The 144,179-nt window shown below is 41.1% G+C and overlaps 1 protein-coding gene across 1 annotated transcript; it reads right to left on the reverse strand.

The window, feature by feature from the left end:
- Positions 1 to 2,335: 2,335 nt before the first annotated feature.
- Positions 2,336 to 93,937, reverse strand: LOC125453020 (rho GTPase-activating protein 20-like). The gene is made up of 15 exons (XM_048532029.2): positions 93,504 to 93,937; positions 86,010 to 86,095; positions 60,247 to 60,417; positions 53,541 to 53,690; positions 52,776 to 52,817; positions 51,548 to 51,632; positions 49,182 to 49,259; positions 48,080 to 48,146; positions 35,077 to 35,265; positions 27,135 to 27,313; positions 20,847 to 21,008; positions 17,005 to 17,114; positions 11,756 to 11,945; positions 8,036 to 8,153; positions 2,336 to 5,803 (listed from the first exon to the last, which is right to left on the reverse strand). Exons 1-15 carry the CDS (start codon positions 93,594 to 93,596, stop codon positions 3,993 to 3,995), a joined length of 3,531 nt encoding a protein of 1,176 aa, XP_048387986.1. The 5' UTR covers positions 93,597 to 93,937; the 3' UTR covers positions 2,336 to 3,992.
- Positions 93,938 to 144,179: the final 50,242 nt, after the last annotated feature.

Consider the following 144,179-nt stretch of genomic DNA (forward strand, 5'->3'; position numbering starts at 1 on the left):
TTGAATGTTACTTCCAACTTGTCCAGATCTTGTTGCATTTGTATATGGACTGCTTTGGTATATGAGGAGTTGCAAATGGTGTTGAGTATTGTACAGTCACCGGTAAACATCCCGACTCCTAATTTTATGATGGAAAGAAGGGCATTGATGAAGCAGATGAAGATGGTTGGGTTAGGACACTACCCTGAAAAGAACTCCTGCAGAGATGTCCTGGAACTGGGATGACCACCTAAAACAACCACAACCCTCTTCTTACATGCCAGGTATAACTCCAGCCAGCAGCGGAGATTTTCTCTCCTAATCCCCGTTGATACCAGTTTTGATAGAGTTCCTTGATGTCATACTTGGTCGAGTGCTGTCTTGATGTCAAGGGCTGTTGCTCTCACCTTACCTCTGGAATTCAGCTCTTTCTGTCCACGTTTGAAGCAAGGCTGTAATGAGATCAACAGCTGAGTGGCCCTGATGGCATCAGTGAGCAGGTCATTTCTAAGCAGATGCTGCTTGATGACACTGTTGATGGCACCTCCCATCACTTCACTGATGATCGAGAGTAGGTTAGAGGAATATTAGCCAGATTGGATTTGTGCTGCTTTTGGTGTACAGGGCAAACCTGGGCAATCTTCCACATTGCCAGGTAGATGCCAGTGTTGTAACAGTACTGGAAGAGCTTGGCTAGGGGAATGGCAACTTCTGGCATACTAGTCTTCAGCACTATTGTCGGAATGTTGACAGGACCTTAGTCTTCACAATATCCAGTGCCTCCAACCATTTCTTGACATCAAGCAGAGTAAATAATATTGGATCAATACTGGCATCTGTGATTTTGGGAACAACTGAAGCAGGCCAAGACAGATCATCCACATAGCACTGATGATGAAGATTGCTGCGAATGCAAGCACTTTCTAAAACGATCATTATTCATCGGGAAGTGTTGGCAGCGATTTTTTTTTTAAACAGGCTATTTGACCTTAGGAAATGTTATAGCCAGTTTTGTCCTTGCATGTATTTTATAAAAATAAAGGAACAGATTGATTTATCCCTTTTGTAGCCCAGAGATACAACAGCCAATAGTAGGCCTCATACTGACACTGCAGATGAGATCACATAGAATGGGAGTAATGGGCTTCATTTTCAGGACATTTTTAATTTGGAGCTGCCTTCAATGAGAGCACATACTGGAGAATTAGTAAGGTCAAGTCACTTGACTGAAAAAAAAATCACAACTACCACAAATTCTGAGCACCTACACCTGTCAAGTGAGCTCAAAATCAGGAAAAGGCTTTTCAAACTAAATTTTATCTTCATTAATACTGTAAAAATGAGTATTCAACTAAAGAGGGAGTTTTAAAAAAGTAATTTCAATTGTTGTAATGCTCAAGTCAATCTTACACAGATAAAATAATGTAACAACTCAATATTAATGAAAATTAGTCTCATATCATTAGTAAGTCTTTTAGAAACGTGAGAAATTAGACATGTTGTTTCTGCAGAAATAGGGGACAAGGGTCTTGCAAAAGAAAATTATTATAGTCATGCAAAGCAGCCGTTAGCACGGTTAGAAAATTCTGCTTCCGCAGATAGGGATGTGGTAAAGAAAAGGAAGTAGTAGCAGGAGCATATTCCTGCAGACCTGACGATTTGCACGCATAGCATGGACTAGCGCTCTGTAGGAGAACTAAATAAGGATTGCAATAAACAAGGGTGACGGCGTCTTAGGCCAGCAGAAAAGGGAACAATAAACAAAAGCGGCGCGATAGGATAGAAAATAATAGGATGAGATTAGACCAATGAGACTAGGGAGGTGTGATTCCGCAACTTGTAAACTGTATAAGAATGTTTAACATGCTTTGTAGGGTGTGCCTGTCTAGCAGACACCCTTTCTTGCAAGATCGTACAGAATAAAATCGTCTTGTTTCCAAGGCTTTGTCTCAGGCTGAATTTGTGAGCAGGTACTGTTTCTCACAGAAAGGAAATAAATATTACAATTTATGGACCACAAATTGTGCACTTTACAGTGACAATGTTCAACTTTTAATAAATTTTTATAAAAATTATTTTATCATGTGCTCTACTTAAATTTGATCTAAATTATGTTGTAGCAAGTCAGTGACAAAGGACCACTTCCTGTAAAGTAGTCCCAGCGCACAGCTCACTGGTGCAGGGATTCTGATTGAGAGGGATAGATGACAAGAAAGGTTGAACAAGTCTGCGCCAACAGAATCATGGAATTTTCTGCAAAAAGAAACAGTGCTATCAAATATTGGTTTCTTATTACAAAAAGTGCTTAATACAAGAAGAAAAATAGAAAGTGCTCAAAGTCTGTAATAAATAGCCGGGTATAATGCAAAATTTCAGTCAGGGGGTTCAGGTAAAAAAAATGTAAATCTGTCATTCAATTAACCTCATTGTACAATATATCTAAACCTTGAGCAGTAAAGGTTAGGCTAAGAAATGAACTCATTATGATAGTATCATGAAGTCAAACCATGAAAGTAATGAGAACTAACCCAGCAAGCATAAAGAATACAATTCAAACAAACCAATAATTGTTTACATTGATTATTTTTCAGATCACGCATTTTCCCCACATCTACATGCCAATCAATATGATTGCCAGATTTTAAGAAGATTACATATGTTTGGTTAAATGAAATATATTATTTTATTTCTTTATTTTCAGCTTCAGTTCTCTCCTTATCAAGCATTGCTCCTTGGTTAATGAGTCAGACAAAAGGCAGCCAGCTCCCAGACTCTGAAAATTGTGCCCAATGCCAGAATTCAAGGATAATACTATCTGATTGCTACTCTTACTTGTCAGGGTAACTACCTTACCTACAGTCTCACAGCAACTTCTCCACTGCTATAAACACAGACTACAAGTTTAACAACTGTGGAAATCTAAGGCAGAAACCCATTCCCAAATGGTGCATTGAATACCAACATATTTACTGCACTACCAAAAGTCAATCAAGTCTGAGTCTTCAGCGCACTCTACAAGTGGTGAGTGCTGGATAGTCTATGCTATGTAGGAAGAAATATTGAAGTTTTGGGTCTTCGCTGTCTCAGACACACACTTGGCATCACTTAGCAAAACGAGGTCACCAGCCCTATATGTTCTAATTCATTGCTAAAGTGACTACATCTGCACCATCTTGGTCATGTTCATTGGGCCTATGATCTCATGGGCTTTTGTATCTCTGTTACCACGGACACCTGCAAATAAGAGATGACAGATATTGATATCAACACCTGAAAGATATTTGCTGATTGGTGTGGCCTTGGAAGGGGAAGGGAACTGAATCTTTTTGCAAATCATTGGAAGAAACACAAAATTACAAAAACCTCAGCTTGCCAGTTGAGAACTCAGACGCCAGAGGTCAGTGAATCTTGCATCTTCTTGGTCATGCTCTTTCTCTGCAGCAAATGTGGTAGGCGTTATCAGGCCAGGGCAGAGGTGCTGCGTCTCACCAGGTGGTGCCTAACAGAGTTGACCACAATGGCACAAGCCGTTAACTCAGGAGGTAAAAAGCTGCCATACAACGTTGCTACCTTTCAATTTACACATTTTTCTATAGCCCAAATGATGACTGTTGTTTCAGAGTGTGGAACTGGGAAACAATTTGATCGTTCATTTATTCCAACTTTAATGTTGATTTCACGGCAGGCAAAGAGTGTCAGAGAGTTCTTTGCATATCCCATTTAGCAGCTGTTGATTTCATAACATAGTCATTTTTAAACAACTTTTTAAAAAAATTGTAAATATATACATTTCTGTCTTGCAGAGGACAAGATTTCATTGTACAGACCTGTAAATATCAAAGCATACACAAAAGATCAAATATGGCATTGTCAAAAATGTACTTGCAGCTAGTTAGACTACACGGTGAGCGCAACGTTGTAATAATGTTGCATGGCAGTTTGAATTGAACCAGACTTAACATATTTTCAAATAGTTTTGTGAAGAAGTAATAACGCTATATCCAAACAAGTCTTTACACGTAAGACTCCTCAGAGAAAAATACTTGTTCGAAGTCTCCAAATTTCGGATCACTGCAGCACTTGTTTTGCCACTTCTTCTTGCACTGTAGTACAGCATCAGTAACTTCTTGTGTTTTTAGGAAATATTTCTTAGCATCGATCTGCAAAAAATAATCCTCAACTGCTTTAGCTGCACTATGGGAAAGAGCAGTGGAGCATGTACTGGGAAACTCCTGCTCATTTGCACATAGTCCACTTGTCAATGGAAATGGTTTCTTCTCCTGAAGCACCCCATCCGTTTTCACAGGAACATCTGGATTAGCTGCACTCTCACTGATTTCCCCAGGACTCTGAGTACCCACGTAAGCACAAGTTACCAATTCAGATAAGTGTGGATTAACTACTCTTTGGGAAAATTTCTCTCTCAGTGAGAATGAACGTGATTGTTGATGTGGTGTCGACTGAAGACATAACTTTGAATGTTGCCCATAAAAGATAGTCCAAGGTATTTTATCAAGTTCTGGAGGAGTTTGATTTGCTGTACTCAACAGATGTGATCTGCAAGTAACAGAGCTATCGATGAGTTCTTGTGAGTCACAATGTCCATGTTGGACTAAACGCTTTGGAGACTGGACCTTCACTCCTTTCCTTCTGACACCTGCACTTTGTGGAGGTGATCTGATTGGTTTCTGAAAGGACAGTGGATTGACCAATTGGCTTCTGTTCAACTTTTGAGCCACATCTTCTGCAGCCACTGGAGAAACAGTTAACTTGCCATCGGCGAGTTCTTTATCTACGAAGAATGGTCCATGCTTGCTTTTAAGCTTATATCCCCTCTCCTTCCTTTTAAGTGTCCAGCATCCACTTTTCTTCAGCCAGCTGCTAGAATGCAGAGTGACCGGGTCTTTCTCAATAATGCACTTAGAGATTTCTTCTGTCAAGTTGCAACTTTCCTTGGGTTTTTCTGTTGCGGTGGAGGTTGAAGTGATAGCTGTGCTATGACCCTGTATAGGAGACTGGAGACCAGAACAGCACTTTAACATACTGGGGCTAGCTACCAATGCTGGGGGGCCCTTACGAGCTTGCACGGCAGAACTAGATGCTGAGAAGTTTTCATCTAACACAGAACATTCTGCATTATGTGTGAGAGCACTATCAGTTGAACTCATCGAGGAGCCTGACGGTGAAGTGCCAGGTGAGGACAAACTAGAGCTGATAGTCTTTGACGTGACATTAAGCTTGAATGGTGGAGGTGGCTGAAGTCGGCTACTGCTGTGCCACACCTTCTGAGCAACTTTGTGGCTTCCATTGTTAGATGTTTCCTGGTCAATACCCTTGTGCAAACTGCAGTTTATGAGTCTCTGGTCCTCAATCTGTAGCATCTGCAATTGCGCAAGGTAGTTGTCATCTGAATGAGTCATGGTAGCATCATAGCTAGCTTTACGGATCACAGTGTCATGATTCTGACAACATTCAGTAAATTGTGAAGCAGGAGGAGATATATTGGGCTCTGAACACCGTCTGCATCTTCTAGAACCTGCAAGCCCTCTGTCAGTAGCATAGTCATAAATGTAAGAGTCCAGGAGGTCATTGTCAGAAAATGGACAGCTCACAATTCTACTTTGGGAGGCTAGAACTTGTACATGGCTTTCTTCATCCTCCGGTTGTTCAAGATCACAGTCGCTCCAGGTCAGAACAGAGTCCCTACTTTGATTGTCTTGGTTTCTCTTTGACATCAGGTGAGATAGTGTGGAATCAGTATCATTATTGAGCTCATTTTCCAGACTATCATAACAGGAGTCATGCATTTGAAATGAAGTGAGATCTGTAAGAGGAAGCAAAAATAATATTTTATCTGATGCAACATGGTCAGACATCAGGATAAAATTATTTGGCTCTAAAAGACCAAACCTTTTTAAATGACTAACTCAAAAATTCAATTACACGCATCTCCCCTTCCACCCTAACTTTAATTCCTTCTTGAAGTAATTTGCTAAATCCAGTCAATGGGGTTTGCAGTTAGTTTATTTTAACAAGCCTATTGTTGTTTGGATAAACAGATTGCTTCCAACTTCTCTTCCAAATACTCATTTCTAAATATGGCCCTGAGTATTTGATAAGTCAGATTTTTCCCCCACCTACCCATGTAGAGTTTCCGAGAAAAAAACACATGCCTGGAGAGAAGGAGGCTAAGAGGGGATTTAATAAAGACATATAAGATGATCAGAGTATTAGATAGGGTGGACAGTGAGAGTCTTTTTCCAAGGATGATGACTTCAGCTTGTACAAGGGGGCACAGCTACAAATTGAGGGGTGATAGATTTAAGACAGATGTCAGAGGCAGGTTCTTTACTCAGAGTGGTAAGGGCGTGGAACGCCCTGCCTGCCAATGTAGTTAACTCAGCCACATTAGGGGCATTTAAACAGTCCTTGGATAAGCATATGAATAATGATGGGATGGTGTAGGGGAGGGGCTTAGATTAGTTCACAGGTCAGCGCAACACCGAAGGGCCTGTTCTGCACTGTATTGTTCTATGTTCTAATCCTCCACAAAAGTAAACAAATCTGTTTAGATCAATTTTGTCAGCATTCCTTTTGATTTTAAACTCTCAAATAACATTGATCTTTTTTTCCAGCAAGTAAAGAACGTGCTATTATAAATCACTTTTCACATTCTCAGGTGTCCCAAAATGCATCAGTGCGAATGAAGGTTTTTCTCAAATGCAGTCACTGCTACAATACAGGGAAATACAGTAGCTAACATGTACATTGCAAGTTGGTGAAATAACTGAGAAACCAGTTTTATTTATTTTCACTGAGGATTCACATAATGTCATGGAATCTTGTGCATCCATCTTACTGGACAATTATTGTCTCAGTTTAACATACCTGACAGACAGATCCTTTGTAAGGGTAGCACCCACTTACTGCATTGCAGCATCAGTTTAGATCATGTGCCTGATTCACTGAAATGCAAGTTAAACCCATGGTCTTCTCATTCAAGAGGTAAAAGTGTTATCAAAGTTATATAAACAAGATTTCATATTTTCTGATCAAGGCAGTATAAGTTCACATATTATCAACATTTATGATAGGTTTATCTACAGCTTACACCTAGTTCTAATTTATGGAACATGACATTTGTTACAAGAGACTTTCTATACATAGGCTTGTGTTTTACCTATTGAAGTAAATAATTCTAGCTCGCTAGATTCCCAAGGTAAAGAAGGAACAAACATGGTGGCACAGCAGCTCAATGGTTAGCACTGCTGCCTCACAGCTCCAGGGACCTGGGTTCAATTCCACCCTCGGGTAACTGTCTGTGTGGAGTTTGCATATTCTCCCCATGTCTGCATGGGGCTCCTCTGGGTGCACTGATTTCCTACCACATTTCAAAGATGTGCAGGCAGCTGGATTGGCCATGTTAAAATTGCCTATAGCGCCCAGGGATGTTTCGGTTAGGTGGGTTAGACATGGGAAAAATGTAGGGGAATTGGTCTGGGTGGGATGCTCTTTGGAGGGGTGGTGTGGACTTGTTGGGCTGAATGGCCTATCTCCACACTGTAGGTATGATTTCGAACAAATCTCAAGAACAGCAGGACTGCAACTACAGAATAAGCAGTCAAATTTTGCTAGCTTCCTCTTTCTTAGGAGTAAAATTGAGCTTTAGCAATGAACACCGCCATTTAAGTATTTTCTGGTCATCTAGTCAATTTTACATCAATTACTTTGGGGAGACATTTGTTGTTGGTACACTGAGTAATCCTATTAAAAACAGACACATTCAGATATGTGATTTATAAGCAAACCCGTATTTTCTACGACATATATAAAAATAACTTTAAGTTGACTTGTAATAAAATGCAGTTGCGTGTTTGCTTTCTTTCAATGTATGGCATAAGGTAGTTCAGTAAAAATATTCTTCAACATTGTATAGGCTCATGTGGAGGGAACAAAAAAAAATCAGTGAATATTTGCAGTTTGATTGTGATCCCTGGTCAAAGTGGACATTCATTTTATAGTTTAAATATTGTTGACAAGATAACAATGTCTTCACCTGAACCATCATCTCTTCCTTCACATTTCCTTGATGATAACACTCCAAAAGGGGTCATGAAACCATCTCCAAAGATCTTGCAGCAGTTTTCAATTAGAAACTGCACAAACAGTGCAACCTACAGAAAGAGATAGGCCAGAAGTGTGAGTTCATTGTTGTAAAATTCTCTTCCAAGAACTCATGCTGGCATCACATGCTTTGCTTTGTCAGCAATCAGATGACGGCAGGACACAGAGCATTTGCAAGTCAAGTGGAGTCAAATGTACAATTGTTCCATCTTTTCCTAAAGTAGGAAGGTGGTGTAGGAGATGTGGCACGTCCCTTCAAGCCACAATATGAAACTTGGAGCAAACACAAACCAAATGCTGTTAACCCACACATTCGTCCCTGGTAGAACTGTACAAAAACAAGTAGAGAATTCCTGGAAAAAATATTTTAGTTGGCTTGCTTCAAAATATAGATACTTGAAATCCCAAAGCAATTTAGGGCTAACCATGAAAACATTAAACTTCCTTCTCACAGTTTTGTTTTTATAATGTTGAAGAGCTGAAATAGGGAATCTTTTATGATATGCAGCTTGGTGAACAATATCCTATAATCAATGTATTCTTTTCAAATTTGTGTAATGTAGGTAAAATCCAACTTTGGCAAGGACTTAGGTAATAACAGACTGGCTATGCATTTTACAGCCATTCCACTACTTCAAAAAGGTGCAGGCAGGGCCTCTCTCTGGATTGTAGGGCTGCGTTCTGCACTAATGTAGGATTTCTCTGTAGTGCACAGTCACTCTGTCGCTTTAATAGTCTATCAACTGCAATGAAAAGGAAAACTATGTCAGATGCACAAGCAGTGGTGACCAACAAGCTTGTTTTCTTTCAGTTCCATAGTTGAAGTAAACTCCTGTTTATTTCCCCCAAATACAATTTTAAATTATGGCGCTTGATTTAATTAACCTTGTAGTAGTGAAATAATAAGAATATTGACCATCACCTCCTTTATTTTCCTGGAGATGCTAACCTGTATGAGTTTACAATTGTAGAACTATAGAGTTTCAAATATTGGAAACACATGTACACCACTGGGTCAGTCATTTGTGACTTAAGTGATCCTACAGTAGCAGTAGACTTACACACTTGCAGGGGCCCTAGGTTATTTAAGCTTTCTAATGCTATTGGAGCAGAACAGTGTTCCTGTACTGTTACAGCAGGCAGTGCACCTGTACCAACAGAGCATTGTAATTCTTTTTAATGGAAAGTGGGCTCACTGGCTGGGCCAGCATATTGTACATTCATAGCTGCCTGTGAGAATTTGATGGTGACCTGTCTTCATGAGTCACTGCAGTAAACTTGATATAGATAACCATAATATGCTGTTAGGGACGGAGTTCCTGCAGGAACAGTAATACGTTTCCAAGTCCAGTGGTGAGCGGCTTGGAGGGAACTTGCAGGTGTTGGTATTCCCACGTATTTGCTGCCCTTGTCCTTCGAGATGGAAGTGGTCATGGGCTTGGAAAGTGCTGTCTAAGGAGACTTGGTGAATTTCTGCAGGACATCTTGCAGAGAGTACTGAGCACTGGTAGTGGAGGAATTGAATGTTTATGTACATGGTGCCAATCGAGCAGGCTGCATTGACCTGAAGAGCATCATTCATGCAGGTAACTAGGGAATTTTCCATTACCACCCTGATATATGTCTTTTAGACGGGGAGTACACTACAGAGAGTCAGGAGGTGAGTAACTTGCTGCAGCAGTCCTAGCCTCTGACCTGCTGATGTACTTATATGGCTAGTCCAGTTCAGTTGCTGGTTAATGCCCACCTCTAAGGGTTGACAGATGGGTCACTAAATGCCAAAAGTGTGGTGGTTATACTTTCTATTCTTGGGGATGGTATTTGCTTGGCACTTGTGTGGCACACATGTTACTTGCCAATTATTGGCCCAAACCTTGATATTGAGGTAAATAAAGGTAGTTAGGGTAAAATGTTGCAGTATTCATGATTTTTGATGTACTGTTTATCCCCCCATGTGGAAACATATCCAAAGCCAGTCCTTTGCCATGTTATGTTAAAAGAAATAATGTATTAAAACATATTGAAGAGAGGCTTCACCAATAAAATGAATGAACTGAAACAAGTATATTTTATGTTTATATATTATGCTGATGCTTTAACTGGCAAGTAAATGGGAACATGAGCAGATTAGTTGTGGCTTAAATTTTTCCTTTACTTGTGCCTTACAGTTGAGAATTTCCTGGTTGGAATCATCTTCTTTCACTACTTGCTGCTTGCTCCATGGGAAGAGATCATACAGTGTGGAGCTGGAGGAACACAGCAGGCCAGGCAGCATCAGAAGAGCAGGAAAGTTAATGTTTCCTTCTTTAGAAATGGTTTTGGAGAAGAGAGCTCAGAAAGAGAGAGAGGAGGGGTGGGGCTGGGGAAGGTAAGTGGGATGGTGAGAGGTGAGTGCAGGTAGCGAGTGGTGGGGATTGGTCAGTGAGGTGGGAGGAGTGGACAGGTGGGAAAGAAGATGGGCAGGTTGTGTCAGATCAAGGAGGCGAGGATGAGAAGGGAGGTTAGTCATGGGATAAGGCTGGGGGTAGGGAAATTTTGAAACAGGTAAAATCCAAATTTAGGCCATTGGCCCGTAGGCTCATGAGGAGGAATATGAGGTGTTGATCCTCCAGTTTCCGGGTGGTGTCATTGTGACACTGGAGGAGGCCCAGGATGGACATGTCACCCAGAAAGTGGGAGTGGGAGGTGGAGTTAAAATAGTTTGCGACCAGAAGGTGTTGTCATTTGTCATGAACAGAGCACAGGTGCTCTACAAAGTGATCTCCAAGCCTCCACTTGGTCTCACTGATGTAGAAGAGGTCACATCAGCCGCAGGATTGCAGTAGACCACATTGACCAATGTGCATGCTTCTTCACAGGGCAATATTATCTGGGCAGTAGGCATCAATAATTACATCCCCTTTAAGTAATTTCACTGCTCCTGAACAGTCAATAGAGGGTGCTGATATCCAAACATCTGGAAAGTGCTATAAAAGCAGAATTAAATATCAACTCCTTCAGCTACCAGCCAAAGAAGCTGCAGTGCTTTAGCATCATTAATGTGTTGAAATTAAGTGAACACACTGAATTAAGGGACAAGACTTAAAACTACATGGAATAATTCAATATGACAGGTCACTTTTATCCCCCCATGTGGAAACATATCTAAAGCCAGTCCTTTGCCACGTTATATTAAAAGAAATAATGTATTGAAACATATTGAAGAGAGGCTTGACCAATAAAATGAATGAACTGAAACAAGTATATTTTATGTTTATATATTATGCAAAATTAAATCAGGGCCAGAATTAAGTGTACTTATTCTATTCAAAATAACAGTGAGGGCCTTTTATTTTAAAAGATGTAATCAGTTTTCCCTCTATATTCCTAATAGTAATATTGAGTCAACCTTTTACAAGCAATGCGACTCAAGTTACATACAAAAAAGTGCCAACCGACCTCAGTATTAAATAAAACAGGGCTCCAATATATATACACATTAGAAGATCAACTTAAATAAATGCAGACATTGAGGATTTGGTAAAATGGTTAAACAATATTGTACACTCCAAGCACAGCATAGTTTGGAACATTTTACACAAAGTTTTCACATGAAGTTTGTGCATCACACCATCTTGTAATCAACTGACTGTTGGCAGTAACTAGATCTCACCTTTTTTGTTGACTCGCTCTCTTTTTCAGGACTGCAGGGTGAGGGAGGCCACAAGATGCTGGGTGCTATGCAGACTGCCAAGTTAAATGCATTCATCTGGTTTTCCTCAGCCTGCTGCTCAATGCTGTGAAGCACTCCAAACACATGACGTAGGAGGAGGGCATTGAGTTTTGGAAGTTGCTCCAACAATCTAGAGAACATGACAAGGTAAACAGAACGTTGAAAGACTCTGATGACACTGCCACTTCAGGGAAACAAGAAGTGCTAACTTTCTTTTGATCAATGATTTCTCCCCCCACCCACCCCCAACCTTCTAGTAGAGATGTAGAGTTCCTTCACCAGAAGAATGAATGATTCTGGAAACTGTTCTTATATTTGATGAGAGATAATGGGAACTGCAGATGCTGGAGAATCCAAGATAACAAAGTGTGAAGCTGGATGAACACAGCAGGCCCAGCAGCACCTCAGGAGCACAATGACTTTATTTGGCTTGGGAATACTGATTTCCAATCTTACAGAGAAGTAACTTTGCAATCAAAAGTTCAACAATGGGGCCAGCAAAACTAAATGACCAAAATCAGGCAAAATTATTGCTCACAATTCTTTCCTCAGGCATGTTATGGATTCTTGCCAGTGTGAAATCTTGGAATCACACAGATACCAGTTTGTCTCTTTTCAATTGCAGTCAGAATGGTGTCTCATTGTTACAAAAATAATTGTCAATTTGCTGTAAAGACAGAAATTAAAATATTCAAGAACCTCCCCTCTTAGTGCCATTGAGTTTATTGTTGTTGGGTTAATATTTTTATATATTGAATCACTATGGCTACATTTAAAAGTTGAGATAACCCAAAATCTATTAGGTATTAAAACTGCTCAGAGGATCTTCTCAAAACTCTTAAAATCAATGGGAAAAAAAAAATCAGACTGAAAGCACTATGATCTAATTGCAGTACTTATTGCAGCTGCAGATGGAAACAGGATAAAGTTTCTTTTTAAAATTGTTAAATTTCCATCTAACCTTTAATGCTAAAATGGCTGCAACATTGTATATTGAGAATTAATAGCAGAGAGAAAAAAAACTAGCTGAATCTCCTTTCAGTTCCAGGGCCTCAGATGGCATTGGGAAGCAACTTGTTACAGTAGCCTGTAGCCATGCTGTTATGAATAAAACGTATCTAAGATCTCAGAGCTCCTTTAACAAAAGGCTCTTGCACATCCCCAGGTTTCATCACTTCATCATTGGCCACTGTATCTTTCAGTTCATTCCGAATCTCGACATTTCTCTCCATCTCTTCCCAAAGATGTTCCTTTTAGTCACACTTCCTAATATCACACACGGTATGCAGCTGGTGTCAGACTTTGTTTGATAGCACTATGTGAATCACCGTGAGGTGTTTTTAACAAGTTAAAGGCAATTTGTTGTTATTAAAGTGTAAAAGTGATAGCTGAACAATTTACAAATATTTTGTTCTTTTCTGGACTGACTCCCATTTCTCTGCAACAGCTATCTACTATTTGCAATCATAGGGATTCAAATCATTCTCTTTCATTGTTCGATTTAAGTAGCTGACGACCCAATAATTTGCTCCAACTGACCCTTGATTTGTGTTCTGCCTGCTCATCTAAACAACCCAATTCTTTTTCCCATGCATACACAGTTCAATTGGGAGGCTGTTTTTCAGCAACTGTTTGCCAAATTTCCCAGAACTCAGAAAACCCAAAAGTTAAAATGGAGATGGAAAGCAACTGGAGAAATGAGGCACTTCCATAGTACCTTCAAGCAATCTTCTGACTTTCCTTTTGCCAATTGCAGTTCCTACTCATTGCAGATCCTACTCAATGCAGAAATAAGCCAGCATATTCTTCCACCAACCTCAAATCCACCCTTTCCCAGAAAGCCAGGATTGCTCCCACACCCCACTGTAATCTTCTGTCCGGCAACTGACCGTACTTTCCATCTGACCAACTGCCAAGCATGATACAAAAACAAAAGCATGATAATGGTGTCCTACGTTTAGCTCCAGAACAGGAGCTCTGTGTCCCTAAGATTTTTGAAACTCCCCCTGAATCTGCATTCCCCATTGTGGGGCCTTCAGTTACATACTGAAGTTAGCTATTCAGTTTACGACCAACTTTAATTAGATGTTCTCAATAGCATTAAGATATTTAGTATTTCAGACTTCAATCTTCTCTTTGATTACTTATGTGCTACTAGTTCAAATGCATGGATGAACAACCCAGAGAAATGACTTTTTAATCCTACCAACAGTTAGGCAATGTATGTTCATTTTCCCAAAATAACTCTACAATAAAAAGCTGACATCAGTCATGGCGAGAATGTAACTACTAGCTTGTTAGTAACATTTGGTTCACTGATGACTGTATGGAAGAAATCCTGCCTGCCCGACCTATATGAGATTCCAGATTCACAGCAAATCTGTGGACTGTTTAATACCCTTTGAAATGACTTGGTAAGCTATCCAGCATACGAAACAATCACAAAAACATGAAAAAAAACCCCAGAGCTGACCACCTGGCATCATCCAGGTTAAACACCACAAAGGCACACCCTGCCCAGTAACCCCTGCAAAGTCCATCATTGCAAGAATTCTTCAGGATAACGTACATGGCCCGAATAATCGGCTGCTCCAATGATCCTCTCTCCACTTAAGATCAAAACTCAGAATATTCGTTGCTGATTGCTCAGTTTGCTGTTCCATTCAGAAGCGCTCAGAAATGGAACAGTCCATGCCCACATGGAACAAAACTTGGATGCCATACAGGCATGGCTGATAGGTGGAACGTAATGTTCACTATCCATCTCTGTTAACAAAGAATCTAAAATCACCTAGACTGGACAGTAAATGGCATTCCCATATATGAGGTCACAACCATTAATATCCTTGAAAACACCAGAAGTTTAACTGAAAAAACTCATTAATACAGTGGCTAAAGGATTCAGTTATAGGTTTGGTCATAATGTGAAAAATTACTAGCATCCTGATTCACTAAAACCTGCCTACCATTTGCTACACACAAAACAAAAAGTGTGAAGGAATATTCCGATATAACAAAGTTTAGAACTGGATGAACACAGCAGGCACAAGCAGCATCAGGGGAGCAGGACAGCTGACGTTTCAGGCCTAGACCCTTCTTCAGAAATGGGGTGTTGCGGGGGGGGGGGGGGCGGTGTGTGTGAGGGGGATGGGAAGGGGGTTCTGAAATAAATAGGGAGACGGGGGAGGTAGATAGAAGATGAATAGAGGAGAAGATAGGTGGAGAGGAGATAGACAGGTCAAAGAGGTGGGGATGGAGCCAGGAAAGGTGAGAGGGTGGGTGGGGAGTGAGGGAGGGGGATAGGTCAGTCCAGGGAGGATGGACAGGTCAAGGGGGCGGGATGAAGTTAGTACGTAGGAGATGGGGTTGGGGCTTGAGGTGGGAGGAAGGGATAAGTGGGAGGAAGGACAGGTTAAGGAGGCGGGGACGAGTTGGGCTGGTTTTGGGATGCAGTGGGGGGGTGGGGGGGGGCTAGAATTTGAAGCTTGTGAAGTCCACATTGATACCATTGGGCTGCAGGGTTCCCAAGCAGAATATGAGTTGCTGTTCCTGCAACCTTCGGGTGGCATCGTTGTGGCACTGCAGAAGGCCCAGGATGGACATGTCGTCTGAGGAATGGAAGGGGGAGTTAAACTGGTTCACGACTGGGAGGTGCATCCGTTTGGTTTCCCCGATATAGAGGAAGTGGCAGGGAAAACTGCCGGGTGTGGTGGGGCTGGAGGGGAAAGCGGAGCAGACAAGGGAGTCCCGGTGAGGGTGGTCCTTTCGAAAAGCAGACAAGGGTGGGGAGGGAAAAATGTCTTTGATGGTGGGGTCGGATTGCAGATTGCGGAAGTGTCGGAGGATGATGCGTTATATCCGGAGGTTACCCGGCACTTTCCCCTGCAACTGCAGGAAGTGCTACACCTGCCCCCAAACCTCCTCCCTCACCCCCATCCCAGGCCCCAAGAAGACTTTTGACATCAAGCAGATGTTCACCTGCACATCTGCTAATGTGGTATACTGCATCCACTGTTCCCGTTGTGGCATCCTCTACAATGGGGAATCCAAGCAGAGGCTTGGGGACCGCTTTGTGGAACACCTACACTTGGTTTGCACTGGTATCAATGTGGATTTCACAAGCTTCAAAATCTCCCCTTCTCCTACCACATCCCAAAACCAGCCCAGCTTGTCCCCGCCTCCCTAACCTGTTCTTCCTCACACCTATCCCCTCCTCCCACCTCAAGTCCCACCCCCATTTCCTACCTACCAGCCTCATCCCGTTCCCTTGACCTGTCCGTCCTCCCTGGACCTACCTATTCCCTCCCTACCTCCCACCTACACTCACCTTTACTGGCTCCATCCCCACCTCTTTGACCTGTCTGTCTCCTCTCCACCTATCATCTCCTGTATCCATCTTCTATCCACCTCCCCCTCCCTCATTTCTGAAGAAGGGTCTAGGCCAGAAATATCAGCTTTCTTGCTCCTAAGATGCTGCTTGGCCTGTGTTCATCCAGCTCTACACCTTGTTATCTCGGATTCTCTCTGCAGTTCCTACTATCTCTGAAGGAATATCCCCCTGCATTAAGAGCAGTTCCAACAACATTCAAAAAAAAACTTGGCACATCATTTGACTGGCATCCCATCCACCAGCAGCACACCTTGGCTGCAGCATGAGCTGTCACAATGATACACTGCAGTACTTCCCAAATCTACAAATGCTACCACCTCGAAGGATAAGAGCAGCAGGACAAGGGTACACTATGTCTTTCTGCAAATCATTCACATTGTGTCTTGGAAATACGTAGATTACTTTCAACATCACTACATTAAAATGTTGGAACTCACTCCCTATTAGCAATGTGGGGGGACCTTATCACATGAGCTGCAAGACAACTGCTCACCATTACATTTTTGAGGGAGTTAAGGATGGGAAACAAATGCCAGATACTCCCATGATGGGTGAGTAAACAAAGTTATTGGGCTGTGGTTTAAGTGAATGATTGGCTGTTTTCTATGTGTTGTGGTTGTGAGAAGAAAGGGGTATTTTTGGCGGTAATGCAGCTTTTGTCTGTGTCCCATCCCCACAGCTTCTGACATCTTATAGTACTTTGGCTTCCTTGTGTCTGCTTCACTGCTTTTAAAGTATACCAGCTTTCTCTGAAGCTGTACATTACCAGTACAATGCTCCACTGAATACTATAACCAACCTTTGAATTTCCTTTATTTTCTCCTCATGGCTTCTCTTTTCTACTGCTGCCAGCCAATCATCATAGAGGTCTGAAGTAAAGATGCTTCCAGGAATATTCCGAAGGAAGTCCTGAATTTGCAATAGACAAACATGAAGCAAATGAATTGAAGGTTATATGTAACAGCCCTATAATGTTTCATGTGTTGGAGATTTTCAAAGCGACCAACAATGTTTAAAGCAAGTAATGCCGATAAATCTCAATAAAGCTCAATATATCAGTTCTCAGCAATAGGTGGGGGGCCTGCTGCTGATATGTCCAGTTCAAAATTGCTTGTCTCTGTACTTTGAATTATTTCTGTTCAGCTGTTTAGTGACATCTGAAGCAGCTTATTCCTTTCTGGGAGGTGGGCCAGCAGTCAGACATCAATTTCCTGATCTCAGTTAACATGCACTTCGTCTGGTAAATTTGGAGATGTTTTTGTATTTGTCATATAGACTTGGTCATGGAAACTTGTCCCTCCCAAATGGAAATGGCTGTACACTTTGTGTACTCTGGTAGAGTAATTAACAAAGGTTTTGCATTGAGTGAAGTATTGTTGGTCCAAGGAAGGGAGAAGTCAAATATGGTACCTGCTTCCCATCAGTACAAACAGAATCTTACTGAAGAGTGTGCATGAATATGAGGTGAAAATACAATTAGATACTGCTGTCAAACACCCACAGTCCAATAGTCTGTCAAGTCTCTCTTGAATGTCCGTTACTTGCTTAAGGTATTGGAGAATTGCTACCAATATAATTGAATTCTGGAAGCAATTATAAAATTCAAGACCGAGGGGAGAAAATTGAAAAATCTAGGGGTTTGACAGAAACTTACAACCTTCTACCAGACACTAATATAGGTTATAGAGATAACAAGGTGTAGAGCTAGATGAACACAGCAGCATCTTGGCCTGCTGTGTTCATCCAGCTCTACACCTTGTTTTCTCAGATTCTCCAGCATCTGCAGTTCCTACTATCTCTCACTTACACAGGTTATTTTTGGTTATGGGCAACATTTCAGAGCTCATCACCTGTTGTAAATAAACTGAGCAAATCTACTTCACAGATTATCATAAGAAGTTCACTGAAATGGATGATATGGACTCTCAATAATTTAGATGGTGAGGGAGTGATTGCTTTAGAGATGTTTTTAAGGTGTGAGGGTAAACTTGTTTTAAAAAGAACAAACGTAGTCTCAATGAAAATACCCTTGCTATTAAGTCATAAGGTGGCAGGTTCAAATCCACAATAAGTTTAAAGATGTAACTTGGCATTTCAGGAAGGAATGTGCATTACTGAATGTGTTAGTTTTCAGATGAGGTGTTAAACACAGTCTTTGGCATATGTAAAAAGTTCATGGTAGCATTCAACAAACAGGCTAACATGCCCTAGTTAACATTTACCCCTCAAACAAATCAAAATTGTTTGGCCTATTATCTCATTGTTGTTTATGGGATCTTGTGGGCACACCAATTAGCTGTTGTATTTGCCTATAAAGCATTAAAGAGCATACTTCAAAAGTAATTAACAGGCCTGAGAAATATTTTGGGACATTCAGAAAACAGGACACTCCTGCTAGAGAGAAATGGCTTTCCCTCTTCATAAAATTTCTTCTGTTTTTTTTAAGCTTTTTCTCTTTCAATATATGAGTCACAGTTTGCAGTTGCAGACTTACGGAAACCATTTGAAGGAAAAGCTAAAATTATCTCTCAATTACTTTGATCAACATTGGAACTTCTAAATTTTTTTTTAAACTTATATTGAATTTTTCCACAGTTAATGATTTGTTATAACCTACATGTAAGTCAGTCAGAAAATTGTAGGGGTTCTGTTTATTTTTTTTCTAATTATTTATATATTTAAAACTATTTTACCTCTGTATAAATGAATAACACTGATTATTCATTTTGTGCGAGACATTATTTTCTAAGCGGCTCATGCTAATGGAAGGTGCTTATAATGGTGCATTGCCAAGAAATCCAAACTAGTTTCAGTGAACAGTCTGCTTTCCTCCTAAATTAAAATATCCTTCCTGACATGCATACTGATTAACTGCATTTATAAGTTTAACAGGTGATTTCAGTCTTATTCCTTTCCCTTAACTAACTAACATTCTTCACTTAGTGGACTGAAAGGAAATTATTTTAAAAAATGCTTAATCATTATATTTGTTTAAATTGCTACCTTTTCCTCCCCATTTACTACCATGTCTCTATATGGGTAGTTCCTGTCATGGGCCCTTCCTGAATCTAGGGAGAAGGAGAAATAATCCAAATAAATGATTACACACAAGGCAGTTAAGGGAACATCCACTGGCGAGACAAGCAATGGAGTCAGGTTCCACTTACTAATAATTATTGTGCTATCCACCTTTCAACTCAGGCATTCATAGGGCAACTGGTAAAATTCAATACTTTCATAGCATTGTGACCCCTACTCCAAGCTTCACTTGGATTGTCAAAGATCAGTTAGTGACCATCAAATAAAATATTTTCAGGATGTACAGTGCCAATGTAGCTATTGTTTCAGGGTCCCCCACTGGGACTGGGGATCGAGGGGTAGTGTGGGAAGTTCCCCAACTATGGTTTGACAGTGCTATTTATACAACATCAAGTAAACCTAGCATTTTGGAAGATTGTTGATTCACCCAATGCTGCTGGAAGTCTTCTAGGACTGTGCAGACTCAGACCTTCACCCACCACATTACTAGCATCTAGGATCATTAAGAACTTAGGAAATTGAGCCACAGGAATTCCACTGGACTCTTGTGAGGTCCTGCCCTTTTCTAACATGGTACCTACCTCTGCCACCTGAGAAAAAATCCTTTAGTATCTCCTAACTCAGCATCCAATATTTACAGATATACCCTGATATACTGTTTCTCACAGGGCTGTTGTGTCCCCCTGACCTAGGAACTAGACAACAGACCATGAGGAAATTTGGAATATCATAGTTTAAAGTCAAACATGGCGATACACAAGCTGTTTCTGACAATTGTGAAATCATTCCCCCATATCAATTACCAATTACAGCAGAGGTGGAGAAAAAGTTGGAAAAAATACAGTTGCAAACTTAACTTTTGGTATTAATTTTTGATATTTTATCCATTTTCAAGTATTTCCTTTGTCTTTTTCTCTGGGTATGCTTGCCATCTGTTTCACTCACTCCTCCTCCCCCTCTGTCAATGGCATTAAAAAAACCCACCGTTTTCTAACCCTTTCAGTTCTGAAGAGGAGTCATACTGGATTTGAAACAGTAACTCTGTTCTTGAATTCACAGATTCCAACCAAACCTAAGTTCCTATAGTATTTTCTGTTTTTATTTCAGATTTCCAGTTTCTCAATTTTATGAAAAGACCATTTCATGTTCAGCAAGTTTACTAATATATCTTGAAGACAAGAGGGTCTGTACACATAATGACTGCTATCTTCATTTTACTCAGGTTAAGAACATGGACCATGTTTTTGTAGAGAAAATAACTTAATCCTCGTCTCTCCTGAGTTAAATGATCTTAATCTACGGAAAAATTGAAGGCAACAATTGGATTTAGTAACTCAGTCCCTGTTATTCTATTCCTCCTCCTGAAGAATTACTTGGTCTTAGTTTTCTGACTTCGATTGAGAACTCATTCAACTTTGGGAGGAAAATATTGGAAAGTCCTTAGTGCGACCCTGATGGTTTACCATAGCACTAGTGTACCAACATTCTAAACTACCAGGCATCTCATCCTTAATTTTATTGAAATGCAGCAACACAATGTAATCTTCCATCTGGGATGGAATAAAATGTAATTCAGATTCTGAATGTATGCTCTTAACATACTTTGAACACAGCAGCTGTCACAAACACGGATTCACAGACTAAGTGCACTTCAGCTCCAGTATTCAGCTTCTCTCTCAGCTCTTTGCAGGCTTTAGCATTAGCAGAACGTCTGAAAATGCCTCTGGTGAATGGACCTTCACGAAACAGAAAGGAAAGCATGTCCTATAGTATAAGAGATAAAAAAAGTAACCAGAGTGTGCTGTGAAACTGAATTGACTGAAGAATTTATATTCAACTTCTGCTTTAACCCTTGAGACAACATAACTAAGATCTGTTTGCCAGAGATAACAGAAAGAAGTTTTATGTCACTGACAATAGAGTCATTTGGACCTAAGCACAGAAGAAGGCTCATCACATCTGCTCCAGTTAAAAACAACTATATAACTATTCTAATTCTATTTTCCAACATTTGGTACAGAGCCTTGGATGGTATTGCAAGTGCAAATCTAAGTACTTCTTAAATGTTACGAGGGTTTCTGCTTCAATCAGCCAACAGATAGTGATTTCCAGTTCCCACCGCTCTCTGTGTGAAAACCTTTCTTCCTCACATCGCCTGTAAACCTTCTGTCCGTTACCTTAAATTTATGTCACCTGGTCAATCATCCCTCCAAAGAGGCGAAAAAACTGCTTCAAATCTAACCTGTGCCCTGCATAACTTTATACATCACAACAATGCCCCCACTCAATCTCCTCATCGCCAAGGAAAACATCTCTCTTCATAAGTGGAACTCTCCACCCCAGACAATATCCTGGTAAATCTCTTCTGCAACCTCGCCAGAACTATTATATCCCTTCTATAATATGGATTCCAGAATTGCACACAATACTCTGGATGTGGCCTAACCAACATTTCTTAAAGCTCCAAGGGTGGCATGGTGGCTCAGTGGTTAGCACTGCAGCCTCATAGCATCAGGGACCCGGGTTCGATTCCAGCCTTGGGCGACTGTCTGTGTGGAGTCTGCACATTCTCCCTGTGTCTGTGTGGGTTTCCTCCCACAGCCCAAAGATGTGCAGGCTAAGTGGATTGGCCTTGCTAAATTGCCCGTAGTGTTCAGAGGTGTGTAGGTTATAGGGGGATGGGTCTGGGTGGGATGCTTCAAGTAGCGGTGTGGACTGGTTGGGCCGAAAGGCCTGTTTCCACACTGTAGGGAATCTAATCTAATCTAATAACTTCCCTGCTCTTAAACTCTATGCTTTGGCTAATAAAGGGAAGCCTAATGTATGTCTTCATAACCACTTTATCCAGTGTGCTGTTACCTTAAGGAACCAGTGTACACCAAGGTCTCTCTGATCTTCTATTCTTCCCAGGGTCCTACTGTTCATCATGTATTTTCTTGCCATATTTGCCTTGCCTCACATTTATCCGACTGAATTCTATTCACATCGGATCAGCCCATCTGACCAATCCATCTATATTCTCCTATAATCTAAGGCTATCCTCCTCAACACTTGCTACCTCATGAATTTTTCTATTATCTGTAAACTAACTGGTCAACCCTCCTTGATTCAAGTGTAAATTATTTATATAATCCACAAACAGCATGGGACCCAACACTGACCCCATGGCACTCCAACGTGCAAAGACTTCCATTTGGAAAAAAAACATCCCTACACCATCACCTTCCCATGCCTGCCACCCAGTCAACTGTGAATTCAATTTGTCAAAATTCCTTGAATTCCATGGACTCTTAACATTTGCTATCAATCTCCCATTCAGGGCTTGCTGAAGTCCAAGTAGACAGCATCAAAAAACCCTCATCTACACACTTGCTCACCTCTTCAATCAGGACCAACCCTTAACAAAACCATTTGACTTGATTAATCCCTTTATAAAATCGATTAATCCCTGCCTCTCCAAATGTAGATAATTCTGTCTCTCAGCATTGTTTCTAATAATTTCACCACCACTGAGCTTCGGCTGACTGGACTTTTTCCTCATGAATAATGGTATTAAATTGGCTGCCCTGCAGTCCTCCAGCACTTCTGTGCCAGAAAGAAATTGAAAATTTTTGCAAGCATCCCTGCTTTTCCTCCTTTGTCTGACCCAACACGCTGGGATACATTTCATCCGGCCCTCTGTTTGTCTCTTCACCTGCTAAGTTTCTCTAGCATTTTGTTTTTAGTTGACTTCTCCCATAACTGGTCTCTTGCTCTTCATCATCCATAAATGCCTATTTGTCCAGACCCCCATCACAAATACCAATCACTTGGTCCTCACTAATCTCCATTGATATGTGATTTGTACGCATGAAATTTACATTCCTTCCCCTCATCCCTAATTCATGGCTTCACCTCACCAAGCACTGAAGCCACAGCCAGAAAATATCTATACAACCCAATGCTGATCGAACAGTGTGTCTCTTTGACACCAAGTTCTTGCATGTGACCCCTCCTTTTGGGTCATAATTGACAGGCATTTTCAGCGATCTTGGCTTGGATGATGGAAATCACTACCTAAACTCCTCAATCTCTCTTAAAAGTCCTCTGTAAAGTCTATACATTTGAGCAAGCTTTTGGTACACCTCCCCCCTTCCCAAACCTGCCCAGCCCACCACCACGGCCACTCTTAGTTCTCCCTCCCTGTCTCACCGTTTGTTTTTCATTTGTCTATGAATAGCCTTGGAGATATTCTTTAAATTAAAGCATTTTGACAAAGGCAACAAAAACCGAAGATTTAGAGCATCCACAGTTCTTTTGGTTTTTACTTTACAAATGAAAGTTCTTTTCTTTAGCAGTTTGTTCAGTTTCGGCCCGCTGTATCTAACAGCTCTGTGTAAAGCATATAATAGTTCGGTTAAACATATCTCAGACACTTTACCAACCATTCGCATTTATTTGTGAATAAAATTACAGGAGCTGGATTTTTGCCATTGAAAACGGGGAGCGTCCTTCAGAGAAAGGTCCCAAATGGCATGATTTTCACTCTGGGGTCGGTATGGATTAGAGTTGAACCTACCACCCTGGACATAAATCAGAAGCAGTCACAATGCAGCCAAGTAGCAAGGCAGGCTGTTTTAAATTCTCTTCTTCACCGCTTTCTTCTTTGGGACTGCCCTTGAGAAGGTGGTGGTGAGCTGCCTTCTTGAACCGTTATTTCAATTTGCTGTAGGGAGACACAAAATGCTTTTTGGCAGGGAAATCTAGGATTTTGATGCAGCGATTCTGAAGGAATAGCAACATATTTCCAAGTCAAGATGGTGAGTGGCTTGGAAGAGAGCTTACAGATGGCGGTGTTCTCATGTACCTGCTGCCATATTCCTTCTAGATGGAAGTGGTCAGGGATTTAGAAGGTGTTGTCTCAGGATCTTTGGTGAATTTCTGCCGTGCATCTTGTAAACAATACACAGCAGTGCTTTGATGGTAGAATGAGTGAATGCTGTGGAAGTGGTGCCAATCAAGCGGGCTGCTCTGTCCTGGGTGGGGTCAAGCTTCTTGAGTGTTGTTAGAGCTGCACCCATCCAAGCAAGTGGGGAGTATTCCTTCTCACTCCTGACTTGTACCTCGTAGATGGTGGGCAGGCTTTGGCGAGTAAGGAGGTGAGTTACTCGCCACAGTATTTGTTGCAGCCTTTGATCTGCTCTTGTAGCCACTGTGTTATGGCGAGTCCAGTTGAGTTTCTGGTCAATGGTAATTCTCCAAACAGCAGAGAGTTTGCCCCTTAATTTCTATTGATTCCAATAGAATCGGGTTCCTCAATGCCACAATTGATCGAATGTGCCTTGATACCAGGGGTTGTCACTCATAACATTGTTGACCATGTTTGAAATGAGATTAGGAGCTGAGTGGCCCTGACAGAACCTAAACTGGGCGTCACTGAGCAGGTTATTGCTGAGTAGGTGCTGCTTGGCAGTGCTGCTGCTGACCCATCATTTTGCTCATGATCGAGAGTAGACTGATGGAGTGCAAATTGGCTGGGATGGATTTGTCCTGCTTTTTGTGTAGAGGACATATCTGGGCAATTTTTCTCATTGTCAAGTAAATGCCAGTGTTATAACTGTATTGGAGCCACTAGGGAGTGGCAAGTTCTGGAGCACAAGTTTTCAGTATCATTTTCAGGACCCACAGCCTCTGCAATTTCCAAAGATAGAGTCATAGAGTCAGAGATGTACAGCATTGAAACAGACCTTTTGGACCATCTCATCCATGCCAACCAGATAACCTAAATTAACCTAGTCCTGTCCACCAGCATTTGGCTATAACCGTTTCTATGCTTTACTCATCCGCTTCCATGTGATAGCATGGGGAATGAACTAAATTAGCTGAAGACAGGCATGTGTATTGCTGAGGACCACTGGAGGAAGCAGCGATGGATTATCTACTAGGCACTTCTGGATGAAAATTGCTTCAAATGCTTCAACCTTAGGTTTCCAACTGATGAGGTGCTGGGCTCTTCCATCATTGAGAACAGGGATATTTGTGGTGTTACCACACAGAGCTGGGCGTGGCAAGACTGCAGAGCTTAGATCTGATCTGATGGTTGTAGTGGCTTAGCTTTGTCGGTCTCTTGCTGCCTACGCTGTTTAGAATGCAAGTAGTCCTGTTTGGTACCTTCACCAGGTCGACACTTCATTTCTGGCTATGCATGGTACCACTCCTGGCAATATGCCCTCCTGCACCCGCCATTGGACCGGAGTCGATCCCCTGACTTGATGGTAATGGTCGAGTGGGGGATATGCTGGGCCATGAGGTTACAGATTGTGCTGGAGTACAGTTCCGCTGCTGTTGATGGACCACTGAACCTCTTGTATGCCCAGTCTTGAGTTGCTAGATTTATTTGGAGTCTATCCCATTTAGCACAGTGATAGTGCTATACAGCATGATGGAGAGATTCTCTATGTGAAGGCAAGACTTTATCTCCACAAGGACAGTGGGGTGGTCACTTACTGATACAGTCATGGACTGATGCGTCTGCAGCCAATGGATTGGTAAGGATGAGGTTAAGTATGTTTTTCCCTTACCATCTGCTGCAGGCCCAATCTAACAGCAATGTCCTTTAGGACCTGACTAGCTTGATCAGTTTTGCTGTTACTGAGCTACTCTTGGTAGTGGGCATTGAAATCCCCCACCCAGTGTGTATTTTGTGCCTTGCCATCCTCAGTACTTTCTTCCAAGTGCTGCTCTACTTGGAATAGGACTGATTCATCAACTGAAGGAGGATGGTACATGGAAGTCAGCAGGAGGTTTCCTTGATCATGTTTAACCTGAAGGCATAAGACTTCATGGAATACAGAGTGAATATTGAGGACTCCCAGGGCAACTCCCTCCTGACTGTATATCGCTGTATTGTCACTTTTGCTGGGGTTGTCTTGCTGGTGGGACAGGACATATCCAGGGATAGTGTTGGTGGTGTCTGGGTTCCATGCTGTGGGTCTAGAGTCAAATGTATGCCAGACCAGATGAGGATGGCAGATTTTAGTGAGCAGGTCATTAGTGAGGGAGATGGGTTTTCTTGACAATTGTTTCACGGTCATCAGTAGATTCTTAATTCCAGAATATTTTTTATTTAATTCAAATACTACCATCTGCCGTGGCGAGATTTGAATCCAGGTCCCCAGAACATTAGCCGAGCTTCTGGATTAAGAGTGCATTGGTTACAATGCTGGTTCATAGTATGATATGGGAAACAATCTTGCCTTTAAATCATTCTCAACCCTACCCTAAGTGCTTTTAAACCCCGATTTTAGGACATCCTCTCTGTTGTGCTAATAACAGCATCTTTAATCTATCTCATACTTTATTTGATTCTAAACACTGTACTTACAACTGGAGCATGGTCAGAAATATTCAAGGTACCTGTGCTTGGTTATGAAATCTTTCGAAATTTGATTTCTATTATTTTTCAGTCAAGGATTATGGATGAAATGGCGTTACTGAAGGCTACTTGCTCCATTTCCATGTCAACCCCTTCCCATGGCAAACCTCTTTTTCTGTGCCACTACACTACAATGAATAAAGTGTGCATTCTACTAATACAAAATATGACAGAATTTTAAAAGCATCTTTCTCTTAGCACATGGACAGCCTTCATAACAGACTTCAAATACTCCTTGGTTACAGATAATTTTTCCTCTCTGTCCCTCTCTAGCCATTTTGTCACAAAGTCAGAAATCACACGACACCAGATTATAGTCCAACAGGTTTATTTGAGATCACAAGATTTTGCAGTGTTGCTCCTTCATCAGGTTCACACCAGTGTTCCAAAAGCTTCTGATTTCAAATAAACCTGTTGGACTATAACCTGGTGACCACCCCAGACCAGCACCTGCACCTCTGCATTTTGTCACATACCATGATTGGCTTTGGGAAGTTGTCATCCTCACAAATGGCTGACAATGGTAGGCCGAAGATCCTGCCTGGTGTTGTGGAGGTTGGGGATAGAGGCATGTTATCCAACTGAGTACTAGAGCCACGCCAAAAGGTCCAGTTCATGATTGACCTTTTCCTTTTGTGTTGCTTTTGATTTGTTTCTGGGAAATGAAGAAAAACAGCACAAAGAAATCAGACGTAAAAAATAATCTGTAAAACCATTTTTCTCGCATTTCCATTCAAAGTTACAGTGATTATCTATACATATAGTTCAGAAACATGAGATGGGCAGAGGAGCATAGATGAGGAGTTCATAGAATATTTTCAGGATAATTTCTGAGAAAAGCACATTCTGGCAACAAACATATAGTAGACTATTCTAGACTTAGTACTGAACAACAAGTTAGGATTAATTAATGACCTTATAGTGAAGGCGTTTCTAGTTGGCAGTGATCATAGAATTTTACATCCAGTTTGAGGGACAGAAAAGTGATTCTAAAATTAATACATTAAACTTAAAGAAGGGGAACTATGAGTGAATGAATGCAGATCTGGCAATTTGGGTTAAAGGATAGCTGAACAGAGACAACGTGGGAAACATGTAAAAGGATATTTGCAGAATGCCTAGAACGATATGTTCCATGTTAACTAAAAAAATGTTAAAGGCAATATCAGACTTAAAGAAAAATAATATAATTACATTAAGTGATTGGCAGGTGAGAATTTCAGAAGAATATAAAAAGGTAAAGAATGATGAAAATATTAATATGGAGGGAAAACTACTGCACAAGAAGAAGCTAGCTTAAAATATTAAGTCAGATAGTAAAAGTTTCTATAGCATTGAAAAAATGAAGTGAATATTATTCCTATAAAAACAGAGTGTGGGAATTAATGATAGAGAACCAGGAGATGCCAGATGCATTAAACCAGTATAGAGGATACAAGTAACATCTTCAAAATAGTTGTGAATCAGGAATTGGAAGACATGGAGGAACTCACGCAAATTATAATCAAAAGGTGAGAAATGGGGATGTGTGCTCAAACTGCACAATGTCCAACACTACTTGCAACTCCTCAGATACTTTGACTTCCACAGCTAAATGCAGCGGAGCTTAGACAATATTCAGACTTGGACTGACAAGTGGCAATTAACATTCATGTCACACAAGTACCAGGCAATGACCATCTCCTACAATACAGAATCTAATCATTGCCACTTGATATTCAATGGAATAATCAAACCTGCCGATGGCAACATCCCAGATGTTATCATTTTAACAGGAGTTATGGTGAGAGTGGGATGAAATAATCCCCACTTGCCTTAATGAGTAGTTCCAATAACACTCAAGCAGCTTGATATAATTCAGGACAAAGCAGTCCACTTGATTGGCGCCATATTCATAAACATTCACTCCCTCCATGACTTAGCACACACTGTTGCAATTATCTGCAAACGCACAGCAGACATTCACAAAGTCTCCTTAGGAAGCCCCTTCTAAACCCACAACCAATTCGATCTAGAAGAACAACAGCAGCAGATACACGAGAACATCACCACCTGCAAGTTCCCTTCCAAACCACTCATCATCCAGACAAATTCCTGAAGGATCCTCCGTAATGGCACAGTGGTCAATCTACAGCAAATTCCCTGCAGCAGTTGAAGAGGCAACTCACTAACACCTTCTCAAAAGCAGCCAAGGATGGGCCAATAATTGACAGCTGAGCCAGCAATGCCCGCATCCAGTGAATAAATTTTAGAGAAAGTGAAACAGTAGCTAGCAAATTGTTGGAACTATGGTTTGACAAGGTCCGAGGTCCTAATGACTTTCATCCTAAGGTCATTAAAGAAGTGTGTAGTGAGATGGTGACGTATTGGTTTTCATTTTTCAAATTTTATTGGATGCAGGGAAGGTTCCATTACATTAAAGTAGTTAATGCAACTTTGTTCAAAAAGAGACAGAGGCGGTAAGCAGGATATAATAGGCAAAAGATAATTTTTGAAGATAGTCTTATGACTTATAGCAATGAATAATTCCCACAAGGCGCACAAACTCAAAACGGTCAGTAAACCATGGCTAACAAAGTAAGGTCAGATTTGTGGAAGATTAAAATGTCCAAAAATAATAAATCTGAAAATTGAGAGGTTGTCTTTTATAAATACAGCAAAGGAAAACTGATAAGGAATGGGAGAAGAGAATATGAATTTAATCTAGCAAAAAACATTAAAATGGACTTTTACAGGCACATATAAAGTGAACAAAAGGCTAAAATAAATGTGAGTCCACTCCAGGTAGAGTCAAGAGAATTAACATTGGGGAACAGAGAAATGGCACAGAAGTTGAAGGACTTGTTCACACAGAGGAGAATACAAAAAAAAACTTGCAGAACTAGAAATCCAAACGTGTGAGAGAATGAAGTATTGAAGGAAATTAATCTTTGCAAGAAGATTGTACCAGCAAAATTAATTGGGCTAAAAACTGATAAATCCACAGGAATTGATTCTAGTCTGCATCCCAGAGTGTTGAAGGAGGTGTGTATAGAGATAGTTGATGCATGAGTGAATATGTTCCAAAATTCTAATCTACAGGAATCATTCCAGAATATGGAAAGAGTAACAAGTGTCACCCCATATTTAAAAAGGGAGTGAGAGAGATAACAAGAACTGCAGATCTGTTAATCTTAAATTGTAGTGAAATTGCTGGAATCTATTTAAAAGGATAAACAAATACTTGGATGATAATGATTTGATTGGTCATAGCAAAAGGTTTGCAAACAAGAAATGCTCCCAGGATGATGGGGGTTCTCGACTTTTGAAGAATGAGACGCTCTCTCATTGAAACTTACAAAATGCTGAAAAGGGATTGACAAAATAGATGCAGTTAAGATGTTTCCCCTGAGAAAAATGGAACGTCTATAACCAGTGAGCACGATTTAAAAAGATAAAGGGGACAGAGTAGGATGGGGTGTCTGAATGGGATGCTTTTCAGAGTCAGCATGGACTTGTTAGGCTGAGTGGCCTCCTTCCACACTGTAGCAATTCTATAATTCAGATGAGGCAGCTAAATGTAATTCGCAAAACGTGCTGATGACACAAAGTTGGGCTGCAAGGTGAGCTGTGAGGAGAATGCAGAAATGTTGCACTGGGATTTGACAGGCTGAGTGAATGGACAAATGCGTGGCAGATGCAGTATTGTGTGGATAAACGTGAGGTTGTTCATTTTGGGAGCAAAAGTAGGAAGGCAGATTGTTATTTGAATAAACATTCCCTTCTCTGAAATTTCAGTCAGAGGCCTGGGTGTCCTTGTGCACCAACCCTGTAAGTAAATGTGCAGATACAGGGGCAGTAACAATGGCAAAATGTATCTTGACTCTCATACTGAGAGGATTCAATTTCAGGAACAAGAATGTCTTGCTTCAATACAGGGAAATCAGTGAGGCCATACCTAGAACACTACATGCTTTTTTGGTCTCCTTATCGGAGGTAGGATGCTCTTGCTATAGAGGGAGTGCAGCAAAAGTTTACCAAATTGATTCATGGGGCATCAGGACTGACATATGAAGACACATTAACTCAGTTAGGATTGTATTCACTGGGGTTCAGAAGAACGGGGGTGCAGTAGGAGTGGTGACTACAGGAGAAGTCTCAGAAATCTATAAAATTCTAACAAGACTGGACAGGTTAGATGCAGAAAGAACGCTTTCGATGGTGGGGTGATCAGAACCAGAGATCACAGTTTAAGGATTGAGATGAGGAGACATTTCTGCACCCAGAGAGTGGTGAGCCTGTGGAATTCTCTACCGCAGAAAAAGTGATTGAGGCTGAAACATGTTTTCTCAAGGAGGAGGTAGCTGTAACTCTTGTGACTAAAAAGATCAAGGAATATGGGGTAGAGGAGGGTGGGATTTGTGTATTGAGCTTGATGATCAGCCTTGCTTGTATTGAATAGTGGAGTAGACTCAAGGGCTTAAATGGCCTACTCCTATCTTTTATGTTTCTATGAAACTGAAAATTCTGACATTATGTGGAAGAAATAAAGGGGGGGGGGGGATACATCGACAGATGAAGAAAAAGGAACAGTGTTTGGATATGCATGTAGAACTTGAGGAGATATGCAGATAAAACAAAGCAAAATCATGGATGTATTTAACGAGAAAGTCAAGGGTTTAGGTTAATGTTAGATTCAGTCTTTAATGAAATAAAGATATTACTGTAAGCCAGCAATGATAAAGATGATGTGCGAATGGAACTTACTGGGCACATGCAGAGTGTTTTGTACAAATTATTACTTATAGATGATGGTAAATTAGAGCATATTGTTAGTACAATGAATCAGGAGGAAAAGAAGGGTTCATACAGCCAAAAGTAAAAGGTTATGTTGCAGGTAGAATGTGGAGGGCAAAGTTCAGAGTTACCAATTTGCAGATATATCTGTCCATGACAGTAGCAGTAAGAATGGCCATTGCACTTTCCTTTTGGAAAGAAGTTCCATTATTCATTGAGAATACCTTACATTGTGCCACACAGCGCAATCACCGTGCTAAATGGAACAGATTTTGAATCTGGCAATTCAAGACTGGGCGCCCATGAGGCTCTGTGGGCTAGCTGAATTGTACTCCAGCATATCCCCCACTTAATCATTACCATCAAGCCAGAGGATCAACCTTGGTTCAATAGGTAGTGTAGAATGGCATGCCAGGAGCAGCACCACACATACCTAAAAATAAAAAGTGTGAACCTGGTGCAGATACCCAAACAGGACTATTCGTGTGCCAAACGGCATAAGCAACAAGAGACAGCCAGAGCTAAGTGATCCTGCAACCAAGAGAGCAGATTTAACTTCTGCAGTTCTGCCACATCCAGTTGTGAGTGAATGGTGGTGGATAATGTAACAATTCGCTGGAGGTGGCAGCTTGACAAATATCCTCATTATCCTCAAATGTTGGAAGACCCCAGCATCCCATTAGTGCCAAAAGATAAAATTGAAGCATTTGCAGCAATCTTCATCCAGAAGTTCTAAGTAGATGATCCATCTTGATCTCCTCCAGTGGTCCCTAGAATCACAGATGCTATTCTTCAGCCAAATCAATTCACTCCATGCAATATTCAGAAACCATTGAAGGCACTGGATACTACAGAAGTCTATGGATCCTGAAAACATTCCAGAAATTGCACTGAATTTTTGTGTTCCAGAACTTGCCACACACCTAGCCAAGCGGGTCCAGTACAGTTACAACACTGGCTTTTACCCAATAATGTTGAGAATAGCCCAGGGTGTCCTGTACATGAAAAGTTAGACAAATCTGACTCGCCCAATTATTGCTCCAATTATTGCTCCAATCTACTCTCAATCATCAATCATCAATAAAGCCATGTGGCAGCCCTTGCTCAGCGACACTCTGTTTGATCCAGCAGAATCCACTTTGCTCCTAACCTCCTTACAGCCTTGGTTCAAACATGGACAAAAGTGGTGAATTCCAGCTGTGAGGCGAGAGTGATGGCACTGGACATTAAGGCCACATTCGACCAAGTGTTGCATCAAGGAGTCCTAAGCTGGAATCAATGGAAATCAGGGGCCAACTCTCTGCTGGTTGGAGTCATACCTGGCAAATAGGATGATGATTATGGCTGCTGGAAGTCAGTAATCTCAGCTTCAGGACATCTTTGCAGGGGATCCTCAGGGTAGTGCCCGAGGCCCAACCGTCTTCACCTGTTCAACAATGATCTTCATGTTTGCTGATGATTGCACAATGTTCAGGATCATTTGTGACTCCTCAGATTCTGTAACAGTCCAAATTGAAATGCAACAAGATCTGGACACCATCCAGACTCGGGCTGACAAGTGGCAAGTGACATTCACGCAACACAAATGCCAGGCTAGGACCATTTCCCACAACTGAAAATATAACTACCACCCCTTGACATTCAATGATGTTACCATTACTGAATTCCCAACTATCAACGTCCTGGAGGTTACCATTGATCAGAGACTTAACTGGACTCATCATATAAATATAGTGGGCTCACCATATAAATATAGTGGCTACAGAAGAAGGTCAGAGGCTACAGTGAAACCTGCGGTGAATAACTTGCCTCCTGATTTGCAAAGTGTGTCCACCATGACATGGCACAAAGCAAAAGTGTGATGGAATACTCTGCCATTGCCTGGATGGTGCAGTTCCAACAACACTCAAGCAGCTTAACAAAGCCCTGGACAAAGCAGCCCACTTGATTGCCACCAAATCCAGAAGCATCCATTGTCTTCACCACTGAAGCTCAGTAGAAGCAGTATGTACTATCCACAAAATGCACTACAGAAATTCATCAAAGATCCTTAAACATAACCTTCCAAACCCAAGACCACTCCACCTAGAAGGACAAGCACAAGCAGATATATGGCAACACCACCACCTGTAAGTTTCCCTCTAAGCCACTCACCATCCTGATTGGGAAATATATATCACTGTTCTTTCAGTATCATTAGGTCAACGTCCTGGAAGTCTCTCCTTAACTGCATTGTGGTTCACAAACAACACACGGGCTGCCATGGTTCAGGAGTGCAGCTCACCACCATCTTCCGAAGAGCAACTATAGACATGCAATAAATTCTGGCCAGCTAGCGATGCCCACATCCCACTAGTGCATGAAAAAAAACACTTCCTTAGAGCTGGATGGGTGATGGCAAGATCAGCCATAACAAATGGTATGGGAATGTTAGGCAGAGCATAGACAGGAGGCTAATAGTGCTGTACAAAAATGGTTTTAAGAAAAAGGATCAAATGTTTAGGCAGCATTAATATATTAAATTAACTCATCGTGGAAGGTGGCGGAGAAGATGGCTGAATTGAAGAGGACAGAGTTTACTATTGGAACAAGTTCACAGAAAGAAGAAGAATGATATCTGGGAAATAAAAAGGAGCCATCAATAATGTAAGGAAGGGTAGAAGCGGGAGGGGTTAGGTAGGTAGGTATTTTAGGTTATAGTAAGTGACTAAATCCATCAGTAAATAATTTGATGAGTTCTAGTGTAATGATTTAACAACTGGTTATTTTTATGTACAATTTACAGACTACCTTCACAATGAATTCAGCTGAAAGCTCAAGGTAAGTATTTGATATGTTTAATAACAAGTATGTTTTAACTCTGTAGAGTCTGCCACAGTGATAGTGAACTGTGACAAGGAAAGACTTTCATTTAGTCTGAATGTTCACTTGGCTCCACTTCTGCAAGCCCATTTTGAAGTTAAGTGGCTTATTAAATTCAAGTGCTGACTTCCCGCACACTCACGAATCCCAATTTTGCCTTACATTTGGACTATTTTTAGTTCCGGACATACTGCAGTTGACATCATAGTACCACAGTGATTGCTTTTCACTAGGGAAGTAAAGTGAGACAGAGTTCACCACACATTTTAAATAATTGCAAAAAGGAGGATATGGCCATGTTGAAACTAATCCCGTTTTCTCCTTAAAACCTGGCTATTTATTATGAGTTGCTATTATAATTTAAAAATTCGTGGCACTTTCAGGAGATAAAATTTTATTTTCTGGATATAGAAAACTACCTTTCAGAGAAGGTCACTTCCTGCTTGGCAGAAAGCTACAAGTTTTACAGCTGAATTTTCCACAATCCAAAAATTGGCAGGAAATTTTTAAGGCAAGTTCTTATTTTACAGTTTCAGGACTGTAATTTTTTTTCCTGCAATCCCAGGGTGAAAAAAATTTCAATAGTTTCTTTTTTCCTTAATCCAGAGAAGAAAATTCCAAGCATTCGTAATTCTTTTAAAAACTGCGTCCATATAAAATCAACACATTCCGTCTAACATTTATATCACCTACCTGGAATTTGAAATTCAGTTTTACAAACCAATGTAGATAATTTAAAAATCTGTGTGTTTATTTTCACCATCTATGAGAAATACTTACCAGCCATCTGTTGGCATAGTGCCAAGCGACTTGGCTTTAAGATGAACTGACACTGCATCTCTACAGGCAACTGCTCAATGAAGAAGGGCCCCTGGAAATCCAGCGGGTAGAGTGAGTCTTTAGATGATTGTTCCTGCGCAGCTGCATTCTGAATGTGACTCATTTTAATGCTGAAAGGATATTCATGCCCTATTGAGAAAAATTCAAAGCCACTTTCAATGTTTAAATCCACATTAACGCTACAGTAAATTAAATTATCCCTATATCACTTCATAACCACTTTTATTACAGATTCCTGCCATGTTTCCATTATTGCCAAACATCAGTCTTGAAATTGTTTGAAGTATATGTATTACACCTTGCGTAATTCTTGAAACTGCATTTTTTTGTTCCCACTTTGGATTGCATTAGATTTTTCTTTCCATATTCAAATTAGTTTACAATTATTTTAAGTAGTTATGATAGGATCAAGAGTGCATTCCTTAAGTAAAATATCCTGTTAGCAGAAAAGAGAAATTTGTTCTCAGAGTCTAAAAGAGACCAAACTAAGGACCACAAGTTAATTATTATCACCTTTAGTTATTCAGATTCATAATATACAGTAAATTAAATCTAACAGGATAAACTTGACTTATCAGTCTGTTTTTCTCAAAACTCTGAATTTGTCTGTAGACAACTTTCTGTCACACTGACATCAAAGTCTGCTCCTTTGGAGCTTTAGATTGCCAAATATTTGTTAGCTATACATAGTATTTGCACCGACCATCTGGTTATCAGCAGCTTTGGGTGTGACGTCATAGGGAGGCTAGGCTGATGAGGAATTGGGTCTGTAGAGACTACGACAAGTAAAATGACGAACGACAAACTCTTTTACATAAGATCTCTCAGAAAATAATGAATACTTTTCCTGCCCAAACAATGCATAATACCATGACTGTCTCTGTACAATGTGTTACATGTAATGATGTGCAAAACTTAAATTAACTTCATTATCCATTGCCAATACTATTTACAAGCTACAACATTACATGCCCTGTATCCAATGGTGTGATTTTTTAAAAAAACCTATAACCTATATTAAAATGCTTCAAATGTTAATTCTTAGGCATAATGGAACAGGATTGCGGATTGGGAGACCCTCTGCAAAAAGTATTTTATACATTCATGGGTTTTTGTCAAAAATCAGAGTTACTATTGATTCTTGGAGAAGTCTGGTTATTTGATGAACTCCAATCAAACAGTGATTATGCAACCTTTTTTCGTATAAATGGTTGCTGGTCAGTTTTGTTCCTTGTACAGGGTGACGTTTTTTAAAAATTCTTTCATACAATGTGGGTTTTGCTGGTAAGGCCAGCGTTTGATGCCTGTCCCTAATTGCCTGATCAAAAGATCATAAGAAATAGGAATGGGATTAGGCCATTTGGCTCAAGGCTGTTCCACCTTTCAATAGGATCATGACTGATTTGACATTCCTTACGCCCACTTTCCTGCTTTTCCCCACAAGTCTTGATTCCCCTGCCAATTAAGAATCACAACCTTAAACATACACAAGGACTCTTATGTCACAGAGAGTTGTGGGGTAGAGTTCCAAAGACTCTCAACCCTCAGAAGAAATTCCTTTTCATCTCAGTCTCAAATTGATGCCCCCGGGCTTATTTCTGCAGAAGACAGTTTCTCTTCACATTAGTCTTGACCTCCTTCACTGGAAATAACCCTTTGCTAAATGTTAGTTGTCAGGAAATTACAAAGACTTTCTTTTTGCATCTTCCAATATTCAGCCTTTGCTGCAGGAAGCAGCAAAATATCCAGTCACAATTTAAGTAGTGACTGCTATCAGTTTATTTTGGCAAATTATGCAAGGATTGCAGGCAATATTGAACAGGTAACAAAAATTCAAATGCATTTTATACGGTCCAATAGAATTTAAGAATCCGTTTTGTATACCTTTGCCTACAGTCTTGCTTTTCAGAAAATTACTTTTCCCTCAAGAGGAAGTTATTTTTGGTAACCTCTACAATTTTCTTGTTTGTTAAACCAACTACAAAGAATAGTACAGTAGTTGTTACATCTATACTAGTCACTTTCTTAAATTACAGCATAGTTACTAAATTTAGTCCAAAAGACAATAAGCTTTACAAGAACATGCACACCCTTAACATTTCAGTCCCAGATAGCTATATTGAATAACACCTTATATAATCAAAACCGCCGGATATTCAAAGTTTCTACTGCAGTCTCACCTAATCCAGGTCATTGATGTTTATTAAGTAACTTGATGGATTATCCGACCTTACAAGTGTAGCTTGATACAATACTCTATCATTCAAGATCATCAGATCCAACTGTGAGGAACTTTCCTTCTCTGCGCTTTATTATGTTTTACTGCTCTGTACATGATACTTTCCATGTTATCTGTTTGATCTTCTGGAATATGAATTTAATCTTATTACTTTTCGTTTTGGCACTGCATATCAAGTTAACTTTTCCAACACTCAATCATTTCCTCCTGTATCTTGCATATCATCTCATTGTCATGTAATTTCAGTCTTGGATGGCACTTTACTGGTTTCCTTTGAGATGTAGTTTTTCATTAGGATCCAAAACCTCCCCCAAGATTCATGGTTCATTTCCAATACCTTGGAATAGAATAGTTCTCGAGCAGAATTATTCAGGCATTGGTTGTCAACCAAAGCAGCCTCGTACTAATTTCAGAAAGTCATGTTTCACTTTCTGGTGCCTAATTTTCTTGCTGAGATTTAGAACATTTCCAGATACACTCAGTTTATTATATTCACCTTCACAGCTAAAAAATAACAAGGAATTTACTTAGCAAACATTTATGATCAGAATCATAATATATCCAGAGAGCCCAACAGCACTTTTAATAGCCATTGAATATAATTTTTGGTGCTGAAGCAATTAACTACAAATAATTAGGCCTTTCTTTTATAGCAATCGTTCATGGCACTGTGAGAAATTTTCAGTTCTTATTCATAAAGATTTCAAGGTGAGGCAATTTGAGATAAAATCAGATTTTAAGCAACATAGTCCAAGTCAACTTAGATAAATTGATCCCATTGAAAAAGAGGTTACAAGAAAAACTCAAGAGCATTATTTCAAGCATCTGAAAACTAGCAGCAATGGAATATAAGATAACGAAATGTGAGGCTGGATGAACACAGCAGGCCCAGAAGCATCTCAGGAGCACAAAAGCTGACATTTCGGGCCTAGACCCTTCATCAGAGAACCCTCTCTGATGAAGGGTCTAGGGCCGAAACGTCAGCTTTTGTGCTCTTGAGATGCTGCTGGGCCTGCTGTGTTCATCTAGCCTCACATTTCATTATCTTGGATTCTCCAGCATCTGCAGTTCCCATTATCACTGAAGCAATGGAAAATGTATACTCAACCTGCTCACATAAAGGGTTTGTATTTAACTTAGATTGCTGATGCTAAAAAAGCAATTGTGGCCACAAACTATGGTAGGTAACCCTCCTGGTCCCAATAATAGCTTGTATCATTTAAAAAGGAGTTTACTGCTGCGAAATGCAGGGTTACAGAGAGACGGCGGGTGGCGGTGGGGGGGTGGGGAGGGTCGGTGCACGGTTTCGGTGAGAGGCTCTTCAGAGGGTCAATGTGAACTCGATGGATCAAATGGCTTGCTTCCACTCTGTGGGAATTTTATGAATATTTCCTATGACATAAAATAAAAAATATATCTATGATATCCTGGATATATTCACCTCTTGTCAGCTCAGTATCTAGCTGGGAAAACTGACTGACCAGACCTAAATTCACAACTTGGGCCAAGTCCAGCCATCTCTCTTCTTTATCAGTCCCAGCTGATCTGGATTTTAATTTTGATTCCAAGGAAATGAAATCTCACTAGTCAATTCTGATAACTGTTGTACAAGGTTTTGGAAGGGTTGAATGATGGACTTGAGGCTCCGCTCAAGTTTTGACTTGGATACAGCCTTGGATGGAGAATCAAGGAATCCGGCTCAAGATCTTGATGGGGGATCAGATGGGTCATCCCTGGCTCCTGATAGACATAATTAATGAGACTAAGTAGCTAATGTAACTTGCACCTGACACCATCAGGCATTAAATTATACCTTAGTATTAAGACAAAAATGTTTCTTATACTTATGACTCTACACAAAATAGGTCCTTAGATCCGGTACAGAAAGGAGGATCTTCTCTGAGCCTGAAGGCCTGCCTGGTTTTAAGTCCTACCTGCTCCAGACGTGTCATAACATCTTTGAACATGTTGATTAAAGAAATCTACAATTATCCTCTATTCCCTGTGTATATGTGGGGCCAGTTGGTTCAGTTGTCTGATTTATAGAACATGGGACATAGAACTTTACAGCACAGGATGAGCCCTTCAGCCCACAATGTTGTGCCGAACATGACACCAAATTAAACTAATCCCTTCTATGTGCCATTGTTCCATATCTTTCCATTCCTCTCATATTCATGTGCTTACCTAAAAGTCTCTTAAACACTCCTGTCCTAGCTGCCTCCACCACCACCCCAGCAACGAGTTCCACACTCCTACCACTCTCCGTGTCTAAAAACAAATCTTCCCCCTCACATCTCCTTTGAACTTGCCCCCCCTAACATTAAATGCATACGCCCAACTATTAGACATTTCAACCCTGGGTAAAAAAAAATTGACCATCAACTCTGTCTATGCATCTTATAACTTTATAGACTTCTTTCAAGTCTCCCCTCAGCTTGCGCTGCTCAAGAGAAAACAACCCGTTTTTCTAGCCTCTCCTTTATAGCTCATCCCCTCTAATCCATGCACCATCCTGGTAAACCTCTTCTGCACCCTCTCTGAAGCCTCCATATCCTTCCTGTAATATGGTGACCCGAACTGAATGCAATACACTAAATGTGGCCAAACCAAAGTCTTATAAAGCTACAACATGACATCCTGACTCTTGTACTCAATTCCTTGGTCAATAAAGGCAGACATGCCATATGCCTTCCTCACAACCCTATTTATTTGCAGGCCACTTTTAGGGAGTTATGGACTTGAACCCAAAGATCCTTCTTTACATGATGCGGAGTGACACCAACAGTGCAAATCCAATTCCTGTACCAGTTTAGATTACCCAAAAGGTCCCATGCCTTCTTATCCTTGTCTCTCTCCAGAGGCAAGACGACCCTCAGGTTAAAAACTTACCAAACATCATCTCTCTCAAACAACAGAGCAAACCTGAGGGGTCTTGTTGTGCAGTATTATCTCTACCTCTGAGCCAGGAGGCCTGGGTTCAAGTTCTAATTGCTCCAGAGGTGTGGAGTAACATCTCTGAACTTGGTGATTAGAAAATGCCTAGAAACAAGTATTTGCTGCACCAGGGGCTATCTTAGCTGTAAAAGTTTGCTTTAAGTAAAAAAGACTAGAAAGGAGGATTGGTAGGACTAATGTTATTTTGAATTGATAACTTTCTGGTCTATTTCTGCAAGCTTCCGTTAACTATTTGACTTTGTCTCTGTCAAAGGCCTACCAGGGGCTGTCCAGTCTGAAGTTTGATATTTTAAGTGTATTAAGAAGGATTTGCCTCACTGGAGGCTGTCAGCCTGTTACACATTAGAAAATAGCAAAAAAAAAGAGGCTTGGTGACAGCACTCTACTTTGACTGTTAGCTATTACTGGTTGGGTCCATAACACAGTTGTAATTGGTCCTGTTGAGCTCAAATGGATTGCACCATCTTAAAAAGAATACGTGTGAGCAGCCACCATATTGCTTAAATGAAATTGCTGTGTCTAAAGCACATCAGTTCAGACACCCTCTCTGAATTATAATTCATATGCCCAAGCCTGCTATCCCATGAACTTAACTCCCTGAGGACCACTATCAGTCAATAATAACTCACAATCTCTAACACAAACTCCCAACTTTTCTGACACTCCCTTACCCGGTAATATGATCAAAAATCCTGAAACATAACAAAGGGATAACAAAACAAGTGGTTTTTAATTTCTTGGGACCTTTGCAAAAACAGCCTTCTTCAGTGTAAGGACTTATCCATCTAGATCGATGGAATCGATTTGACAAGTTAGCTTTGGAATGAAAACAAACAATGTTAAATACAAGGATGGGGTATAACACAATTACTTCACTGTGGCGTTTACTGCTGGGAATCTGCTGTCTGTAAAAGCCAGCTGTATCATCATGCTGTGAGAAAATTAGACAACAACATTTATTTTCAAATCCACTTGATTGTGATCAAAATGTTAATGTTTCTTTCTTAATTTTTTTCAGGAAACGTAAATACTGCAGTGCAGGGAAAATCTGCAGAGCTTGCTGACACTTAGGAACTGATGAATCAGAATATGCTATGCAGCCCTGATGCCTGCTCCATCATTCAACAAGATCACAGCTCATCTAACTGTAACTTCAAATCCACATGCCCACCTACTGCAGTTAACCTTTCATCTCTATGTTTAACCTTTCATCTCTTTGCTTAACAAGAATCTATTTCTGCCTTAAAAATATTCAAGCGTTCAGCTTCCACAATCTTTTCGGGAAGAGTTTCAAAGACTCACGATCTTATCCCATGAGTTTTAAGCTGTGTCCCTGGTTCAGTTTCCTCCCTACACCTATCCTGTGAAAACCCATTAGGATTTTACATGTTTCTATCACATTGTCTTTTACTCTCCTAAACTCCAGTAGATACCAGCCTGGCCTGTCCACCTTTGCTCATAAGCCAAACTCTCATTCCGGATATTAGTCTGCTACAAAAGCAATAATTGCTAGAGAAATGCAGCAGGTCTAGCAGCATCTGTGGAGACAAAGCAGAGTTAATGTTGAGTCTAGTGACCCTTCTTCAGAGTGGAGTCTAATAAACCATTTCTGAACTGCCTCCAATGCATTTATATCCTTTCACAAGTAAATTTTGTTTGGGGCAGCACAGTGGCACAATGGTTAGCACTGCTGCCTCACAGTGCCAGGGACCCAGGTTCAATTCCACCCTCGGGTGACTGTCTGTGTGGAGTTTGCACATTCTCCGTGTGTCTGTGTGGATGTCCTCTGGGTGCTCTGGTTTCTTCCCACAGTCCAAAGATGTGCAAGCTAGGTGGATTAGCCATGCTAAATTGTCTATAGTGTTCAGGGGTGTGTAGATTAGGTGGGTTCTAGGGGAATGGGTTTGGGTGGGTGTTCTGAGGGTTGGTGTGGACTTATTGGGCTGAAGGGCCTGTTTCTACTCTGTGGGGATTCTATGATTCTAAACTGGCTAATACTGTGCAAGAGATAATGGGAACTGCAGATGCTGGAGATTCCAAGATAATAAAATGTGAGGCTGGATGAACACAGCAGGCCAAGCAGCATCTCAGGAGCACAAAAGCTGACGCTTCGGGCCTAGACCCTTCATCAGAGAGGGGGATGGGGGGAGGGAACTGGAATAAATAGGGAGAGAGGGGGAGGCGGACCGAAGATGGAGAGTAAAGAAGATAGGTGGAGAGAGTGTAGGTGGGGAGGTAGGGAGGGGATAGGTCAGTCCAGGGAAGACGGACAGGTCAAGGAGGTGGGATGAGGTTAGTAGGTAGCTGGGGGTGCGGCTTGGGGTGGGAGGAAGGGATGGGTGAGAGGAAGAACCGGTTAGGGAGGCAGAGACAGGTTGGACTGGTTTTGGGATGCAGTGGGTGGGGGGGAAGAGCTGGGCTGGTTGTGTGGTGCAGTGGGGGGAGGGGATGAACTGGGCTGGTTTAGGGATGCAGTAGGGGAAGGGGAGATTTTGAAACTGGTGAAGTCCACATTGATACCATATGGCTGCAGGGTTCCCAGGCGGAATATGAGTTGCAGTTCCTGCAACCTTCGGGTGGCATCATTGTGGCAGTGCAGGAGGCCCATGATGGACATGTCATCAAGAGAATGGGAGGGGGAGTGGAAATGGTTTGCGACTGGGAGGTGCAGTTGTTTGTTGCGAACTGAGCGGAGGTGTTCTGCAAAGCGGTCCCCAAGCCTCCGCTTGGTTTCCCCAATGTAGAGGAAGCCGCACCGGGTACAGTGGATGCGGTATACCACATTGGCAGATGTGCAGGTGAACCTCTGCTTGATGTGGAATGTCATCTTGGGGCCTGGGATGGGGGTGAGGGAGGAGGTGTGGGGACAAGTGTAGCATTTCCTGCGGTTGCAGGGGAAGGTGCCGGGTGTGGTGGGGTTGGAGGGCAGTGTGGAGCGAACAAGGGAGTCACGGAGAGAGTGGTCTCCCCGGAAAGCAGACAGGGGAGGGGATGGAAAAATGTCTTGGGTGGTGGGGTCGGATTGTAAATGGCGGAAGTGTCGGAGGATAATGCGTTGTATCCGGAGGTTGGTAGGGTGGTGTGTGAGAACGAGGGGGATCCTCTTGGGGCGGTTGTGGCGGGGGCGGGGTGTGAGGGATGTGTCGCGGGAAATGCGGGAGACGCGGTCAAGGGCGTTCTCGATCACCGTGGGGGGAAAGTTGCGGTCCTTAAAGAACTTGGACATCTGGGATGTGCGGGAGTGGAATGTCTTATCGTGGGAGCAGATGCGGCGGAGGCGGAGGAATTGGGAATAGGGGATGGAATTTTTGCAGGAGGGTGGGTGGGAGGAGGTGTATTCTAGGTAGCTGTAGGAGTCGGTGGGCTTGAAATGGACATCAGTTACAAGCTGGTTGCCTGAGATGGAGACTGAGAGGTCCAGGAAGGTGAGGGATGTGCTGGAGATGGCCCAGGTGAACTGAAGGTTGGGGTGGAAGGTGTTGGTGAAGTGGATGAACTGTTCGAGCTCCTCTGGGGAGCAAGAGGCGGCGCCGATACAGTCATCAATGTACCGGAGGAAGAGGTGGGGTTTGGGGCCTGTGTAGGTGCGGAAGAGGGACTGTTCCACGTAACCTACAAAGAGGCAGGCATAGCTGGGGCCCATGCGGGTGCCCATGGCCACCCCCTTAGTCTGTAGGAAGTGGGAGGAGTCAAAAGTGAAGTTGTTGAGTGTGAGGACGAGTTCAGCTAGGCGGATGAGAGTGTCGGTGGAGGGGGCCTGGTCGGGCCTGCGGGACAGGAAGAAGCGGAGGGCCTTGAGGCCATCACTATGCGGAATGCAGGTGTACAGGGACTGGACGTCCATGGTGAATATGAGGTGTTGGGGGCCAGGGAATTGGAAGTCCTGGAGGAGGTGGAGGGCGTGGGTGGTGTCACGGACGTAGGTGGGGAGTTCCTGGACCAAAGGGGAGAAAATGGAGTCCAGATAGGTGGAGATGAGTTCGGTGGGGCAGGAGCAGGCTGAGACGATGGGTCGACCAGGGCAGGCAGGTTTGTGGATTTTGGGAAGGAGATAGAAACGGGCCGTGCGGGGTTGGGGAACAATGAGGTTGGAGGCTCCGGTACATTGATGACTGTATCGGCGCCGCCTCTTGCTCCCCAGAGGAGCTCGAACAGTTCATCCACTTCACCAACACCTTCCACCCCAACCTTCAGTTCACCTGGGCCATCTCCAGCACATCCCTCACCTTCCTGGACCTCTCAGTCTCCATCTCAGGCAACCAGCTTGTAACTGATGTCCATTTCAAGCCCACCGACTCCCACAGCTACCTAGAATACACCTCCTCCCACCCACCCTCCTGCAAAAATTCCATCCCCTATTCCCAATTCCTCCGCCTCCGCCGCATCTGCTCCCACGATAAGACATTCCACTCCCGCACATCCCAGATGTCCAAGTTCTTTAAGGACCGCAACTTTCCCCCCACGGTGATCGAGAACGCCCTTGACCGCGTCTCCCGCATTTCCCGCGACACATCCCTCACACCCCGCCCCCGCCACAACCGCCCCAAGAGGATCCCCCTCGTTCTCACACACCACCCTACCAACCTCCGGATACAACGCATTATCCTCCGACACTTCCGCCATTTACAATCCGACCCCACCACCCAAGACATTTTTCCATCCCCTCCCCTGTCTGCTTTTCGGAGAGACCACTCTCTCCGTGACTCCCTTGTTCGCTCCACACTGCCCTCCAACCCCACCACACCCGGCACCTTCCCCTGCAACCGCAGGAAATGCTACACTTGTCCCCACACCTCCTCCCTCACCCCCATCCCAGGCCCCAAGATGACATTCCACATCAAGCAGAGGTTCACCTGCACATCTGCCAATGTGGTATACTGCATCCACTGTACCCGGTGCGGCTTCCTCTACATTGGGGAAACCAAGCGGAGGCTTGGGGACCGCTTTGCAGAACACCTCCGCTCAGTCCGCAACAAACAACTGCACCTCCCAGTCGCAAACCATTTCCACTCCCCCTCCCATTCTCTTGATGACATGTCCATCATGGGCCTCCTGCACTGCCGCAATGATGCCACCCGAAGGTTGCAGGAACAGCAACTCATATTCCGCCTGGGAACCCTGCAGCCATATGGTATCAATGTGGACTTCACCAGTTTCAAAATCTCCCCTTCCCCTACTGCATCCCTAAACCAGCCCAGTTCATCCCCTCCCCCCACTGCACCACACAACCAGCCCAGCTCTTCCCCCCCACCCACTGCATCCCAAAACCAGTCCAACCTGTCTCTGTCTCCCTAACCGGTTCTTCCTCTCACCCATCCCTTCCTCCCACCCCAAGCCGCACCCCCAGCTACCTACTAACCTCATCCCACCTCCTTGACCTGTCCGTCTTCCCTGGACTGACCTATCCCCTCCCCACCTCCCCACCTACACTCTCTCCACCTATCTTCTTTACTCTCCATCTTCGGTCCGCCTCCCCCTCTCTCCCTATTTATTCCAGTTCCCTCCCCCCATCCCCCTCTCTGATGAAGGGTCTAGGCCCGAAACGTCAGCTTTTGTGCTCCTGAGATGCTGCTTGGCCTGCTGTGTTCATCCAGCCTCACATTTTATTATAATACTGTGCAATCTCTGATTCAATCTCCAAAGTCCCATATAATTGGAGCATAACGTCCCTACTTTTAAATTCAATTCCCTTCATGATAAATAGTAACATTCTATTGGCTTTCCTAATGGCTTGTACCTGCATACTTTTTGTATGATTCATGAGAACATCCAGATAGTTTGTACCTCAAAGCTCTGTAATCTCACATTGTAGATAATATGCTTATTTTGTATTCTTATTGCCAAAGTAGATAAATTTACATTTTCCAATATTTTAGTCCAGTTGCCACAACTTTGTCCACTCATTTAACCTATTAATATCTTTTAGCAACCTCCCGGTGTTCTCTCTTCACAGGCAGGAAACTAAACTATCTATCTGTCTCATTAGCAAATTTGGCAACTTTATCTCCACCCACAGGGCTCTTGGGCCACAGTGGCAATTTCTCCATTTCTGGATAAAGGGGCTTAGCTTTAAATTTCACCTAATCCATAGGTGTCATATCATCTTTGATCAGATTGATTAAAATATCTCCCTTCCATCCCTTCATCCAAGTCATTTCTATAAATTGTGAACGATTGTGGTCCCAGCACCAACATGCATCACACCATATGTTGCATCTTGCCAACTTGAAGACAAATTTACAACTACTAACTCCTTCCTGTTAACCTGCTGTTCTTCTTTCTATGGCAACATGCTAGTCCCTGCACCGTCAGCTTTTATTTTCCTCAATAACCTTTGATGTGGCACATCAAATGCCTTCTACAAATCTGAGTACAATACATCTACCAATTCTCCTTTATCCATAGCATGTGCTACTTCCTCAAAAAGAACTCCAACAGATTGGTCAAACATGGATTTTCCTTTCACAAAACCATGTTGACCCTGCCTGGTTACCATGGAACTTACCTGAGTGCCCTGCTTTAACATCTTTAATAATAGCTACTAATATTTTCTGTTTGATAGATAACAAAGCTATAGGGTTCTACTTTGTCTCCCTCTCTTTTTGAATAAAATAGCAAATTTAACTATCTCCCAATCTTACATGGTACTCAAGACTACTACTGTTGTAATCAGTGGATTTGTCCTTAATCTTTGCAAAACAGGACTTTATCATTATAAACAACATACTGAGCCACTTGGAAAAAATACTTCAATGTTTTCCTGGGTCATAAATCTTGCTGACACAAAATGAATGAGCGTATACAAAACTACAAAATGAATTAAATCCAAAAATGTAATTCACAGGCAAAATAAAAATTCTTCTTCTTGCCCACTAACTCCCAAAGGGAGGTACCCTGCTCAATGAGAAACAAAATCATACACTGCAGAGTCACTTTTCTGCTATAGGAAGAAGTGTAGGTACAGCTAGGAGATAGCAAGAACAGCAGATGTGGAGTCAGGGTCAATACAGGTGTGGAGCTGGAGGAACACAGCAGGACAGGCAGCAGAGGAGCAGGAGAGTCTATGTTTTAGGTTGGAACTCTTCACAGCTATTTGGTGGAGTAAGCACAAAGATTGTTCCCATAGCTTTTCTCCCTGGGTCATCATATAAACAAGGGAGGACCGCAGGCCGATACAAACTGGCTTCTGATTTCCAAGTACAAATTAAGACAAAGAGAGATGCAACATCACCTCGATCTCATATGTATCAATTGTCTGGATGCCATTTCGGTCCTTAACATGGTAATACTGATTGGAATTGTGTGTACCTTTTATGAACTTAAACAGAGGCAAGTTAAAGTTCAATTAAAATTAACAATTGACTAATATATTGAGACTTATTTGGTAATGAACAGGTTTCTTAGAAATATACATTCTTATGGAAATTGTTTCACAATTCCCAGGCTAATTTTACTTTTAAGTCATCATAATATTTATTTCTTCCCTCAAATATTATTGTACCAGTTATTCTTATCCAGTTTGTTTAGATAAAGACAGCTAGATAGCAGCAGAGACTTCACAAAGAGCACTCTCTCCAGTGTATTCACATCCTTTCTAAAGTGGGGCACTCAGGATTGTACACAATACACCAGGTAAGAACTAAATGTGCCTTATACAAGTTCAGCATAATATCCTTCTTCCTATACTGTGCGCTGTTGGACAGCAATAAATCAATTAAACAATCAATTAAGCTTTCTGAAACTTACCAATAAGAGGATAGGGGGCATCTTCTTTGCCAGAGATGACCCAAAGTTGATAATCTTTAGGATTACCCTATAAAAACAAAGTGAAAGCCATCATGAGACTACTCTGAGACAGATGGCAGTGATGAAGACCAGTGAAAGATGAAACTGTTGCAACACCAATATTCCCATTCATCACAATGGAATTTTGTAAAAACGATTAACAAGAACAAAGTTGAATGAGAATATGTGGTGTAATTTTGAATTTGGGCAAGAGTAAATTGGAGAATATTGAATTAAAACTCAGATTGCATCCCTTCTGATTTTTGTTTTGATTGAGATCATTGGGAATGAAAACAGGGAGAGATATTTAAACAGAAGGTCATCCAGTATTAGCAATGTTTGCATTATCACCCCAAGTTCAAATTAGGCTCATGCTGTATTGGCAAAACTTCAGGAAATCAATGGAAAAATGGATGTCCCCACCAATAGTTCCAGGAGTTAGTTAACTGGCTCTTAAAATTGAAAATATTAGAGTTAGTAAATTTAGTCTAAGCATAGATGTGAGTTATACCATGGGATGTGAGGCGGCACGTTGCAATTTATGTCATTCTTAGTGCTCAACTGTTGTAATATAAAAGATGTTGAAGTAGTATTGATGTTGTGGTCTTATGAAGCTAAAATTAACCCCAAAGCACCATGTGTATTCAATAAAATGATGCTACTCTGCTCTTAAAAGTTCTTAAAGCTTCAATAATACTACAATCCAATTCTGAGTCAACAGTGACACTATCCATCATGTCATAAATTTATAACAGGAGAATTTTTCTGCATGAAAAACTATTTGACTGTCTGAAATCTCAAAATAAAATTAGGATACATTTTGATTTACAATTCTTTCTTAATGAAGTTTTTAAATTTTTTGGGCATCAGTTGTACAACTGTCATATAGTTAATCTAAAATAATTGAATCCTGATGTGATTTTGGAGAACTTCTAACATACAAAGGTTCTAAAGAACAAGGTAACTATAAAATAGCTTGAATAATTAGTTAGGCTATAAAGTTGAAAAATATTAAATGTAGCAAACTTAGTCTAAAAATAGGTACAATTTGTTATTGACTTACTGTAATGCCAAACTGTTGAAGTGTCATGACAACAACATCATATGCTGTATCTGTATTGTTCACAGTCAAAACCTTTGACTGAAAGATAGGCAAAATAAAATTAAAAATGCAATTTGAATTAACATTGATTCCTCCATAAAAGGACAGCAAACTCTTTACTCTTGTCAAGCAATTTCTCAGACCATATCTCAGATCATGTTTATGGCGCCAGTCAAACTTGAGGGCATTTATTTCTGAATATGAACTTGGCAAAGTTCAGACAGAATGGCCTCTCAGTTAACTGTTATTGACTGTGTCTCGTATCACGAAATCAACTTTTTCAGATGCACAGGGATGACTTTTACTCCCAGGTAGAATGAAACAGGTGACTCTAAGAAAAGAGTTACACCGACTTTTAGACATCATGTCAATATATTTGATAAGATGGAGGCTGAGATATTAATGAAGAAATGCTATGGAATCAATTGCTCCTGTCTCATTCCTCTCTATTGTTTACATAGGTTTCTAAACTACGTTGGCATACTGAAGTGCTGATTTCCAATTCAGATGGTTCACATCAATCAGTTCCAAAAGCTAATGCATGCATGGATGCACAGCAGCTTAGTGCTACTTCTTTTTAGGTGTTTAGCAAGAACAAACATTCACAAACCTACTCAATGAAAATAACTAAACAATTTCTAGTCAACCTTTGCCGAAAAGTTACAACACACTCTTTTTTAACCTATTTCCTAATCAGTTGTATCAGAGCTGTTATGACACACTTCCAGAGCGGGTAGGGCACTACCACTGCACCACATAAATCTGTAGTGAAAATGATTCGATCTTTTCTAACCAACCTGTTCAGAGATGTTATTACACACATGGAATAAGATGGGACTTGAACGTGGACATCCTGGTTCAGAGATAGGGACATTACTTCCATGCTACAAGTGGCCTAGTGTAAAGGATTACGTGCTGTATATTAACTATATACAACTGTCAACTCTGATGATGGATAAGCAAACTCATTGGGTAACAAATAAACGATAACATTTTCATCTGGCTCATCAGGGCAAGGCTCAGGGGCAAGGCACATTTTTTTTCCCCTATTCATTCAGGTGCTGTGGGCATCACTAGCTGAGCCAGTATTTGTTGTCCATTTGTTGAGAAGGTGGGCGAGCCGCCTTCTTGAACCACTGACATCCAAGTGCCATAGATAGACTCACTATGCCCTTCAGGAGGGAATTGCATGATTTTGTCCTGATGACACTGACAGAGCAGCGATATATTTCCAGATCAGGAGGCTTGGAGGAAACCTTGAAGATGGAGGTGTTCCCATGTATCCGCTGCCCTAATCCTTCTAGATGGTAGTGGCCACAGGTTTGAAAGGTGATATCTAAGGATCCTTGATGAATTTCCAAAGTATATCCTGCAGATGGTGCACACTGCCGCTACTCAATGTCAGCAGTGGAGGGAGTGAATGTTTATGGATGTGGTGTCAAACAACTTTGGCATCAAACTACTCAAATTTTGTTGGAGCTGCACTCATCCTGGCAAGTGAAGAGTACTCCATTGTACTCCTGAACAGTGCCTTAGGGCACTCAGGATTGGAGTTATTTGCTGCAGATTTCCTAGCCTTTGACCTGCTCTTTGAGCCACTGTATTTATATGGCTAGTCCAGTTCAGTTCCCGGTCAACAGCAACACCCAGGATGTTGACGATCAGGGATTCAGCAATGGTACTGCTATTAAATGTCAACGGCAATGGTTAGATTTTCTCTTACAGGTGATAGTCATTGCCTGGTATTTGTGTGGCGCAAATGTTACTTGCCACTTTTCAGCCCGAACCTAAATATTATCTAGGTCTTGCTGCATTTGGACATGGACTGCTTCAGTGCTTGGGTAAGAGTTTGTCACTTTGCCTCCCAGAGTTTGGCTTGTAATCAGAGCATAGAACAGTACAGCACAGGAACAGACCCTTTGGCCCAGCATGCTGTGCTGAACAATTAAAAAATGAATCACATGAAAAGGAGTAATGAAAAGATGCTTCTCCTAATTGTTTTAAAACAACTTTTACAAGGTTTTTCCAATCGTTTTTTCAATAATCCCAGGTTTCGGCAGAGTTTATAAAAGCTTGAAAACAGCACATAAAAAATGACCAGACGCTGGTCAGGTGCAGATACACAGGGTGAATGGCTCCTTTCTGCGTTGTAACATTTCCACAAAATCATACAATGAATGAAAGGAAATTCCATGCTGGGCACAATTCCATTAGCTTTATTTTGTGAGCACATGATTCGATCAGTTGTTTAATTAAACAAACATGGAAGGTAACATGACAAGTTGATGAAACATGGACGAATTCAAATGTGGGAACGTGTTACTTACATATACACAACTCCCAACATTTCTGGTAACTATCTTCAAAGGAATATTTTTAGGAAGCTCTTTTTCTTTCTCTTCTTTAATGCAACTGAAAATAACAAGGTGAGGGAGGGAGTGACACAAGTAATATTCAAGAATTCTGCATTTGAGATACAGTATGCCCTATTTAACATTACCCTGAGTCTCACTGCTCAATGAAAATACAGGCTCCATTAACTCATTAAATTTTTAAGAAAAACTTCAGTTTCATGTTAAAAGGTCACTTCCTGCTGGTCTGATATAAAGCTGCATGATCTGAACACTGTAATTTTGGAGTATGTCTCCTACTCCCGAACCCACCCTGTTCCTGCTGACCCCACAACTTGCTCTGGCTGCTGCAACCTGACCTAGCTGTCAACATTCTATTTGCAGTCTCTGTCACCTCCTTGACTCACCTTTTCACTATTCTTTTCTCTCACCAAATCTTCCATTGCCCTTCACCAGTTCCCCCTACTGAACCTGTATCCTCATTCAAGGTCATGATGCAATTTGAAGCCAAGCTTCCGGCAGAAGGGCTAAGCTGGGGCTTGCTATAAAAACCGCCTGAGTGCCCTGTTAGCCTGCCCTCCTTCCCAATTTTCCAAATGGTCTCTTCCTACCCAATCCTTATTCTGAGCTTTCTGACCACTTGCTGCTGGAGACTAGACTCACAATGCCCTGCTGTGGGCATGTGCCACTTATTTATGTTCACGTTTCCCAGCCGGGCTGTCCATTTGGCCTGCTTCAGGGGGAAGCCTGTATCAGATTATTTAATTAAGGTCTTGTTGTCAAAATTAGCAGAATCTCTATGTCCCTGACATCCTCCACCCTTCCCCAGCAATGTCAGAGCAAATTAACTAGACTAAACAGATAAGTAAATTGGGAACAGACAGACAGTGGTTCTTCATAACTTCTCCTCCCTCCATGCATTATCTTTTCTGTGAGGCCTCTTGAACTTGGAACCAGTTGGAATGTGGATCGGTTATTCTGATTTGATATGGCTCCCTCAGGTTCCTATAGCACCTTCCGAAGGTGGTCACATCCATGCAACATGGGGAATCATGGCAGTTTAAAAATCAATTCACTAGCTTGCTCGTAATCAAATCAAAAAACCATTCTTTCCCCCCACAATTTTACTATGTTGGCCTTCAAGTTTTACAATTATGTCAGAGTGCTAAAATCACATAAGTAATAAAAAAAACCGTGGTTCTACCTGTAGAGGCAAGATAGCCATTTCTCTTTCTGTTCTGGTGAGCTGTAACAAAAAAAATCCATTTAAAGAGAAGAGCAAGTCTTGCTAGTGAAGAAAATTTTTCACAAAGACTCTCCTCAATTAGACTGCATGATTTAGGTATTCGATTAATTGAGGCTGGAATTTGGGATATTTCTTTGAAAAGGTTTCTTGTAATCGTATATTTGGCTGAATCAAATGTGGACAGAAGGGATTTTATATTTACTCCCTTTAGAATATTTTAAGTCCTACAATCCTCTCGCATTCTATTATATCTCCGATTATCTAATTAAACTAAAGCAATCTTTTAAGTAATTATTTACATCGATTTCTTTGCTCTGTCCCATGTAAATAAGCATGGTGTAAATTTTAAGTCATGCAGCATATCATTGAGCACATATCTATGTGGGTTACTTTTTGCCTTTGAAATACGGCATGCTTAACTGGCCTGTACATTTCCCCTTTCAAATTTACTCAGCTGATTATTGATTTGACGTTGGTTGATTGATTGATTTCACATTTAGATGACACTTAATAACTCCGATTAAAACACTGGTGGCCTAGTTTACATTTATGGGATAGTACCATGGCCACGAGTGGGGTAGACAAATTCTTGGCACCTGTGGAATTATTAACCAAATTTTAAAAAAGTGATCTAGACAAAATAAAAGTGCTAATTATGACCTGCACTGAAATTATTACCAATGTTTTGATTAGCCAGTTTTGATCCTGGAACGATATAACTACCTGAATGTAGCCACGCAATTAGTTGTGGGCCAACCCATCACAAAGGAAAGTTCAGAATTTGTGGTCCCTTCACACACTTCGTCCAGGCAGGATGCCATCCACACCTCACAAACTTTGACACGTTTTTTCAGCTTGAAATGGGATGCAGACCTGGAAATGAAAACAATGGGAGGAATTATATCAAGCAGAAACAGAAATTACAGGGAAAGCTCAGCAGGTCTGGCATATCTGCGGAGAGAAAAGAGAGTTAATGTTTCAGCCCCATTCTGAAAAAGGGTCACTGGACTCGAAACACTAACTCTACTTTCTCTGCACAGATGCTGCTAGACCCGCTGAGTTTTCCCAACATTTTGTGATTTCGATTCATTCTTATAATCTCGCCGTGCGTATAGCAGACAACAGTAAATACACCCATCCCTTAATTTAAATCTGAGCTATGACTGTCCTTTTTGCAGTTTGCCAAGTTTTATTTTCTCAGATCATACTCACTTTTCCATATTCTTAAAGGAAAATGGAAGCTTCGGGTGAGTATATGCCACCTATTGTCATATTGCTCTCAAGATCCTAACCAGACTGTTTTGTTCGTAACATTTCTGAATTGATTCTGTGTCTCTTTTTATCTTATCTCTATGTTGGCCTTTCCCTTGTTTATAGTTTAATGCAGGTGACAGTTATTCGTCTACATGAGGATTACTGGAGTGATAGTTATTTGTGTGTGTGTTTGTGTGCCTGTGGGTTACTGGGGTGACTGTTATTTGTGCATGTTATTGGCGTACTAGTTATTTTTGTGTTACTGAAGTGGCTATTTCCGTGGGGTGCTGTTACAGAGTCGGGCTTTTGGCAGGCCTGTTGGGGGTAGGAGTCATTAAAGTCTGGCGATTGGGGGAGGGGAAGGTGCGGCGATGGGGGCAGATTCTGGAAGAAGAGCTACCCTAAGGTGTTTAACTGAATTCCGCTTTCCAGAGTGACCCTGCTTTCAAGTGGCTGTTAATCAGTTCCAGATCTCCCAGTGGTAGACTCAGAACCTTCCCTGCTCCCTCCATCTGTCAAAATGGTGGTGCAACGTAAGATAGGGACAGCCTCCTCGACCCTCACCTGCCCCCCATCCCCGCCTTGGTCTTCCATTGACTGTCTTCCCTCCATCCCATTGATCCCCAGGAGATGAAAATTCTGGTCTATTCTTTCAGTTGCCTGTGTATAATTTAAAAAAAGAAAGACAGCCTAATCTGTTGAAGGAAATTTCTCTGCAGAGTCACAGCCCTCAGACGAGGTATCTGAAATTTGGTCAGCAGTTAGGGATAGGAGTGTGTAACGATGAGTCGAGCAGGTAGAGGGATCCAGGAGGTAGTGCTGAAGACACCTCAGTCCTTAATCTTGTCTAATAGGTTGGAGATTCTTGCTCCCTGGGTGGATGACAGTGAGGGCTGTGGGGAGGATGAGCCAATTAACCATGGCACCATGGTATAGAGAGACATTGAAGAGTTAGGGGAGAAGAGAGAAATGTTGTAATCAGGGATAGTATAGTCAAGGGAATAGAGACTGTTCTCTGTGACCAGGATTGAGAGTACTGGAGGCTGTGTTGCCTACTTGGTGGCTTGATTCAGGATATCCCATCTGGGTTGTAGAGGAATTTAGAGAGAGAGGGGAAAGATCCACGTAGGTACCAACGATAAACTTAGAAAGTAAAAAAAGGCTCTGTTGAGGACATATGAGCATGTCACGGCTAAATTAAAATGCAGAACCAAAAAAGGTAATAACCTTTGATAAACTACGTGAGCCATGAGTAAAGTGGCACAGGGCTAACAAGATTAATGAAGTAAACATGTGGTTCGAGGACCGGTGTGGGAGAAATGGGTATGAATTCTTGGTACGTTGGCATGGTACTGTGGAAGAAGGGAGTTGCCTGATGGGATGGGCTCCACTTGAATCATGCTGTGACCAGAATCCTGGCAAAATGCACAATTAGGGCAGTGGATAGGACTTTAAACTAAACAGTCGGGGGTTGAGGGGGGGGGTTTCAGTTGCATTAAAAAATTAAGGAACAAGTTAAGGGAGTTGGAGGGGGTGGGTGCTCAGCAGAGACTATTAAAGTTTCTAGAACAAGTATAAAGGACAGAGAGAATGGAAAAGGGTCAGGAATCTAACTTCAGCCAAAGCACATAATGTATAATTATGAGTAAGGGGCAGTCAATGCAGGACTGAGGGTGTTGTACTTAAGTGCACACAGTGGACAAAATCAGATAAATGAGTTGGGAGCACAGATTTGAAATTAGCAGGCACAATGTTGTGGCTATCACAGAGAAGTGGCTGGAAGGGAACAGGGCTGGGAACTAAATTTCTAAGAATTCACATCCTAACAAAAAGACGGCAGGTGGGGCAGATTGCCTTGTTAATAAGCAATGAAATGGATAGCAAGAGGTGAAATACAATCAGAAAGCGTAGAATCTGCACGGGTGGGGTTGAGGAACCGCAAAGGGAAAAAAAGACACTGATGGGAGTTATGTTCAGGCCTGCGAGCAGTAATCAGGATGTGGGGGAAGAAAATAAATCAGGAGATAGAAAAGGCATGTTAAGAAAGGCACCATTACAATAATCATGGTGTCGCCAATTTGCAAGCGGACTCAGAAAATCAGGTGGTGGATCTCAAGAAAAAGGCATAACACAAATTCCATAAGATGGTTTTTTTGGAGCAGTTGTGGTGGAGCCCACTGTGGAACAGGCAGTTCTAGATTTGGCACTGTGCAGTGAGGGGTAGACTTGATTCAGGAGCCCGAGGTGAAGGAACCCCTAGGGGGCAGTGACCATAACATGATATAATTCAGCCTGCAGTTTGAGGGAGAGAAGCTAGAATCAGATGGAGTTTAGAAGGATGAAAGAGGACCTGATTGAAACTTACTGAACACCGAGATGCCTAGACAGTGTGGAAATGCAAAAGATGCTTCCACTAGTAGGAGAGACTAGGACCTGAGGGCACAGTCTCAGAGTGAAGGGATGATCCTTTAGAACTGAGATAAGTAGGAGTTTCTTTAGCCACAGAATAGTTAATTTGTGGGACTCTTTGCTGCAGAAGGCTGTGGATGTCAAATCATTGAGCCTATTTTAGACAATGATATACATATTTTTGATTAGTGAGGAGAAGAGGAGTTACAGGGAGAAGGCAGGAGAATGGGGTTGACAAACATATCAGCTGTGATCAAGTTAGGGAGCAGACTTAATGGGCCAAATGATCTAATTCTGCTCCTACGTCTTATGATCTTACCTAAAATGCTTAAAATAGCACTTGGATCTGATGAAGGATCACTGAACTCAAAATGTTTGCTGTTTTTCTCTCAAAACATTTTGCTGGACCTACAAATGTTTCTCCAACTATTTGTTTTTTTTCAGATTTCCAGTTCTTGATGTTTATTATTAACTCAAGAAATATCACTGCTGAAAGAAAGATACATTTTAATACATTTCAGGTATATGTGCCAATTATGTCCTTTCCATAGTAGTTTCCTTTTATGTTCCCAATTGCTTTTGTGAAATCACTGGAAACACTTTGTTTAACACAGAGGATTACAAACCATCAGATTCCGGGTTTGATCTCGATTTTGTGTTAAGCTGCCTGCTATTTGTCAGGGCAATGTTGGAATCAGCACCAAAGGCTAAGGCATCGGGATTGATTCAACAATCCCACTGGAAGGGAATGTCAGGACTATGTTCTGTTGTCCCAGTTGTTGAAAGGTGAGTTAGCATCCAGTGTTTGGCTATATAAGGGCTGTCACTCAAGTATGATAACAAACTGAGTTGCCACCACAAACAGGATCGTAGCCCAACAAGGTTAAATCAGTCAAAAATCAACACTTTCTAGATTTCTAAGTCAAAAGTTATTGACACAAAATGTTAACTCTATGCCTCTCTCTACAACTGCTGTCAGATTTGCTGAGTGATTCTGGCATTTTCTGTTTCTATTTCAGACTCCCAGCAACCGTAAAAATATAATAAAATAAATCAGAGGCTGGAAATCTGGTGTGAAAATAGAAAATGCTGGAAAAACTCACCAGGTCTGGCAGCACTTATGAAGAGACTCAGCTAGCATTTCAAGTCCAAAGTCTCATCATCAGAATAGTTGTGCCTTTTTTTTAAAGAAATGATTGCCCAGTTTCATGAGTCGAGGAAAGGAATTGGGGAGCAAATGAAGCAATACGGTTGTGTTTGTGCCACTACATTTGAATTTCTTATGTAAGCCAACATCATAAGTTTTCTTTAGTTCTCTGTCATGACTTTCTTGAATAAACTTTTGCAAATTTGGAGTGACGTATAGTGAATTCAATAATTTACTAAATCAACCTTAAAAACATTGTGATCAGTTTAATTACATTTGGTAGCATATCTGGTATGATTTGATGCAACACTGCCTACATGTATTTAGTAGCAGTCTGTACTTAGGCCTCCTCCGTTTCTCTCGACTTGTTTTCCAGCTCCTTGTTTCCATTCCAAACTGGTTTTATCCTCCATTGCTTCAGCATATCACATGCTTCGTGTCCTTCAGAAGTTTTACCCTCGTTTTTTTCATACTACCTCAAATTAATTCATGCCATTACTTTAGCTGTCCTTTTAGTACTTTACATTGAGTGGTGTCTCTCAGAGAGAGCGAGAGCTGTACCACTTGCTTTTAAAATGCTATTCAGCTTAAATTGTTTTTCCCCCCCAGTTCTAATGAACGTTTGCATCAGAAACATTAATGCACTTTTTCTCTCCATAGATACTAACTCATCAGATAAGTGGTTCCTGCATCCTTTGTTGCTATTGAACAATAGATTTCTCAGAATTCATTCCTTGTTTAATTAACCAAGCACCACCAGAACAGATCATCTGGTGTCACTTTGCTTGGGAATACTGATACACACAATTTAAATGTTTCGTTCACAAGAACGAGTTGCATTTACATAGATTCTTTCAATGCAGCTAATTACCCCAAGGTGCATCACAGAAGGTCTATTAAATAAGAAAGGAAATATTAGGTTAGATGATTATGTTAACTTCCTTTTCAGCTGTCTTCGATCAGAAGAGCTATGAATGATGCATCTCATCATCCAACAAAGCTCGCTATCACAGGCCAACTTAATTAAATCACATTACATGATTAAGCTGAACTCAGTGGATACAAAAAGTCTAAGGATGTGAATACCATCCCGATTGTGGTGCTATAGGTTTGTGCTCCAGGATTAAACAGGCAAGCTGTCCCAGTAAAGCTATAAATTGATGTCCGATTGACAATGTGGAAAACTGCCCAGGCCTGGTCTGTCCAAAAGAGGCAGAACAAATACAGTACTATAAGAAATACATGAGGACAAATGAATGAGAGTTTGAACAGATCAGATGAGGTTTTACTGCAGACAATCGATACTACAGAGGTGCCAGTAGGCGATCGTAGTCAGAAGCTTAAGGTCAAACATTAACACCATTTGGACCTGTGACAAATGGTTCAGAGTAGAGGAAATGGATATTTTGGCAGGGTCCTATGACAGCTTTCATTATTCCCAACATTTACATGAACTAAACTTGTGCTCATCCAGTCATGAATTTTGAACAGAAGAAATCAAACACAGTAACGGTGTCAAGAGGGGTCAAGGGTAGGCAGTGCTGTAATGGTATAGTAAAGGTGAAGTCACCATAGTCCTAGTGGACTATAGAGCAGTTCTCTCATCAGGGTGAGACAGTGACAGAGAGCACTGATTAATCCACCACCAGTCTGAAAATCACTATGCCTAGACATGGGAAGAAAAGTTGAGAGAGAAAGAGTCCTTCATGATAACCTTAGCCAGTGTGGGAACTGAACCCATGTTATTGGCATCATGGTTCAGCCATCCAACCAACTGAGCTAACTAAGCCCAAATAGGTGACATACTGGACTCATAATCCCAAACCTACAGTTTTAATGATAGGCTCTTAACTGTCCGCTGAAACGACTAAGCGAGCCATTCAATTGTACCAGACATTTTGAACTTAAAACTTTTAAACTAGAAATAAAAGAATAAAACTGGACAACCACCAGACATTGAGCTGGGTTCTAGAATGACATTGGTGAGCCTAACTCTAGAAAGCCATCCTTACCAACATCTGGGGTCTCGTGCCAAAAATTTGGAGAGCTATCCCACAGACTAGTCAAGTAATAGCCTGACATATTTATACACACAGTATAAATATCCATAGATATGTCCCAAACATCATCACCTCCCTGGGCTATTTCCTGTTCTATTGGCAGGACAAGCATATCAGAATTGGCAGTAGTTGTATACAGTTGGGAGGGATTTGCTTTGGGGATGCTCAATATCAACTCCATCCCAAATGTTCAACCAATTAGGGAATTATTGGTGATCACAATCTTGTGCTCACCCAAATCAACATAATTGCATTTCCAGTGGGGTTCAAATGTTAGTAATCTGGAGCAAGAACCTTGGGTTGTTTTGCCTGTCCTTAGCCAGTTGTGGTTCTGACTCAGTGTGAGTGGTTACTTTGGCACTCAGATCTTCCTCATTCGAATGGTATAGTGTGGCACTAGCTACTTTCACTTGATAGGAAATAGGAATCACTTGAGATTTATTAACCTCCTGTGTTCTTGTACATTTTTTTGAAGCAACTCGAATGGTGCCTACATTTCTGAACCCAAAAGATTGCAGTCTCACAACATTTTCAAAGAACAAATCCCCTCTTTTCTTACTTTGATTTTGCAATTACGAAAACATCATTGAACAGGAAGAGATGTCGGTCTTGGGTTTGGAGACCAGTCTTGAGCTGGGCGTGTCCTTCCATTAGTAATGTTCTGGACGGACTTATAATTGACTGTACAAGAGGGCAAAACTCTGGACTGACAGGAAGTCGGCAAGTTTCTCTGGAGAAAACAAAGTGAACATAAACAGAAGTAAAATTATTGAACAATCAAACTTCAAGAAATGAAACTTATTTTTGTCAATTAGGTAAGTTATTATTTCAGCATATTACATGTGCATGGAATTAATGTTTAAAATATTACTAAATTTGAGCACAATAGCAGAGTTTGAGTGTAACTCATTCCTATTTTGTCAGGTATAAATCTAGTTTGAATACTTCACACTCATGGCACCTCACTCTTTTAGCAGTGGTACCACTGCAACCTGAGCCCTTGTAATAAAATATCAGTCAGACCAGAGTGAATTTTACACATTGTTTTCTGTAATTGTTATTCACCCAAGAAAAGGACATGGGGGACTGTGAGATTTGTGTGGAGCATGCTAATATGCTCGGGGATTTTAGAATCAAAGAAAGAAATGGCGTTGGGTCTCTTGAAGAGCATTAAGGTGGATAAGTCCCCGGGGCCCACTGGCATCTACACAAGATCATTGAGATGCAAGGGAGGAGATTGCTGGGCCCTTGGCAAAGATCTTTGTATCCTAGCGAGGGTACCAGAAGAATGACAAGAACCTAATGTTGTTCCTCTGTTCAAGAAGGGAAATAGGGATAATCCAGGAAACTGTAGACCAGTGAGTCTCACACCAGTCATTGGAAGCTATTGGAAAGCGTTCTTAGGGATAGAATTTACGCACTTTTGGAAAAACATGGTCTAATTAGGCACAGTCAGCATGGCTTTGTGCAGGGTAGGTCATGTCTTTCTAACATGATTGAATTTTTCTAGATGATGACGAAGATGATCAATGAGAGTACATCAGTGACTGTTGCCTACATGGATTTTAGTAAGGCTTTTGAACAGGGTCCTAATGGTAGGCTCATCCAGTAGATTAAGATGCATGGGAACCCCGGTGATTTGGCCGTGTGGAATCAGAATTGGTTTGCTCATAGAAGATAGCGGTATTGGTGAAAGCTTGTTTTTCAGGCTGGTGGTCCATGACTAGTGGCGGTGTGCAGGGATCCATACTAGGACCTCTGCTGTTTGTGATATATATGTGACTGAGATGAAAATGTAGATGGGTGGATCAGTAAGTTTGCAGATGATACAAAGACAGGTGGAGTTGTGGATAGTGTCAAAAGATACGGCAGGATATAGATCAGTTGCAGATATGGGCAGAGAAATGGCAAATTGAATTTAATTCAAGTGAGTGAGAGGTGCTGTCTCAAATGTTAAGGAAAGGTATACAGTTAATGGCAGAACTGTGAACAGCATTGAAGGACAGAAGGACCTTGGCGTTTAAGTTCATGGCTCCCTAAAAGTAGCCAGGCAAGATAGGGTGGTATAGCGTATGGCATACTTGCCTTTATTGTTTGGGGAATTGAGTACAAGTGTCAGGATGTCATGTTGCAGCTTTAAAAGACTTTTGATCGGCCACATTTAGTGTATTGCCTTCAATTCCGGTCACCATATTACAGAAAGGATATGGAGGCTTCAGAGAGGGTACAGAAGAGGTTTACCAGGATGGTGCATGGATTAGAGGGGATGAGCTAAAAAGGAGAGGCTAGAAAAACTGGGGTTGTTTTCTCTTGAGCAGCGCAAGCTGTGGGGAGACTTGATAGAAGTCTATAAAGTTATGAGATGCATAGATTGGGTTAAAAAAAATTCTGACCATCAACCCTGAGGTGAAGTGTCTAATGGTTGGGCGTATGCGTTTAATATCAGAGGGGGAAAAGTTCAAAGGAGATGTGAGGGGCAGGTTTTTTTTTAAAAACTCAAGAGCGATAGGAGCCAGGAATGCACTTCCAGGGGCTCTGGAGGAGGCAGATACAATAGAGGCATTTAAGGGACATTTAAAAGTCACTTATAAAAACGTCTCACGAATATGCAAGGAATGGAGGGATATGGACCAATAGCAGACAGAATGGATTAGTTTTATTTGGTGTTATGTCTGACACATTGTGGGCTGAAGGGCCCATTCCTGTGCTGCATAGTTCAATGTTCTATGTTCTAAGCCACCAATCTGTGAATTCCGATAACAACTTGAGAGAGATAGTATTTCAACAGTCTTGATATCCACCATCTAAATCATTAGCACATTATAATTCCTTATATACCATATACTGGACGTACTGCACTGATTGTCCAAGTTTCATGAGGCAGTAACTTTCTGCCATTGACCTCTGCTGTCAAAATGAACAAGAGCTGGCATAGTAGGGCAGCACCACCAACTGCAAGCTCCTTTCCTGGTCACATACATCTTCATTTGGATGTAAACAAACATTACTTCATAATTGTTACAGCAACTTTTTTGGAATTTAAACAGTGGTCCTATCACTGGCCAGGAATGCAAATGCACAAGACAGCAGCTCAGCATCACCTTCTCAAATCAACAATAATTCAAATAAGTAGGGCAGATTTGCTGTTTGTTTGTAGGGTCTTGGCGTAGCACAAGGACTGTCTGTGGATCAATTACTATATACATCACGGTATTGAAGCATTTAAATCAACAGAATACAGAAACAAAAGTTGCTGGAAAAACTCAGCACGTCTGGCAGCATCTGTAGAGAGAAATCAGTTAATGTTTCGGGACGGACATAATTCCTCAGAACTGAGTTTGTGAGGGAGTTCTGATGAAGGGTCACTGGACCCCAAACATTAACTGTTTTCTCTCCACAGATGCTGCTAGACCTGCTGAGCTTCTCCAGCAATTTCAGTTTTACTTTCTGGTTTCCATCATCTGCAGTTCTTTTGGTTTTTAAACTAACAGGATCCTAGGTTCAGTGATCAGCTAATGTTCTGTTCTCAGCGGAGCTGATACTGGAGACTCCAGGGTTGCTGCTCCACGTAGCAAGCAAGTGCCCTCTGAAAATAACAGGGCAAGAGCTGGTGAACACAATAGGCCCATCTGTGATGCCACCATAAGTCAGATAACCTACCAATATTTCAGACTTCTACATAACAAATCAGTACTTGGAAGAGATATTAAAGACCTACCAGTGTCCATTAAACTGCTAGAACCTGATTATTTATATCACCAACAATGTAATTTTTTTAAAAAAATCTCTTCATGTACTTTGTATAAAGATTCATGTTTGAAAAATGCAAAGCTGAAATGCTCCAATAATACCTCTCATTCACGCACCACTAGTTTCTGAAGAGCAATGAGAAATGAGCGCTAAGTGCTACTGATGCCCACATCCCATGAACTATTGAAGTAGTTTCTCTATTACATATTTGCTTTGCTCTTGTCACACCTTGGACTAGCCAATAGAACACTGCATCCTTATCTCCATGGTCACTCAAGTTTCCTTAATGGTCCATCAAGACCCCTCACATCAGGTCAAAGGCCTCACCTTATTCTCAGCCTATTTCTTTCTACACCCGCACCCATGAGCCAGGGGAATATCCAACAAAAAGGTTTGGTCTTTCGGGCCCAACAAGGATGGAATATATTTGAATAAGATTACTTCTTATTCTCCCCAGAATGTCACAGCAAGTTTCCGTCCTCAGAAATTTCAAATATTTTACATCTGAAAAGCAAATTAACTTTTAATACCTATTCCCAAGTTAGAGCCAGACAATGCTTCACAGATCTTCAGCATGAATCATAATTCCACAGTGAAAGTATGTGTAATTTATAAAATATAACATTGTATTTCCTGGAATTTTTAAAATTTCATTTTCACTGAGTAACAATCTGTAGTGGTAGAAGTTAATGGACAGCACAGTGGCTCAGTGGTTAACACTGCTGCCTCAAAGGACCAGGGTCCTGGGTTTGATCCTAACCTTGGGTTGCTATCTGTGTGGAGTTTTCACATTCCTCCTGTATCAGTGTGGGTTTCCACTGGGTGCTCTGGTTTCCTCCCACAGTCCAAAGATGTGTAGGCTAAGTAGTTCGGACATGCTAAATTATCTGTAGTGTCCAGGGATGTACAGGCTAAGTAGATTAGCTATGGGAAATATAGGGATACAGTAGCAGGCTGGGTTTGGATGGGATCCCGTTTGGAGGGTCGGTGCAGATTTGACGGGCTTAAACAGTCTCTTTTTACACTGCAGGGATTGTATAAGTTAACTCAAAAGGTTTCATTTCATTTTGCCTCTTGCTAAAATGGTGATGTTCTAAGCATTTCTATTAATCACCACCTTTTATCGCTGTTAGTTTATTTTAGGTAAATCCATTGCAATAAAAAGGTGTGTTTATCATTGCGGAATTTTCACACATTTCTCATTGACCACTTCATTCAAATTTTACTGAAGTTAATATTTTTTAAAATTGCTAAAAATATGGAAAATCCAGAAATGAATCTTTTACACATTCAATATGATCTGTCATTAAAGCACTAGTGATTTTTCAAAATCAATGCATGAAGATGCCAATTTGAGAAAATCAGCAGTAAAATCACTTGTTGTCATAGATAACTTATTCATAAATGTGGCTTCATTTTTAACAATCATAAATGTAATAGATAATCAAAAAAGTGGAGAATTAGTAGGCTTCAGAATTCCACTGGTATTCTATTTTGGAAATTGAATTAATATTAACATTCCATGCAGCTTAATTTTATAAATTACCAGAGTTTATTTAAAGACAAAGAGGCACTATTGATGTAAATTTAATCATAGCATAAAACAAAATGAGTTAATAACTTTGCATTGGAGGTTTCTAAAGTTCTTCTGCAAAATTTTTGTAGGAAATTGAGTAATACAATTAAGCTGCATTAGTGCTGGATCTAATAAAAATGATTCCATTATTTTAGTTGACAGAATGGTCCTGATGCAAAAAAATGACATACAACACATGCTGAGAGTAAACAAACTAAATTCAATTGGCAGAGTCACATTTCCGCACAAAAACATCAAATCAGAAAAGAATGAAATACGGATGCTGGAAAATCTAAAATAAAAACAAAATTGCTGAAGACACACAGCAAGTCTGGCAGCAGAGTTAACGTTTTGAGTCCAGTGACCCTTCTTCTGAACCCAGTTAGTGAGTTAAGATTTGCACTAAAGATGGCAGGACATAGAGGAGAAAGCAAAAAGCCTTTATCTTAGGCTTCATAAATAGAAACATTTAATTCCAAAAGTTCTTGTTTGGCCCTAATTGTGCTCAGATCCTGTCACCACACTTTGCAAAGGATTAGAGTGCCCTTGAAGAGTACGTATGGGAAATTTACAAGGATGATTTCAGGAATGGGGAATTTTAGCTAATGGGTTAAGTTGGAAAAGGTGGGTCTGTTCTTGTTGGATCAAGTAAAGTTGTAGGGAGGTTTGTTTGATGTGCCCAAGGCTATGGCAATTTGGATGAGTTGGACAAATTAATGCTGTTCCCTTTGGCTGAGAGCACTAGGATTTGATGCTTGTGGAATTCTCTTCCCCAGAAAGTAAGGAAAACTGGGTCACTGAATTTATTCAAACTAGAGTTAGTTAGATTTTGATAGATAAGGGAGTCAATGATTATGAGGGGCAGTAGGAATGTGGACTTCAGACCACAAGGAGATTAACCACAGTCTAACTGGCACAGCAGACTCAAAAGGGCTGATGGCCTGCTCCTGTTTCCAAGGACAAATCTAAGATTTTGATTAAGAGGTACAGAGGGGTTGAGGAGAACAACTTGTGATCTAGAATGGGGTTGACCACAAACACACTGTTCACAATAATGATGGGAACAATCAAAGATATCAAAACAAAATTGGATAAGCTTTTGAGATAACTAAATTTACAAACAACCAGGATAAAGTGGGAGAATGGAACAGAATACATGGTTCAACAACAGGGACTTAATAGGTCAAACATCCTCCAGTATTGTAATGACTATGGAGATATATAAAACATCACCTGCTTTTGTTAACGTGTGCTCTGCTCTTTTCGTATTGTCTAATTAGATGAACAGCTCACATTAAAGGAATCAAATGTCTGTCGACATTTTCTATTGTCTGCTTATGTACTCTCACTTCCAAAGATAATTTCATCAGCCGCTCTGAGTTGGAGTATGTCAGAAGCTGATGGATAAGCCCGATTCAGTGTTTAAAAAAAATCCCTCCTTTAAATAACCTTGTGCAACGAGTCTCACATTGATGACCTTCATTCAGCCAGGAGATTTTCTTACATGATAATTACATTTTAGTTGACAACAGCCATTACTTGAAATATTTGACAAGGTCTCCATTTGCACAGAAATCAAAGCAGCAAAAAGGGTGAAAATGAGATTCCTCACAACCGAGTAGGAACTCTGCTAATCATGCAGAATTTTCCAAGGTCAGATTCGTTTTAATATTGCAGGCAAGCTCCTGGAAGCAGTGCCACCTCCAAGTGAAAGTTGCCTGAACAGCAGCAATTGAAAAGGGACCGCAGCATCAAAAAAGAAATGCATTGGTAGGACAACTACCAATCACTTATCTTAATAGTGCCTTCAGGTCTACCAGGATGGCTGAAGGTCCTCTGATTCACTGGTGAAGTAATGGTCAAGGTTTACAACAAAGTAAGGCAATACAGAAGCACACTGTTTGGGTCATACATGATAAACACTGAAGAATAGCCGCAAAGTGTACGAACTGCACACATGCAGCACCTTGCTGACACAAACAATTTAAAGCTCTTCAGAAAGTATTATAAAAAGAGGCTGTTGCAAAATTCTGGATCGTACTGTACAAAACATGGCCGTCACTAACAATAACCTCCCAAACCTTGCGCTAAATGGAGTCAATTATTTACAATCAATGTCCAAGTTGCAACACTATCCCTTTTAAACTAAAATTAGACACCAAAGCGATCACGGCAGTAAAAGCTAAACAACTTTAAGTTGTGCTGCAGAACACATCCACCAGTTAAATCAGGGTCTCTCATGATACTCAGCCAAATATTTCCATTCTTTCTCAAGCAGGAAAACAGTCCATAACAGCAGCTCAGGAAGTGCCACATCTGGTGCCCTCCTCAATCTCTCAGCCATAACAAGAAACCCTTTTCAAACTGATGGAAGTGAGAGTACACAGAAGGCAATAATTCCCACGGAAGTCAGTCAAGTATATGATGCGATGTTGTTGGTTGCAAGTGAACTGTATATTGCAGGAATTTAATCCATCCCTGATGCTGTGGCTGACAATATTGCTTAGAGTACATATAGACTGATGAATGCAATTTGAGCCAACAGTGAAGTTCATCAACAAGTCAGGCTGCAACATAATTTATTGATACTTCCCTCAGGGAGCACAGATTTGACAAATGCTGTTCCCACCCAGCTAGAGATAAGAATGCACTAGTACATATATCTTACTATCATGTTATCAGCAGATAGATGCCAAATACTTCTCATTTGTTTGACCAGACCTTTCCTTTATTGTCCTTCTTCAAGTACTGTAGATAGAAAATCCATTATGGCTGCTCACTAATTAGAGGAGAACAAAAACAGGAGAGACCATGGCAGAATTAAGGTATGAAGATTACATAGAACTGAAAGAAGGCTGAGGAACGCACTTTGTAAATGAGAATTTTGCCAGGCTTTTTAAAAGAAACAGCATGTTGGATATGGCTTTTAAGTTCACATCTGCATTCAATTTAGCGCATAGTAATACGAGATGGTTGTTTTAATATCTGACATTAATCACTTATTTTCTGTCTTATTTATGACATTTAACTATAACACTAAGATCTTTTGTGGTGCGGTGGTAATATCCCTACCTCTGAGCCAGAAGGCTCACGTTCAAGTCTCACCTGCTCCAGAGGTGCGTAATAACATCTCTGAACAGGCTGATTAGAAAACACGTTAAAGTGTTTTTTTCAAAAGCAAGATTTTAATTATACCACTAGGGCTCCTGTGGTGCAGTGGTAGTGTATACACCTCTGAGCTAGGGGAGCTGGTTTCAAGTCCCACCTGCTCCAATATCTTTGAACAGGTTAATTACAAATATTAAAAAAAACAAAAACATTGGAAACCAAACTCAGGACCTCTCAGATGTTAATTCTGATCTCTCTCTTTCTCTGCACCTCCTTTGTGGCTGTAACACTGTATTGTGCACTATGTTCTATAACCCTGATGCGCTGTAATCTGCCTGTAAAACACGCAAAACAACACTTCTCACTATATCTCAGTACTTGTGACAACATTAAATCAAAGCAGATTTTGGCACTTCAATACTGTATGATCTCAAGTAGCAGTATTTGCTTCAAGGAAAAGATAAAAATACAGCAAAGATTGCAAATATAATGAATAAACTATAATTTGGGCCACTGAATCCAGCTCTTGATTGGTTTTGTGCTGAGTGTGCCCAAATCATCCTAATTCAGCATTAAATTAGTGACTGTAGATTCTTCATTATTTGAGTATGGCCCTGTTGCAAGTGACCTCATCACCCTCACTGAGTCAACTCATTCCTGAAAAATATGATCTCAGATTAGTATGGATGGCCATAGAATTAGCATTTCAAGTTGCTAGACTTAGGGAATTCTTTGTAATGTGCCACCTCTGGCCTTCCTCAGAGCATGTAGGATGTTACAAGTGTACCATATATAGTCCTTGAAACACGCTGAAACAAATTTCCGTACTTGCCACCTATTAGGCTGATTGCTTGCAAACTCTTGCTAAGGAAAGTTGCCTGCAATTCAGAATTTGTGTGATTTTATGCGGTGTCCTTGTATAGTTTGTGCTGACCATCTTGATGTTGTCTGCTCTGCAACAGTTTTCTACAAAATCTCCTCAGGGATTCTCCAATCATCCATATGGTAGAGATGGCTTTCCCAGCTAAGTTACCAACATGTGAAAAAGGAAGAAAAGTAGGCTGCTCAGCCCTTCAAGCCTGCTCTACCATTGAATAAAGATCTTGGCTGATCTTAAGCTTGACTCTATAATCCTGCATATCCCCAATTATTTTTCATCCCCTTAGTAATCAAAAGCCTATCTACCTCTACCTTAAAATACTGAAAAGTCCAGCATCCACTGCATTTTAAAGGAAGTGAATTCCAAAGGCTTGCAGGTGAATTTTCCACAAGGTAGTTGAGTACAGCACAATGAAGGGCCTTATTGTTTATGAGGTTCTTCTGCCAAATTTTCATGATTGCCCTCAGGTTTCTTTGGTGAAAGTGCCCCAGACCTCTGACGTTATTGAAAATCTACAATCCAGCTTGGGCTGGCAAAGGAGGCAATGACTTCTTTTTAGGTCAGAGGACTATATCTATTTCTCCTACCTCCATTGAAACAAAATGTTATACTATCTGACAGGGATCCTCTGTCTTCCCTGACCCAGCCCTCACTAAAGATGTAATATATATATTTCTGAAGGCTGTTTCTGGCTGGTGAACCAGCATCCTGCATAATCCTGCAGGTTAAAAGGAAAGTGAACATGATCTAATTGTCTGGTCATGTGTAAATGGTTAATGATTGGAATGTTAAAATTGATGCTATTCCATTTCTCACTGGAACATTAAGAAATACATTTAGCTTAGTGGAAAGCCATTTTCCATATAATACTTTGTAACGTACTGATGTTTTGTCGTTATGGAGTAACCTCTGTACTAATGCATATTACAGCAAATGGTATACACACTGGTCACTGTACTGATGACAAAACAATTAAGAGTGTGTAACAATATTCATACAAGTAGGATCAGTCGTGTCAGGCATTACGTTTAATGGAATTCATTCTTCTTTTCCAGTTACGGAATCTTAAGAGAAGTTAATAGATTAGGATATTATATTCATGACTAATCACATACTAGAACAAGAATAATGATGAAGCAAACAGCTCAGAAATTCTTGTGCACAAGGAAACAAGTCTTTAAACAGAAGGTAGATCTGTTTTACACAAGGTCACTCAAAAATTCATATTCAAAGCAGCCAAGTGAAAATAAATTGAACTTGGAAAAAGGAATATTCTGTAACACTTCTTTATCCTCTTGATCCTGAACAGTTAATAACCGGTTGGTTAAGAGAACTTCAAAGATTGTAAACTTTGTATGTTAGAAAAAAAATACAAGAATATGAGTCAATATCATTGCAAATTGAAGCAGGAACTATTGAAACATTAAGATAGATTACCTGATATTATCAGATAGGTTAACTTTACAAAGCTCTTAATTCTTTGAATTCAGGTAAAACTTAATGGAATTTAGCTGCCATTAGATTAAGTCAGAAATATTTCAATGGTAAGATAACCATTTAGGCTCCCACTAGACAAGAACCAGCAACTTCTTCACTCTCACTCAATCCCGCTGCTAAACATTAAAGAGTTATTAGCACTAAAATGTTGATTCCTATAATTTTTATGAAATGTAAGCATTATCTTTGGAAGCTGCTTATTTTCACCAAATTTTATTATGCTTATAACTTAGTCAGACAAATGACAAACAAACAGTAAATCAATACATTGTTATTCCTATTTGATTCATGTAAACAATTAATATAAATACATGAAGTGAAATTATTTGTTTAATTGTACTGTATTTTGAAAAAATATGGGTAATTTGTGTTTCTAATGCATCACTAATAAATAGGATAGTTTTTAATCTATATGAATCACAACAAAATAAAGGCCACAGAAATATATTTTAACTAGCTATTTGTAGTGATTTGAAATAATTGCGCTGCTTTGGGAGATGATGTGAGGTAGAAGAGAAAACAAAGCTTCTTTTAATAGAGTGCAACATATTTTTTAGTATTTCCATTTTAAAATGCATGATCAAAAAGAACTACATATATTTGCCTAGTCCTTCTATTCACCACACAATACCAACTTATAAATTGATTTTCATTTTCCAATAGTATCTCGTGGAAAAAATGTTCTATAAATGTGACAATAGCTTTTGCTGGAAATTCTGTTATGGAAATGTGTCATGCAATAGGCCTCACATTGACGTGTAGAGTCACAGAGGGCAAAAATTGTACAATCCACCACCAGCACAGGGTTTGCAAAGGCACCATGATACTCAATGTTGTCCTGCCCCTCGCTGAACATGTCTCGCAGTTTAAAAGGTGCAGTGCGCAAGGCCTAGCTTGCAAAGCCAGTCTGCTCTTGCCCAAGTTGAGGCTCTTAAGTAGACAATTACTGGTCATTTAGTTTTCCATCCAGACCGAGGGAAGCTGCCTTGCAGGCTATCCAATTTGGACTTCAAGATTGGGAGAAAGACTCGCAAAAGGCCCCCATTCCAATTTGTGTATTATCCTCTAGGCCTACATCTGCTCCACAAGGGAGCTCAGATCCCACCACCATCCCCCCCTCTCCCCCACACAACTCCCAAATCCTTCAATCAAGGCCCACTATTCACAATTCCAGGCTTCACATACCATCCCTGTCATGTGATTCCCCTACCACACACTCACCTAGCCCTGGACGCTGGGATGTAAAATTTGGGAATTGATGATTGGTGGCACAGGTGCTGCTGGAATTCTAGGATTACATTCAAATCAGATGGCGTTGGGATTTCCAACCAAGTGAGGGAGAACATCTCTCATATCCAGCCAAACAACACTCAGCAGAACATTAAATACCAGAGGGATTGCCATGGTGTGTTACCTTCTGACTCTTCAGATAGCAAGGCTGAGAACCTAAAAGCTGGCCCAGAATGTTTAAGCAATTAAATATCAGGATTTCTTTAGAACTTTTCATCTTTCGCTGTTAAAGCTTGAGAGACGAAAGTCAAAGTGCAAGAGAAGAAAATTTTCGTAACTATGTTTTGTTGATAGCTCAAGAAGTTCACTGTTAATTGCTGCCCTTATGGAGATGTTTAACATGGAGACTGAAAAAAAGCATATTTAGAGAACAAAAATGGAAGGGCAGATAACTTTCTCATTCCAGTTTGACACATTTTTAAAAAAAAGCAAAATTGAATTTATGAAAGCATAGAAAACCTCAGGGAAACAAATAGGAAAGTAGGCTAAAGAGAGCTAGGGAGCAGCTAAACAGTCTGAAAGTAATAGGGCCATTGATTATCCAGTGGGAGAAGACAACATGAAAGCTAGTTGAATGGATAGAAGGTTATGGTATAGTGACAAAGTAGTAGAGAGGAAAGAAAGCACAGACGGTAATAAAAATAGTGAGGGATGAAGGAAATAGAAAGCAATTGGAAAAAGTGAAGAAGCAATAGATGGCATGGGAATGAGAGGATGGAGAGAACATTGAATTATGTAATGAGAACAGAGACACATTGGACTAATATCTACTGGCCCCCAGGTGGTGCGATCAGAGCCAGGGAAACCAATAAGGCATCAGAAAACCACATGAAAAAGTAATCAGCTTTGTGGAGATGGCCTCGTTGTTAAGCGAGGGAGGCTATGGGAGCCAGAGCCTTCGTATCCAACAGGATTTCAACAGGAAAGACAGGACACAATCCTAATAATCCTCCAAAGGGTTCTCTCCATCCATTCAGCAAAATTCAGGATGGTTGAGGGCAGATCCATAATTACACTATGCTTCCAAGAGCACCTCCAGGTTCAGACAATCTCTCAATGCCTCACCTGCCTAGTGGTACCAACATGGTTTCAGAACTTTGGCTTGTCTCATGGCAGACAGCGAGTGAGTCAATTAGAAGACCGAGAGAAACTCACAGCTTATGTCTCTTTGTCAGCAATTGTGGGCTTTTGGCCCTCAACTGGTCACAACATTCTGATTTTTACTGTGAGCTTTAGAATGACAGCCTGTTTCCTCCCCTCCTATGCAGCCTGTAGCCATTGAGGCTTTTTTTACTACCAGATTAAATCATAAATACCCAACACGTCTCTCGCAAAAGGAAGGGAAACAACAGATTTAGGCAAGGGATGGCAGAGGACGGCAAAGAAATTTAAGGGACTTTGAGGGAAGAGAGAGACAGATACAACTGAAGCCAGAAATGCACCGTATCAGGCAGTATCTGTGGTGAGAGTAAATGGGTTAATGCTGTGAGACTGCTACAAATGGTCTTCATAACTGAATGGGGCTGCAGAATAACAATTTTTATGTTGTAGGCAGAGGAGAAGTGGTGTGAGTGGAACAGATTGTGAAGGTGCGCAAACAAACAGGGAGTTTGATTGGTGGTAAAGGAGAGATGGATGTAAATGACAGGTGTGAAAATGAGAAAATGGATCCACTCTGCTGATAGCAAAGTCAATAAGACATGGCCTGAGGTGGGGTGGGGGAAGGATGCAAGAAAAGTGGGGGAACATGGGTCATCTGATGTTTTGTAAGTCAATAACAGATGTCATAAAAATACCTCACAATGGAAAATGAAGTATTGTTCTTCCAGCTTGCATAGAATCCCTACAGTGTGGAGGCAGGCCATTCAGCCCATTGAGTCCACAGTCTGAAGGGCATCCCTCCCAGACTGACACCACGACTCGAGCCTTGTAACCCTGCACATCCATTGGCTAATCCATCCAGCCTGCACTTCCCTGAACACTATGGGCAATTTAACATGGCCAACCCACGTACCCTGCACATCTTTGGAATGGAAGGGGAAAATCAAAGCAACCAAAGGAAACTCATGCAGAAAGGGGAGAACATGCCAACTTCACACAGCAGTCACCCAAGGGTGGAATCGAACCCAGGTCCCTGGTGCTGTGAGGCAGCAGTGCTAACGACTGAACTACTGTGCTGCCCCTTGCATTAAGCTTTTTTAGAACACTAGGAGGTCCAGGCTGGAAATATTAGCATGGGAGCAAAGTGGTTTATTCAGATGGAAAGCAACTGGAAGATTGGACTCTTTCCTCTGGACAGAATCCAGTACCCACAGCATTTTGCAGACAACATAATCAAGTAAGTATGTGACCACTGGTGGGACAGGACTGGCTGCGAAAGGGATTTAATTTGATAAATGTGAGAAAGAGAATCACAACAGGAGTTCAGTCTGCAACTGCTTTTAGTCCCCACTTCCACTGCTTTCCAAATTCAATTAAGGATACAAACAACAAGGGGGACATGTGTAATCAATTCATTATAAAAATTGATAATAACAATTTTGCTGAAGTTAGCATTTTCTATTGTCAAACCCCAAGACCAGACTTTTACTGAGATGTAGCTTAGGGAGGCGGCATTAAAGAGAGAACTGGACTGAAACTTGATCCACAGCCTGGAATAGGCTTCCCTCAGGCCCTACAGAAATTAAATGACACGGCCTGAATAACAGCCATTATCTTCTTCATCGCCTTACTACAACCCTCCAGATTGGAAATTCCAGTGGTACGCTCTCTGGAATCAAGCCACAATGGGACCTAGAGAAGCTATTGATGAGACTGGACCTCCGAAGATTCAGAGTTAAGATCATAGGTCACGTATGGAGGAGCACGCATGTATATGTAAATGCGCGTGTGTGTTAGAGCTTTAAGTGTGGTGTTTCTTGCAAGGCTTGATATGCAAAAGAATCAGGAAATAAACCACATGACCCACAGCCATGGGCAGCCTATCACGAAGCACGCTAGCACAATGCTGCATAAATGGTTATCTATAACTGCAAGTTGTAGACTAAGCTGTTAATAATCCTGTTTGAGTTTTTCAATAACATGGATCCACTCTAGTCCACTGTTATTATTTATTGATAACAGTGCTGGTATACAGCATAGGTAAATTTGCATCTGTGGAAAAAAAAAGCCATGATGCAAACTTGAAAAACTCGGAAGCCTCAGATAAGACTGGGCTGTCTGAGTAAGTAATGGAGCTAGTTATAGGTTCAACACTTATTAACACAGTCCAAAAAGGTCTCTTGGAGGGCAAGGTCACTACATTGACACATTACTTAAAGATGGTAGAAAATATGGAGCCACGATAGGGTGGCTCAGTGGCTCCATAGTGAGCGAAGCTGCCACACAGCACCAGGGACCCAAGTTCGATTCCCACCTCAGGCATCTGTCTGTGTGGAGTTTGCACATTCTCCCCGTGTCTGAGTGGGTTTCCTCCAGGTGCTCTGGTTTCCTCCTACAATCCAAAGATGTGCAGGTTAGGTGGATTGGCTATGCCATAGTAGCCAGGGACATACAGGCTGGGTAGATTAGCCATGGGAAATGCAGGATTACGGGTTGGATGGGTTGCTCTTCAGAGGGTTGGTGTCGACCTGATAGTTCTTAATGGCCTGCATCCACATTGTAGGGATTTCTTCAGGGAAAATTGTGCACGAAGAGAGTTTGCAGCCTCATTGAATTTACATTTCCAGAAGGCAGGCTGGCAATGAGTTGGTTACTTAGCCTCTGTCTAGCTTCCAAAACCAGAAGTGGGTGAGTTGGAGATAACAAAGATGTAGAGCTGAATGAACACAGCAGGCCAAGCAGCATCAGAGGAGCAGGAAGGCTGATGTTTTGGGCCCAGACCCTTCTTCAGAACTGGGTTGAGATCAAAATTCAGATTCTTAACATCATAAACCACTTACAATGCATGTCTACTCTTGTTGTTGAAAAAAAAGCTAAAATTCCCTTCAAATATTACAAATTAAAAGTGAACCTAATTTTTGTCAGCATTGTGCATTTGTCTCCAAAAGAAATATTATTTTGATTCAATTCCTTATAGACTCTGTGATTAGTTTATCTAACTTGGGAAATATGTGGACACTGAGCTCTGAGAGGGACACATTATTTTCTTACAAATATTGTGCAATTGTCTAATAATACAAACAAATACATATTTCTGGTCTTGCAGGATGTAAAGAAACAAAAGTGACTTTGACAAATGTGAACCATGGAGATTGGCTCTATTCCGTAGGGTGAGGTTGAAACAGTTAAGCCAAGCACAAAAAAGTAATATTCAAGTAAACCAAAACACATTTATTTATTCATTATATTTCCAATACAAAGTCATAAAACTGAAGCGTCAATATTGGCACTTTTAAAAGGTATAAAAAGGTGCTAATATTTCTACTGTAGTTGTCAACATTGAACAAAATTTTGTACGTGTCTTCTTGCATGTATTTCACAGATAACTTGAAAGCATTTTATGGCATCATTTACACTGCCTTCTTCAGATAAATTCTCATCTGCGTTGCAGTCATAAATCCATCCAGGGCTCAGACTCAGAGGGCACTGAGTAATAGTATGCCTTATTTGCCAGAGTGATTTATAATCAAAGTACACTATCATTGTTTTTGGAGTGCACACGCAATTTTAAGGAAACAGCCTTTTTAATTTTTTTTAAAATGGACAGCTGTGTACACAAGGTACCTTAAAGGGGTGATGTTGTGCTCAGCCTGTGTGTGAACTATCTAAGTTGCTGTACAAATATGCGATCACTAGAAATACTATTTATGGCTGATATCATGTGACAGTTGGTAAGGCAACAATCCCTACAAATTAAATTAAGTAATGTATCTGAAGGAAAAATTTCAGGGCACCATTAAGGTTGTAAAGAATAGTGGAGAAGACAAGGTAAATCACATGTTATTGGTTATGTGATAGCAACTAATGAAAATCCTAGAGTTATTCACATGATAATATATATATTCTGGATGTATGCAAGTCCAAGCTTGAAAACGATGCTCATTATGGATAAATGATCAGTTAACACTCAGTTTAGACACAAGCATGATAAACATCACTGTAAGGCAACCGTAGAAGTACAACTGTGACATTGAGAGTCAATACCTGCAGGACAGTGAGGACATATTACTTTCACACAAATACTTTCAAACTATCAGAACTCTGTTGCACTTCTTGAGAAATGTTTAGGGCAATGATTTAAATAGAAATGCTTTAAAAAGCGTCAATAAAAGCATCTGTCTATAAGTACTTCATTCAATCTTTGCTATTTCACTCCATGCAATATTGCCAGATATGTAAAAGTCTGCAAATAGTAATCACAACCAAGTAATCACCCAAAGAGAACATCAAGACTGAATAAAACACTTGTTGTAATTTTAGATTTAAAATAAGTTGTTGTGAAATCCTTAGCCACCTGAGTTTTAAAATATTAACCATCCCTGCAGCCAGGTTTTAATGGATACCTTCAGTTGACACTCGGAAGTTTATTATTAGTAGTATTAAATTAAATAAAATATCTGTGAGTTGATCCAGTTAAACCTTCTGCTGCTATTTGCCAGACAGAGTCAAGCATTTTCTCTGAGCAAAGAATGCTCTCAAAAGTGAACTATCCCGAGGAGCAATGCAAATGAAACAGAGATGGATAAATTTGGATAAATCACAAGCTCAGGACAATAATGACGGTGGGGGGTGGGGGGGTGTGGGATTGGAAGGAAAGGGAGGAAAAAAAAGCAATTGCCAAGTGAAACTTGTGACCTAATTCCCGTCAAAAAAAAGTGCCAATTCCCATTGGAAATCATGGACATACCTAGAAAGATTAGGTAATGAACCATTGTTTCTGGAATTTAGATGTTGATAGTTCTCATTTTTATAACTTGAGCAAAGATATTTTGAATAAAGTTCTTGCCAAGTCAGTGTTTCGATAATTTACAGATTGATAAGCAACACTCAGAAAGCCACAAATAATCAAGCAGCAAGAGGAAGACTGGAAATAAATGTGATATGTATCGCTAAAGAAAACATACAGGGAAACTAATAGGCCAAAGACCTATAAGCCCTCCGGGCCTGATGGGATGAATCCAAGGATATTAAAACAAAGAGCTAAAGAGATAATGGATACACTGCTGGTAAATCTTCCAAGGATCCTTAGATTCTAGAAAATTCACAGAAAATCACCAACATAATAAAGAAGGAAGGAAACAATAGTCAGATACCTATAGGTCAATTAGTTTAACATCTGTAATGATGAAAATGTTAGAATCTTCTTCTTCTGAAGAATGTAACAGCAGAGCAATTAGAAATGCATAATTTGATCAAGCAAATTCAGCATGGCTTCACAAAGGGGAAACCATCCCTGACTAATTAGAAATTCTTGAGGAAGTAACAAGCAGGATAGATAAAAGGAAAGTAGTGGATGCAATATATTTGTATTTTCAGCAGGGATTTGGTAAGGAACCATACATTAGGCTACTTAATAAAATAAGAGGACACAGTGTTGGAGTTCCTATATTAGCACGGATAGAAGATTGACTAACTAATAGAAGGCAGAGTTGCCTTTTTCAGGGTGGTAACCTGTAAAGTAGGGAGTGCCACAGAGATCAGTGCTGGATCCACAATTATTTACAATGTATTATTAATAACTTCAATGAAGAAACTAAATGTATGATAACCAAGTTGGTGGATGACAGAAAAATAAGTAGGAAAGCAAGTGGTGAGGATGAGCCAGCATTGGAAAGGTGGAGGAATGCTGAAAAGCACCACTATCTTTGCTGCAAACGTTATCCCTCCCACCACTACTTACCCATGTCTGGACTCTGATTGATGGACAGCTCTCAGTAGGCAATGCTTCTGCAAACCGCCCCAGGTCCTTGATTGTGGGAAAGGCCCACTGCTCTCTTCAAGTGCTCTTTTTTAAAAAAAGGAACAATATTGGTGTCTTTCCTGCTCTGCAACTGGCAGGCAAGATCCTGATAGCCTCTATTAAATCCAGCTCATTATGGTGAAAGAGAAGCATCAAGAGGAGATATATTTTTTCTAAAACATAAAACTACAAAGAATTAATACAAAAACAGGCCATTCGGCTTACGTAGGCAATTCTAGCATTTTTGATTCACTTGAGACTCCTCCTGTTTCTCCCCATAACATTACTACCATAATCAATCATCAATGCTTTTCTTTTTCATATACTTATTAGCTTCTCCTTAAAATCCATTAATATCATTCATCCTAACTCCATAATATAGTAGCAAATTCCTTATTCTTACCTCTCTCCATATTAATTAATTTCATGTAACCTTTAAATTGATTTCTTGATGATTATCTTCAGTTAAATCATCTCTAATTTTGTTTCTCCCCACAATTGGAAATGTTATTTCTGTGTAGATGTTATCAAAACTTTTAGCAATTTTGAAGACCCCTAATAGATTATCTCACTTCACTATCCAACAACAACAAAAAAAGTGATACTCAGCCAGTTCATCCTTTTTGGATAGATATTCCTCACAGCTCTCATATCATCTTTGTGGATTTATTTTGCACTCAGTGCAGGACCTCTATGTAATAATAGTAACTACATTAAGTATAATTACTCGACACACCATCAATAATAGATAACACAGTATGGAGCTAGAGAAACACAGCAGGCCAGGTAGCATCAGAGGAGCAGGAAAGTTGACGTTTTGGGACAGGACCCTTTCTGAGGAAAGGACTTTCCTGCTCCTCTGATGCTACCTGGCCTGCTGTGTTCCTCCAGCACCAGACTGTTATCTCTGACTCCATCATCTGCAGTTCTTACTATCAATGAGTGAATTATAACACTATTAACTACTTTGGATCTCTGATGCTGTACTGAATGCTGGCAATACAATAAGCTGTTTCATAGCTAAAGTAGTTAAAAGTAATGCTGGTTCATTCAGTTGACCGCAGTAGTGCATCACAATAATGGACATGATACTTAATTCTATTATGGTCCTGCACGCAAATGCCATAGATATTAGGATTCAACCAACTCATTCTTTAGCATTTTTGATGATTCCCAGTTAAAGAAAGAAATTCCATTTAGATAGCATCTTTTGCAAATTCAAGACATCCTAAAATATCTTAGATATAACAAAGTACTTGAATATTAATTTTTTTTGGTTTTTCATGGGAGTTAACTTTTGACACTGTTACATGACACCTACATTGTCCATCCTGCTCCTTGCTAACATCTATTTGTGAATGATGTTGAGCAATATACAGCAGATCATAATTCTGGCCACATTTGTAGAACCTGGACGTGGTATTCTGCTGTATTGGTCAAATCAGCCAAAAGCAACCTGGGTGGAAGAATGCCAATAGGCATACCGCCCAAACTCAGTAAATCCACAGACCTCACAATGTTCTGTACAGTTGGATTTAATGGTAAGCCAAGGAGTCATGGTATCAGTAAATAGCCCTGGTCCCTTAAGACTTGTACATTAAGTCACCATTAGACGATAAGAAATCGGGACAGAGTAGGCCATTCAGCCCCTCAAGTCCTGTCTTCAATTCAATAGGACCATAGCTAATCCAGCATTCCTCATGTCCACTTTCTTGTATTTTCCCACTGATCAAGAATCTGTCTATCACAGCGTAAAATGAATTACTGAACCCCATTCAACAATTGTAAGCCCGTGTCTGTACTTTTAGTCACTAACTAACTACACAATTATATTTCTCCTACCTCTTTTTTCAAGTTAAAAGTGGATGATGGCGATCTATAAAGATGGCCATGGCTGTTTTTGTATCCTTGAAGATATTGCTCTACTCATTCTTCAGTTCCTAGATCTATAATCAGCCTCTGGTGAATATTCAGAATGGAGTTTGAGTGACATAAACAACATCTCCACTATGTACATACCACAATGATATCATACCAAAGCACATTTCAGGCCCTGGAAGTACTGCCTAATTATCAAAGAAAGGCATGACAAAAATCTGCTCTCAAATACGTTTCTTGGAAACACAAGTACATCTGAACCAGCCAACAATCTAATTGATAGAACCTCACCCTAAAGTTCAACAGCAGACTTAATAAGCTTTTGTGTTGCAACCACAAGTTCAAGAATTCCAATTAAAACAAACTCACATTTGAATTGAATTACTGAAAAGCATGTGTGTTATCAGAAGCAATTACATAGAAATAAAATTACACACAAGAATGCCAGCTTTGCTCTCCAGAATTATGTCCTAACCCATTGACCATGGATTAGTCAACAAAGGCAAAGCCATCTTGTGCCTCCTTATTAAAAAATAACAAAATTGTAGGGATAAAATAAACTGCAATTCTATACTTGGCTGATATAGATTAGAACATAGAAACATAGAACGGCACAGGCCCTTCGGCCCACGATGTTGTGCTGACCTATAATCCTACTCTAAGATCAAACTACCTGCATACCCTACGCTTTACTATCATCCATGTGCCTATCCAAGAGTCGCTTAAATGTCCCTGATGTATCTGACTCCACTACCACCACCAGCAGCACATTCCACGCACCCACCACTATGTGTAAAGAATCTACGTCTGACATCGCCTCTATACCTTCCTTCAATCACCTTAAAATTAGGACCCCTCGTAATAGCCATTTCTGCCCTGGGGAAAAAAGTCTCCAGCTACCCATTCTATCTATGCCTCTCATCAACTTGTACACCTCTGTCAAGTCACTTCTCATCCTTTGTCACTCCAATGAGAAAAGCCCTAGATTCCAAACTTTCCTCACGAGACCTGCCCTCCAGTCCAGGCAGCACCCTGGTAAATCACCTCTGCACCCTCTCTAAAGCTTCCACAGCCTTCCTATAAATGAGGCAACCAGAACAGAACACAATATTCCAAGTGGGGTCTAATCAGGGTTCTATTGAGCTGCATCATAACCTTGTGGCTCTTAAGCTCAAGTCCCCGGCAATGAAAACCAACACACCATATGTCTTCTCAACAACCCGATCAACTTGGGTAGCAACTTGAAGGATCTATGGACGTGGACCCCAAGATCCCTCTGTTCCTCCACACTGCAGAGAATCCCACCAATAACCTTGTATTCTGCATTCAAATTCGACCTTCCAAAATAAATCACTTCACACTTTACTGGGTTGAATTCCATCGGCCATTTCTTTGCCCAGCCCGGCATCCTATCACTATCGCGTTGCAACCTACAACAGCCCTCCACACAACCTCATGTCATTAGGAAACTTACTAGCCCACCCTTCCACTTCCTCATCCAAGACATTTATAAAGATCACAAAGAGCAAAGGTCCCAGAACAGATCCCTGCAGAACACCACTGGTCACTGAGCTCCAGGCTGAATACTCTCCATCTGTTACCACCCTCTGTCTTCTATTGGACAGCCAGTTTTGTAACCAGACAGCCAAATTTCCCTGAATCCCATACCTCCTTACTTTCTGAATGAGCCTACCATGGAGACCCTTATCAAATGCCTTGCTAAAATCCATACACACCACATCTACCGCTCGACCTTCAATGTGTTTTGTCACGTTCTCAAAAGAATTCACTAAGGTTTGTGAGTCATGACCTGCCCTCACAAAGCCATACTGATGATTTCTAATCAAGCTCTGCTTTTCCAAATAATCATAAATACCATCTCTCAGAATTCTCTCCAATACTTTTCCCACCACAGAAGTAAGACTGACCGGTCTATAATTCCCAGGATTATCCCTATTCCCTTGCTTGAAATAGGGAATGACACTTGCCACTCTCCAATCATTTAGTACTACTCCAGTAGGCAGTAAGGACACAAAGATCATTGTCAAAGGGGCAGCAATCTCTTCCCTCACTTGGGTAACCTTGGGTATATCCTGTCTGGCCCAGGGGGCTTATCTATCCTCATGTTTTTCAAAATATCTAGCACATCCTCCTTCCTAACATCAAGCTATTTGAACATATCAACCTGTTTGAGCAGATCAGCCTGTTTCATGCTGTCCTCACAAACGTCAAAGTCCCTCTCATTGGTGAATACTGAAGCAAAGTATTCATTAAGGACCTCCCCTACCACCTCTAACTCCACGCACACAAGTTCCTTCCACTATCCCCGATTGGCCCTACCCTCACTCTGGCCATCCTCTTGTTCTTCATAAAAGAATATTGAGCGCCTTGGGGTTTTCCTTAATCCCACCTGCCGAGGCTTTTTCATACCCCCTTCTGGCTCTCCCAAGTCCAAGTCCATTTCTTCAGTTCCTTCCTGGCTATCTTGTAGCCCTCTAGAGCCCTGTCCAATCCTTGCTTCCTCAACCTTAAGTAAGCTCCTTCTTCCTCTTGACTAGGTGTTCCACATGTCAACTCATCCAAGGTTCCTTCACCTTACCATCCCTTCCTTGCCTCAGTGGGACAAACCTATCCAAAACTCATAGCAACTGCTCCCTAAACAATCTCCACATTTCTGTTGTGCATTTCCAAGAAATCATGAATTCCCAATTTATGGTCTGCAGTTCCTGCCTGTCAGCATTGTAATTTCCCCCTCCCCCAATTAAATACTTTCCCATACCGTCTGCTCCTATCCCTCTCCATGACCATAGTAAAGGTCAGGGAGTTGGGATCACTGTCACCAAAATGCTCTCCCACCGAGAGATCTGACCCTTAGCCTGGTTCATTGCCTTGCACTACATCCAATGTGGCCTCCCCTCTAGTCAACCTGTCTACCTTTGAGTCAGAAATCCTTCCTGGACACCTGACAAAAATTGCTCCATCCAAATTATTTGCACTTAGGAGGTTCCAGTTGATATTAGGGAAATTGAAGTCACCCATGACAACAATCCTATTACATCTTTCATTCAGAAATATATTCTGCTCATTCTTAGTGAAATGGGTGCTGGCTGTTGTTATAAACCATTTTTTGTAAAATTTTTATACATTTGGTTTGTAATTGACATTGAACTGAAATCTACATTTTAAAGCACTACAATTGTCAGCCTGAAGCAATGTTTTAGCAAGGCCTCCAGTAAATGAGCAGTTAGGCTTCATTAAGAAATGCTTGAAAGTGGATCCTCTTTAAGTGAGCCAGACAGGCCTTAGGAGCACATAAAAGTTAGCCAGCACTTGAAAATGGCATTGCTCAGGCCTAACATCGTGCACAGCAGTGGAAGATGCTCAGGTGTGCAGTAGAATCCCATTCACGCATACCTGTCCTGGGACAGAAATTCACATCAGCGGAGGAGGCGAAAGAGGGGGACGTGAATGACAGTTCTGTCAATTACGAAACCAGCAGCACTATTGGGGACAGTGGGTTCTATTCCAATGCTCCAATCTACACCTGGCTGTGTTGGAGCTGGTGCTGTTGCCAACCACGTAACTAGAGAAGTAGAGACGATTTTAAACTAAATAGTGGAGACAAGTGATTGGACTTTGGAAATCAGGAGGGAAGATTCAATAGTCAAATCCAAAGGGGAAGCTGAGAGATGATCAACAGGGTGATAGAAAGGCACAGTGGGTACAAATCTAAAAGTTAACTACCAGCTAAGACTAGAAAAGTAAATGGATAAATCTAAAGGCTCTGTATTAGAACATACATAGCATTCAAAACAAAATAGATGAACTGGCAGCACAAATAGAATTGAATAAGTACAACCTAGGAGTCATTACAGAAACATGGTTGCAGAATGACATGGATTGGGACCTGAATCTTGAAGGCTTCAGGACATCAGGAATAACTAGGAAAGTTTAAAAAAAAAGTGAAGGTGTGGCTCTGTTAGTTAATGATGCTTTTAGCGCAGTAATAAGAGGGATGACATCAGTTAGGAAACCAAAAAAGAGATATATAAAGACAAGAAATCATTTGGATGTGGTGTACACAGTCCTTAATAGTAACCATACGGTAACTTGGAGCACAAAGGCAGAAATAATGATAGCTTTCAGAAAGGTAATCCCACAGGAGATTTTAATCTGTATACATAGAACTGTAGGTCAAATGGGCAAAAATGGCCTAGATGAGGATTTTGTAGAATGTTCTCAGATAGTATTTTTAGAACAGTATATTGTGAAGCTGATCAGAGAACTGGCTCTACTAGACCTGGTATTATGCAATGTGATAGAATGAATGCATGACCTCATAGTGAATATAACTAGATAGCAGTACTCATATGAATGAATTTTACATTCACTTTGAGGGAGAGAGGAGTGGGTCCAAGACTATTTTAGTAATTTGAAATTTGGGAGGAAGGAGGGCATTAAAGCGGTGCTGGCAGGTGCAATTACAACATTTAAAAGACATTCAGACAGCTAGATGAATAGAAAGGTTTAGAGGGATAATCGAATAAATGCAGGCAAGTGGGGCTATATTAGTTTGGGAAATTTGGTCAGCATAGACAGTTGGACTGAAGGGTCTGTTTCTGTGCTCTATGACTCTGTGATTTACGGATTCTGCTAACAGTACTGTTAAGCTCCGACAGAACCAGAAGTGTGGTACAGTTATTTTCCATTCAGAAGTTAACAATCAGTTTAAAAAGGTTGATTTTACAGACATGTTAAAGCCACAAAATATTTAATTGTTTTACATGTTCTGGTAATGATAACTTCAGAAAATTCCAAGTTTGCATGTGGTATTTTTCCCCATTCATTTTTAATTTCAAACGGAGACTCTCATTGTACTGATGATTAAACTAGGTTTAATTACCTGCGTATAAATGACTTTGACTTTGTCAGTGGCCTCACCTTCATGTTGTCAGATATTGCATCTCAACAAGGTGAAAATACATACAGGCTTATGCTAGCAGTCTAGTAGATTAATGAATCATTACATTAATGCAAATATTATACTTTAAAATTGTGAATTCTGTCAAGTGATTCTCCACTTGGAAAGCTCACAGTATCAAAGAAGGGAAAGAGAAAAGCTGAATATTCATAAAACATGACAAAGTAGGCCATTCTGTCAAATAAGGCAGTACTACCTGTTTCAAATAACAATATAGTTAGTTCCCAATTCCCTGCAATAATTTTCAGCTTTAATTATTTATCCAATCTCCTTTATGAAAGTTCAATTGAAAAATGAAATTCACTTCTCGCTTTCAAACAAGCCATTATCAAATAATTAATCTGCCTGGGAAGAAGAGTTCAATTCATTGGCTCAGTCAGGGAATTATGTACAACCACAGGGAGACGAATAAGAAATTTATAACATGTTAAGGTGAGTGTGCAGAAAGTGATCTGATTTACCTGGATAGTGATCTGGGTTTGCTAAGGGCTTTGCTAATCACTAAAGAAGGCGCTGACTGTCGTCTCTGGGCTAGATTTTTCATTATCTGCAAAAAAGAGAGAAAAAAAAAGCAACAAAGATTCAGTTACCAGCATGAACCAATTTTTCCTCAGTTACATTTTTACAGGGAAATTCAAAGTTCATAAACTAATCAGCATTAACAATTCTAATAGCAGGATGGCAGTTCTGCGAGCTCTGTTATAAACACAATAACTTGGTGTCACAAAGTCCGAGCAGCAAGTTTTGAAAGTTTGATACAAGCTGAAGAATATTGAGGGGAAGTAGCAGTATTGTCACTGGATTAGCACTGGGGGCTGGAGTTTGAATCCCACAATGGCAATTTCATACTTTAGAATTAAATTATAAATCTGGAATTAAAAGCTAGTGTAAAAAAAAGTTGATTGTTGTAAAAATATATTTGGTTCACTAATGTCCTCTGGGGAAGGGGAAGCTGCCAAGCTCACTTGGTCCAGCTTTAATGCAACTCTAGATCCACTGCTCCATGCTTGACTCTTATCAGCCCTCTGCTGCTCATTTATATTTAACCATTACAAAATCCGATACAAAGCAGGATCTTGAAGAATGACTATGTCCCAGGCACAACAATCACCAGCCCGAGGTCAATGCTGTTGCTGGGACAAGACAGAACCAAAGGTACCAGAACAGTGTTTTACATTTGGGAAGGAATCCAAACTCCACTAAGCCTCAGTTTCAGGTCAAACATAGGCAAGGGAATCTTCTACCAATTGTAACCCACCATCCTCTTCAACTGATGAATCAGTTTTCCATGTTAACCAGCACTTGGAGGAAATACTGGTGGAAGGGCAAAGAACATATTTTGGTTGGGGTCTTCATTGTCCAACACCAAGAGTGACTCATTAGCATTACTACTGATTGTTCGAGTCCTAAAGGAAGTAACTGCTTGACGGGGTTTGTGACAGGGGACGAACAAGATGGAAAAACATACTTGAATTTGTCCTCTCAAATCCACCTTTAACAGATGCATCTGTCCATGACAGCATTGGCAGCAGTGGCCTCTGCATAGTTCTCGTGGAGACTAAGTCAGACTAAATACAGAAATAAGGCAATAGTTAACATTGAAGTCTTTTGTACGCATTGGGGACACCCTCCATTATGTTGTGTGGCACCACCACCATGTTGAGTGGATTCAAGTTTGAGAAGATCCAGCAAATAATGACTCTGACAGTTTTTTCTCATAACCCTTCCTGGTCTCTCTAATATACTTTTACATCGCCCTCTGAACCTTCTGTATTCCTTTCAATTCTTAATTGTATTTTTCTACCTGAACCTGTCAAAAGCAAATTTTTGAATGAATAACCTTAAAAAGAAATTTCAATTAAGAATCAATCAACCCTCCTTTAATGTGGTAGCTGATTTTAGTTAGTTTCTATCATGTTGCTGGCAACACTGGCTTCATTTCAAATGTTCGAATTAACCTTATGGAGCCTGTTGACTAGATTTAGATCTTAAGATTGCCACATGTACTCAAGTACAGTACTACAGGAGTACAGTGAAAAGTGCATAATCTCAACACAGAGAGTACCATCTTAGGTAGCAGGGTACCCAGGTATAAAAGTATCCTTAGGTACAAAGTAGTAATGACAAGGGTTAAAAAGTTAAGCATTACTTCACAGAATAGTAGAAAAATACAGAAATAAGGCAATAGTTAACATTGAAGTCTTTTGTACTAAAGTGGATCATGGAGCATTTTACAAATAATTTGAATTTACATAAAACATGGTTGGAATATTCTATCCTCAAGCCAAGAGAAGTCCTGTGGCAGCATTCCTTCATAAGTCTAGTGTATATGGAAAAACTTTTCAACATTGCGGCTACTATAAATTTCAGTTTGTCTGCAGGGTGTCCGAGTTCCAACTACTAAAGCAAATCTTCTTCACCCAGTAAAGGAAGGCACTCAGATGAGAGGAGAACAAAGGGTACTTTTCAAAGACTCCCTGGAGACTTCCCCCAAGAAATGCTACATGAACGTTAATGCACTGGAAACCCTCATTCTGAAGGGATCCCGGTTAGAAGGAATACAATTCTTCAATAATACATGTTGGCGAGAGGAAGTATGGAAAAGGAATGCCAACAATCTAAAGGCCAAGGACCACGTCCACCTCCCGGAAGCACCTGCCAAATGTGAGGTCAGACATGCAGATCCAGGATCAGGCTCATCAGCCACACAGAGACCCACGGAATGCCTGCAGAGCCATAAAGACTTCTAAACACAAGTTTAAACAATTTATCATTTCTACCAAATTGGAATTAAAATAAGTGATTATCTAGTGATTACTTATAGACAGATATAAAGCTGCAAATGTTGATCACTAACAAAATCACCTTAAAAAAAGTAAAATATTACTACTCCAATACCAGATATTGCAGGATCATTGAGAATCAGAATAACAGCAGGCATTGCTATATTACATTGATTGCTGCTTCAAATGCACAGATACAAGAACCTTTAGGGAGAATTGTACTCCAAAAAATATTGTATGGTGTTGATATTTTCATCAAATTGATTGATTATAGTTCAATACTTATGTAAAGTTACTACTGCCATCATGCAAAGTATTAACAGTCACAATAGGCTACATGCTCTTCTGTACTATAAATTCCTACATTTCTATTGTGTGCATTACTGCAGTACACTTGAAATGGTAAGGAAATATTTCTGGCGTCATCACGGTGTTCAGATCACAAAAGTTTCAGCCTACACCTAGCGCTCTTACTATGTTTTAGTGTGACATTTTCACATTGTCCTGACTTTTGTTGACAGAAATTGCCCTCGCACAACTTAAGCAGGTAATACTTACAATTGACAGTTAGAGTTGTTTCCACTAGAATTTAGAAGAGTGAGGGGTAACTTAATTGAAGCATATAAGAACGGGCTTGATGTTTCCTCTTGTGGATCAGTACAGAACTAAGGGCATTTTTTAAAAAAATTAGGGTGACTCTTTTTGGACCACAGAGAAGGAGATTTTGTTTTCCTCTCAGATGGTTGAGTGATTTTGGGACTCTGCCTCAAAGACAGTGGAAATGCAGTCATGGGACATTTTTTAAAGACGGAGGAGGATAAATTCTTTTCAGGCAGGGGAATAAAAACTTTTTGGGGTAAATGGGAATGTGGCATTCAGAACAGAAACAGGTCTTCCATCATTTTATTGAATGGCAGAGCAGACTTGAGGAGCCAAATGGTTGACTGCTGTTTCTATTTTGTATGTTTGTATGATTTGCAGAGTACAATGCATTTTATTTTCCTGGAGAAAAGCAGCATAGGCTAGAAATTAACCTTGGCAAAGCAACGTGTGATCATATCAGATTATTTTGATAGCAAAACATTTTATGCATTTTAATGATATCCTGTTAAACTGCACAAGTCCACTGACGTTCTAGTTTCACGTTGTAGATGTGAAGCCAATTTGGGATATGGTGGGAGCTGGGATTCCTTCTTTTAGATTTGACACTGTTTACATTCCTAAAGCACTGAAGGAAAACTTCTGCCTCCACGCAATCCACAGTCAATGCACAGAATACTCCTGAACTAATTACATCCCAAATCAATGTGTACCTTCTGCTCAGTAAAAACACATTTGAAAACAATACATTTTTAAGTGTCATGTTGGCTGGCAGCCATTAACAACAATGTAGATTTTTGGCAGTTTTGCTTCACCTGATCTCGATTGCTCCTTGCTGCAACTGATCATAGAATGGTTTCAACATTGAGATACTCCCTCTTTTGAAGGGAATTTTTTTTTCAGCTTTTCTTGAAACGTTGTATATTATTTACTACACAGAAACATGCTCCACTTGCTGTTAGAAATGCCTGAATTTTCTCCCAAATTCTCAAAACTTTACAGAATTCCATTACTTGCCATTTCCTTACATTATTGACTAGCTACATTATATAGATAATGTTACCAAGTGAACTGCATTTACTTTGCAAGCCCACTGCTATATATTAAAATGAAATTTAAAATAAAACTAATTTCCACAAAATGACCGTGAAAATAGAGTTTGCCCAATAAGTATAAGTTGCTTGAAGCTTGGAAAATATTTTTAGTTGTCAATGTTTGACAGAACGTTCTATTTATTGTGCAATCCTACACAACCTTCATATAGATACAATATATTTCCTGATAAGACCACCAAAGAAAAGAACCTACTGCCCTTAAAACCTGCTTATTAATTCAACTGGAACATGTGTGATCTAAGCCCCATCTTTAATTGACCTCCCCTTTTAGGTCCTTATGCCTTGGTATTTTAACCTAAATTTGGAATGATCCTTAAATTTTAACTCAGATCTTGGTCTTAACTGCCTTCCATACTCTGGGAAACCGTTGAGGAGAGAGCAGAAGAAAGTCAAAAAGGGCACATTAAGTGACTATGAAACAATGATGAAAACAATATTACAGTTGTTGTCCACTCTAAAAGCCATGTGTGTGGTCATAGTTCCAGAGACAGTGGAGGAGGGAAATGAAGGATAGATCAGTAATGTAAAAAGAACTATTCTGCTAAACTTTCATTTAAAATTTGATAGATAGCAAGTGTTCTAATGAGCATAAAGAGAAACTGAACAGCCACATAGACAGCAGGTCATTTCAGTCTCCCCAAGGAGATTTATTTTTTCTTCTGTTCTATATTAACACTAAGGAAGCTACTGGAGAAGATTAAGGGATATAAAATTAATGGAAGGGTAGCAAATTGAATTAAAAACTGGTGTGAAGGGAGGAAGCAAAGAATAGGATTAAGGGCAGTTTCTCAGAATGGATGGCAGTGGGTAACCATGTCTCACAGAGTTCTGTTCTTGGATCTCTTCTGTTCACAGTATATATCAATGATTTCGATTGAAGGTTGGATTTTCAGATACTGAACTATTGGCATAAATAAATCTAAAAATCAAAAGGAAAATGCAAGGAATAATGGCTAACATGGCACAATGCACAAAGGAATTGCAGATGGAATTTAACATCTATACATGTGGGATGTTGAATTTCAGTAAAATGGAAGTGTGATGTAATCATCAAGGCATACTATATTCAGACAAATTGAATTGAATTATAAAAGTAAGATTATAGTAGTAAATCATGAAGAAACCTCAGTAAGGTAAAAATGGAGTAAGGCATGCAGTTTTCAGGTTAACAATTCATGACATATTGAGGTTATACAATCAGCACAATGCAGAATGGTATCTAGTATGAGGAATTCCACAGCAAGATAAGTATCTGCTATGAGGAAATATAATTATGAATAAATTAGACAGCTCCTACCAAAAACTCAGGATGACTACCATCCTAGGACAAGGACAGCAGATACAGGGGGATGCCTCCACCTACAAGTTCCTCTCCCAGCCATTCACCATCTTGACTTCGAAATATATCTTTATTCCCTCACTATTGTCAGATCAAAATCCCTCCCTAACAGCATTGTGGATTTACCAACAGCAAATGGACTCCAGTGGTTCAAGAAGGCAGCTCACCACCATCTCCTCCAGGAGGAATATGGATGGGTAACAAGTGCTAGCCTGGCCAGCAGCACCCACAGCCCATGAATGAATAAAAAAAGGGTACAGTGCAAGTTAAAAAGTTATTTGATAGAGATGTTTAAAATTATAAAAGTATGGAATACAATAAATTGAAATATGTTCTTTTCAGCAACTGAGTGACTTAGAACCAAAGGGTCTTAGATAAGATGAAACTAATTTAAATTTAGAACAGATAATAAAAGAAAGAAATCTTATTTTCTAGAAGGCTGTTAGACTATGGAATGCACTATCAGAGATAATGATTGAGAGACACCACGTCAATATTTAGTAACAGGTTAAATAGGGAACAAAGCAAATACATGGGATTTGGACTATTGATCATATTGCAGATGTACATCAAAAACAGAATTATCGGGCTAAAAGTTTCCACACTGTAATGATAATGCCATTAAGGGCTACATTCGTGTTCATAAGAATGTAAAACCTTAATGTTTAGAAATATTTTAGGTTCAATATAGTTATTTTAGAAACTGTTTCCGGAGCAAATATTGACAAACTAGCCCAAAGGAAGGTTAAACATCCCAGCAATGTATTGCTCACACTTTTCGGTCTCCGCCAGCTCCGTTTACAAATCAACCCCCAACACTTTACACTTTTCTAAATCATGGTGCCATAATCAATGCTCCTCAGTTAGCTCTTATCATTATTTTACTACATTACATGATATTGTTTTTAAAAAGTGAAAGATGACAATATTTTGTGGCAATTTTCTCAATGTTTATAAGACATAGTTTATCACGTGAACAGCCCCACTCTCGTCGACGTACAGAGAGAATTCCTGACATCCAAAACAGAGTAAGGTGTACATCTGCACATATACACACGCAATTCTCTCAGCAATATAAACTGCTACGTATTTGCTACGTATTTTCTTTAGGCTGTGCGTCACCAATTTTATGTAGAAATGTGTGGCGCGTATTTTATTTGCTCGATATCTGGGTAAGGGTAATGAATTCGGGGTCAAATAAAATCCTTAAATCACTTCATTTTGGCTGACTGGATAGTTCAGGTACCGTTCCTTAGCCAAGGGGCAAAAAAAATGAATTATTGTAAGTATATAAAATTAGATACAAAACTGAAAAGCCTTTTCTCTCCCTCCGGGTGCCCGATGTCAAAACCAACCTCAAACAAAACAGCCTTTTTTTAAAACAAAGTTTGTTACCATGGAGTGTCTGACTTACACGCTTTGACAGTCATAGACATGGCATTCAAAATTCTCTCACGATGAATCAGAACAAACGTTCTTAGTAAAAAGTGTGTATGATCGTCACCTTGGTCGGCCAGTCATTGCAAAACTGAGAAGTAGTGTTTCGCCACACATTTGCAGTGACATTCAAACAAATCCACAGGACACCAGTCTCTGAACTATTTTCTACATTCCACCGTGCCCCCAACACACGAGCCGGAGAATTTGTCAAAAAACGTTGCATTTTGATCGCATAACATTGAAACTATACAGTTTACTAGCCGTTAGCTTTGATACATTGTATTTACAACTTCATAAACATGCCAGAAAAATTCAACATACTAAGTATTTCCCTTGCGTCTAAACGATAATTGGCGTTTGTATAATTGAAGTTAACAGCAAAGACTGACAAAACTTTGTTTCAGAATCGTCCTTATCTGCTGTGGCCTTTCCCTAATCCCAATGCAAGTCGTGTGAGTGGAACATATTTACGTCGTGAACACTACTACAGACCAATAGCTGGAAACATCTCATTCTGTTTGGTATTAGAAAAAAAATCCTACTCAGGGAACAATCACATACCAACAAGTCCTTGTCAAAACTAATCTGTACAGTGCCTCCCACCCTGCGGAAAAGCGGGATTTGCAGAAAGCAGACCGATCCACGTTTTATACAAGAGTGCTTAAAATTCGCAACTACCTTCTCTTCTGTCCCTCCACAGCCCGATATTCGAGACTCCCCCGTCAACGAAGAAGAACGGCTCTGACCAATGTTATCCTGTTGAGGCGACATAGTTTGAAGACGTGTAATTCCTTAATTGCCGCCTGAAATCGTTACAGGGACAAGACAGCTATTCACCAGACTGAGAGCTGAGATTCTGAGTGTTGTAGGTATCGGAGACTTCATTCGGGTGCAAAGGAGTTTCTCCCACTCACACACACTCTCTCTTTCTCACACTCGCACACACACACATACAGGAAGCCAATGGTTTCGGCAGTAGTTCCGAATTGCTGGCTATCTGACGATCTTGTTATTAAATAAGCTTAGTTAAAAGCAGCGTCATTGCTTTACCATGGATACTACTCGTCTTGTGCCTCGGGCTCTGGGTCTTAAAGACCCGCACCAGTCACCTACTTTGCTGAACACATATGCCAGTTGGACATCGGTGCGTATTATAAATGGGGGGGCGGGGGGGGGGGGGGGGGGACGGCGCTCTCTGCACGTCCTGCCAGCCTTCGGTCTTCAGCATCCAGGTTCTCATATGAACCGATCACAGAAATAAACTGACTACCACCAAACACTGTTACTCCTCTCGTTTCCTCATTGTACCTTATTGACTGTCAGGGTAAACTCCTGTCTGATTAAATACAGTTTTACACAGAATGCGATGTCTTCCCTCTCTCATTTTCGATGTTGAGAAATTAATCCACTAATAAATGGATTGTGATGGATTGAAATAAAATACTGGGAATCAAATTGTTATAGAATTTGGAAAATAGGTTCATAGATGTTCTGAAGAAGACTGGAACTCCAAGCCTTAACGGTTTTCTTTCCACAGAATCTGCCAGAACTGATGCGTGTTGCAATTTCTGCTTTTGATTCTGTTTTGTCCTACACACTTCAAGATTTCTGTCAATAACCTCTCCTCAAAAAGTCCAACAATAATCTTTCCACCGTCTCCAAACACTGTCAATTACCCAAGCTTTCATTCATCACTAAAATATCCAACATTTCATTGGTTGTCAGTTTCCTGCCCAACTGCCGTTGTAACTACTTCCCTTGTTCTCTGCTGGAAGACAAGTAAAAGCCACAGGGCTGTGATCTCCATAAGAGATAAGACAAAGAGACAGGTCCACCCCTGCTGGAACAGGGATCAAACCCCACGTTGTTGGCACCGGACTGACCCACAACAGCCTTCCAGGTGACCAGGTCCTCAAGAAGTTCAAATTAGACACATCTGGAACTACCGATAGTGATGGTAGGGATTCCAACTCCATGGCTGACTAGGAATCTCTCCTGCTCTTAATTGCCTGCCATAGGCATGTGTTTGAAGGAATTATAAATTGATGAACGACCTATTTAGCCATGTTATGAAATTCTGGAATGTAAATTGAAGCTAAAGTTTCTGACTCAGACACATGGATGTACCCAGTGCATCATTGTACCATAACTCCCTCTTGACATTCATTCAATTCTAATTGTAGCTTGCCCTGATTTAAACAATCAATATGTCATTTATTAGTGTGACAGCAGAGCATTACTAATCTGTCCTTGTATTCGTGTTTCATGGTGTTTGATATAGTTATCTACTCAGGCATTCTGCACTGCTCTCCTCTAACAGCCACTTCCTAGACTGCCCTAGCCTGATTCCACATCTAATGGTCACAATGGAATCAGCAAACCTATTGCAACAACTTCTGCTCTCATCTTTCACAGGTCCCTTGGTTGTATCATCAGGTGAGATTCTTGCCCTCATTTTCCTCATGTATCTGCTGTCCCTTGCAAATATTATTCATAGCCACAAAGCGGCTTTTATCCATACCTAGGCATTTAAATCTTTCCCGTATGCACCATCCTAACTCATGACACCTTGATCCTAGATAAAGCAATAATTTCTTTTAGTTGAAGATCAGCAATTCCTACCAGAATCCCTGTGCCTTATATTTAATCTCCTCTCCTCGCTCTGGGAACCACTCGTTACAAACCTTATTGCACACATTCTCAATACTCTGATTCAACCCTGGTTTATTTTTCAAACTCCACGTTTCACCCGCCACCGAAGGCCATCGATTTCCACCTCCAACTTTCTGATCTCATCATAACTGCTGCTGCAACCTCATTGCCTCTGAACATAATTCATCTTTCTTTTCTCCAAACTCCTGAGTACCATCTTTGTCAATGTTTTAACAAACTATAACTTGAATAGGATCCTCCTAATAAATTCCTATCCCCAATCATGTCTGTCCCCATATCATCACCTTATGTTCACAATACATCATTCTAATTGATGGATATCGCAATCACATCAGACCTCAACCTTCCTCATAGTTTAGCTGTAGCAACTTCAACATTCCTGACAGCAGCCATCCCACTGTCCAATCCACTCTTGCTATGTATAGTACAATGTTCTCTCTAAAATGCTTCACATAGTATTTACTCTCTTCCTTCCTTCAAAATGTTTCTAAAATTTGAGCTTTGTGACGTTGCATTGTACAATTTCTTAATTCCCTGCTGCACATCCACTTATTTTAATTCTGTCAATATTTTGACAGTTGTTTGAATGTTCAAGTTGTCATTTAATGTTTTCACTTGCATTCTGAATTCTGAGGAAGGGTCACCAGACCCAAAATGCTAACTCTGGTTTTTCATAGCAGATCCTGCTGGACCTGCCGAGCCTTTTCAGCAACTTCTGTTTTTGTTCTTCATGTGTATTATTTCCCAATTCATAATAAGGTTCCAGGTTTAATTTATTTATCAGGAAAACTGTGTTGATGCAGAAGAGGCAGGGTGAGGTCTTAATCAAATAGCTTGTATCAGTATTCACCAAAGAGAAGGAATTGGTGGAAAATGATCTCAGGTAAGGTAGTGTTGAATTTCTTAGCCAAGTTGCTATTAAAAAGAAGCAGGTGCTGTGCATCTTAAAAAGTATTAAAGTAGATGAGTCCCTGGGTCCTGATGGGATCTATTTCAGAATATTGAGGGAGGCAAGAGAACCAATTGCTGGACCATGGACAGATATCCTAGTATCCTCTTTGGCCACAGATGAAGTCCCGGAAGATTGGAGAATAGCTAATGTTGTCCCATTGTTTAAAAAGGGTAACAGGGATAATCCAGGAAATTTCAGGCCTGTGAGCCTCACATCAGTGATAGGAAATTACTGGAAAAGATTCTCAGGGACAAGATCCGCAAGCATTTAGAAGCAAATGGAATGATTAGCAATAAACTGCATGGTTTTGTACGAGGTCAGGTCATGTCTCACTAACTTGATTGCATTTTTTGAAGAGGTGACAAAGATCACTGATGAGGTAAAAGCATTTGATGTTTTCTACGTGGGCTTCAGTAAAGCCTTTGACAAGGTCCCTCATGGCAAACTGATACCAAAGGCGAAGTCATATGGTATCAAGGGTGAACTGGCAAAATGGATACAGGACTGGCTTAGTCATGGGAGAGAGAAGGTAGTGGTGGAAGGATGCTTTTCGGAATGGAGGGCTGTGATTGTGGTGTTCCACAGGGTTCAGTATGTATGTGACTTACATTAATGATTTGGAGGAAAACATTGTTGGTCTAATTAGTAAGTTTTCAGACAAATCAAAGATTGGTGGAGTTGTAGATAGTGAGGAGGATCGTCAGAATGATACAGTAGGATATAGATCAGTTGGAGGCATTGGTAGAAAAATGGCAGATGGAGTTTAATCCAGACGACTCTGAGGTGATGCATTTTGGAAGGTCAAATACAGGTAGAAATTATACAGTGAACAGCAGAATAACTAGGAGTATTGATATGCAGAGAGATCTGGGTGTGCCAGTCCACAGATCACTAAAGCTGGCAGTGCAGGGAGATAAAGTGGTAAAAAAGGCCTACGGCATGCTTGCCTTCGTTGGAAGTGGGATTGAGTGTAAGGATAGGCAAGTTATGCTGTAGCTTTATAGAAGTTTTTAGGCCACGTTTGGATATTGCGTACTGTATTGGTCACCACACTACCAGAAGGATGTGAATACTTTGGAGAAGGTACAGAAAAGGTTTACCAGAATGTGGCCTGACATTGGAGATTTTAGCTATAGAACATAGAACATAGAACAGTACAGCACAGAACAGGCCCTTCAGCCCACAATGTTGTGCCGACCATTGATCCTCATGTATGCACCCTCAAATTTCTGTGACCATATACATGTCCAGCAGTCTCTTAAATGACCCCAATGACCTTGCTTCCACAACTGCTGCTGGCAACGCATTCCATGCTCTCACAACTCTCTGCGTAAAGAACCTGCCTCTGACATCCCCTCTATACTTTCCACCAACCAGCTTAAATGTTGACAGTTCATAGCTGTTCTACTGAATCTGAAAGGTTGGATAGACTGGGTTTGTTTTCACTGGAATACAAGTGGTTGAGGGGCGACCTCACAGAAGTTAATTAGATTGTGGATGGCATGGATCAAGTGGAAAGTATGAGGCTTTTTTTCCCAGAGTGGAAGGGTCACTTACTACGGGACATAGGTTCAAGGTGCAAAGTCGGGTGTGGTGGGCGGGGAGTTTAAAAGAGATGTGTGAGGTAAGATTTTCACACAAAGTGTGGTAGTGCCTGGAACACGCTGCCAGAGGAGGTGGTGGAAGCAGACATAACAGCAGCATTCAGGGAGCACCTGGATGAATAAATGAATAGGAAGGGAATAGAGGGATACAGATCCTGTAATTGAAGATAGTTTTAGGACGAAATGTGTCGACACAGGCTTGTAGGGCTGAAGGGCCTGTCCTGGGCTGTTTTGTTCTTTGTTCTTTGAGCTTTATTCATACATAGATTTTGATATATTTACAATCAATATTTGGAAAAGAAATGTCAGTTTATGCACAATGGCTAATTTCAGTTAGACCTTCATTTAGGGAGCTCTTGAGGACCCAGTATGAAACAGGTTTCCAATGGATAAGAAATAAATACTCATTATACACGTTGTCAGTATAGAATTAAACTGTCTTCTACTAGGAGGATGTGTGCCTACCGATTTGAGACAATTGAGAATAACTGGTACATGGGTTACACAGTTTTAAGTTATGTCTTGCAATGACATCTTCCTTGACTAAGCTATGATTTACTGTTTGAAGTGGTGTGGGAGACCACAACAACTCCTATCTATTGTAAGCTGTTAAAACACAAAAATAAAACACATATTAGACAGAAGCGTGATGCAATTGCCATTCAACAAAACTTGCCTTTATGTTTCATAGCTGTAACATAGCTATTTTAGAGCTGAGGGTCTTTTGTTGTGAAGCCCACATTACAAATTGTGTTTATTTAATCAATTATTTGCAGTCACCATAACCTTGGTGGAACATTCACATCGTTTTGCTACTTCTCTGATATTTTTCAAACTGCCTAATTTCACTGTTAAATATTATCTACCCACGTTGACTCAGTGGTTAGCGCTGCTTCTTCACAGCACCAGGGACCCAGGTTTGCTTCCAACCTTGGGTGGCTGTCCATGTGGAGTTTGCACATTCTCCCCATGTCTGCATGGGTTTCCTCCCACAGTCCAAAGATGTATAGATTAGGTGGATTGTCCATAGTGTGCAGACTATCTAGATTAGCCATGGGAAATGCAGGGTTACATGGATAGGGTATGTGGGTGGGCCTAGTGGGATGCTGTTTGGAAGTTTGGTATGGACTTGATGGGCCAAATGGCTTGCTTCCACACTGTAGGGATTCTATGATTCTAATTATAAGTCCCCCTGCTACCTGCAATTGATGTCTATTACTGATGCCAATCCTTCAGCAATCCAGTGCAATGAGGCCCATCCTTAGAACTTATCTGCTTTCTTTCCCCACAATACCATGGACTGTCCTCTGTCTATTAATGATCTAAACCTCATGCCTTTCTGTACCCCCAGCCCTACACTGACTTGGCAGGACATACCCAACAGGCCAGAGCATATCCTGCCCTGATGTCTCTACAGCACCCCGATTGCTATACATGCAAGTCTTGGACTTGTATGATCTCAAAGACTGTCTACAGACTCCAAGAGCATGGATCCTTGGAATGACATTGGTCCAGGTGATTAACTGATTGGTCAATATAATGGACTGACTCGGAACTCCTCATTGATTGACTGCGGTAGTACCCATTCACCAACTGGAATTCACCTTCACCCCGCTAAACACCCATCTCCTTTCACCATTTTCCCTATACAGTATGTTTCCTTGTGAGCCACTAGAAAGTTACAACATTTAAAAGACAATTGGACAGGTACATGGATAGGGAAGGTTTAGAAATATATGGGCCAAATACAAGCAAATGGGAGTAGTTCAGTTTAAGAAACCTGGTCAGCATAGGTGAGTTGTGTTGAAGGGCCTGTTTCTGTGCTGTATGACTCTATGTCTCTACATAATGCAGTTCTGACATTGATGTGGCATCATTCCACATAATGACATGTCCACCCCTGCCTGATGAATACATTTGCTCTTCAAAGCTCTGCACAACTGCAAGCTGCCTGCCTCTCCTTCAGTGCTTAAAAGTGGGTTAAAACACAGACACTGCCTCTGCAGCAGAGTTAAACAATTTATGAGTTAAAAGAAAGCTGAGATCCAGAACATGCCTGGCTCTTTGTCAATGCTGATAATTCTGTATAGATATTTAAAATGCATGGCTGGCTCACAGAGCAAATCCACCTTCCAAAAGGGTAAAAATCCTGTCTGTCTGAAAGTACATGCTTCAAGTCCTGAAGTCATGCTTGATTTCGACCGAGTGCAAGTGTGATGATGCTGTGAGACTGCTGCTTTCCCAATACTAAGTTGCATTGATGAAGAGTCAAAGAAGACCTTGAAGACACCCTGTGCAGAAAACGCAATTCCATGTAAAGAGAAGCTTGATGGCCTACACAGCCATTCACTGAGATGCAATAGATACAGACACCAGTAGTGACTAGGTACTAGCTCTATTTTGACAGTTGGGTGTTTGGGGATCATGTTTCTCAATTGTGGAAAGGAAACTCGGGAAATGTATTGTCAGTATAGTGGATTGGGATTTGACTGAGATGCAAATATATGGAAATTAGCAACAGCAAGATTCTGAGCTTACCATCTAAGGCTTGAGGATTTACTTCTTTTCCTTGATAGCGAATCTGATTTTTTGACTCTCACCCAATGATGTCCTCTCACTCACCATTATTCTTGCCATCTCAGAGGGGAGCAAGTTCTATCCTATATCTAGAGTTAGAGTTATGAAATAGAATTGGGGATGTTATGTGGATTATTGTTTATTATTATTCAGAAGAAGATAGTGACATACATTTGCCAGGAAAACAGAGAAATGTTAAAATTAGAGTGCAGTAATATTAGGAATGGCAACTACCCTAATATAATTTACAAGATATATCACAAAAGGTGGGGCGTACAAATAATTTTGAAAACATATTCAGAAGAATTTTCTTAAAATATTTCCATAAAATGAGGAAGAAAGCAGTGCTGAATCTGGTTCTGGGTAGTTAAGTAGGGCAAGTAGACTTTGTTGCAGTGGGTCAATGTCTGTGTAATAAAATTATAACATAATTAGATTTAAGGAAGATAAGGAATGCACCAAATTAAAATCAAAGTGAAAATATCCCACTAGAAAAGAGACAATGTCAGTGATTTCAAAAGCACCTAAACTTAGGCAAACTCGGAACTAAAATTGGCCAGGCAGAGATATATTAGACACAATTCAACCCACATTAGCCATAGAGCCACAGAGTCATACGGCATGGCCCAACTAGTCCATGCCAAACATGTTCCCAAGCTAAACTTGTCCCACTTGCCTGCATTTGACCCATATCCCTCCAAGTCTTACCTATTCATGTGCTTATCCATATGGCTTTTAAATGTTGTAATTGTACCCTGCATCCACCATGTCCTCTGGCAGTTAATTCCACACACGAGCTATATGCTGTATAAAAACAATTGTCCTTCATGTCCTTTCTAAAACTTTCTCCTCTCACCTTTAAAAATATGCCCCTAGTTTTGAACTCCTCCACCGTAAGGAATAGCTACTTGCTATCCACCTTAACCGTGCCCCTCATGGTTTTATAAACCTCTATGAGGTCACTCCTCAACTTTCTATGGTCCAGTGAAAAGAGTTGCAGGCTATCCAACCTATCCTTATAACTCAAAGCCTCCATTCCTGGCCACATCCTGGTAAATCTTTTCTGAGTCCGCTTGAATTTAATAATGCTAAACACCTTCTTAACCACACTGTCCATCTATGATGCAGCTTTCAATAAAGTGTGTACCTAGCTCACTCTGTTCTACAACACCACAGACGACCCCAACAATAATTGTACAAGTCCTGTCCTTGTTTCTTTTACCAAAATGCAACACCTCGCACTTATCCAAATTAAACTCCATCTGCCACTTCTCACCCTATTGACCCAATTAATCAAGATCTCTTTGTAATCTCAGATAACCACCTTCACTGTCCACTACACCACCAATTTTTGCAACATCTGTAAACTTACTAACTATCCCTCCTATATTCTCATCTAAATCGTTTATGTAAATGACAAACAAAAGTGGACCCAGTACTGATCCCTGCGGAATACCACTGGTCACAAGGCTCTACTCCGACAACAACCATTCCACCACCACTGTCTGTCTCTTACCATCGAGCCAATTTTATATCTAATTGGCAACCTCACCCTAAATCCATGCGACTTAGCTTTACCAATTAGTCTACCACATGGAACCACATCAAAGGCTAAAGTCCATATAAACAATATCTACTGCTCTTTCCTAATCAATCATTTTATTTACTTCCTAAAGAAACTCAGTCAAGTTTCTAAGACACATTTCCGTTGCTCAAAACCATGAATTTTATCCCTAATCATTCCGTGCCTCCCCAAATGCATGTAAATCCTATTTTTCAGAAGCACCTCCAACACTTACCCACTATGACGTCAGGCTCCATAGTTCCCAGGCTTCTCCTTACAGCCTTTCCAAAGTAAAGGCACAACATTAATCATCCTCTGCCTTCTCACCCGTGGTTATAGGTGATATAAATATTTCTGCTACGGGGTCCGCAATTTCGTCCCTAACTTCCACAATGTGCTAGGATAGTCTTGATCAAGTCCCAAAGATTTATCCACCTTTACACTTTCTAAAGCCGACAGCACTTCCTCTTCTGTAATGTGAACTATTTTGAAAACATCAACATTTATTTCTCTGAGTTCCCTAAACTCCATTTCTTTCTCCTCAGTAAATATTGATGCGAAATATTCATTAGTATATCTCCGATCTCCTGAGGTACAATGCATAGCTGACGTCATTGATCTTTAAGGGGCCCTACTCTCTCTCTGTTTGCTCTTAATATACTTGTAGAACCTCTTTGCATTATCCTAATCTTATCTGCCAAGGCTTTCTCATGATTTGTCCTCTTGATTTCCCTTCTAAGAATGACTCCACGCTCTTTGTACTCTTCAAGAGATTCATTTGATTCCAGTTTTTTGTATCTAATATATGATTCTTTCTTATTCTTGTTAAAACCTCAATATCTTAATTCACCCTGAACTTACCAGCCTTTCCCTTCACTCTAACAAGAACATACTGCCTCTTCTCTCGTTATCTCACTTTTGAAAGCCTCCCATTCGTCAGTCGTCCCTTTACCTAAGAACAGTCTACCCCAATCAACTTTTGAAAGTTCTTGTCTTGTACCATTAAAATTTGTCTTACTCCAATTGTAAACTTTAACATTTATGGAAGGCCTTTCCCTTTCCATAGCAATTTTAAAACTACTGGAATTATGATCACAAATCCCAAAGTGTTCCCCTACTGACACTTCTGTCACTTGTCCTGCCTTGTTTTACAGGAGAAGGTCAAGTTCTGTTCCTTCTCTTGTAGGTACATTAATATATTGATAACGAAAATTTTCTTGATAATATTTAACAAATATATCACCATCCAAGCCTTTAACACTATGACAGTCCCAGTCAATGTTTGGAAAATTAAAACTCCCAGTATTACAACCCTATTATTCTTACATATATCTGAGATCTCTCTATATATTTGCTGCTCAATTCCTCTCTTGCAATTAGGGGGCCTGTAATATGTTTCCATCAGGGTGATCATCCCTTTCTGATTTCTAATTTCTACCCATATAGTTTCACTAAATGATCCTGTAGAAATATCCTGTCTAATTACAGCAGTAATGTTTTCCTTAATCAAAAACGCCACTCCATCTCCTTTCTTGCCTCCCATTTTATCCTTCCAATGGCATCTGAAACCCAGAACTTTGAGATGCCAGTCCTTCCCTTCCCTGAGCCAAGTTCCTGTAATAGCTCCCATGCATGCCCTGAGCGCACCAGCCTTACCTCTAAGACCCCTCGCATTGAAATTAATGCAGGTTAATTCTTCAGAGTTACCCATTCTCTGACTTGCTCTTGTCTGCCTTTTTATAACTAAATTGCTCTTTTCTGATTCAAAACCATCCTCATCTGTCTTTCTGTTTCTCCTGCTACTTAAGAACACCCTAATCCTCCTCTCTACTAGTTTAAAGGCTCCCAAAATAGAACTAGCAAATCTGCCTGCCAGGATATCGGCCCCTTTCCAGTTCAGGTGAAACAAATCTCTTTCAAACTGAGCTAGGGGAACACAACAGACCAGGCAGCATCAGAGGAGCAGGAAAGCTGACCATTTGGGCCGGGACCCTTCTTCAGAAAAAGGGTCTGAAGAAGGGTCCCAACCTGAAACATCAGCTTTCCTGCTCCTCTGATGCTGCCTGGCCTGCTGTGTCCATCCAGCTCCATATTGTGTTATCTCTGACTCCAGCATTGGCAGTTCTTACTTCCCATTTCAAACTGGTCCTTTCTGCCTCAGAAGAGATCCCAATGATCCAAAAATCTGAATCATTGCACATTGCACCATCTCTTCAGCTAATGATTTATCAGCTGTTTCTTTTATTCCTACTCTCCTTAGAACATGGCACAGGGATAAGCCAGAGATTACTGCCTTTGAGGTTTTGCTTTTTAACCTTCTTATATTCACTGTTCAAAGCCTTAACCCTTTCCCTAACTATGTCATTCTTAAAAATGTGCACAACAACTTCTGGCTTCTCACTCACTTTTGACAATATACTTCAATTGTTTGAGAATCCTTAACCCTGGCACCAGGGAGGCAACATACTATCCTACATTCATGCTCACAGCCACAGTCTCCTGTCTGTACCCCTGACAGGAGAGACCTATATAACAATTATTCCTCTAAATCTTGACAAACCCCGCTTAATGTAAGATTCATTGTTAGTATCCAAGATCTGACTACCACTTCTTTTTTCCTCTGAGAGAGTATCCCCTTCAACAATTATTGCCACAAGATGAAAAGCCAGAGCATTCAAGTCACAGCTTCCTGGATGAAAAAGAAATACCGGTTAAAATAGAGGAAAAGTTTATGTCAAATTTCTGATATCAAACACATTTGAATATAAGCAAAACACAGAAGGTACAAGGGAAAATTGAAAGAACGGTAGCATATTAATAAGATTACTGGTCTAGTATTCCAGGGGCCTGGACTTAAGCTGCAAAGGCATAAGTTCAAAAGCTACCATGACAGCTGATGGGATTTTAAATTCAATTCATAAATAAAACTGAAATTAAAAAGCTTGTTTCAGTAATGATGCTCATGCAACCATTGGATTGTGATGAAAATCCCTATAGGTCACCAATGCCCTTTAGCGGAAGAATTCTGCCCTGCTTATCTAAAACTGGCCTACGGGTGATTCCTGACCCACAGCAACATAGCAAACTCCTAACTGCCATCTGAAAAAGTCCAGCAACTTACATGGTAGTATAAGAATAATAAGGATAAATATAAAACTGACCGAGGCACAAACCAAGTCACAACCTGCCCACTCAACCATGATCTCACTAACACCCGATAGCTTCTGTCAAAATTGGAAGTGTTGTGCATAGACTAGCCAAGTAGAAGCCAGGCATTATCATACATACTGAAGCATACCTACACTCAATGGTCATACTCCTCCTTAAGCATTTATGAGTATGTCCTGCCCCATTGTTTGGACCCAGCAAAAGGGGAAGGACATTTGTGTACAATGAATAAGAGGTGGTCTTGGGAACCTTTAATAGAAATCTCAAAATCCATGAAGTCTCATGGTTTCCATTCAAACATGGACAAAGAATCCTTCTTTACATTGCCATTTATCATCTCTCTCAGTTGATCAATCCTCTAGGTGAAACAGCATTGGGAAGTGGCACTGAGGGTGTCAAAGGCACAGAAATTACTCTAGGCGGGGGCTTCAAAATCCATCACTAAGAGTGGCTCAGTAGCACCAGTACTGACCAAACTGGACATGTCTTGGAAAACATATCTGCCATACTGGGCATACAACACACACTGAGTGAATCAACAGGGGAGACAAATCTACCTAGCATTATTCTCACTAATCTAACCATCACTATAACATCCATCCATCACTGAATTGGTAAGAATAACCACCGCACAGACCAATGGAGCTGAAATCCCATCTTTATAGTGGATTTCACCTTGATGGATGGCATTACCATCATGATAGATTAGATAGATGAAGAACAGATCTCACAGTTCCAAAATGGGCTTTCATTGGAGCATTGGAAGTCACCAGCAGCAGCAAAATTGTTTTCAAGCAAAATTTGTAATCTCCAGCTCTAGCAAATCCCTCACTCTACCATTATCATCAAGTCAAGGGACCAGCCCTGATTCAATGAGGGGACTGTAGGATAACATTCCAGGAGCAGCAATAGACATACATAAAAATGAAGTGCTAAACTGGTGAAGCTTCAACACAATAGAGGTCGTACTAAGCAGGATAAGCAGAAATCTATAGACAAGGAAAAGCAATCCCACAATCAATGTATCAAATCAAAAATGCGCAATCTAATCACATCCAGTTGCAATAACAGCAGACAATTGAACAACTAACTAGAGGAGAAACACCCACAGATGCTTCTGTCTGATTATGGACAGGGATGAGAGAGTGAGAACTGAAATTCCTGCATCCTTCCTATACTGCCTTTTTTTCATTTGTTCATTGACATGGGCCTTGCTGGCTGGGCCAACATTTATTGCCTGTCTCTAGTTGCCCTTGAAGTAGTAGTGGTGAGCTGCCTTCTTGAAGAACTGCAGTCCATATGCTGTAAGCAGATTGACAATGTTGTTCAGGATGGAATTCCAGGAATTTGATCCACTGACAGTGAAGGAATGGTGATATATTTCCAAATCAGGGTGGTGAGAGACTTGGCAGGGATCTTGATGGCAGTGGTGTTCCCATATATCTGCTGCTCTTATCCTTCTAGATGGAAGTCATCATGGGTTTGGAAGGTGCTGTCTAAGGATCTTTGGTGAAGAAATCGAAGGTTATGTGGCTGAATTTGTGAACTTATTCAGGATTCATTTAAGGAATGCACATAGATAGGTGATGAAGGATCAGGTATTGAAGTGAAGGAATATGGGTCAAAAAGTAGCAACTGGAATTCAATGTTAATAAAGGTGAGATGACACGTTTCAGTAAAATGTAAAAGCACTGTTGTAATTAAGTCCTGAATGGAAATAGGTTAAGAGCTGTGAAACAGCAAAGGGATTTCAGAGTATGGATTCACAAGTTTTTAAAAACAGTGCCTCAATTTTGATAAGGCTGTATTCAGAAAAAAATGAATCCAATTCTGTACTTTCTTGAGAAATTATAACATTTCAAAGCCAAGAGTCATCAGCCAATATACAATCCTAGTAAGATCTCGTTTAGACAATTGTTTGAGGTGCTGGAGCACAAATGCTGGACTGCTAGGTGACTTTGCAAGCCCCCTTGAGCACTGATATTCACAGTTCTGGTGAAAGCAGTCTGGGCACCAGGCACCAAGCTTAGATTGCAGGTCTACTAATGCAGATCTCATGACTTAATACGAGCTTTCAAAGCAGCACTCAGACTTTGGGTGACTTCTGCCTGTGCACAAAACTAAAAGTTGAAACATCAGCTATCAGATGCTGACTCACTGCTGGGTCATTAAATGACCACTAACTTTACATTGGAAAAGATGGGCTTCAAAGTCGGTGTTGCCAGTCTATTCAGTGCTCCCTGATCATGACATTAGGTTATCTGGCAAGTCTGTTGATGCACCACTCATTTCCATGTGTATATGCATCAGCCTTTTCCTCATTATATCCAACACAAAGGAAAATAGCTGCATTTGTTGGAGGTCAATCATCTCAGTCACAGCATCGAGCAGGGTTCCTCAGAATTATGCACAAGGATCAACCATCCTAAACCTACCTGCTTTCTCGTTGTTTATCACTGACTTCATTAGGAGGAGTGATACCAACCATTGGCAAATTAGTAAATGTTATGTTTGTTTATGTCATTGTTTACATTATTTCATGATTATCTGTGATTTTCTTTATTTTACTAGAGTACTATCAGATCTGCCTGGAAAACACACATACAGTTACACCAACAGGATTTTTAATGTCATGAAATAATTGCCGGCTCATTTGAAAAGTCCTGAATTTAAACCACAGCATACTGACATTGAAATAATTCAAACCAGTCTTGAAGGTTCACAGGGCACATGCGTGACAATAAATATCATTCTGATTTTTTTCTCCAATTATTGGTCAAGATCAACGTGTTTGTGAACTTCTTTAATTACCCCCTGCTATTGAAATAAAGGTTAAAAAGGAGAATGCAGTTCATTTTTAGCCCAATTCCCCAAATGAGAGATGTCATGGGCTAATCCCGCTGCCATGTGCTGGTGAGAATAAGAATAGGAGTATAGGGCAGATGAATGTGTAGCTAAGGAACTGGTGGAAGGGGCAAAGATTCACATTTTTGGACCATTGGGATCTCTTCTGGTGTAGAAGTGACCTGTATAAGAGAGGCAAATCATACCTGAATTGGAAGGGGGCCAATGTCCTGGCAGGAAGATTTGCTAGAGCTATTTGGGAGGCTTTAACCACTAAGTGGGGTGGTGGGAGACCCAAAGAAATAGTGAGAAAAGAGATATAAATCTGAGGCTGGTACAATAGATAAGGGGAGCAAGTTAAATAGTCAACGCAGACAAGAGCATGGCAGAGAACAAAATAAGACTGACAAATTAAACTGCATTTATTACAATGCAAGAGGCCTGACAGGTAAGGCAGATGAACCTAGGGCCTGTTTGGGAACATGAGACTGATATATCATAGCGATTACAGAACATGGAAGGCAGGACTAGCAGCTTAATGTTTGGGAGTAGAGATGCTATCAAAAAGAAAGAAAGGGAGGATATTCCTAGGAAAATATCCAGTGAAGTTATATGGGTGGAACTGAGAAATAAGAAAGTGATGGTCACCTAGAGATTGTATCATAGGCTGACCCAGTAGTAGGCAAGAAATTGGTAAGCAAATATGTAATGAGATCACAGACATCTGTATGACTATTAGGGTCATAATGGTAGGGAATTTTAAATTTCCGAACATAGATTGGGACCGCCATAGAGTTAAGGGCTTGGATGGAGACAAATTTGTTAAGTGTGTAAAAAATAATTTTCTTATTCAATATGGAGATGTACTTGACCCTCTCTTGGGAAATAAGGCAGGGCGAGTGAGGTGTCAGTGGGAGAACGCTTCGGGATTAGTGACCGTAATTGTATTAGTTTTAAAATAGATATGGAAAAGGATAGACCTGATCCAAATTTAAAGTTCTAAATTGGAGTAAGACCAATTTTGATAATGTAAGGCAGGGACTTTCAAAAGTTGATTGGAGGAAGCTTTTGGAAGATAAAAAGATGGTTGGAAAGTGGGAGGCCTTCAAAAATGAGATAATGAGAGTCCAAAGGCAATATGTTCCTGTTAGTGTGAAGGGAAAGCTGATAGGTGTAGGGAATGCTGGATGAAAAATTGAGGCTTTAATCAAGAAAAAGAGAGAGATATATGTCAGGTATGGACAATTTGGATCAAATGAATCCTTAGAGGAATAAAAGCAATAAGAATATACTAAAGAGGGAGATCAGGAGAGCAGAAAGGGTACAAAAAGTAGTTTTGGCACATAGGATTAAGGAGAATCCAAAGACATTCTACAAATACATTAAGAGAAAAAGAGTAACTTGGGAGACAATAGGGTCTCTTAAAGATCAACGGGGCCACTTATATGAGGAACCACAGGTTAAGGACATGGAAGCTAGGGAACTTGAGGAAATAAATAGTGATGCTTTGAAAAGTGTCAATATTACAGAAGAGGAGGTGCTGGAGGTCTCAAAATACATAAAGGTAGATAAATACCTGAGACCTGATCTAGGGAAGAGATTGCTGGATCCCTAGCTGAGATAATTGTATCATCAACAGCCATAGGTAAGGTGCTAGAAGACTGGAAGGTGGCTAATGTGGTGCCATTATTTAATAAAGGTGGTAAGGAAAAGGCAGGGAACTATAGATCAGTGAGCGTGATATCAGTGGTGGGTAAGTTATTGTAGGGGATTCTGAGGGATAGGATTTGCATGCATTTGGAAAGGTAAGGACTGATGATAAATAGTCAACATGGCTTTGTGCATGGGAAATCATGTCTCACTAATTTGATTGAGATTTTTGAAGAAGTGACAAAGAAGATTGATGAAGGCAGAATGGTAGATGTTGTCTATCTGGACTTCAGCAAGGCTTTCGACAAGGTTCGCATGATAAACTGGTTAACAGTGTTAGATCACATGGGATCCACAGTAACTAGCCAAATGGATACAAATGTAGCTTGAAGGTAGGAGACAGAGGTTGGTGGTGGAGGGATACTTTTCGGACCAGGGGCCTGTGACCAGCGGTGTGCCACAAGGATGCGTGCTGGATCCACTACTTTTTGGCATTTGTAATAACGATTTGGATGTGCTTAAAGGAGGTATGACAAGTAGGTGTGCAGATGACACCAAAATTGCTGGTGTAGTGGACAGTGAAAAAGGTTATCTCAAAGCACAATGAGAACTTGATCAGACGAGCCAGGAGTCAGCAGATGGTGTTTAATTTAGATAAATGTGAGGTGTTGCATTTTGGTAAGGCAAACCAAGGCAGGACTTATATAGTTAATGGTAGGTCCATGGGAGTTTTGCCAAGCAAAGCGACCTAGGGATGCAGGTGCATAGTTCCTTGAAAATGGAGTTGCAGGTAGACAGGGAAGTAAAGAAGGCATTTTGCACACTTGCCTTCTTTGTTCAGACCTTTGAATATAGAGTTGGGACTCTACAGGACATTGATAAGGCGACTTTAAGATTGCTCCATTCAATTCTCGTCTCCCTGCTATAGGAAAGATGTTAAACTTGAAAGGGTTCAGAGACGATTTACAAGGATTTTGCCAGGGCTGGATGGTTTAAGCTAGAGGGAGAAGTTATATATATACATTTTCTCTGGGGCATCGGAGGCTGTGGGGTGACCTTATAGAGACTTATAAAATCATGAGGGGCATGGATAAGGCATATAACCAAAGTATTTTGCCCAGAAGAGGGAGTACAAAACTGAAGGGCATAGGTTTAAGATGAGAAGGGAAAGATTGAAAGGGATCTGAGGTGCAACATTTTCTTGGAGACGGTGGTCCATATATGGAACAAGATGCCAAAGGAAGGTGGTGGAGGCTGTATAATTACAACATTTAAAAGACATATGGGCGGGTATACGAATAGGAAGGGTTTAAAGGAATATGGGCCAAATGCTGGCTAATGGAAATAGATCAGTTTAGGATATCTGGTCAGCATTAATGAGTTGGGCTGAAGGGTGTGTTTCTGTGCTGTATAACTCTATGACTATAATATTACTCTTGCACTAACCTCTGAAAATGAGTACATCAAGTGTCTGGCACATGTTTGTTCTATCAAGACCTGTTTGCACAAGTCAACAGAACTGCTAACTTATTCCTAGTCATCTCTCTAGTGTGGTTATGTTTGTCCTGCAACAAAGTGCCATATTCCAGCCTCTATTAGGAGGATCTACAATAAAGGCCACAATCTTTTGGCACATTGCCACAGTTTTTTTAAAATTTCTATTCATTCATTGAGTGTATTTTTGCTCAATATTGTATTCAACATCAATGCTGAAGTTGGAATTTTGTTTCTTAATATCTCTTCTGAAGGATTGATGTGAAGTTCCAACAGACTAAAGTAAGACTCTTATTCAACAATGTTTCATACCAGCATATCAATCTAATAGAACAGTATAATTTCTTTTTATTTCATGTTCATGTATAGTTTCTGTAAAAGTGGACTATAGACAGACTGAAAATGCTGGTAGCCTAGTCTGTGAATTTTCCAAGATACCTTAGAAATTCCTCCTGTTTTACAGACAATTTTTGTGGTAAATTTTAGGCAGATCTTGGGTTTTGTAAGCAGGTACAGATATTCATTACCTAATCTTGGCAGCCCATTTCTTTTACATCTTATTTCAGAGCACAGCTGTTTACAAATTATCAGTCTGAATGGTTTTTCAGTGCTACTGTAGATTGACAGGATAGAATTTTTAGGGAACTGAGCAACATGGATTTAGACAAGATTTGCCACAGAATTGTACAAGAAGTCTGGCAAGATCATTGTCTGTCAGGAGCACATTGCTTCATCTTTTACTTTCTTGAAAAGTGGTGAGGTGAGTTTCTTGCTTTTTGCTTGTTAAACATCTTATCAGTGGCCCAGCACACCTCATTAATATTCAGCTTCCTATCTTACCAAACACATTAAACAAGCTGGACATCAATAATATGTGACATGGAAATCAGAAAAGGTACCCAATGAATTCAGCTCCACTTGTTCCAAAGTACCTCCATGTTGAAGATTAGAGCAGTAGCTTCTCAGGACACACTGTTTGGGCACCAACCAAATGCACCCCACACGTACTCTCATTGGCATCCAATACATCCAATATGGGCCAGTCTCTAAGAATCCTCATGGTACATCTTCGTTTTCCTTACTGGACGCTTCTGAACTTCAACGCTACACTTTGGGTTGCTCTGGTAATTATCATTGTTATGCTGCAGCAAGGACACTGTGTGCTCAGGAACGTTCAAAGGACCAACTCCTGAACTGGACCAGGTTACACATCAGTGCTCTTCACTCACTGTCATAGCACTTACTCACTCTGTACCTACCTCGATACTCAGAGCATCCCTGCTTTGCATTGCTTTGCTTTTCCATTTCACGTTCTGCTCCCTCAGCCACATTTATTGGGCTCATATTACTTCTGTGTTGTCTTCCCGTCTATGACTGTCAATAGGTTTCAGTAAAGTCAAGGGGAGTAACCATCACTCAAGGACCCCAGCAGACTAAGTAATGGGCAGCCACTGACACAAGTCCAGGGGCTTAAATATGCCAGTTAGCCGCCCAGGGTGGTCAGAGTCAGAAATAATGGGAACTGCAGATGCTGGAGAATCCGAGATAACGAAGTGTGAAGCTGGATGAACACAGCAGGCCAAGCAGCATCTTAGGAGCACAAAAGCTGACGTTTCGGGCCAACACCCTTCATCAGCTTTTGTGCTCCTAAGATGCTGCTTGGCCTGCTGTGTTCATCCAGCTTCACACTTTGGTCAGAGTCAAAATGCTCTTTATATAAATTGTGAGCAGCCCATCACCCATCTCAAGTATTTCTGCACTGCTGGGTGCTGTATTCCTCCTGGGATGGGATAGAGGCAGGTATTAGGGAAGATGAAAGTGGGTGGCACATCTGTTACTCTTGCTTGCAAAGGGGAGTTGTCCTGAGCAGATGACAGTATAGTTAGTGATGTTGGAATTGAGGTGAGCGACAGTGAAAGTGGTCGAGCGTAGGAAGTGGGTAAAGTAGCAGAGACAGGGTCAGTGTGATATATTGGAGAGAAGATGGTGTCACATACATTGGCAGAGTGTAGAAGATTATTGACCCTCCTCCTACAGTGCTGGGCATTCCTCCAGGTGGTTAACACTTCTTTGATTAGTGTGGCAATTTCAGTCTAGACTGGCATTGTCTGGTGTCATGGCCCCCAAAGTTGGTCTTTGTGGAAGAGGAAGCGCCACCCCAGTACCACCACATATAGCAGGACCTCCAGGTCCTCGCCTTCAAAGCGGGGCACCAAAATCCCCCCGTCTGCCATGTCACGGGAATTTCAGCACCCATGAAGGGCAGCTCCGGACTAACAGTTCTGTCTGGGTGCATATTGGGCCCTTAAAGATGGCATGGGTGCAAGGGATGCTGGTTCATTCCAGGATATCTCGGCAGTAGTGTGTTATAATGGAAATGGTGCACAGTAAAATGAGGCCAGAAGCGGACATGATGAACATTGGGGGATGTATAAGTAGGTAATGAGATGGGTTTGATAGTATATAGCAAAGAATCTCACAAGTCCTCATGGCAGAAATCCCTTCAAGTAACCAAACTTGGCAAAAAAAAACAAAATTCATCCCACAGCTTGTGCCATTTTTTTCTAATAAACCTATTGAGAGATATTAAGACAATAGGGGCGGCAGGGTGGCTCAGTGGTTAGCACTGCTGCCTCACAGCGCCAGGGACCCGGGTTTGATTCCACCCTCGGGTGAATGTGTGGAGTTTACACATTCTCCCCGTGTCTGATCAGTTTTGTCTGGGTGCTCCGGTTTCCTCCCACAGTCCAAGATGTGCAGCCTAGGTGGATTGGTCATACTAAATTGCCCAACTGTTCAGGGATGTGTAGATCAGGTGGGTTATAGGTGGATAGGTCAGGGTGGGATGCTCTGAGGTTTGGTGTGGACTTGTTGGGCCAAAGGGCCTGTTTCCACACTGTAGGGATTCAATGTTACTATGCACCTCTGGAGCAAAGCTAAAGTCACCATAGTCTTACTATACCACAGGATTGATCCCTCATTAGAGAGAGAAGGCTGGTGGTGGTTTAACCTGAGGGTCACCGTGCTTCAAATGAAGGGACAGGTTGAGAAGGAGAGTCCTTCACAGTAACTTCAGCTGGTGCAGAAATTGAAAGCATGTTGTTGGCATCACCCTGCATTGCAAACTAGCCAACTGAGCTAACTGATCTCCAATATGGTAGAGCATAAACTCAGGCCTCCTGGGCAAGATGTTGGAACACCACCAATGCATCACAAGCACCCTCCCAGCTTCTGATATTCTCTCCAACTATAAACAGCTTGTACCTGCTTCTAGTAAAACAACCTGGGGACTCGTTTAACCTTTAATAATCAAACAATCACAACCTTTTTGTCAGGCTGACTTCAGAACTGATTGCGTTTGCCTTTCATTTTACCCTAAATTTAAAACCATGTTAAAGATATAATAATCTTATAAACTATACTGTTGCAACATCAGTCCATCTACTAAAAATTATACATTCCAGTAATTTACTTCCAATGGACGTTGACCTTCAGGTCTGTATTTTCTTGGTTTCTCTCACTCAATTTTCTAGAAGTTAAATTTGAATTTTCCAATCTAAAGGAATGCTGCATGTACTGAGAAAACCCTCGGTAAACTAAGGCTAAAGTATCACAATTTCTTCATTTTAAGAGTATTGGTTTTTAAATGAGATGCGAACCCACTGTATGTCCTTTCAAGTGGATGCAAAATACTCAAAAACAGTATTTGAAGAAAGTGGTCCCTTCTGGATTTCTGGCCAGGATCTATCTGTCAGACAACATCAGAAACACATATTTTCTGATAATTTCTCTCCATGCTGTTTGTGAGATGTTGTTGCATGTATTTGCACAGGAGTGTCAGTGACCACAAGTTAGAATTTTGGCTTTATAGCAAATGGAGCAGGAACTCAACAGATCCAGATTCACTCAAACTGTTGTGGTCCCCCATCACACCTGCCCTATTAGGACCACAGTATCTTTCACCTCATCTTTGAGTTTAAGATTATAATGCGTAATTTAAACAGCTTTTAATTTTAATAGCATGCACTTTACATGTATATAATCATTCCAACAAACTAAATTTTAATCTCGAAAGTGTGCTGATGTAAATAGAAAAACTTGTTTCTTTGTTCTTACCACTAAGTTTGGTGCTCCATTTGGCTGTCAGTCTGCTCTCAGTTGACATAATGAAAAGATTGCTACAATTGTACTGGATCTAAGAAAGATTAAGAATCAAATCATATGTAGCTTTTGGTCACCATTCAATGACTGCGGCTAAAAATTCAAGTTCGTGGAAGTTGGATGAAACACAGTCAGGTTTATTATTGATGTTTTCCCATGGTTGAACAGTATGATGTCTAGTCACAGGAGGAGTTTTGCATAAGTCAGTGCCTTAGCAAATAAGAGGAAAGAATTTGAAAAATAAGACAAATAGAATATTGACTTGTACAGATAAGTAGTTTTCTTCAAGTATTCATTACCTAATTTTGTTCAGTTAAAGAAGTGCAAACAAAGTAGGATCAGGTTGAATATCCCAACCTGAATTACTGCTGCAGCTTTCTTAATACATTCTCTTCAAGTAAGCTTGGTAACTGAGTGGAATGTGCTATTATTAGAGAAAACAGAACACAATGTTTTCCAAGGACTATCGAGAACACAAAGGAAAACAGAACAGTATCAATAAATCTCAGCTGTGTGGTTCTTGAAATTCAATATTGTGGTGTTTTATTATCCAGAGGGCAGGAGCCTCAAAAGGTTTCAATGTGGACCAACTGTTTCTACATCAAGGTACTAAACATTTTCAGCTGATTCATGGGCCATTAACCCTTTTACACATGGATGAGCAGGGGAAATTTTAGGAGAACTTGCATGAACACAAGTGCACCCCTTCTCTAGATTTCATCTTAATCAAAATTTTGTGGCCAATATCCTAATCTGCACCAAATCCCCAAACACATCACAGCGCTACATTGATTCACAATCATGAAACACTTCAAGTTTCAAATCATTGTATCTGCGTTTGATTGCTTTCTTTTCTATGTCTATCTCCTCCCTATCTCAGTAATTTCCACAAACACCACAACGCCACCTCTGACCTTGCTAGTTCTGTGAATCTGATGTTGTTTGTGGCCATGCTTTCAGCCTCTGAAGTCTTCTGTTCTGAAATAACCTGCAACTCCCCCGAATTCTCTCTACCTCCTGCACCTGTTCTTTTTGAAGCATTGGATCTTCGGTGAATCTTTCCAATTTCTAACATTTTAGTTTACTTTCCATTTTTCCATATATCTTTGTAAATGTAGCTTGAAACTTTTTTTTTCTATTTTAAACATATGTAAAGGATTGAATGTTGGAAGATGGTGCATGGTATAATTTCCCTGATCTTGACATTTTGACTAAACGATGGCCATGAGAAAACATACAGTGCTGCATTACTATAATATTTCCCATTTCATGAGTTGCTGTCTGTAGTATATTGGATAAGGAGAAGAGTCAAAAGAGAAAAATTAGAATATGTGTTTTCCTGTGCTATCAACTATTACTGACTTTTGCGCAATAGAATGTGCCTTTCCTGTACTCTTGTCAACTGCCATTTGAAAGACTCCCACGTCTAATGTAGATTTACCCTCAAATAGCTGCCTCTAATCAATATTCTCCAGTTCCTGCCTAATATTGTTGTAGTTCACCTTCCCCCAATTTAATACCTTCAACTGAGGATTGTTGTTGTTCTCTATCCAGGTGTACCTTAAACCTCACAGTATTATGGTCACTACTCCCGAAATGCTCCCCCACTAAAATCTCACTCACCTGGTTAGGCTCATTTCCCAGAGTCAGGTCCAGTATAACCCCTTCCCTGGTGGGACTGTTTATATATTGTGTCAAGAATCCCTCCCGAATGGTCCTTACAAATTCTGCCCCATCCAGGCTCCCAGCACAAAGTGAGTGCCAGTCAATACAGGGGAAGTTAAAATCACCCACCACAACAACCCTGCTATTTTTTGCATATTTCCAAAAGTCTATCTAAATATTCTGTCCTCTATCTCCCTCTGATTGTTGGGACACTTGTAGTATACCCTCAGCATTGTGATTTCACCTTTTCTGTTCCTGAGTCCTACCCATGTTGTCTCACTGCACAAATTCTCTGATATATCTTCCCCCAGTAAGCTGTGAGATACTCCTTTACCAGTAACGCAAATCTCCCAATCCTTTTACCTCCCTTTCCATCCCATCTGAAATATCTAAAACTTGGGACATTCAACTGCCAGTCCTGTCCTTCTTTCAGCCAAGTCTCCGTAATCACAACAATGTCAGTTCCAAGTACTAACCGAAGCTCTAAGTTCATCTGCCTTGTCTATTGCTCTTCTCATATTAAAACACATGCATTTCAAAGACCACCTCCCCTGTTCTTTTCAGCAGCGCTTCCCTGCCTGTTCTTGGTCATAGTAATGTTTGCTTAGTTTCTACCTTTCTCTCAATTTCTGCATTCACTACCCTAATCTTCTGGTTCCCGTCCCCTTGCCACATTAGTTTAAACCCTCTGCAACCACTCTACCAAGTATCCCCCCAAGGGAATTAGTCCCGGTCCTGCCTGGTCCAGTTTGTATTGGCCTCTCCTCCCTAAGAACTAGTCCCAATGCCCCACAAATCTGAAACCGTCCCCTCAAACCATCTTTTCAGGCATGTGCTCATTCTATAAATCCTGCTGTTTGTACTCTGACTTGCTCATGGCACTGTTAGTAATCCTGAGACAACTATTTTTGAGGTCCTATGCTTCAACTTTCTTCCTCGTACTCTATATTCTGCTTTTAGGACCTCATCCATTTTTTTACCTATGTCGTTAGTACCAACATGTACCACGGCCACTGGCTATCCATCCTCCCTCTCCACAATATCCTGTAACCACTCTGAGACATCAAGGACCCTGAAACCAGGGAGGTAACACATGATAACATGAATTTAATGCAGTAATTATTTGTGTTTGTAAATCAAATCTGTTTACAAACTGACTAAAATGTTGTATTATTTTTAGGCAATACTCTTCAGTTAATAGAGCCTAACTTTAATTTCTTCCTTCATTCGTGTTTGGTGTTGTGCATTGTCAATTACATTGCTTCCCTACCAGTTGGCTGAGCTCCAGATCCTCAATTGTCAATTTAGACTTGATGACATTGCATCTACAGGATTCCTTTAACAATCAGTACCACAGGAAAATACTGTGGACCCCATTGTACAGGTAGAAATGGCTCAACTAGCACATTGATGACACCTTGGATTGAGATGATAGATCAGTAAGAAACTGCCTTACCACTCTTCGAACAACCAAGATTGCATTTTATAAAGTCAAAGCAAAGACAAAACTAAAAGCTCTGCAGGTATGAAGAAACATTGAATAGTCTAGCATTGCTCTCCTTCAAACAGAGGAGGTTCAGGCATAACTTGATCAAGATGTACAAAATAACAAAGATATTGAAGAGTAGACAGGGAAGATTTTCTGAAGAAGGGTCTAGGCCTGAAACGGGGAACCCCGCCCACGGCCGACGACATCATCGCTCCGCCCACAACCTCCACAGCCTGTAACCCCAGAGGAGACAGCCACCCTGAGCCCTGCCGAATCTTCACCATCCCCCCAGACCTCCCACTGACTGAGGACGAACGGTCAGTCCTGAGCAAGGGGCTCACCTTTGTCCCCCTACAACCACACATCAACGAATACCAGTCACGGTCGGACATAGAGCAGTTTTTCCGCCGTCTTCGCCTGCATGCCTACTTCTTCAACCGGGAACCCAACCCTCCTTCCACTGACCCCTTCACCCGCTTCCAACACAAGTCCTCCTCCTGGACACCACCCCCAGGCCTCCTACCCTCCCTCGACCTCTTCATCTCCAACTGCCGTCGAGACATTAACCGCCTCAACCTCTCCACCCCTCTCACCCACTCCAACCTCTCCCCCGCAGAACGGGCAGCCCTCCGCTCCCTCCGCTCCAACCCCAACCTCACCATCAAACCCGCAGACAAGGGTGGCGCAGTGGTAGTATGGCGTACTGACCTCTACATCGCCGAGGCCAGACGCCAACTCTCCGACACCACCTCCTACCGCCTCCTCGATCATGACCCCACACCCGAGCACCAAACCATCATCTCCAACACCATTCATGACCTCATCACCTCAGGGGACCTCCCACCCACAGCCTCCAACCTCATTGTTCCCCAACCCCGCACGGCCCGTTTCTATCTCCTTCCCAAAATCCACAAACCTGCCTGCCCTGGTCGACCCATCGTCTCAGCCTGCTCCTGCCCCACCGAACTCATCTCCACCTATCTGGACTCCATTTTCTCCCCTTTGGTCCAGGAACTCCCCACCTATGTCCGTGACACCACCCACGCCCTCCACCTCCTCCAGGACTTCCAATTCCCTGGCCCCCAACACCTCATATTCACCATGGACGTCCAGTCCCTGTACACCTGCATTCCGCATGGAGATGGCCTCAAGGCCCTCCGCTTCTTCCTGTCCCGCAGGCCCGACCAGGCCCCCTCCACCGACACTCTCATCCGCCTAGCGGAACTCGTCCTCACACTCAACAACTTCTCTTTTGACTCCTCCCACTTCCTACAGACTAAGGGGGTGGCCATGGGCACCCGCATGGGCCCCAGCTATGCCTGCCTCTTTGTAGGTTACGTGGAACAGTCCATCTTCCGCACCTACACAGGCCCCAAACCCCACCTCTTCCTCCGGTACATTGATGACTGTATCGGCGCCGCCTCTTGCTCCCCAGAGGAGCTCGAACAGTTCATCCACTTCACCAACACCTTCCACCCCAACCTTCAGTTCACCTGGGCCATCTCCAGCACATCCCTCACCTTCCTGGACCTCTCAGTCTCCATCTCAGGCAATCAGCTTGTAACTGATGTCCATTACAAGCCCACCGACTCCCACAGCTACCTAGAATACACCTCCTCCCACCCACCCTCCTGCAAAAATTCCATCCCCTATTCCCAATTCCTCCGCCTCCGCCGCATCTGCTCCCACGATAAGACATTCCACTCCCGCACATCCCAGATGTCCAAGTTCTTTAAGGACCGCAACGTCCCCCCCACGGTGATTGAGAACGCCCTTGACCGCGTCTCCCGCATTTCCCGCGACACATCCCTCACACCCCGCCCCCGCCACAACCGCCCCAAGAGGATCCCCCTCGTTCTCACACACCACCCTACCAACCTCCGGATACAACGCATTATCCTCCGACACTTCCGCCATTTACAATCCGACCCCACCACCCAAGACATTTTTCCATCCCCACCCCTGTCTGCTTTCCGGAGAGACCACTCTCTCCGTGACTCCCTTGTTCGCTCCACACTGCCCTCCAACCCCACCACACCCGGCACCTTCCCCTGCAACCGCAGGAAATGCTACACTTGTCCCCACACCTCCTCCCTCACCCCCATCCCAGGCCCCAAGATGACATTCCACATTAAGCAGAGGTTCACCTGCACATCTGCCAATGTGGTATACTGCATCCACTGTACCCGGTGCGGCTTTCTCTACATTGGGGAAACCAAGCGGAGGCTTGGGGACCGCTTTGCAGAACACCTCCGCTCAGTTCGCAACAAACAACTGCACCTCCCAGTCGCAAACCATTTCCACTCCCCCTCCCATTCTCTTGATGACATGTCCATCATGGGCCTCCTGCACTGCCACAATGATGCCACCCGAAGGTTGCAGGAACAGCAACTCATATTCCGCCTGGGAACCCTGCAGCCATATGGTATCAATGTGGACTTCACCAGTTTCAAAATCTCCCCTTCCCCCACTGCATCCCTCAACCAGCCCAGTTCATCCCCTCCCCCCACTGCACCACACAACCAGCCCAGCTCTTCCCCCCCACCCACTGCATCCCAAAACCAGTCCAACCTGTCTCTGCCTCCCGAACCGGTTCTTCCTCTCACCCATCCCTTCCTCCCACCCCAAGCCGCACCCCCAGCTACCTACTAACCTCATCCCACCTCCTTGACCTGTCCGTCTTCCCTGGACTGACCTATCCCCTCCCTACCTCCCCACCTACACCCTCTCCACCTATCTTCTTTACTCTCCATCTTCGGTCCGCCTCCCCCTCTCTCCCTATTTATTCCAGTTCCCTCCCCCCATCCCCCTCTCTGATGAAGGGTCTAGGCCCGAAACGTCAGCTTTTGTGCTCCTGAGATGCTGCTTGGCCTGCTGTGTTCATCCAGCCTCACATTTTATTATCTTGCTCCTCTGATGCTACTTGGCCTGCTGTGTTCATCCAGCTCTACACCTTGTTTTCTTCGGGAAGATTTGCTTCCCCTTGTGCAGATGTCAATTACCAAGCAGCACATGTACAAGTTGATCGGTAGAAGGATCATAGGAAGACACTGGCTGTTGGTTGCCTGGAATTTGCTATCCTGCTTGTTCATCAAGGCGAAGGTGAAAAGATATCTGCACCAGATATTTTGCAGCAGTTGCTGGAAAGTGGGGTTAGAATGGATGGTTAGTTCATTCACCTGTTGCAGCCACGGCGGGCTAATGGCCTGATTTTATGCTATAACTTTCCTACAGTCTATGCCCCTTATCTTGTTTTCTTTAGCACTCAGCCACATGTACAGGTAATGTAAAAAAGTCAACTATTGTGGGACCTAAGCATGAACTTTCATTTTTCTAAGGCTATGGAAATCTTGGTTTGGGAACACTCCCATTGCCAGGAGCTTCTCATCAGCAGGGATAGGAAATATTGCATAGTTGTGGCTCCCACAAACTACGTTGTTACTAAGCAGCAAGACAAGCCACTTCCACTTTCAAACACTAGTCTGAAGTTGCATCAGCAAAACAACTTGTCTTTATAAACTAGTTTTAATGTAATGAATATTTCGAGACACTTCCTCAAAGCAAAATTTGATACCAAGTCATCGAAGGTATTATTAGTACAAGTGAAAGAACTAGACTTTAACAATGAAAGGAGACCAAAGTAAAGAGGCAGAAAATTCAGGGAGCAATGCTCAGTCTTTAGAGGTTACGCAGCTGTGGCGTTAGAGTTAGTTTTGTCGGAATGGTGATATTCTGGGATGCAAAGAAGCCAAAATTGTGAAGCGCAGAGAATCTTGGCAGGTTAAAGAGTTGGAGGAGCTTTCAGAGGTAGGAAGGAGAAAATCCATGGAGAATTGAAAAGAAGGATTTATTATTTAGGATTTAGATTTTATTGTGGGGATACGGGGTGAATTTTATTTTTCTTGGTTAAGTACAAGTTGTCTGGGTTTATGGAGAGATATCTGCCGCAAGCAGGCCAAGCAAGACTTCTTGCTGTATCTTACCATTCAACCCTCATTAACTACCTGCGCAATCCACCACCCCCCTCACCACTCCCACCCACACACACCCCCAGCCATGGCATCCCTTTTATCTGAATCTAGCCCTATCTTACAACACAGTGTTCGGAAGAACTCATCACTCACTAGATATCATTGAATTGATTGGCATCTCTGGTGCCATCTTTAACAACCTGTTGTGCACCCAGACACAAACTGTCAGTCAAGAGGTGCTCTGCACATTCCAGAAGTATATCCTGGATATGACACATAGGGGGAAAATTGGTGCCCCACTTTGTTGGCAAGGACCTTGAGATCCTGCTGATGTGGCACACAGGCAGGATGTCTTCTTTCCCCACAACCAGCAGTGCGGGCCATGGCACTAGACTGTGCCAGCCTAGTCACAGTTGCCACCAGGGTCAGCATAGTCTCAGCCATGTGATGTAAGGTACAGCAAAGCAGGAAGAAGGTCAATGACCTTCTCCACTGTCCCAGTGTGAGTGCCACCATCTTATCTCCATTGCCTCACACTCACTATCTCTGCTACTGTCCCCACCTCCCACCAAATCTCAGGTTTGATCACTCTCACTGTTGCTTGTAACATCTTGCACACTCACTCTCACCGAATCCAACCTGCAACACCACTCACTCAGGACACCTCACCACATGCAATAAAAGTAACAGCTGTACCATTAACTTTTATCTTCTGTAATCTTAGAATTATAGAATCCCTCCAGTGTGGAAAGATGCCATTTGACCCATCGAGTCCACACCTACCCTCTGAAGAGCATCCCATGCAGACTCAGACTCCCACCCTATCCTAAGTAACTCCACATTTACCATGGCTTATCCATCCAGCCTGAACATCTTTGGACTGTGGGAGAAACCGGGACACCCAGCAGAAACCCACACAGACATGGGGAGAATGTACAAACTCCACACAGACAGTCACCCGAGGCTAGATTTCAGCCTGACACTGCAGATCCCAGTCATCTATTCCAATCCTGAGTTACATGCCCTGGTACGGAAATTAAATCTCACAACTTTCTAAATATGGCTGTAACTTAACATAAATTAGAACGTGTAACAATCCAACACTTCCCCAAACCTAAGGAAAGAACAAAACTTAAATATCTTATTATTTGTATCTGTGAGTTAGCAAAAGCAATTACTAGTTAACTGTGATAGGTAAAATGTATCATGGCCCAGTTGCCTAGTAACAGATAAATGTACGTAAAGCTCTGGCTGATAGTGAGTTCCTCTACAAATAATATCCTGAACCCAAATGTAATTGATGACTTTCACTTTCCACATGAGTAATCGCTTATGTTTTTATTTTAATTATCTTGTGGTAACCACTCAGACATTGTGACAACCATTAAATTATCAGTGAACGAAACTGAGTTGAGAAAGGTACACTGGCAAGCACAAAATTAAATGTTAACCAAAAAGAACAATTTTGATAAAAGATATGAACAAATAATCTAACCAGATAACATCCCCTTTTGGTCAAGATACTCTGTATTGCTCAGTTGTTAATTTCAACAGCTGGAAGATACAACTGGTTTTGGTACAGGTTCAGACATTCTCACATTCAGAATTCAATACTGTTGAGGGAAGACCTTAACTTTGGGTAAGGATCCTGAGGGAGCTGAAATGCAGAAACCTGAATCCGGCAGTCAAATAGTTCTGGATTTCTTATCCAACACAGCAGACTTTTATTCTGAGTGAGCCAATGTTTAGAAGGACATTGGATGCTTTTTTTATATATTCCTGGTGACAAGGGTTGTTGTTAAAAATCCAATGCCTCAGTTTTGCTTAGGTTACTATTGCATCTGGTCTAAAATAGTCTAACAATTAAACACAGAATATGGAAGGGACATTTCACTTCCTCAAACTCATTTGTAAATACTTCAGTATAAAATTCAGTTAAGAGATAATTTCACATGCAATAACAAGACAGCCCTTCCTCACAAGTGCCTCATCAAAATATTCTGAACTTGAGACTAAAGGTTCTCTATCACTTAAGTTCTCATTGCAAAAATAGTATTTTTTTGGGTCACTGAACATACTGATGACACATATTAGCATGACACTGACAAAAAACTGGCTCTTGCTGCTGAATTATGCCTCCAACTGGCCTATCCCAAAATAACAATAATACCATGGTCAAGTCTGAGGGCTGCTTTGTAGACATTCATGGGAACGTAATGAAAGAATGAGAATCTATAAACTTAAATAGAATTTGTATCAACTAATAAAATGTAAAGTATAAGTTAGGAACAAAGCTATACTGGTCATCCCCTCGAACCTGATCCACCTCCAAAAAGATCATGGCTAATCTGATTGCTCCCTTTCCCTCCGAATTTTTCACCCATTGCTTATCAAAAATGTATCTACTTCTGCCTTAAAAATATTCAAAGGCTCTGCTTTCTCTGTCTTTCAAGGAGGAGAGTTCAAAAAACACATGACACTCTGTAAGTTAAAATTTCTTCTCATCTCTATCTTACATGGGCAACTATTTATCTTTAACCAGCGACCTCTAGTTCTAAACAAGAGTACACATCCTTTCCACACCCCCTGTCAAGACTCCTCAGAATCTTATGTGTTTCAATCAAGTCACCTTTTACTCTTGTAAACTCCAGCGTACACAAGCCCAGCCTGTTGATCTTTTCATCACGAGAAAACCCAGTAATTCTTGTTGTAGTCCCACACGTTATTCCATTTGTCATTTCCTTGTCCACTCGCTTAAGCCTACCGGCCTGTAGTTTCCTGCTATCTGTCTTCCTCCATTTTGAAGAAAGTAGTTACATTTACTATTTTCCAAATCTAGGGAGTGTTGTAAAATTGATACAAATGCATCAACCACCTGCAGAAAAAGAGTCTGAAAAAGAGTCATAGTGGACTGAGATATTAACTCTGTTTCTGTCTCTGCAGATGCTGCCAAACCAGCTGTGTTTCTGCAGCATTTTCCCTTGTTATTTCAGATTTCCAGCATCCACAGTATTTTGCTTTTATACACATCAACTCTCTCACTTGTCACTTCTTTTTCGACCCTAGGTTGAAGTTTATCGGGGCCCTGGGACTATTCAGCTCCAGCTCCAACAACTTTCTTGGCACCACTCCCTCAGCAATTGTAATTATCTCTGCCTAGCCTTCAGAGACTGAGTATTCCCCCCAAATTTTCTGTCATTTATTTCTCTCTTCTTTCACGACATATTTAAAATGTCTTCCTTCGCCTTCCTATTATGACCTTAGATGGTTTGGTGTAAAACTTTGCTTCAAGGAAGTGTCTTGAGATATTTATCCCATTGAAGAAAACCTGGCAATTAACAATCAATTATCGATAATTGGTACATTCTGTACAGCAACATATCAACCAGGCAGAAACCATTTGCCAACCAATGAGCACTCTCTTCTTTTGCAGTATTCATGTTAGTTTTCCTCTTGAATTGTTATTGAGAATGGCCCTGTTGAGTGGAAGATGAACAAAATATGTTTTTTTATGCAATACTCAAGTTCTGTACAACCAAATGACTACATATTTGTCAAAAGTATCACCACAATGAATTCATTTTCCTGATATACTTGACAGATGCAAAGAGAAAAGGCATTACCTTCCTTTAGAATAGAATTTGTCTCTTTTTAAGTAGGCATTGATTTAAATGTTGCATCAAGTGTTGAAAATGCTGATATTTAACATATGCACTTTTCTTCTTTGACATAAACTAAATACATTTGCTTTCTGTGCTATATTTCTATTTTAATTCAGTTTTACATTGATACTATTGTTAAAAGAAACACTATACTATTCCTTCCTGATATCTCTTTTGTCAGTAAAAGGTCCAATCCAACATAATATAGAACAACCTTATCATTTTCCGATATTGTCAATTATTAAGTCCCAAATATAACAACAATAGAATGAGATAAATGATTTATTTAGCTACTTATTTTGTAGGCACAGTAACTTAGGACCAATAATGGGTGATTGCCCACATAGAATCTTTGATCTATGAATGTAAAATCATATGCTGTAAGTGTATAACTGTCTTTTATGCACTCTCAGGTACTGTCCCAAGAATGCTAGATGGAAGATTTACCTTAATAATGTTTCAAGATGCTCCCAATTCAGTGAGAAAGACAGGTTTTCCAGCATATTCTTGGGTAAACCTAAATCAGTCACAAATATCTGAAGCTCATCTGGAAAAAGATAGGTTTCCTTTCAACAAATAGTATGAATGTACAACATTGTGATGACATTTATTGTCAGTGATTAATACTATAAAAGGAACCATCCAAGAATTTAAGATAAAGCTCTTTCGATATGAGTACAGGCTGACTGACTGACTGACTGACTGTCATGGCGCTGGATTATGAACATTATGAAGTTCTATTTTGGTGACATGCCAAAAAGTCATGGATATCAAAGGACTTCTGTTCCCTCCACTGCATCCTTACAGGTCATCAAACAGCATTCTCTTTTTCTGTGATTTGTGGTAAATATTTGGTGCCCTTCTTCTATACATCAAATATTAGAACATTCTGAGACGTATCCTTAGGATCAAAGGCTTAATTTGATTTTTAAGTCACATTAATCATACCACCAAAGCTTCATTTTGAATCTTACTATAAAGTGTAATGTACACATACTCCATTGAAATAACTACAAAAATTATTTACATTGGTTTAAGTGTATGTTGAAGGGTAAGATAGGAAATGTGTTTAATTGTAAAAACTGATACAGTATTACAACAAGTTCTAGTAGTTCGGAACATTGAAAACATCACTTTTATGATTAGAAATTTCTGTTGATGGAGAAAGTACCAAGCTGACTATTCAAATAATCACTTCAGATTGTCAGCATTTGTGAGAGTGAATTAAATCTACCAATAGCCTACTTTGACAAGGTCTTGCATGGCAGACTGGTTAACTCATTAAGAATCCACAGGATCCAGGTCAGTTTAACAAATTGGATCCAAAACTGGCTTACTGTCAAGAAGTAGAGGATAATAATCAAAGAGTTTTTTTGTAACTGGAAGACTGTGTTCAGTGGTGTACCACAAGGTTCGGTGCTGGATCCCTTGTTATTTGTTGCATACATTAATGATCTGGCATGAATGTAAGAGGTAGGATCAGTAAGTTTGCAGATGATACAGAATTGATGGTTTGGTAAACAGTAAGGCAGAAAATCTTGGACTACAGGATGATATAAACAATCTGGTCAGATGGGCTGAACAAGGGCAGATGGCATTTAATCCTGCGAAGTTTGAGTCGATGTGTTTTGGAAGTACTAGCAAGACTTGGAGGTGAACATTGAATGGTAGGACCTTAACAAATACAATGGGTCAGAGGGATGTTGGTATGCATGTCCAAAGATTCTTGAACGCAGCAGAACAGGTGAGTAAGTTGGTTAAAAAGGCAAAGGGAATACTTGCCTTTCTTAGTCAAAAAAGGAGGTTATTATGGAGCTGTATATAATAATAATTAGGCCTTAGCTGAAGTACTATGTGCAGTTCTGATTGCTGTGCTATAGAAGGATGTGATTGTATGCGAGAGAATGCAGAAGAGATCCACCAGTATGTCGCCTGGGATGGAGTGATTCACTATGAAGAGAGCCTAGACAAGCTAAGGCTAGAACATAGAAGGCTGACGGGGATCTAATTGAGGTGTATAAAGTGCTGAGGGGCATAAATAGGATAGATAGAGAATAACCTTTCAACTTGGTAGAGGAATCAATAACAAAGGAACGTATTTTATTATAAGCAGCAAGACATTTAGAGGGGATTTGAAAACAATTTCTTCCACCCAAAGACTGTGGGCAAATGGAACTCACTGTCTGAGACAGTGGTAGAAGTGAGAAGCCTCAAGATATTGAAAAATATTTTTATGAACTCCTAAAATGCCATAGTGCATGAGGCTATGGCCTAAATGCTGGAAAATGGGATTGGAATAGATGAATATTTAATGACCAGCACAAACACAAGGGGCTGAAGGGCCTCTTTCAATGCTGTTAAAACTCTAAAACAAATTCTCTCTATTGCTTAGACGTGCAGGATATTCCTGGAAATTAGACCTTTCCAATGGGTGGCATGGTGGTTCAGTGCTTAGCACTTCTGCCTCACAGTGTCAGGGACCCAGGTTTGATTCCACCCTTGGGTGACTCGCTGTGTGGAGTTTGCACATTCTCCCCATTTCTGTGTGGGTTTCCTGTGGATGCTCTGGTTTCCTCCCATAGTCCAAAGATGTGCAGGCTAGGTAGAAATAGCCATGTTAAATTGCCCATAGTATTCAGGGCTGTCTAGATTTGATGCCTTAGCCATGGGAAAGGCAGGGTTACAGGGAATGGGTCTGAGTCGGGTGCTCTTCAGAGGGCCAATGTGGACTTTTGGGCCAGAGGACCTGTTTCCCCAATGTACGGATTCTATGAATTACAGCCAAACAAAACATAACAGTATGTCAACAGCTGATACAGACCTAGTACTTGAGGCTTACTTCTTTTTTATGTTTCCTTCCATTAGAGGTTTAATGAGAATTTCCAACTTTCTGATAAGAGGTTGTGAATTGCATGATTTGCCCTCATCCTGTAGTGTACTGAGTACCAAACCCCAGTTCCAGGATCAGTTGATTAAAGTGAGCTCTCTACACGGATTTCCCCTCTCAGCAGGCAAGCAGACAATGGCTTGTTTTTGCAGGATTCAAACTCCACAAGAAGTAAAACCATAGTAATGAAGCCAGTGAGGTGGGACAAGTTGTCTGACCTCATTTTACTATCAGGATCTCACTTGGTAGGGCACTAAGAAGTTAGCCTTCAGCATTGAACCAACCTTGTTGAAATCATAGAATCCACATGAGGGTGGGGTTGGGTAAATTTTCCTCCAAATGTTGCTTTGGAAAATTTTAGAGCCAAGCAAATATTCATATAAATTAAAGGTTAAGACTATGATGAAAATCTCAAAATATTGGGCTAATTTCTTCACAGATTAGAAAGGAACATGAACTAAAGATTGCAGTCTAGAAATTAATTTGTGCTGACTTTCCAAACTCTGTGTTTAAATGCATTGCTATAAAGCCTGAATCATCTTCAAATAAGAACATCTCCCCTCTGCTGCAAAAAATGCAGTGTGAGTCTCTCCAGAATGTACAGGTTATGATCTTCAGAATATGCAGTACATGACCCCTCACCAAAATAGTCACCCTGTGTGACACATTTGAAATACAGTCTGTAACATGCCCTTGTATGTAATATGTAGGCTGTGACATTTCCCCCAGAATAGGCAGCCCGTGACACACCCAGGATATGCACCTTGTGACCCTTCCCTCCTCTCCGATGTCCATACATTTCAAGTTCCTCACCACCACCATTTAAAACACACACCTCCAACAGTAGTAAATGCAATCCAACATTATACTGAGGATAATATACAGGCCCACTTCAACATCTGCATCAGAAAAGTTCCGGATACCTTTTAATAGCATGCACCCATTTGGGGAGCAGTGCATTTCCGACTCATCCTGAGCATTTTCTGTCCATCATTTTTGAGGCTTAAACTGCAGTTTAGCATCCTAAAACTAGAAAGTAGAGCCATTAATTTTTTATGCCTGTTGTGAAAAAAATGAAGGGGAGCTTACACAAAATAGTTAATGTTACCTCAGGCTGAATTTTCAGTCCCACCTCTCCTGCAGATGTTGGGTTTGAGGTGGGAGAACCCGGAAATTGCCAATGTGTTATTTAGAGCCACGATTCCCAATATTCATCAGGGCAAGGCAGCAATTTTCCCGTCTCTCCCGGGAGCGTGGGTTATAGTACTGTTCTTTGATGATCAGCTGGAGGGAGGCAGATATAGAGCATGAAATGAGTCATGGTTACTCAAGGAACTATCCAGGCCCCATAAAAGGGTCAATGAAACAGAGGGGGATTCAACATTCAGAAGGGAGGTACCCTTGCTGCTAAACAGATTACAAGGAACAAGGACGTTTAGGTATGCAGCCATTGGGTATTAAACAGGGGTATCACCTCTCTTGACATCATGGGGTAAAAAGAGCAGGAGGCAAACCTACAAGTTATAAAAGAGTGTGCCACCTGTCCAAAAGGAAGTTTGCTGCTAATACCAGGAGCAAAACTCTCCAATTTTAAGCTTGTAGTAATCAGGGTCAACATCTTCCATAGAAAGGGCAGAATTCCAAACAATAGGATGGCATGGGAGAGAATAGAAGAGCAAGGAGGACATTGATGCCAAACCTCAGCACATAATCTACCAAATAACATGGAGCTATCCAGAGGTACCATTGAGGTCAAATGCTGCAGAAGACTGCACTCTCCAGTCAAATACCTGTGACCTTGTCATCAAAGAACACATGCCTCACAGCAATCTTTACCATGCTCTGTGAGTAGCTGTCAATGTCATGTGACTTTAGGCATCTTTTCTTCTGATTCATTTCTAGGGTGCAAAATGGACCTAGCTGCCATTGTAATACTACAAGTTGCCACTGCATCTTGCTAGTCACCAATGCCCCCTTTACAGGTGCTGATGATCTATTCATTTAATGACAGTTGCACCCTTATTGGAAGAGAATGGGATGAGTTTCATAGAACATAGAACATAGAATATAGAACATTGCAGCACAGTACAGGCCCTTCGGCCATCGATGTTGTGCCGACCTGTCATACCGATCTCAAGCCCATCTAACCTACACTATTCCATGTACGTCCATATGCTTATCCAATGACGACTTAAATGTACCTAAAGTGGGCGAATCTACTACCATTGCAGGCAAAGCGTTCCATTCCTTTACTACTCTCTGAGTAAAGACACTACCTCTGACATCTGTCCTATATCTTTCATCCCTCAATTTAAAGCTATGCCCCCTCGTGCTCGCCGTCACCATCCTAGGAAAAAGGCTCTCCCTATCCACCCTATCTAACCCTCTGATTATTTTATATGTTTCAATTAAGTCACCTCTCAACCTTCTCTCTAATGAAAACAGCCTCAAGTCCCTCAGCCTTTCCTTGTAAGACCTTCCCTTCATACCAGGCAACATCCTAGTAAATCTCCTCTGCACCCTTTCCAAAGCTTCCACATCCTTCTTATAATGCGGTGACCAGAACTGTACACAATACTCCAAGTGCGGCCGCACTAGAGTTTTGTACAGCTTCACCATAAGCTCTTGGTTCCGGAACTCGATCCCTCTATTAATAAAAGATAAAACACTGTATGCCTTCTTAACAGCCCTGTCAACCTGGGTGGCAACTTTCAAGGATCTGTGTATATGGACACCGAGATCTCTCTGCTTATCTACACTACTAAGAATCTTACCATTAGCCCTGTACTTTGCCTTCTGGTTACTTCTACCAAAGTGCATCACCTCACACTTGTCTGCATTAAACTCCATTTGCCACCTCTCAGCCCAGCTCTGCAGCTTATCTATGTCTCTCTGCAACTTACAGCATCCTTCATCACTATCCACAACTCCACTGACCTTAGTGTCGTCTGCAAATTTACTAACCCATCCTTCTACGCCCTCATCCAGGTCATTTATAAAAATGACAAACAACAGTGGACCCAACACCGACCCTTGCGGTACACCACTCGTATCTGGTCTCCAGGATGAACATTTCCCATCAACTACCACCCTCTGTCTTCTTTCAGCAAGCCAATTTCCGATCCAAACTGCTATATCTCCCACAATTCCATTCCTCCGCATTTTGTACAATAGCCTATTGTGGGGAACCTTATCAAACGCCTTGCTGAAATCCATATACACCACATCAACCGGTTTACTCTCATCTACCTGTTTGATCACCTTCTCAAAGAACTCAATAAGGTTTGTGAGGCACGACCTTCCCTTCACAAAACCGTGCTGACTATCCCTAATCAATTTATTCTTTTCTTGATGATTATAAATCCTATCCCTTATAACCTTTTCCAACACTTTACTAACAACTGAGGTAAGGCTCACTGGTCTATAATTACCAGGGTTGTCTCGACTCCCCTTCTTGAACAGGGGAACCACATTTGCTATCCTCCAGTCATCTGGCACTATTCCTATAGACAATGACGAGTTAAAGATCAATGCCAAAGGCTCGGCAATCTCCTCCCTGGCTTCCCAGAGGATCCGAGGATAAATCCCATCCGGCCCAGGGGACTTATCTATCTTGACCCTCTGTAGGATTTCTAATACCTCTTCCTTGTGAACCTCAATCCCACCTAGTCTAGTAGCCTGTATCTCAGTATTCTCCTCGACAACATTGTCATTTTCTAGAGTGAATACTGTTGAAAAATATTCATTTAGCACGCCCCTATCTCATCTGACTCCACACACAACTTACCACTACTATCCTTGATTGGGCCTAATCTTACTTTCGTCATTCTTTTATTCCTTAAATACCTATAGAAAGCCTTAGGGTTTACCCTGATCCTATCCGCCAACAACTTCTCATCTGAGCTCTCTCTTTAGGTCTTTCCTGGCTACCTCGTAGCCCTCAAGTGCCCTAACTGAGCCTTCACATCTCATCCTAACATAAGCCTTCTTCTTCCTCTTGACCAGAGATTCGACCTCCTTCGTAAGCCACGGCTCCCGCACTCTACAGCTTCCTCCTTGCCTGACAGGTACATACTTATCTAGGACACACAGGAGCTTTTCCTTGAATAAACTCCACGTTTCTAATGTGCCCATCCCCTGCAGTTTCCTTCCCCATCCTATGCTCCCTAAATCTTGCCTAATCTCATCATAATTGCCTTTCCCCCAGCTATAACTCTTGCCCAGTGGTATACACCTATCCCTTTCCATCACTAAAGTAAACATAACAGAATTGTGATCACTATCACCAAAGTGCTCACCTACTTCCCATTCTAACACCTGGCCGGGCTCATTACCCAGTACCAAATCTAATGTGGCTTCACCCCTTCTTGGCCTATCTACATACTGTGTCAGGAAGCCCTCCTGCACACACTGAACAAAAACTGACCCATCTATATTACTCGAACTATAGTGTTCCCAGTCAATATTTGGTAAGTTGAAGTCCCCCATGACAACTACCCTGTCTCTCTCACTCCTATCGAGAATCATCTTTGCTATCCTTTCCTCTACATCTCTGGAACTATTCGGAGGCCTATAGAAAACTCCCAACAGGGTGACCTCTCCTTTCCTGTTTCTAACCTCAGCCCATACTACCTCAGTTGACGAGTCCCCAAACATCCTTTCTGCAACTGTAATACTGTCCTTGACCAACAATGCCACACCTCCCCCCCTTTTACCATCTTCTCTGTTCTTACTGAAACATCTAAATCCCGGAACCTGCAACAACCATTCCTGTCCCTGCTCTCTCCATGTCTCCGAAATGGCCACAACATCAAAGTCCCAGGTACCAACCCATGCTGCAAGTTCACCCACCTTATTCTGGACACTCGTGGCATTGAAGTAGACACACTTCAAACCAACTTCTTGCTTGCTGGTGCCATCTTGCTTCCCTGAAACTTTATTTCGGGCCACTCTACTCTCAACCCTTTCTATATTCGAACTACAATTTTGGTTCCCATCCCCCTGCTGAATTAGTTTAAACCCACCCGAACAGCCTTAGTAAATTTCCCCCCCAGGATATTGGTACCCCTCTGGTTCAGGTGAAGACCATCTTGCTTGTAGAGGTCCCACCTACCCCAGAAAGAGCCCCAATTATCCAAGAATTCAAAACCCTCCCTCCTGCACCATCCCTGTAGCCACGTGTTCAACTCCTCTCTCTCCCTATTCCTCGCCTCACTAGCACGTGGTACGGGCAACAAACCGGAGACAACAACTCTGTTCGTCCTAGCTCTCAGCTTCCATCCTAGCTCCCTGAATTTCTGCCTTAAATCCCCATCTCTCTTCCTACCTATGTCGTTGGTGCCAATGTGGCCCACGACTTGGGGCTGCTCCCCCTCCCCCTTAAGGATCCCAAAAACATGACCAGAGACATCACGCACCCTGGCACCTGGGAGCCAACACACCAACCGTGAGTCTCTCTCATCCCCACAGAACCTCCTATCTGTCCCCCTAACTATGGAGTTCCCAATGACTAATGCTCTGCTCCTCCCCCTTTCTCTTCTGAGCAGCAGGGACAGACTCTGTGCCAGAGACCTGTGCCCCACTGCTTTCCCCTGGTAAGTCGTCCCCCCCAACAGTATGCAAAATGGTATACTTACTGTTGAGGGGAATGGCCACAGGGGATCCCTGTACTGCCTGCCGGTTCCCTTTCCGTCTTCTGACCGTAACCCATCTGCCTTTTTCCTGTACTTGAGGAGTGACTACCTCCCTGAAACTCCTCTCAATAACCCCCTCTGCCTCCCAAATGATCCGAAGTTCATCCAGCTCCAGCTCCAGTTCCCTAATGTGGTTTTCAAGGAGCTGGAGTTGGGTGCACTTCCCGCAGATGCAGTCAGCAGGGACACTAGTGGTGACCCTTACCTCCCACATTCTGCAGGAGGAACATTCAACTGCCCTGACCTCCATTCCCATTATTCTAAATTCCCAAGACTTAAAAAATAAAGAATAAAAAATAAGCTTGTTACCTTACCAATCAGGCACACAGAACCTTTTTTTTTGGTTAGAGGAGGAGGATGGGTGGGAGACACTATCCGGGTAGTGTTTCGGGTAACGCAACCACACAAATATATTACCTCACTCACTCACCAGTCCCGTGTCGGCTCCTGCTCAGTGTACCTCCGCCTATTCATGAGGTAAGCTTTTTAAAGATTCAAAAACAGTGACTCACCGGCTTCCCGACAGGCTCCTGCTCCAAGCTCCTGCTCGCGCTACTGCAACCAGAAATTTCAGGGGCCTCGGTTACCTCAGTGTGAGGGTTTCATTTGAAAGTTCCAGAACAGAAGTGTTTGGTTAGAACCCTGAAGAGGGTTATTCAAACCTGAAATAGTTTAAGCTCAGAGATAGTAGGAAAGTGCAGATGATGGAGAATCTGAGATAACAAGGTGTAGAGCTGGATGAACACAACAGCCAAGCAGCATCTGAAGAGCAGGAAAGCTGATGTTTCTGGCCTAGACCCTTCTTCAGATGTGTGAGTATTAAAGGAATCACACTTTGAAACACCATTCAACAACTTGAAAATAAGCACGTAACCTAGAATTATCTTCACAGAATTCTCAACTGTCAACATCCTGGGGCTCATCATTGGCCAGAAATTGAACTTGACCAGCCATACAAATGCAGTGGCTACAAGAGCAGGACAGCGGATTGGAATCCAGTAATGAATATCTCACCTCCTGACTTCACAAAGCCTATCTACCATCTACAAGGCAAAAGCCAGAAGTGCCAACCTGTGTTAAGGCTAATCCCGCTGGTGAATTACTAGAGGCCCATTTTTTAGCTGATCCACGTGGATGTGTTTTGTTCGGGGTTTTAGATATTTGAGTGGAGCTTAATGTCTGCTAAAGGACCGTCATGAGAAATTAATGATCAATGATCGAGATGGATATTAGTCTTGATCTGCTAAGGACTTTTCAGTGGTCCTTCAGGATACCAACCATTGTTAAGTATTTCCAGTATTGTTCCTTAATAAACCTCTTTCCTGTGGAGCCAGGAGGAGGCTGAGAGTTTCCCTGCCAGCAACAGTTAGAACTGTAGTGCATCAGTGACTAGAGATTTACAATGTGGTTAGTACATAGCTTCCACATTACTTTATCTGGTTCTCTGGAGGTGTAAAAAAGTCACCACAACAATTATCCCTTAACAACAAAACAGGCATTTCTATTTTCTCATTATTCTAAGCTCTCTCTAAACTTAAACAAAGGCACTTTCAGATGGAGGTAAGGAAGTAATAACAATTCCCAGTTTATTTTCATTTTCCCTGGCTTTTTCAAATTCATTTTCATTCATCAGCAATTGCATAAACAGGCATGACATGAGAGGGTATTGCTTTCAAACCAGTTGAAATACCATAAATTAATTCAAAGTAAAGCCTGGCTCAACAGCAAAACTTCAACAACTATTTAGTTATCAGCAGTGTCTCTTCTTAAGCCATCTATCAGGGTTAAGGATGACTTATTCTACTTTGGTTCTGCGGTATATAACACAGGTGTCACAGTCACAGTAACGGACATATAAGGACAACATTACTGCATTCATAACAAGCTGAAAAGCAAATGGTCTTTAGTTGGGAAATACACTTTAAAATGCTGTGAGCATATTGCACAGGCTAACAACTCTTTGCAGTTGCACTGAACAAATTAATCATATAAAATACAGATAGCAAAACCACTTAGCAAACTCAGTGCTATCAGTTCATTTTTCCCTCATGTTTTTCTTTGTCTATCCTATCTTACGTGACTGAGAGTGCAACATGAAAACAATAAATCTTGTCAAGACACTTTGATCTAAGGTAGGTCACTAGCAACAACAAATGGACTATAACCACTGGCCCAGCCGGTGGTGCCCACATATGTCCCATGAATTTTTCTCTGTAGATCTGTAATTCTTTCCTCTTGAGGTAATGACCCAATTTGCTTTGAAAGCTGTGTTTGAATCTGCCTCAACAAGATGCTCGGACAGTGCAATGCAAATCTCAATCAAAAAGACCATAATGCCATAAGACAATCAGATAAGGGAGAAGAATTAGGTCATGTGGCCCATCCAGTCTACTCTGCCATTTGACCATTGCTGAGAGGTTTCTCAACTCCCATTCTCCTGCCTTCTCCCCATAACCATTGATCCCCTTACCAACCAGGAACCTATCTATCTTTGACTGAAACGGACTCAAGACTTGGCCTCCACAGCCCTCTGCGACAATAGGTTCCACAGATTAATCACCCTCTGGCTGGAGAAATTCCTCCTGATCCTCAGTTCTAAAGGATCATCCCTTCGCTCTGAGGCTGTTGTTACAAAATTGAGTAGAGTAATTGTGAAGTGGAAGGCAGGAAGCTAAAATGTGTGGTTCCTTTAAGAGATTTGTGCTTTGTCTGCCACCTGCTAGAGTTAACACCATTCAGCTCTCAGAGGAAGCCCATCTAATTAATCAAAGGTACCATGGTATTTTAGCTTAAAGTCCTTACTGAAGAAATCATAGAGATAAAACATTCCAGACAGCAGAATTAACAGAAGAAAAATATTTGTGAAAAGAACAGAGATGACAGAATATTCCAGAAGACAGTCTGTGCGAACTTGGAGAGGTTAAGTTATAATTTATTGCTTCTTATTAATTGGGTTTGTGGATTGGTTTTATATTAGTGGGACTTTTCTTTATTTAAACAGCATTCCAGTAGAATTTAGGCCAGATAAGGAGTAGTTAGTAGTCTAAGGGGGAATTGTCAATTTTGTTAATTTGTTTATTCTTGGATTAAATAAATAAATTGTTTCTTGTTATTTGTAAAGTGGAGATCAGGGATTTTCTTTCTTTTAACCATTCTTTTAATAGTTTATGAGGGGAAAGACGAGCTTCCCTGGGTGTTTCATGAGTAATTATTTCACAACCCTCCTTCTTAACTGGAATGCCTGTACTTGAGCCTCATCTTCATGAAGATAAAACATTTAGAACTTTCACTCTTGTTCTGTCATTGTCCCTTCTCATATAGATGGTAAATCTAACTGTATTTTGATCACTTCCTCCAAAATAGATGGTCACTGCTCCTTCATTCCGGCCATCCAGCTTCATTTCCTGAGACTAAATCTAGAATTGTGTCCTCCCTAATTGGCCTTGTGACATGCTTCTTCAAAAAGCTCTCTTAAATGCAGTTCAAGAATTTGTGCACTGTGTCTTCCACAGTGTTTCTATCCTAGTTGATATTTCGATAGTTGTTGTCCCCAGCTATTAATGCCCTACTAGCTTGCACTCAATGATTTGCCTGAATTTTTCTGTAACTTTCTCCCATCGTTTGGGGCTTTATAACAGACTCCTAGCAGTGTGGCTGGTCTTTTTTTGTTTCTTAGCAGAACCCACGAGGCCTAATTTGACGTTTCATCTTATCATATCTATCTCTCCAGCTGCAATTGATTATTTAACTAATAATGCCCAGCTCCTGTACTCCATAACCAGGAATGCTGAGCTGTCATTATTGTCCCTCTTTCAGACAAGTTTCCATTCTAGTAATGACATCATGCTGCCATGTGTCTGTCTGTGTCCTCAGTTCATCTGCTTTGTTTGCTATACTCCTTCCTTATATATACTATGTATAACATATATACATCTGCCAGATTCCTGAGTCGTCCACTTTTTAAACAACCTTTAATCACTTTACACTGGTTCTCAATCCTTCCACTGATTGGAACAGTTTCTTCCTATCTATTCCATCCAGATCCCTCATGACTTTGAGAAACTCTACCCTCAACATTTCTTCTCCAAGGGGAAGTGCCCCAAAATCCACAATCTACCCATGTCACTGAAGTTCCTGAACTCTGAAAAATTCTTACAAAATATTCCTGCACCCTCTCTAATGTGTTCACATCCTTGAAAAACTGGATACAATACTGCAGATAAGGCCAAACCAGTGTTCTGTACAGGTTTATCATAACCTGTTTGATTTTCTACTCTATAGCTCATTTTAAACCACGGCTTATAGGGTCATACAGCACAGAAACAGACCCTGGGGTTTAAACAGTCCATGCCAACCATAATTCCAAAATACACTAGTCCATTGCCTGTGCTTGGCCCATATTCTTCCAAAAATGTCTTTTTTATGTACTCCCAAATATATTTTAAATGTTGTAAAAGTACCTGCATCCATTATTTCCTCTGGAAGTTTATTCCACACACGAACCTCTCTCAATATAATGAAGTTGCTCCTCATGTCTTTTTTATTTCTCCTCTCACCTTAAAAATATGCCTCCGTTATCCAAAAAGTTATATTTTCTCAGACACATGACGTAATTAAAATGTACCATCAGATTTATTGAGTAGAAACAATAGCAGCGTAAATCGTTACCAAGTGACATCATTGCAGAAATTGGAAGGATTTGCTTTTTCCTAGAATGGAAGAACTCTTTGTGTTTACATACAGCCACATACTACGCTTTTAATGAATGAACCGTACCTTGTGCATTTAAGGAAAATTAAGTTAGGGAAAATTAGAGATGTTATCACTATATGAATTAACAGGACTTTTAGGAATTAATCTATGTTGGACCTGCAAAGAAATTACAGACCAATTTACCAGATTTGGAGCTGTCAAGTCATAATCAGAGATTGTAGAAAATCTTGATCACTCTTTTTTCATCTCCATGCTAAGAATTATCACTTGAGAAGAATTATTACATGTTTCTGTTGATTGTAGTTATTTGCTTTGCAACACCCCAAAAATTATTAGAAATGGGGGTCCATTTTAACAAAATCAAAATGTAACATTGTTAGTGAATATATTCTGTATAAGATAAGAAACAAATTACAGTGCATAGAACATAAAGCCTTTGAAGGAGAGCTGTGATGTAAATGTTTCAAAAATAGTGCATTGGGTCCATAACAGTGCCTAATTTTGATCACTGTCTGTTGAATTGAGAGCTAACATAAAGGTTGCAAGAACTTAGTGTGAAGTAAAACCAAGTATGACCCGGCTCAAAAACAGATTATAAAACAAAAATGGAATTTTCTGGAAGAACTCAGCTAGTCTGCCAGAGAAAACAGAGTTAATATTTCGTGGGAGAGTCTTTTTTGAGTCTTAGCATCACTGGTTGACATTTTGAAACCTCCAGGTGTGAACCCCTGATGTTGAGAGGACTGAGCTAAGTGTCACACTGAGAAGGCCAAAAAGACCAGTTCACCAAGCACAGATATGAAGAAATTTCACCATTATTCGGACATAGGGCTGACAGCCATACTGGGCAGTTGTCCAACGGCATTTGCATCATTTGATGTCCCATTTGTTGCAAGTTCATTACAATTACCCAATACCATTACTAACTTCATTATTGAAATTAACAATTTAACAATCTGTATTAAACACCAAGTAACAATACTAACAAACTGGTAAACATTAAAGTATTACCCACCACAAATATATAAAACCTAAAAAGAAAGAAGAGTGAAAAGTAAATACCTTGTGCTGGTGCCATCAACGGCTGTCCTTAAGCATTGTACTATAACCTGGCATCTTCAGATAAGTGTCCTCAACCATGGCATAAGGCCCCAAGCTTTTTTCGATGCCTTCTTGTCATCCATGAAGCAAATAGTTATGTCTACCACCACAGTCACTTGTCCTTTCTGAAATATTAAATCTAGCTTCCAAAATGATCTCTCATTGTCTTTTAGCCTTGATTTGGTTAATGTCATCCAAACATATTTGGTAACATATTGTTGTAATTTTGATACCACCTTGTGGTGTTGTTTTATTCATGCATTTTTAATGAATAGACAGTTTCCAGTCTATTGGACTAACGTTTCAAGTTGGGTGTCACATCTTTGACAGTCTTTACACATTTATAGTCTTGACAGGGTACTCCTTGTACCACGATAGCAAACTGCCCCTTTATTCATTCATGGAATGTGGGCATCTCTGGCTAGGCCATTATTTATTGTCCATCTCTAATTGCCCAGAGGGCAGTTAAGAGTCAACCACATTGCTGTGGGTCTGGAGTCACATGTAGGCCTGACCGGGTAAGGATGGCAGTTTCTAAAGAGGTTCTTTAATCTTGGTGGTTTGATGGTTACATGAAGATTTAACTTAAGAGTTTGATCTCACATCACTTCCTCCTTAGTTCCAACTATTTTGTCAGTACTCACTCTCTCCATGCTTTATAGTTAGTCTATGGCCTCACCTCAGTTGGTATATTGTTCGTGATCAGCTTGGCTTCCACACTCATCCATTTCCATTGCACGGTCACATTTGTTTTTCACAAGGAAGGTCTGGATTTCTTCAAGAACCTTGAGCTTGTGCAGGTCATTCACAGTGTCCAGGTTATCTTCTCTATGAAATTGGAATGAGGCTTATGTCACTGCGTCAGTGGATGTCTCCAGTGACTCTCAGTTTCGAATAAGTGCAGGAAGGATTGGGAATTCTAGTTATGCCATTCTTAGTCCCTTATCTGTTTTTGGCATATAGAAGGCAGTCTATTGCATAGAGCAGAAAATGTAGGATCTGTTTGGTTGTGTTAGCAATTATTAAGTCAAGTCTACAGGTTAAATTTTGCGATGTTCAAGTGAGCATCATGTGATACTACAATCTTGGAATGATGTGGTTTCTCTAAAATATCGATCTTTTGTACAGGTCCATGAGGAGTAATGTCCAGTTGGAACCCCAGTTATTAAGCTTCTCCTCCCAATCTCCTTCTGAAACACATGCCCATGGGTCAATCTGGGCACCCAGGCACTTCTCTGTTACTCCTGCAGGAACGTATTCAGTGTCGTTTGCTGTAATCATCCAGTTCTTTCTGCTGTTATATAAGGTCTTCTCTTTATAAATAATGTGCAAACCTTTGGTCTTAGAGATGCTAATTGTATTACTGGTGTTTTCACAGTATGACTGGGCAATTTTGAGATTTCCCTCCATTCCAGTGTGCAAGTTGCTCAGAAAGGCAAAATCAATGGCAGAAGCCGAAGTCGAACAGTTGATCTTTCTGTTGATGATTGTTATGGCCACTCCTGAGTTAGCTTCTTCAAGGGTGTACATCAATAGATCCAGCGCAACGTTAAAAGATATCAGTGATAGGGAGTCCACCTGCTTGATTCCTTTTTCAATTTGGATGATTAGTTTTTGATCGTTCACCTTTAAATACTCTTGTATTCTCAGCATATAGGTCTTCAATTAGTTATATGAAGCTTTTCAGTAGGCAAACTCATTGTGGTGCTTTAATGACTAGCTTATGACAAAATGAATTGAATGCCTTTGCAATATCAACAAATATAACTGTGAGATCCTTTCTGTTTCATTTGGCACCTTTCATAATGTTTTCCAGGGCAGCGGTATTTTCATTGCAGCCTGGGTTGACTGCCAGAAAGCCCTTCTATCTGTTTAATCAGCAACAGTAAAAACAAAGGAAAGCAAACAGAAGCTGCATTTACCCCTTGGAACAGAAATGAATTACCTGCCTTTCAAGCACGAACAGATTTACAGTCAATGAGTGTCACTGCACCCAGCTTTCAGCCACTGCTACTTCTAGTTTTTATAAATTTGTGGTGGGTAATACTTGAAGTCCTGTCTATCTGGAAGCACCTGATATTGCAGCGCTCTATCATGTTGAAGGTGATGCTCCTCCTATTCAGTGTCCTCACTGACCCCTCAAAAACTGCAACTCTTCTGTCTCTGTCTGTGTTCTTCAGTCCACATTACATCCCCTCTCTGGCTGCTCCAGTTGTGCAGAGAACAAGATACCAAGGTTATGTAGCACAGGCTGTCTAAATTGTAATACAAGACCACCCCTCCTGCAAAACAGATCCAAGCATCCGAACCTCATCTTCAGGAGGCCTAGTTTCTGCTCCACCATTGCCCTGGTCAAAGAATGAGCAACAATGTATCTACACTCACCTTCAGTCAGGGAGTTGTGTAAAGGATTCATCAGCCATGTTACAAAGGGTAAACTTTGTCTCTCAGTAACCATTCTTGTAAGGCATTTGGAATATCAAATGCAGTAAAAACATAGGAGTTAGTAAGGAAATGGGCATCATGGCAGCTTCCATGGTAGTTGGCGCAGACCACTGGGATGTGGTACCAATAATCACAGATCGTTTGTACATTGGTGGAATAGAATCACTTTCTGTTGATGAAGGCTGCCATGTTATAATACGGATCTCTCAATGTGACGTGTACACAGTCTGTCAGACCCTGCACCTGGGAAAACCAGCAAAGTTGACTAAGCCAGGTCAGCAACACTGACCTCATCATTAGAAAAGTGATGAGGTAGTCTGTCACAAAGTGCTTCAGTAACAGCCTTGATGATGGGCTGATTACTGAGAGATACCACACAGGTCACCAGTGGCTCCTTGGAATGATCCAGTCTCATTTGGAATTTAGCATGGCTGTCACTGACATTCTCATCCTACAGTGGACTGTGCCTTGCCTCTCTGCAGGGAATGGCATTGAAGATGGCAGAGTCTGGCCTTCCCATATCTCTTGCACATCTTGAGGGGACCTTCAGCCGTGACTGCTTCATGTGGAGGCTGTTCAACAGTCTCTGGAGATTGTTGCTGGTCCTGGTCTTGCTGATGCATCTCTTTCTCCATTTCTCTGAGCCTTCATTGCATCACAGTGACAGCAGCAATAACTCTGCTGTGGCTGTAGACATCAGTCACACTTATAATGAATCTGTGAAGGAAATATCAGAACACAACATGCCCTCACTAATGTGAGCAATCAGTCTTTACATTACTCACAAATGATGGTTTCACATGTTCCTCCATACACGGCAAACCCAATAAGGAAAGGCATGGAATTCCTCTACATGGAACTTCACATGGGGCCTTATTTAGATGAATGCAGCACCACTCATGTCGCAAAGAGAAGTGGAAGATTTAAGTGCTGCATGAGTATTGAGACCTTATCCTCCCAACCCCACATCACCCATATCAAGAAAATCATTATGCATATCAGAGCATGTTGGTAAATACTTACGGTTCATGATGAGAGGGA

The sequence above is a fragment of the Stegostoma tigrinum genome, chromosome 6 (genome assembly GCF_030684315.1).
Source record: "Stegostoma tigrinum isolate sSteTig4 chromosome 6, sSteTig4.hap1, whole genome shotgun sequence".
In the NCBI taxonomy this organism is placed as follows: Eukaryota; Metazoa; Chordata; class Chondrichthyes; order Orectolobiformes; family Stegostomatidae; genus Stegostoma; species Stegostoma tigrinum.

Bases quoted from the DNA above. Each gene is read 5' to 3' on its own strand.
- LOC125453020 (XM_048532029.2), bottom strand. From the start codon at position 93,596: ATGTCGCCTCAACAGGATAACATTGGTCAGAGCCGTTCTTCTTCGTTG. The intron at 60,418-86,009 runs GTAAATCAGATC...TGTTTTCTCCAG, and splicing joins AAACCCAGATCACTATCCAG to AGAAACTTGCCGACTTCCTG. The intron at 21,009-27,134 runs GTATGTGACAAA...CTTATACTATAG, and splicing joins ACTTCCCAAAGCCAATCATG to GACATGCTTTCCTTTCTGTT.